This window comes from Chamaea fasciata, unplaced genomic scaffold (genome assembly GCF_029207755.1).
Source record: "Chamaea fasciata isolate MVZ Bird 193981 ecotype frontalis unplaced genomic scaffold, bChaFas1.0.hap1 SCAF_28, whole genome shotgun sequence".
Lineage (NCBI taxonomy): Eukaryota > Metazoa > Chordata > Aves > Passeriformes > Sylviidae > Chamaea > Chamaea fasciata.
In genome coordinates this window covers 2,175,379-2,315,754 of record NW_027094113.1, presented here as the reverse complement: position 1 = coordinate 2,315,754, position 140,376 = coordinate 2,175,379, and the positions used below count along the sequence as shown (strand labels likewise).

At 49.6% G+C, this 140,376-nt stretch overlaps 4 protein-coding genes across 15 annotated transcripts in view; 1 reads left to right on the top strand and 3 right to left on the bottom strand.

The window, feature by feature from the left end:
- The window catches only part of RFX2 (regulatory factor X2), a 65,742-nt gene extending 4,733 nt beyond the window's left edge, over positions 1 to 61,009 (bottom strand). The window contains exons 1-15 of one of the 5 annotated variants that reach the window (XM_066205388.1): positions 60,916 to 61,009; positions 27,361 to 27,473; positions 24,423 to 24,512; positions 23,418 to 23,497; positions 21,865 to 22,132; positions 17,670 to 17,744; positions 11,509 to 11,690; positions 8,396 to 8,515; positions 7,355 to 7,470; positions 6,521 to 6,639; positions 6,119 to 6,231; positions 3,882 to 4,033; positions 2,996 to 3,093; positions 1,500 to 1,649; positions 138 to 346 (exon numbers count right to left, since the gene is read on the bottom strand). In XM_066205388.1, the coding sequence (XP_066061485.1) occupies positions 138 to 346; positions 1,500 to 1,649; positions 2,996 to 3,093; positions 3,882 to 4,033; positions 6,119 to 6,231; positions 6,521 to 6,639; positions 7,355 to 7,470; positions 8,396 to 8,515; positions 11,509 to 11,690; positions 17,670 to 17,744; positions 21,865 to 22,132; positions 23,418 to 23,497; positions 24,423 to 24,512; positions 27,361 to 27,465 (1,877 nt within the window). In that variant the 5' untranslated portion in view covers positions 27,466 to 27,473; positions 60,916 to 61,009. Of the gene's footprint in view, positions 1 to 137; positions 350 to 1,499; positions 1,650 to 2,995; positions 3,094 to 3,881; positions 4,034 to 6,118; positions 6,232 to 6,520; positions 6,640 to 7,354; positions 7,471 to 8,395; positions 8,516 to 11,508; positions 11,691 to 17,669; positions 17,745 to 21,864; positions 22,133 to 23,417; positions 23,498 to 24,422; positions 24,513 to 25,721; positions 26,043 to 27,360; positions 27,474 to 29,161; positions 29,237 to 60,915 lie in introns of those variants that run through there. The other 4 variants (XM_066205385.1, XM_066205386.1, XM_066205387.1 and 1 more) reach the window with 4 other exon arrangements.
- Positions 61,010 to 72,002: 10,993 nt separating this feature from the next.
- On the top strand, positions 72,003 to 89,677 carry ACSBG2 (acyl-CoA synthetase bubblegum family member 2). Of its 5 annotated transcripts, none has more exons than XM_066205382.1 (15): positions 72,003 to 72,021; positions 76,142 to 76,271; positions 78,236 to 78,315; positions 78,867 to 79,108; positions 80,395 to 80,483; positions 81,039 to 81,159; positions 81,625 to 81,705; positions 82,250 to 82,399; positions 82,903 to 83,079; positions 83,636 to 83,817; positions 84,398 to 84,631; positions 85,218 to 85,435; positions 86,564 to 86,703; positions 87,523 to 87,769; positions 88,285 to 89,677. In XM_066205382.1, exons 2-15 carry the CDS (start codon positions 76,171 to 76,173, stop codon positions 88,395 to 88,397), a joined length of 2,175 nt encoding a protein of 724 aa, XP_066061479.1. In that variant the 5' UTR covers positions 72,003 to 72,021; positions 76,142 to 76,170; the 3' UTR covers positions 88,398 to 89,677. The 5 variants fall into 5 exon arrangements, with proteins under 5 accessions (XP_066061479.1, XP_066061480.1, XP_066061477.1 ...); XM_066205383.1 differs by lacking the exon at positions 72,003 to 72,021 and adding an exon at positions 72,139 to 72,203; XM_066205380.1 differs by lacking the exon at positions 72,003 to 72,021 and adding an exon at positions 75,643 to 75,838.
- Positions 89,678 to 90,128: 451 nt separating this feature from the next.
- On the bottom strand, positions 90,129 to 122,581 carry MLLT1 (MLLT1 super elongation complex subunit). Of its 4 annotated transcripts, none has more exons than XM_066205393.1 (12): positions 122,351 to 122,581; positions 118,573 to 118,753; positions 115,655 to 115,737; positions 106,832 to 106,975; positions 105,169 to 105,294; positions 103,389 to 103,934; positions 98,631 to 98,718; positions 97,787 to 97,898; positions 96,548 to 96,647; positions 96,284 to 96,355; positions 94,939 to 95,010; positions 90,129 to 94,074 (listed from the first exon to the last, which is right to left on the bottom strand). In XM_066205393.1, exons 1-12 carry the CDS (start codon positions 122,360 to 122,362, stop codon positions 93,946 to 93,948), a joined length of 1,665 nt encoding a protein of 554 aa, XP_066061490.1. In that variant the 5' UTR covers positions 122,363 to 122,581; the 3' UTR covers positions 90,129 to 93,945. The 4 variants fall into 4 exon arrangements, with proteins under 4 accessions (XP_066061490.1, XP_066061489.1, XP_066061488.1 ...); XM_066205392.1 differs by having other exon boundaries at positions 98,631 to 98,728; positions 103,390 to 103,934; XM_066205391.1 differs by lacking the exon at positions 122,351 to 122,581 and adding an exon at positions 120,256 to 120,406.
- A 13,356-nt stretch (positions 122,582 to 135,937) lies between these two features.
- Positions 135,938 to 140,376, bottom strand: part of ACER1 (alkaline ceramidase 1) — a 9,957-nt gene continuing 5,518 nt past the window's right edge. The window contains exons 2-6 of the mRNA XM_066205395.1: positions 139,669 to 139,783; positions 139,203 to 139,341; positions 138,057 to 138,194; positions 137,241 to 137,378; positions 135,938 to 136,542 (exon numbers count right to left, since the gene is read on the bottom strand). Of these exons, the coding sequence (XP_066061492.1) occupies positions 136,374 to 136,542; positions 137,241 to 137,378; positions 138,057 to 138,194; positions 139,203 to 139,341; positions 139,669 to 139,783 (699 nt within the window). The 3' untranslated portion in view covers positions 135,938 to 136,373. The remainder of the gene's footprint in view (positions 136,543 to 137,240; positions 137,379 to 138,056; positions 138,195 to 139,202; positions 139,342 to 139,668; positions 139,784 to 140,376) is intronic.

Here is a 140,376-nt window from a genome sequence, read left to right as displayed (position 1 = left end):
CATCCTATCCCCATCCTGAAAGGATACCAAAACTGCAGTTCACCAGAGTTTCATGGGAGTAAAGAACTTGGCTTTTCAAGGAGCTCTTTACATGCCTCTGATGCAGAAAAACCCTCAAAATGAGAAAGAAAATGTACCTGTAGAAGGACCACTTCAGCAGGAACTGCCTGGCTGCCTTGGGGAAGCTGGGGCTGCCCTCGTGATGCTTCAGCACTTGAGTGACAACATTGTCCAGCCAGCTGGCCCACTGGTCCAGAGAGCTCTGCTGCTGCAGAGTCAGCTTGAAATCCTGCTCCAGCTTCTGTACCATGCCCTCCTCACACTGGCACACCCACGAGGCCTGCTCCTGCTCGGGAGGAAAGGCTCACAGTCACTCATGCCCTGCTCGGGAGGAAGTATAGCTTTTTTATCTTCTTTTCTTCTGTCAGAGCCGGGATTAAATGCTCGGGAGATACAGCTTGTGTTCAGACTCAGATGTTTATTAATTCCTATCTATGTTACAATCTCACAAGTTGTGAGTTCAAGCTAACAATGTGAAAAACGGTTCTGTCTCTCTACAAGGCCTTTTAAGAACAAACTGTCCAATGACATCTATATTATTTTTACTTTTAACCCAATAACCAACCACCCATGGCCCGCGATGTGGATTTTTCTACCCAGTTACAAAATCCCACCCAGACCCATGAAGAAGAAGGTGAAGAAGAAGGTGAAAAAGAAGGACTCATAAACCTCCATCTTGCTTTGTATATATATTACTCTATTCTAAAACCTTAAACTCTTAAGTTTCCACCCTGTGATATCACACACTTCTATTCAAACTACACACCCACAATCCCAGTGCTATCACTCAATTTTGGAAGCCTTTTCCAAGACCTCAGGTTAAATGCAGTGTTTTCTTGAAGGTCAATGCCTGTCAGCACAGAAAGTCTAAAATTCTCAGTGCCCAGGGTTCCAAGAAGGAAGGGCTCACAAGTTATTCATGCCCTGCTCCTGCTTGGAAGAAGGGCACACAGTTACTCATGCCAGGCATGCATGGTGTTGCATCTCAACCCAGGAATTAATTTTTAGCATTCAAGGGCTGCAAACCAGCTCTGAATCATGGCCCCTCTGATCTTTGTGGACCACAGTATTTTTAGAACTACATAACAGTTGGTAGCACTTTGTTCTTCACTGCAAAAGTGGTAAAGCATTGGAATGGGGTGCCCAGGGAAGTGGTGGAGTCACCACCCCTGGAAGTGTTCAAAAAATAAGTGGACGTGGGGACAGGGTTTAGTGGGCACGGTGGGGTCCAGCTGAAGGTTGGACTGGATGGCCTTGGAGCTCTCTTCCAGCCTTAATGATCTTTGAGTCTTACAGAAGCTCCTTTTCCCGCTGCTCACGGCGAGGTGGAAAATTTACCGAGCAAAATAACACCAACACCTTGTTCATTCAGCTGGCTTCCAGCACTGGGAGCTGAGCACTGGTGGGGCAGCTGGGCAGGAGAGGAGCCCGTGGGTTACCTGCACGTTGGCGAAGTCCACGCGGTTGAGGTCGCTGAGCATCTGGTTGATCTGGGATGTGTTCTGCAGCACGGCGCGCGCCGCCTGCGCCAGGTGGTTGAGGGACGTGTACCTGCGCAGGGTCTGGGCAAAGGCACTCACCACCCCCACCTGCAACACAGCACGGGGGGCTGCAGGGCCTGCTCTGCTCCCTGCACAGCCCTGCATGCCCCAGCACAGGCGCTGCTGCAGTCACCAGCCCTGCAAGTGGTCAAAAAACCTGCTGGGGACACGGTTTAGTGGTGGCCTGGGCAGTCCTGGGGTAATGGTGTGGGCCTGACATTTCTGGGTCTGAGAGATTTCCGCCTGCTGGCAGCTGCTGACTTTTTTCCAAGGAAAAGTTTCTCAAGAAAGCTTCTTCTCAAAACAATCTTGGCAAACAACTCTCCTTTCTCAAAACAATCTTTCTCCAGGTGGTGTTTTGCTCTTTCTCTGGTTTAACCAATGGGATTAGAGAAACGTTGTTCCTGTTCACCAACCATGTTAAGTCTGTATGGGAACACCTTATAAAAGGTAGTAAGAATTAGACAATAAAGATTTTTTTCTCTGCTCTTTGCCTTCTGCAATATTTGGAGTCTCTCATCTTTCTTTTGTGTCCTACAACGACAGTAGTGGTTGGACTCAAATCATCTTAAAGGTCATTTCCAACCTAATCCTTGTGCCAGGCACTTGGAACAACTCAATCAACCTTTGGGCACAGTGTTTGTGAATCAATGGTGTCTCTTTGGATGCTTCTCAGTTTGGGTTGGTTTGTAAGGAATAAAGGATTCTGACCTCTCCCATCACATCTCCCTGGCTGCCTGGGCCACACAATGCTCCACCAGGAAGAACATGCACTCATCATAAAGCAGTGGAAGGACCCGAACCGAAATAATTCTCTGATTCCATTAGTTATTCTCTTTAAGCTACCAGGTTTTCACACTCTGCCTCCAGCAGAACCAGCAATGTGGGAAGAGGCAGTTAGAATCCCTGGCTTTAGGAAAACAGGAGCAGGAGCCTTGGGGCAATGCCAGTCACTCCTGGGCTTTCCAGGAGGACAGCCTCATTCCAGGGCAGAGCTAACAGGGAATGGTCCCAGCCCCGAGGCTGCCAGAGCTCCAGGAGCGTTTGGACAACGCTCTCAGGGATGCTCAGGGTGGGATTGTTGGGGTGTCTGTGCTGGGCCAGGGGGTGGTGATGATCCCTGCGGGTCCTTTCCAGCTCAGGATATTCTGTGGCTCTATGATTTTCTCCCACAAAGCTTTATCTGCAATTGCAGGACACAGGAATAGCTCCATGGACAGAGCATCATCAGCCTCTGGTACAAAGGAACTGCCCCACCTGTCCTCCCACCCCTGGCTGAGTTTGGTTCAGAATCACTCATTGCACCGAGCCAGGTGGCCAAACCCCAGCAGGAACTTCCAACCCCTGTGGAAAACTACAAGATGCAGAAACACACTGGGCCCAACTCTGCTCACCTTGGTCTGCACGACCTGTGGGGGGAATTCACTCATGGCATTCATCAGCCACCCTTCCAAACTCTTGGCAAAGTTCCGGATGGCCTGTGTCAGCGTGCCTGCAAAGAAGGCTGCCAAGTCAGAAAGGCTCCTCTGTGGCATTTTTGGGTACCACTTTTTAGCTTAGGACTGCTGGGAAAGCACAGCCTGTGGGCTGGTTAGCTGGGATGTCAACTCAGCACCAAGGAAATCAGCTGGGTTGATGCACTCAAATAATTCTTTGACGTTATTACTCAAACTCTTCTTATTATTCTTCCTCTTTTTCTTTTTTTTTTTCATTTATTCTTATTCTTATCCTTACTCTTACTCTTATGACAATTGGGTTTTTCCAACCTAAACATTTCTATGGTTTATTATTCTTATTTTCTTTCATTCTTTTCTTATTTATTATGGCCCTTCTGAGCATTTTCCAAGCATTGAAATTCGCTCTTAAAGACACCCTCGTGCCCCAGCTTGTGATATCCCTCAGAGAGACATCTGGGAATCCAAATCAGAGAGAAAACTCTTAATACCCCATCAATAATCTCCCAAAAACTTGACCCCTAATTTCCAGGAGTTCAGTCAGGGACAGGATGGTCCTGTGCAAACAAAGACCTCCAAAGAGTCCCATATCCAAAGTGTGTTTTTCACCTGATTCCTGGCTAAAATCAGATGTGATCTGTAACCCACCAGATTTAAAAGGGAGGAGAATCCCCAGGGAGTACAGAATATCCCCCCAGAGCAATGCTGCAGGAGGAATATTTAAGCCAAACACCTCCAAGTGGGTTTTTACAGTGGGAATCTTTGTGGCAAGTGGTGGGCAGAGTGAGAGCGGGCTCAGGTCCCGGGAGGAGCTGTGGGTACTCACTGGGCACTGGCCTGAGCACGTCAGGGATGAGGATCTCCACCAGGGCCTGGTACAGGATGTGGTCACAGCTCCTCATCCACTTGAGGATGGGCTCGTACTTGCACAGGGTGATCAGTTTGTCCTTTGGGAGGGTCCCTTCGGGTTCCTCTTCACTGCAGGAGGAGGAAGAAGGAGACAGAGTTAGCAGCAGGTTTGCATTCAGTGCTTTCCTCCTCCTCTGCATTTCTAACTCCAATTTTCAGTGGAAAAAAGATGTTGTGTGCCTTGCAAGAGGAAATATTTGACTGTTCTTACAGGTCTTGTCTCTGCCAGCACCTCCCTGTCCTTGGGGCCAGAGCTCGGAGCAGTTTTCCCTCAAATCCACACTCCTGGTGCTTGGCCTGCCTTCCCCTCTTCCCTTTTTAACTTCACTGCCTCTCACACCCCCTGTTTATGTGGGAGCTGAGCTCCAGCACAATCATTTCAGCCAGCAAAGGCTGTGCTGGTTCCTCCAACTGCTCCCAAAACCTGCCACCCCTCTGCTCTCAACCTCCTGAGCCACAGCACTGGGGACAAAAACTTTGCAGCCAGTGTAGGGGCAGATTAGCTGATATTGAGATGTTTTCAAGGTGTTGAACACTTCCAAAAGCTGGATGTTTTCAGAAGGAATGAGACTGGATGCTTGGATGAGAACAGAACATGTTGTCTGTAAGTGACCGAGGCCAATCCAGCCTCCATTATTTTCATTTTGTAGATGTATAAAGGCACAAGATATTTGTTACACAGCGAGCAGAAAGAGCTGAAACCTGAATGCTCTGCCAGAGGATCACAGCACAGCTGCTCACCCACACATTGTGTCAGGAATTGGGAATTTGGACGGGTCTTTCCCCACGCATTGCATCAAAATCATTAAAGCCAAGCCTTGGACATGCTCTAAGGGGGAACTTCGAGCCTCAGGCTGCAGAATTCTAGTGATGAACTCCATGGGCATCACTCCTGGAAAATCCCACATGGAGAAACAGGTCATGAAACTTGCTGTGAGGTGCATCCCTGTTCTGCATCTTCTCACACTTTCAGGGTCCCACTTCCCTAATATTTGGGGTTTATATTTATATTTCTGTATTAAGAAGGGGAGGGAGCGTGTTATTTATTTCTCTGGGTTACTGGCAGAGGTGGGAGAGCCCTGCAGAAAAGCTGCCTCCAGTTTCCCCTGTGTACCTAGAAACAGCTCCTGGGGTGTTGCAATCTGCCTGGGAGCTGTTCCCTCAGGAAAGCAAGATTTTAAACCAAGCAAACACAGCTGCAGTGAGTCCTTGCAGGAAAATATCCCATGGGCAACATGTACAGGGCCATATTCTACACTTTTTTGAGGGATTTTTTGCTTATTACTCAATGTTTTACCATTTTTCTTCTGAAGAGAAAAACCTTTGTCTTCATAGCATCAGTAAAAGTGGACAGATTTGTGATAGAAATTTTAAGAAGAAACCTTCATTTTTTCAATTTTATCTGTTTTCACTTATTTCCATTCCCCTGGCAGCAGCTCCCAATGCATAAAGGATGAGGAAGAGGCACAGCAACAAGCCAGGCAGGAGTGAAGAGATTAAATCAGCTTTGTTTGCAATGATCTGCCTCAAAACACGAGGCACTGACAGGTCTGGGCAGCCAGGCAAGGCAGAGACTCAGGCCGGATATTCCTAAAACCTCAGAGAGTCCCTAAAATCTGAGCCAGAGGATGGCACTGAGTCATGGCAGGGAATCATCACCCTCTGCTCCTGAACACTTGGAGCATCCCCTTCTTTGCTGCAGAAGGTGCAAGGATGAGAGGAAACAGCCTCAAACGGTCCCAGGGGAGGTTTAGATTGGATATGAGGGAAAATTTATTCACTTGAAGAGTGACCAGGCACTGGAACAGGCTGTGCAGGGCAGTGGTGGAGTCACCATCCCTGGAAGTGTGCAAAACACGTGGGGATGTGGCACTTGGGGACGTGGTTGGGTGGTGCCCATGGCAGTGCTGGGTTGACGGATGGACCCGATGATCTTGGAGGACTTTTCCAACCTCAGTGACCCCACAGTTCTCTAATCAGACTTTCCCAGGGTTCTGAACTTTGCATTACAATATTAAACACTTCCAACACGGCTCTGCAGGGCAGAAAGGACTCCCAGATTCTCCAAAGCACTGAAAAACCCTAAAAACACTTGATGCACCTTAAAAAAGAGATCTACCTGCAAGAAATGGAGCAGGGAAGGCCGGGGAGTACCTGGAAGGCAGAGCAGTGGGGCCATCACTAGGGGGTGCCTTGGGACTCCAGAAGGATTGCCACAGCTTCTCGATGTAGTGAAACTGGAGGTTCATCACGACATCCAAAGTGGCCTGACAGCAAGGAACACCACGGGGTCAGCACTCAGCTCGAGTGCTGCCACTCACAGGAAGTAATTTACACGGAAAACAACGGGATTGGCACTGTTTTAGTAACCAACTTAACATAAAACACAGAGAAAAAAAATCAATGTTTGAGTTGTAATTTCTGGCAAATGAAGCATTGCTGATTATATTCCAGCTTTTCCTAAGAGTGGGATATGAGCTGGTCACATGAATGATGTCCCACGTCAGTCAATAAATCAATTACAAATAACCACCAAAGAATATTGCAAACAATCACCTCGCAGTGTCTCCTGTAGAGAACCTGCAGAGTTTTCACGTCGTTCAAGGTGAAACCTTCTTGTAAGAGGACATTACCAAGATCAGGGGCTGGGAACTCAGGAAAGACGTGGGTTACATCTGGGGAAAGAAATTGGGAGACGTGGTGAGGGTTAGGAAAGCTCAGAGTACAGGTGAGCACAAGGTGCTGCTGTCACTGGAGGCTCTTTCATGTTCCAGCTGGGATGAGACATGAAAAATGAGATAATTTAGTCCTTTCCCTGATTTGTGCTGTTATACTGAGAAAAAACAAACAACCACAGCCCAGTGGATTCAGTGGGGAAAGAAAAATGTTTTCCTTAAAAGAAAAGGATTTCCTTAAAATCCTTTCCTTTCTGTTTGTAGTAAAAGAAACAAGAAAACGTTATCCTCATCTACCAGCCGTTAGAATTTCCCTGAAGCCTGGAAAATGTCTCTCTGGTATTTAAGGAGTACAGTGGGGAATAGAATTGGGCAGCAGAGGTGTCAGGAGCTGGGATTTGTGATGGAGATCCAGGACCAGCAAAAAAACTTAGCAAGTGTGACACTACAAAAACCTATAGAACACATACTATATATTTTTAAAAACCCACAAAAATTATATATATATATTTATATTGTATAATATATAATAATATCTATAAATAACAAAAAACAATATCTCTAAAATATATAAAATAAATATATAGATATCTGAAAAAATAAAATGCTGTAGATTTATTAGGAAAGCAAACAACTGCACAACAGTCAGGACTTGCTGGATAAAACCTTCCCCTTAAAGCCCAAATCCCTGATGTGGAATAATTCATCTCCTCACCTATGAACTGCTGGTGGTGCTGGCTCTGAGCAGCCACTGACTGCTCGGGCGTGGTGTGGGGGTTGCTGTTGGATGCACTCTCTGCCATCCCATCCATCTTCTGGGCTGCTCTGTACCTAAATTCCATCAGAATTAGGACAGATTAGGATCCACACAGACAGGAGAAAACACCTACACGTTATTTACAGCAGAGGTCTGTGAGTTCCTGGAGTGCTTGGTACGTTCAAGGCAAACATGTTGGGGGCTGATCATGTATATTGTGGACTCAGATGGAGGGGAAATGAGAAGCTCCTTTTGAAAAGCTTCCCCAAGACAGAATTAAGGGGACTAAGAAGTTTGGTGACACCAAACAATGAAAAAAGAGAAGCAGAGCTGCAGAGGGTTCCAGAGCAGACTGTCTCAAGCACTGACTTCTGCATTTACTTTCTGTCTGGGAGCTGAAGAAATAAATTCTGCCCCTTCTGCACTTCAGCAACAACCAGAAGTATCCATGCTTGCAGGAAACAATTCCAAATCCCTTTCCACACTGGGTTTTATTTTTAAAATGACTCAGGCACAAGACTAAGCATGGCACCATTTAACTTGCACTTTTGCACAGAAAGACACCCAAACCCTCCAAATCCACCCAAATACAGGACAAGCCCCCAGGTCCCTCACATTGATTTGGCACCAACAGCTCCATAGCTGAGGCCCTAAACCATTTTGGCTACAGGGAGGCTGTGAAAGGGTGGAACATACCACTGGCGAGGAGAACAGGCAGATAAATCCCATTCCATGGAATTCCAGAAGAGTTTGGATTGGAAAAGACCTTTAAAGGCCATCTGGTCCAACGCCCCGCAGTGAGCAGGGACATCTGCCACCAAAACAGGCCGCTCCAAGTCTCACCCAACTTGGCCTTGAATATTTCTAGGGATGGGGCATTACCTGGGATGGGTTTCGGACCATTCCACAGCTCGGCTCTGGTTCTTCACCAACCTGGCTTGAACTTCCCAAATCCCAGGGAGCTGCTGAGTATTTTGGGAAGGGCCTGGGAGCACCTACCTCTGCTTCTGGTGGATGGGCTGCTGCCTCATGGCCATGTACTGCGTGTCCTCCTGCAGGCGGTTCAGCGGCGACTCCGGCTTCAGGCGGATCCCATAGTAGTGATATTTGGAATTTCCCCTGGAAATATCAGCTCAGTCAGTGGAAGGGGCACTGTGGTCCTGGTTGCTTGGACAATACGCCCCGTTTCGTGCAGCACACAGCTGCCAAGTGTTGGAGTATGAATCCCCCTGGGCCAAATCCACACAGGCCCAGGAGCGCTCAGAAATGTGAGGATTGAATTAGAACCTTCAGAGAAACTAAAATCCACCCAGACATGAAGTAGAAATGCAAGTTTAGTTTTAAATAAATGGAGGATTTTTAAGTGCCTTAAACAAATAAGACCCTGTGTCGGGAAGAAAAGGACCTAAAAACTAGTTTAAAACTCAAAAGCTTTGCCTTTTGCAAAGACAGATAAACTCTAGACATTATGAAAATAATGCAACCTTGCTAAACATTCCTAGGTGGAACAGACAGAATTATGGATGTAGAATTTGTGTAAGAATTTACGTTTGCCTTCGCACATCAATTTTAGCTCTGGATAGGTCCAACACTTGTAACAAAATTCGTGTTTAAGCCTGATTGGCTAAAAATAGAATAAAATGCACTGAGACTGTTAGAACACACACACAGGACTCACGAAAACACTGCTGCTGCTGTTGTTGCTATTGCTGTGACTGCTCCTGATAAGATGCTTAAGGGACATGGAATATGTGCTGCTGCTGCTGTGGCTGCTGCTTCTGCTTGAGAATTATAAACTTTATGTTACAAGAATCCTGCAAAGTGCTACAGACTGATAACTTTGCCTTCATGGGACTGATTTAATGATGCACTAAAGGACTTTGCTTTTACAACTACCCAGCTTCTGGTCTTCAATGAAGACGTGCCAAAATCTCGATGACAGCCAAGCACTGTTTGAGTGGCTGAAGGGATGAACTGAGGAAATGCCATCATCCCTGAGAAAATTTAAACCCACCTACGGCCAAGTGCAGTGGCATCCACACTTAAACCTGGCCAGGTTTGTTCCAAGAAAACCGTGGTGACTGGGGAAGGGAGGAGGGAAGTGCTACAATAAAAAGTGTTATTAAGCAGAGTGACTGAAAGACCACGGGGGATGCTTTGCAATTTGATGAGGGTTTAGGGGTTTGTTTTTTCCATAAAAACAAGCATCCATCTTTATCTAGACTTGGATAAAACAAGCCTGACTGAATGGCCCACTATGAACAGAAAAATGTCTTTCTGCTGCCAGCACTTCTGCAGCATCAGCAGCAGGCTTTGATGTGGTTTTGTCCTTGGAGCTGCTCATTTTTGTAGGTTTTGTAAAGACTGAAAGCTTTCTCCAAGCACAGGGGGCTGGAATTCTTTCTCCTTTGCTGCTGTGGTGCTCCTTAGGAGGATGTGATTCCACCACATTGGAGAGGTGTGTCAGCTGAAGTTTTCCCACCAAACTGGAATTTTTTGGTCCCAGTGGGAGCGAGGACAGTTCTGCAGCCATGGACACGTGGTGACAGTGTGTCCAGCTTGGCTTCAGCCCATTTGTCACCATAAATGGGTAAATTGAGTCCTCAGAGGGAGAAGAGACCAAGCCAGGGAAGCACCAACAGCATCTCCAGAGCACAGAGTAGGGAGGCTTCAAATTCCTTTGCTGTGCCACTAAAACTGGGACTGGAGGCACCTTAAATCCAAGGATGCTTCCCATTGGAAAATCAGAGAGGTGTAAGAGAGGAGCATTTATCAAATTGTGTTCTTTTTGGGGACAATTTGTTCTTTTCAAGGGCCCAGTTTAATTGTTGGGTCTTTGTCACTACCCCAAAGGCTTTTACACACACCCTGTGTTCAGCCCTGTCCTAAGTGGTTTAAGTGCCTGCCAATTAAATAACAGCTGCCTTTATAACCTAAAATTACAATGAGTAAGAAAATAATTGGGGTCAGCTCTTTCCATACTAATTGAGGTTCACTGTCCCCTTCCTTGCCTGCACATTTGCAATTTTCAGTGCAGTTTTTTTTGCTCACTTGTTTATTCTTTAATCCTTGATGGGATTAAACAATTTCTCTCCTCCAAGGAAATTACTTGAGAGCTCTTGCATTTGACCCAGTCTAGAGGAATCCACTGCTCCCCTGCTCTTCCTACGACTGTTACCTTCACTTTCCAGCTGTGGAATGCCCTGGTCACATCTGGTTTTGTTCCCATTTAAAAGCCCAGATATTTAAGCTTGAATTTTATTATAAAATCTTCAACAACCAAAACAGTGAATGTTTTACAGGCAATATATTACCCACTTTTAAAATATTATAAGCTGGGATAAAGTTCACACTCAGCTGTGCAGAAGCTTTGGATGCTCCCTTGAAGGACAAGTCTGTAATTACAGTTTATTTTCTCATGTTACACTTTTCCTGTAACATCTTACAGATCTTTGACAGTTTGGAAGAAAAAAAAAACAACTCTCTTGCAAGATTCAGCCTGATGCTTTGGGCATTTCAGAAATAAACCATTTATAATTTTACACCTTGTCTGCACCAAAGCTGTGGGCACAGGGTCTGTCGTGGGGGATCTTTACTGGACTCAAAGGGAGAAATGGCTCCACCAGGAATTTTGGGCTCTGCAGTGGAAATTGTGAGGATGAGTTACCTCATCTTTGTCAAACAAATACAGAATCTCAGAATACCCCGATTGGAAGAGAACACAAGGATCACTGAGGCCCTGGACAGACCCCCCAACAATCCCACCCTGAGCATCCCTGAGAGCGTTGTCCAAACGCTCCTGGAGCTCTGGCAGCCTCGGGGCTGGGACCATTCCCTGGGGAGCCTGGGCAGTGCCCCAGCAGCCTCGGGGGGAAGAACCTTTCCCTGAGCTCCATCCCAAGCCCTTCCTGGGGTAATGGGATCCTCCTGGGATGAGAAACAGTTCAGGTTCGCATAAAACACACTCCCCCACCGCATCAGGGTCGCATGTTTCCGTAGATCTCAAAAGAGAAAGACCTGAACCTTCTGAAGATGCCCAGGAGGTTCTGAGTGCACCAGAGATGCTGCAGGAGGGTTGCTTTGTGCTTATTGAACTGCAGATTCCCACCAACCTGGTGCCCAGGCGCCGGGTCCTCAGCCCCATGAAGACGGAGCGGATGAGTTTCCCGAAGGACGCGGCGTTGACGGGGTCCAGTTTGTGCTCCTGGCAGTGCCGCAGGTAATGGTTGTACAGGGAGCTCCTGGGCAGGCTCACACCTTCTGCTGTCTCGTAGTTATCCAGCAGCCACTGCAGCTTCAGGCAGGGGAAAATAAAGAACATGCAAGTCTAAAGAGTGCTGGGAGGTCAGGAGGGGTTGGCAGGTAAACATCCGGACGGAGAAATTTGAGAGAACTGAATAATTAATTTATATTTCACATTAATTCGCATCACTTATAATTTTTATAACTTTATGTTAGTTTATAGGATGGCAAAAGCACCCCCAGCCCAAACAAAACCAATCAGGCTTTTCATTAAAACACAGTCCTGCTGCCACCTCAGTGTCCACCTCGGGTTCAGATGAATTCCTGCAGAGCCAAAATAAAGCTGTAAAACCCCGCATTTTCCAAGGAAAAGAGATCTTGAGACACTGCCTAGGAGAAATAAATTTTAGGGGAAGGAAATTGATGCAAAGTCTTTATTAATTGGAAGATTGGCATGTCTGCAACGGCTCCCTTAACAATAAAATTAATGGTTGCCAAAGCAACCTTCAAAATCTGAGGGAATCCATCTACTTTGCAAAATTTACTGTCTGAACTTCTGACATGGCTGTTGATTAAAATTTGCAATTAATATAAATTATTTATACCGAGATAGTCTGAAAGGGCAGGTCCAGCACACGGTGTCAGCACAGGAATTCAAATGCAAAGCCCTCAATCTCCTCTAATTGACTAAGTGACTTCAGCATCAATAAAATGAGTCTTGTAATAATTGAATTTTGGAAGGAACTGGATGTACACGTGGACTAATATCAGCAGGGTGGGTAAGAGGCCTTTCACTGTCATGAGGGATGTCTGGGATTAATATTTTCCAGGCTTCCCTCTTCCCCCAGATCTCCATCTCTGCACCAGAACCAGCTGCACTCCCACCAGATCAGGGCAAAACAGACTCCGGTTGTGGATGCCAAATATCAGCCACAGCATCTCCATACAACTGAGAGCCCAAGCACATATGGGAACTGAGCACGGATTTAGTCTAGAAATCAGTGGGATTAGACAAAGCCCATGGATCTGCACTCAAACCCTCTCCACTCCCACTCTTATATCCCCCTCTTTCCTCCCATTTTCTCTTGGTGACACTCCAAGGTCCCAATTCACCACGAGGCTGGAGTTTTACATCAATAATTCTGTGAAAAGACAACCTGAGCTGTGTGATGACATCTCTGGCACCTCACTCCACTGAGCTGTTTCCAGTTCCTGTGTTCCATCTCCCACTCTGCTCTCACACGAGGGCTCTGCAGCACCCTCGGTGTGTGTTCTGTGGGTCTCCTTCACACATCCAAATTTAAACTGCTGCTGCACAAAGTCGGCTGGATCCAAAACCGTGCACTTTAAGTTCTACAATTAAAACTATTCCGTTCAGCCTGGAGAACAGAAGGCTCCAGGGAGAGCTCAGAGCCCCTGGCAGGGCCTGAAGGGGCTCCAGGAGAGCTGGAGAGGGACTGGGGACAAGGGATGGAGGGTCAGGACACAGGGAAAGGCTTCCCACTGCCAGAGAGCAGGGATGGATGGGAGATTGGGAAGGAATTGTTGGCTGTGAGGGTGGGGAGGCCCTGGCACAGGGTGCCCAGAGCAGCTGTGGCTGCCCCTGGATCCCTGGCAGTGTCCAAGGCCAGACTGGACAGGGCTTGGAGCAGCCTGGGACAGTGGCAGGTGTCCCTGCCTATGGCAGGGGTGGGGCTGGATGGGCTTTAAGGTTCTTCCAACCCCAACCATTCCATGATTTGTTAGCTGGAGCTGATCCAAATCCCACCACAAACTCCCACGAATGCTGCACCCATCAGCTCTGGTGGCCTTTGGAGCAGACCAGAGGCTGCCACAGCTGGAAGAAAGAAAAACCTCCTGGCCCCTTTTCCCTCTGTCCTGCTCTTCAGGAGCCTCTCCTCCTCCTCCCACCTTCCCCCAGTTCCACACCACCCAAGATGCTCTTTGAGGGGATCTCCCAACGACAAAGATCATTCCCCAAACCCCCCAGTTCCAACAGATGGTTTGTAAATGATCCATGACGATCCTTCCTGCTCCCATCTGCAGCAGAGACACCCCTGGAAGCTCAGAAAGTCTTTCCTGAGCCTCCCCCAGCCATTCAGTTCCCTCTAACAAAAGTGAACCCCAGTGGTTTTGCCATAAAACACCAGCAGGAATTCGGTTTTTAAGCTGTTCACATCTATGTTAATTTTGGCCCATCCCGTATATTTAAAAGATTATTGCTTGAGATCCTTTCAAATTTTTAATCCAGGTATGTTATTTATCCTATGGAAGATACTGAATGTGCATCAGCTATTTATCTCCTGAACCTTAAGCCTTAAGCCTTAAAAAAAATATAAAAGTTGTGTATTGCTATGGAAAATTCAGATCCAGATAAACCCTCTCATTTAAATTTGATCCTGGGCATTTTTATTCTAATCCCTGATATTTCTAGAAGATTCCCTTCATCTCCCAGCTTCCTTTTCCTGCAAATGCCTTTTTATATTCCCTTAAACATTGCAGAGTTTCACAATATGAACTCCCACTATTGAATTAGAAATTTATTATGAAGCACACAAAAGAGCTTGAAACAGAGATCTGTCAGAATATAAATAATTTCCCAAACACGATTTTTGCTCTTCCTGCACAGCTAATAACACACTGGGCACTTAAAATGAGAAAATTAAAAACCCTTTCCATTTGAATCTCTTATTCTGTTTGCTTTCTGAATTTCGCTCAGTTGTGACAGTCAGACATTCCCCAGTTTAATTCTGTTTATGCCACAATCAGGTTCCAGTACAGTCACTCTAAAGCCATATGCTGCTGTGGTTGTTACAGGCACTACAGGGGAACATTTAATTTTCATTTCTACCTTAACTTTATTTCTATCTGACTGTTTGGTTTCCTTTGAAAGAAAACACTGGCAAAAACATCATCCTGGTTTGATCCAAGGGTGGAAAAAATTACTCTTGGGGCTGGCTAAGAAAATAAAAAAAAAAATATTTTTTGAAGGTCCAGGTTTGGAGAAGTTTTCTTGTGGCCACTTCTATGAAATATAAAAAAGAAACTATTTTGGGGTCATATTTAAGGTGCTTTTAGCTGGGACCATGAGCAGCAGGTTGCTAAATTTCCACTTACTCGAGCTCAGAGTTAGGACAGAGCCTTTCGCTCACAGGAAAGGATTCCAGTGGGGGTTATTTTGTGTTTTTTGGTATTTCATTTTGCAGACAATGAGGAAAAATTACATTTTCTCCCTACTCCTGCTTGTGCTGTGGATACCCCTGAGCCACAGGGCCTCAAGGCATCTAACTCCTCCAACTTCAGGCTCTTGTGTACAAACATTGCAGTAATTTTTCTCTGATTTCTTTGCATCATCTGCAAGTTCATAACTGGCAAAGAAATAACCCCCTGACCCAGGGGCTCTGCAGTGTCAGCTGCGGCCACACACTGACATGGTTTCATCAGAACCACCTCGTGTCACGGGGGCTCAGCAGGAGCTTCACCTTCCCCACTGCATTTTTCAAGTGCACTTAAATACCCTCTCAGGGAGGTTTCGAAGCCAAATTCAGTTATCAAGCTCCATTTCATATTGATTTTAGTTAAATTATGTGGAAAAAATTTCCCTCTGGACTGAGATACCTTTAACTGTCCTCTTGGGTTTTTTTAAAACCCCAAAGATTCCTGGCGTGAACCATCTGCTGATGGTAACAAAATAAACCTCATTATCCCAAGAATTTGCACATTTCCAAAACGCCAAATTTAAATCAAGGCACAGAAGACAATGAAGAACTCTGCAACCTTAAGGCTCAGAGCAATTAAGCCACAACTAAGTGCAATTAGCATCATCTCCCCGTTTCCTCTTGCTTTTGCCAAGGTGGAATTTGCTTTCAGCCCTGACAAATTGCAGTCACCTGCTGCTTCTTTCCTCCAGCACCAGCCTGACAATCCTGTGTGCCAGCCATGGGCAATTTGGGATGGGAAACGTTCTCCCTGGTGTTGAGGTTTTGTTCTTTGCCATGAAGAGGTGGGGACTGGAACACCCTGGAGACCAGAAATCTTTTGTGCCACAGCAGGAGCTGGGGAAGGTTCAGCACTGGGATGTCCCACAGCTGCCCTGGGAGCCAGCTCTGGCCACCTGCAGCCTCCAGGTGGTGGCTGCTCCATCCCTGGAGCTTCCAAGGCAGAGCTCTGAGCACCCTGGTGTGGTGGAAGGTGTCCCTGCCCATGGCAGGAGGTTGGAATTAAATGAGCTTTAAGGTCCTTTCCAACCCAAACCATCCCGGTCCAGCTTCCTGCTCCAATCAGGGGACACTTCCAGGCCTCAGGACCCTCACTCAGATGGGTCCTAAAAGAACCTCCCTCCCCATGCAGAGGCTGCAGAGGCTCCCTGGGCAATGGCTCTGGAGTTCCTCCAGCCCTGGAACTGCCGGATCTGGTTCCCCAGTGTGCTGTGTCCCCTTCAAGCACTGCTCATCCCTCTTTTTATTCCCACACGTCCCCAGACTCCTCCCTGTGCCCTGGGAGGGCTGAGCAGGGACATTGGGGACACCAAGGAGCCTGGAGGGTTCCTCAGCTCAGGCTCTGTGCCCTGCACCTTGCGCAGGAGCAGCACCTGCAGAGGGATCAGCTGAGGGTGGATGCGTCCCACAGGCTCAGGAAGGGGTTTGTTTGTGCCCACATGTGCTCAGGAAGGAGCTGCTTTGCTCCAGAGTTTCTAAGAGCACTTAAACCTTAGGCCAGACTATGAGCCACGACCCAGAACCAGGGACATCAAGTTCTGCACTCCTACCCTGAAAGACAAGGGTGGGGAAGGTCTGATCAAGGGCTGGATAAAGCCCCCACTCCATCCTGCACAGCTTGTGGTCAGCGAAGTCTCTTTTCTACCTTTTGCTTTCTTTCCTCTGCTCTTTTCCTGATTTTTTTTTTTTTCCAAACCTTGTCCTCGATGAACAAGACAAATCCTGCAGGGCAACACAATCCTTGTGCAGCACTTCAGGAGTGTGAGCCTGGCACAGCCTGGGGTGGGAGGGGTGCAGGGAGATGCTCAGAACAGGGACTGCCTGATTGTCCACATTTGTGTTTCCCCAACTACAACCAGAAACTTTCACTCTCCACCAGCTGAAATAAGGGTTGAGCTCCCCCAGGAGCCCTGGCCTGGTGTTTGAAATCAGCTGAAGACAATCAGACTGGTTTAAAATTGCTTTAGTTGTCTCAGGCTATTTATCTATGGTGAAGTAGCCGAAGTTTTTGGGTTTTTTTTTTTTTTTTTGCAGGCTCTAAGAATGACAACAAACCAGCCCCCAAACCCAGAGGAAATCTGTTAGAATAGAGAAGCAGCACTCTGTGCACTGGGATTTCTGGGTGCAGGACGTGCTTGAGCTTAATCCAAACACAGGGAAACCAAGGCAAGTCCAGGGACTCCAACATGACCTGGATCAACCCAAATCTCACCCAAGCATGTGCTCACCCCTCCGTGTTCCTGCATGGGAGCCACAAGCCAAGGTGCAAAGGCCCAGCAGAACAGTGGGAATATCACACAAAGCAGGGAAATCGTTGGCAGAGTGCGGAGAGAGAGGCCCAGCACATGGATTTAGCACAGCATTGTGACAGGAATGGGCTTCCTGAGGCACAGAGAGAGGTAAAAAAAGGCGTTCACAGGCTTTTGGTGTGTGCTGGCTGAGGGGAATCTGTCCCAGTTCACACCGAGTCGTGGCTGCGGATTTACAAGTAATTTTCCAGCCATTTTTCAGTTCCAGTGAAAGGAAAAGAACTTCCTCAAATGTGTTTATCTGATTGCCAGCAATTTCCATTGCAAGGCAGATGAAATAAATAAACACAGGGCAGAGGCAGTTCACAGACTCCAGAGCATCTCAGCAGCAAACATTATCACATGGCGCATTTTGCAGACTCCTTTTCCTTGGGCATGGGCTGTTTTGGGCAGCACAGCTCAATCACAGGCTGCTTTTGAGTGACTCGTGCTGTTGAATCCACCAAAGAAATAATTCTCCTACCAAAGCAGGGCAAAAGGTTGTAAATTCTGATTGTAACTTACATGGCTGTTGAGCAAACTGCTTTTGTGTGATGTAATCCCTTCATTTTTTTGTAGGTTTTCAATCGCCATTTCAAGCTAAAGAAAAATGTGCACAGGAGAGAGAAAAAAAAAAAAAAAGGAAAAAAAAAGAAAGGAAATCAGATAGTTAGCAACAGCCAGGATTATTGTTTCTTTATTAATATTTGAATGATTAATGCTTTATATCAACAAGCTTGTGGAAAAGAGGCAAACAGATGAGCACAGTCGGTGTGGATGGAGCTGCAGAGGCGTTACTGGGACATGCAAATGGACACACAGCAGGAATCCCCAAGGGGGTGACAAAGCCAGGCCGGGGGGGGGTTATCTTCCACTAAAAGGGCTGCCTATTTATTAAAAAAAGCAATTTTCCTCTTCTTTTTCCTTTCCTGCTGAGAGCAAACCGTGGCCAGACAGATCCACTGCAGCGGGGCAGAGACTGGCTGCAGAGTTGGACCCAGGCCTCCCCAGGAGAGCTGGCAGTGATTTGGTTACTGTCACCTCTTCATATTTTGTCAAAAACCCTAAAAAAAAGAAATAAAACTGGGGTGCAAGGAGAGTGCATGAACTGGAATGGGTAAGGGCTGTCTGACGCTGAGAACTGCAAAGGGAAGAAGGGAGGAGCCAGGTTTCAGTTGAGCCAGCTCTTCCCCAGAAGCCAGGATGGAACATTTGATGCTACCTGTGCTCATTTCTATCGAGTTCAGAGGAGCCAAGGTGAGGCCTTCTGGCTCCTGAGGATCCCCTCACTTCCTGTCTGGCTCCTGTTCCACTTCAGCCCAGCTGTGGCTGCTGCCTTGTGCCTCAACCCTCTCCTGAACCCTTCTGGTCTTCTCCACTCTGCTACTGGGGCAAAATCTGGGAAGCTCCTTTAGCTGGTCTCAAAGCTCCAGTGCTCATCTACAAGCTTTTGGCAAGGAAAAAAAAGTCCCCAAACCTCCCCAAACCCCACAGCAGAGCCTGGCAGGAGCAGAACCCACTGTTTGTCTCCAGCAGATGTTGTCAAAGCCCATTCTCTGTGCCCTGGCAGCGCAGGCAGGACGGGGCAGCAGCACACAGAACCTGCAGCCAGAGCTCTGCTCTCTCTGTCCTCATTTAACACCTCCGGGGGCACACCCAGAGAGCATCTGCAGATGATCTGTCCATGGCCCCCTGCCCACACTCACAGCCTGCACTGACTCACCCCACGGTGGAGATTAGGGCCGAGATAAACCCAGCCCTTCACAAAGGCAGGTTCTGTCACAGGAGGGTGGCAGCTCTGAAGTGACATCCAGCAGCCACAGGCACTGGGCCACGTCCAGGTGTGAAGGTGACACTCCACCTGCAGCACACGTCCCTTGGTGTCCACCCCAAAGTGGAGCCACTTCTCGAGGTGTTCTCACTGAATTCAGTCTCGGATCAGTGGGGTTTCTGAGGACACTGCCCCATGCTGGGATGGACCACGAGGAACCAAAGCCTGAGTGCTGACACAGCCTTCAGGAAATGAGTCAGAGTTAGAGGGAGACCCAATTTCCTTCCTCTGCTCAGGGGCTATTTGAGCAACAGCTCTGAGGCAAAGCACAGAAATGCTGCCTGGCCTTTTGCTGTTGGCAGGAGTCCCATCCTAAAGGACACCTTGCATCTGCAGTAAAAAAATATTACAGGGGAAAGACTAAAAACTCTTAGGCAGCCCTGCAGGAAGGTGAAGAGCTCTGAGAACCCACTTATGGGAGGTCTCAGGGATTTCCTCTCTTGGGCCAGACTAACTTAGGTGAAGATTAGCAGTGCTGTGTTGGCACAGATAGTGAACAGTGCAGTTATTGACCGTTCCCTGTGCTGTTTCAGCCCATCTGATGGAGCAGAACATTGGTATTCCAGCAGACAGGGAAAGTTTCCTCAGAGATTTCTCCAAGTATCGGAAGATTTTTCTTTAGTGCACACACAGACTTTACCAAACATCTCCCAACCTCCTGAGGCAGCTCTTGGACCTGCTAATCCTGAAGTACTCCCTTGTTTCCATTCTCCTCTGGAGGTGCCCTCCTTGGTCTCAAGGTCTCTTCCCCAAGCCCTCAACACCCCCAATCCCTCTCCTTCCCCACTGCTGACCACTCTGATGTCCATCCCCAAGGCCACTGCAAACACTTTGCCTTCCCTGGCTCCATCTGCACGAGCTCTGCTTTCCTTTCCTCCCACAAAGCTCCCAGTCCTGCCCCACCGCGTTTTGCCAGGACCATCAGAGCCCCTCTGGCCTCTTGAACACCAGCCTTTCCCAGCCTCTGTTTAGGCTGGACATTAAAACAGAAAATAATGTTCCTGTCCATGGGTTTGATTCAGTCCCTGCTCTCCTTAAGCCACCCATCCTTTCTTGTGGGTGTCTGGAGAAGCTGTGGCAGCCCCTGGATCCCTGGAAGTGTCCACAGCCAGGCTGGATGGGACTTGGAGCAGCCTGGGATAGTGGAGGGTGTCCCTGCCCATGGCAGGGGTGGCACTGGATGAGCTTTGAGGTCCCAAAGCAAACAACTCCGTGATTAAGTGAAATTCCAAGCAGTCAAGGCTCTGTTCCATCCCCCTCTGACCCCGGCCTGTGCTGGAAGGACTGAAAGCCACACACAGACACAGCCCTGGACTGCCTGCCAGCCTCTTTTCCACCCTTCCTCAGATATTTTGTGTTAAAATACCTTCAGAAAGCTCATTCCTACATGCAACAGAGTGAATTTATCTCAGATGTATATATTTCATAAAGGTCGCTTTCTCATTTTTTTTTTTTCCCCTGAACAGCCTTATCTCATGTAATAACCACCAACTAAATCCACTCATGGGACATTTCTACTGACATGTTTTCCACTTGGGCTTTTATATTGTGCTCATCACCATAGAAATTACAAAAACCCCAAACAACAACAATAAAAATCCCCCCAAAAATCCAAGAGTAAATTTGTGCAGTTTAGTAAGATGCAATCCCACACAGGTGATGCTTCCAAATAATAACTTTGAGCAAAACCCAAATGGTCCAGTGCTAATTTTTAACTATGAACAGTTAAAATACACACACGCACGATTCTCACCCAAGAAAAGAACCTCAGCATCTGTCATTTTCTCTTCCACCCAAACTAAGGACTTTTCCCCTATGCCTACCCAAGGCAGAGCACATTTACTACAGGATCAAAGCAACCTTTCAAGGCACAAAGATTCAAAAAACATGAAGTCTATATTCTAAAACTCAACGAGAAAAAAAAGTACAGCTTAACAGGCCAGATTTACAAGAGTTCTCAGTAGCAACAGCTCCTGTTTTTCTCCCTAGTGATGCTGCTCACATTTTAAATTCTGGCTACATACCCTGAATTACACCTACATTAGTATTTATATTTATATGTGAACGCATAAACACGCAGAAATCTGCAGAGGGAGGTGAGCAGTGTCCCAGGAAATGAGCTCCAAGCACTCCTGGCAGCTGCTAAGGGCTGGGAGATTCCCAAATCAAAGCCTGGGTGCTTCTTACTGCAAAAAGGCTGTTTTGGGTGAAGAGCTGTAAGGCTACAGTCCCACACAGCTGTGCTTCCAGCACCTGCCACCTCGGCTGGCAGCTGGAGGGACATGATTTAGAGAAATCAGAACTTTAAACCATTTCTGTTTGATCAGTATTACCCCTAAAAGACATTTTCTAAACATATGGCAAGGACAGAATACACAATGGTGTAGGACATATACACACAAAGACTTTCTGATCACTGTGCACTTGGTATGATCAACATGATAACTTAGGTGCTAATTATCCACTAGTTTAAGAAAGGATTTCTCAGGTCTCTTCATAATTGAAGATATATTTCAATATTTCGGGTAAGCACATGTGCGATGTTTGACTTCATAGAAAAGGTAAATAGAGACAAATCTTAAAAAGCCAAAATATTTTGCTTGGGGTGGGGGTGAAAAACCCAAACCAAATCTAATGCTTTATTAATATCAGAATGATTAATGCTTTCTCTTTTCTAATGCCGCATGATTTCAGTGCTCTGCTGAGCGAGATGAACGGCCCGAACACCAGCTGAAAAACAAGTGCAGTACACCAGTGTCTATTCTCTCCCTTGCACGTTACAGACATATACAGTGACAATGACAGGTCAGTTTTATTTTCTGAAGGCTTTTCAGTTCCCTTCGGAATCATTCCTGGCCCCCGAGCTGCGGTGCCTGCAGGGCTACATACCGTTGCTGGAGAGGAGCGTGAGGTGTGTGACAGAGAATGTCTAGAGTTCTCCAGCCCCCCATGAATGAGATAGGCTCCCGAGCCGGAGAGGATCTGACTTCCCCCAATGTCCATGGTGATGCCCACCATGTTGTGAGAGGGAATGGCTGTAGGAGAGGATGCCGCTGTAGTCACCTGAGCTCCACCTCCTCCCTGCGCTTCGAAATAGGGCGCGGCGCTGGCGGGAGCGTAAATCTGCGCCTCGCTGCTGTAGGAGTAGGCGGCTCGTCTGTGCAGGGGACAAAAAGGGGACATGGAGAGGAGCTGCCAGAGGGGAATCCCGTGTTTGACAGCTCCTGGAAGCTGCACAAGTGTCAGAAAAACCCCTCAGGTGTTGGAACCCTGGGTACTGAGAATTTTAGGCTTTCTGTGCTGACGGGCGTGGACCCCCAAGAGAACACTGCATTTAACCTGAGGCTTTGGAAAAGGCTTCCAAAATTGAGTGATAGCACTGGGATTACGGGTGTGGAGTTGAGTAGAAGCGTGTGATGTCACATGGTGAAAAAGTCAGAATTTAAGGTTTTAGACTACAGTAATAAATATATAAAGCAAGGTGGAGGTTTTAGGGCATAGGCTGAGTCTTTCTTTTTCACCTTCTTCTTCATGGGTTTGGGTGGTTTTTTGTAGTTGAGTAGAAAAATCCGCAGCCATGGGTGGTTGGTTATTGGGTTAAAAGTAAAAATAATATAGGGGTCATTTCTTAATTGGACAGTTTGTTCTTAAAAGACCTTGTAGAGAGACAGAGACAGAGCCATTTTTCACTTCGTTAGCTTGAACTCACAACTTGTGAGATTGTAACATAGATAAGAATTAATAAACATCTGAGTCCGAACACGAAACAACATCTCTCGAGCATTTAATCCTGGCTCTGACAGGAAAAAAAAAGATAAAAAAGCTACAGGTGGGGGTTGCTCTGTTGGAATAGGACTCTGTCCTGGGAGCAATTGGCCCTGCAGCACAAGCTCTCAGTGAGGGCAGAGCCTGGTAAGGAACTGGGGTGAGGGAGGCCAAAAGGAGGCACAAAGTGGGGCACAGCAGACAGGAGGAAGAGGAAATTCTGAGGGTGGAGAGGCCCTGGCACAGCTGTGGCTGTCCCACCCCTGGAATTGTCTAAGGCCAGGCTGGACAAGGCTTGGAGCAGCCTGGGATAGTGGAAGTTGTTGGAGATTTGGAAGGAGATGGGCTTCAAGGTCTTTTCCAACCCAAGCCATTCTGGGATTCCTTGACTCCATAAAATCTCTCAACACCCCCTTTTTCCTCTACAAGTTCCACTCCTTAAGCTGCCCACGTCACCACACAAAGTGCTCAGCACAGGGGAACACCAGACCCTTCCTGACCAGGATTCCCTGGAGAACAGTCCCGGGGCTGGAGTCTGCCTGAAACCACCCTCACACCCAACAGAAGACCTGAAACAGCTCCTCCTCTTCCTCCTCCCATCGTGGGGCTGGGGTGGAAGGAGCCTGGGGGAGGGAAGGGCTGGGAGGTGGGAGAGGGACACTCCGAGAGGCTCTTACATGGTTCCGTTGGTATAGACAGCTTCTCCTCCTTCCACATACTGCACTTGGGCTGGGTAAACATGCTGCACAGACTGCACCTGCAACAGGCAGCAACAGGTCAGGGATTGCCCAGGAACTGCTGGTTAAACTGCACAACCTTACCTTGACACTCAGGCTTTCTTTTTTTTAAAAAAAAGGAAAAAAAAACCCAATAAAACACCCTCTCTGCCTCCCCTCCATGCTTAGGAATCTCAAAGGAGGATTTTATTTTCAAAGGTCAAGTTAAAATAGATAACTAAGTGGTTGCTCCATGAGCAGTGGAAACAATGGAGCTGGGTTTCCTCTGGACACGCGTCTCGGGGCTGACTAATGGGGGTGAGCTCATGCTGCAGCCTTTCCTCCAGAGGGGAGCCTGACAGTGTCCAGCTGCACCCCAGCCCCCTTCTTCGTTGCTCTAGGAGGGATGGAGTTGTCCTCTGTCAATTTTTTTCCCCCCTGAAATGGAACAACCAAATAAAAAAATCATTATAGAAAAAAAAAATAATGACTCGCTGTCCACATGGAGCAGCACCACATATCCCTGGTTTCTCAGGAAACAAGCCCTGGAAAAGGCAAAGTTCAAATAAATAAAAACACTTGCACGGCTCCCGGGCACCAAACCTTTCTATGGAGCCATGTGCAGTCAGTAAATTGTTAATTAAAAAAAACCCCAAACATTTCACCTCTAAAATGATCTTTACCAAAGGAGATTGCTTTTAATTTAACTTTGATTTAATAAATGCTTTTAAATTTAAGTTGAAAGCATCCATCAAATCTTCAAATACATGAAAGACAACTCCTACAGCAAAGGTTCTTCCTAAACTTCAAACATCTTGAGAGTTTCTTTTGTCATCGGACCAAGAAAGGAGGAGAGAGCTGGAGAAAGTGATCCCAGCTCTCTGACTGCCCACAACTCTTTAATTAAGGTTTTTCTAGATGTGGCACAGTTTCAAAAGTGGCGTGGGGCTCCCCAGTGTCCATTACCTGTTGTGGAACCTGCTGCACTCTGGGAACGGAGATTTGCTGCATCTGCGCCCCTTTGGGAGCGGAGCCCGTGGCCTGCACCAAAACCCTCTGCAAGAAGAAGATACAGGAAGAGACATTTAATTTCAGTCCATGACACAGGTGAGCCAGGTGTTCTCTTCCAAAATTTCATGGCCAACTTGCCTCTGACACCAGCAGCAGCAGTGGCATCTTGTAACTGGTGTCCCCTGTGGTCCCCACCCTCCCAGTGGGGTGCACCAGCCTGAACTCAGCCCCCTGAATTTGGGCAAAGCTGTCTCCGCGATTTCTGACAGGAATCATTTTTAAACCTCCATGAAAGGAAACAGCAGCTCATTGATAAGTTCAGCCACAGCTAAAGAGAAATCGCTCCTCACGCATCCACATTTGGCTGCTAAGTTCCTTCTCTTAGAGCTGCTAAACTCAACCACACTCTGCCTCCTGCAACAAGAAATCCCACCAAGCTTCTGCCAGCACCAAAGCTCAGGCGGCTCTGCTTCTCCCTGCAGTGCCACCAAGGGCACAGGGACCTTCCGTGGTGGTGGCTCTGTCACTTCCATCACCCCTGTCTTACACTCCACTTTCAGTCTGAGCTTGTCAACACATCTCAGAGTGCTCTGCACCTTCAGATCCAGCAAAACAAACGTGGGGATGTGAATGGAAAGGGAGGATTCAGTGGGGACAGAGCCAAGCATCCCCATGGCCTTTTCAACCTTCTCCAAGCAGACACATCCTCGGTGGTTGGAGGCTTTAAAAACACCCAGGAGATCGGGCCAACAGAACAAAGAGCCAGAAAGCAATCCCAGGAGCAAATTGTTAATTACTGGCTACCTTATACATGGATATTTATGATTTTTATCCCTCCCAACATATCTGTGTGAAACCAGAAACCCAGTTCTAGCAGAATTACAGGTTTATGACAATTGCCCAGATCTCCAGGCAGCTGCTCCATCTGCAGTCCCCAGGCTGCATTTCCTGGACATCTTGCACTGAGGACACCTACACTTCTGTCAGCCATCACCTGGCCCATTCTCCCTCCAGAAGGGGCTGTCACCACTGCTGGGTGGGGACATCACAAACCCTTTTTGAAGTCAGGCCTTGGCAGTGCCACCTACATCAAAGACTCCTTCCCTTTCTCCTACTTTTTTTCCCATTTTCTGGCATTGCTTTTGCCAAATGCTACATCCCTGGCCCAGCTGCCCAGCTCAGCTCCTCACTGCCTGTCCAGGTGCTCTGCTATCACCTTCCAGCCAGCAGCCAGAAGAAGGAATCTTCCCCAACCTGGAAGGTGAGGCCATCCTGCTCAAACAGCTTCTGCTCACGCCAAAAGGAGCACCGGTGCTCAACAACCCCCAGGGCTTCAGCCTCACGCCATTCCTGCTGCCAGCAGTTCATTCCCAGGGTTTTCTTAGTTCTGCTGTTGAGAAGGGAAGGCTCTGGATGCTCCTCCTCTTCAGCAGTCTTCTACTATCTCCCAGATTTTCCTTAATCCATGGAGTTCCACTCGGTGCTCCATGTCCCAATGACAGCACGGGCAAAGGCTGGATGGGTGATTTCATCATCCAGAGGTTTTCCAACCTTTGTTCACAGCCAAATCCACACCACTGATCCTGGGGACACCTGGCACTGCTGGTCACTGCTGTCCCCAGCCCTGCCACACCAGCAAGGAATGCTCTCCATGGATGGGAAGGCTGGGAGGTGACAGCAGCGCCCCAGATCACCCCACGGGAATGTCCACAGCTCCTGGAGACTCCAATATTCCTCCCAATTCCCAACCTTTAATTGCTCCTTTTCATCAGCCTCCAAAGGCAGCTGCTGCTGCTCACTTGGGAGTAGGAGAAGGATGAAGCTGAGTTACACCCACCCATCCTCTTATCCCTCCAGCTTCCTGCAACAGAAATTTCTTTTGAAAGTTCCCCAAAAGGCATAAAAAGGAACCAAAAGGAACCAGTTTCACTGAACCCTTCCTGTTTTGCACTGGGTGGTTCCCGTTCGTCACTTGAAGCCATCACTTGTCTCCCGCTGGGCCTCCCAAATGCAGCATTTTCATGGACACTGATCACAAACCCCCCCTCTGCAAATTAAAATGTCGGGATTCATCTACCCAAGGAAAAGACCATGGAATCATGGAATGGTTTGTGCTGGGGGGGAACTTAAAGCTCATCCCATTCCACTCCCTGCTATGGGCAGGGACACCTGCCACTGTCCCAGGCTGCTCCAAGCCCCCTCCTGGTCTTGGACACTTCCAGGGATCCAGGGGCAGCCACAGCTGCTCTGGGCACCCTGTGCCAGGGCCTCTCCACCCTCCCAGGGAACAATTCCTCCCCAGTATCCCATCCATCCCTGCCCTCTGGTAGTGGGAAGCCATTCCCTGTGTCCTGTCCCTCCATCCCTTGTCCCCAGTCCCTCTCCAGCTCTCCTGGAGCCCCTTCAGGCCCTGCCAGGGGCTCTGAGCTCTCCCTGGAGCCTTCTCCTCTCCAGGTGAACAGCCCCAGCTGTCCCAGGCTGTCCCCAGAGCAGAGGGGCTCCAGCCCTGGAGCAGCTCTGTGGCCTCCTCTGCACCAGCTCTGCCCTCACCACCCTCCAGGACTGCTCCATCTTCCCCTGCTTTTCCTGACACACCAAACAATGACAACAGGGGATTAATCCAAAGCAAACACCCAGCTGGCTCAAAGTCACTCCCCTGGGGAACCTGAATTCAACCCCAAACCCCACATTTTAAACTTGCACGTGGATTGGGAGGCCTCACACCCACCGGGCCTTTACCAACACCAAATCCAGCAACAGGTTGTCCCCGTTACCTCAGCGAGCTGATTAAAAACCCTCTCCCCACTATCAAAACCTGGGATTAAAATACATCTGCCAGGGAAAGCAGGGCTCTTCTCCATGGAAACAGCATCCCCAGCTGTGCATACGTTACCTGCTGCGAGGCTGGCACTGGCTGCACCACCGGGGCCTGGGCTGGGGCCGACGTGTGAAGCGCCACAGAAGCCGCCGAGTCTGATCCACCCTCGGGACTCTGCATGCTCACTGCTGGGGACAGCACAGGGACATCAGCGGGGACAGCACGGCACAGCCACACCGCCCCCCAAACCCCTTCAAACCGGGCGGTAAAAATCCCAGCGGGAGATCCAGAGGGAAAGCGTTGGGAAGGGAGGCAGCTCCCGTCCTACACACGGGACTCTTTTTAGTCCTGGAGCTAATTTTAATGCAGAATTATATTAAGGGAAAAAGAAAGTTGCACAATTGTTTCGCGGAGAGGAGAGGGAAGGAACAGAAAATGCACTTCTATATTTAACCGAAAAGTGGCGTTGGAAAATTATTGTGTCACGGCGAGCATCGCGGATGATGGGGAAGAGTAGGGGCAGATTTTTAAAATAATGCTTTCTCCCCCTCTGCCTTCTCACGTTTAACCACTGCAAAAAGCCTTTTAGCCAAACCCAAGCCCGTGCCTGGAGTTTTAGCTAAGATTCCACTGGGAAAGTGGCGTGGCCAGCTTGGGTTTATAGCCAGAAATAATCAAGGATGAAGAGCACAAGAACAAGTCGCCAGCATTTTAGAACCCACCAAAGCAGCATCTCCACCCTGCCGTCCCTGCCCTTGCCCCAAAATCCCCCCCAAGGTCCCAGGACAGCCACAGCATCGCCCTCCACTGCCCCACAACCCTGAAGAGCTGATGGTGCCCTCGACATCCTCAGATCCCTGAATCCCAGCTCTCCCTCCTGGCACTGTCCCAGCAAGTGTCCCTCCCTGGGGATGCTGACACGGGGCTTCTCCACAGCACACGACGGCATTTTGAGGGGTTTTTTGGGGTGGGGGAGCCTTTTTTCCTCAGTTTCTTGTGAAACTTCCTGCTTAATAATCTATTTTAGGAGGGTTTCTGCTGTCACTTCAAAATCAAAAGGTTGTAAACATCCAGATTTTGGGCAGTGTCATTTCTGCTTTCTTGGCCTCGCTGCTGAGCCTCCGGACAATATTATGATGTCTTTTGTTTTATTTCCCTTCTCCTGCCAGCATTTAAACTTTTCCCTCAACTTTGTGCAAGTTAAGAGGAAAAAGGAAAAATGAGAAACTGAAGGACACTGGACCTGCTCATTTGTGGTCAAAAGAAATGCAAGGAGGGTGTGGAGTTACAAAATATACCTGTTTATTCCTTCAGCCACTGACAAACCCACCCAAATACTAAAATCCTCCAAAAAACAGGTTTTTAAGGTTTTTTTTTTCAATACTCCATACTCCCATTAGCAAATTCTCCTAACCTTCCCGAAACTCCAGAGCTTGCAAATAATTTTTCTCACATCTGGGAGAAAAAGTAGATACAGAAGCCATACAGTCACAGCTACCAGATTAATCCGACAAGCCAGAAACAAGGGGAATTAAATCAATATTTATTCCTGTGTCCTCCCCAGGCCCCTGAAGCCGCCCTCAGCACCCCCAGCCCTGCAGCTCTGCTATATAAAGGCAGCACCTGCCTCTCCCCATCACTGCCTCTGCCTGGGTTTGAGCCAAAACCTTCCCCGTGAGAAGATTCCAGTTGCAAGAGCGCCGTGGGATCAGGGAAATAATAATTCTCCCAGTAAATGAGGGAAACACCTCCTTGCCTGCTTCAGCCCCAAATTATCAGCAATTAAACACTTGGCCAGCACATTCCAGTTTGGAATGCTCAGGTGGAGATGCTCAGGCAGGAGAGAGGGGCTCTTTTACCACATTTACTCCTCTACCTTTTCCAAAAGTGTTCACTCTCTGTCCCTCGTGCCCAGGGCTATGGTTTGCAGCTTTCCAGGGTTTTCTGAGTGTCAAATGTAGCATGGTGAGCTTAGAGAAGAGAGTGAGCTGACAAAGATATTTTAATCATCTATTAATGGTTCTGGCAGGGTCAGCTCTTGGCATTTCAGGTCTACAAAAGGTCTCCTTTGAAGTGTAGCTATAATCAGAAAAGAGCGCTTAGAAAAGATGGAGTTGGACTTCGATGATCCTTGTAGGTCCCTGCCAACCCAGAATATTCCATGAGTCTATGATTCCCATCACCAACAACTCATCTTTACTGATACATTTTGTCTTCTCCTTCCCCTCGGTGACCAGAAGAGAGCAGAGAGACGCGGGCAGGGTGGAAGGTGAATTGTCTGCTGCCAAAACGAATCCCCAGGGTGATTTTCAGGTTTGTTCCACAAGGCAGGCTCTGGCAGGGATGACAGCCACGCCAGACACAACGGCTCCGAGGAAATCTGCAGATGGCACTTCCAGACAAGGTAGACAGACAGAGAAGTCCTGGACTGCCAAGCCACACGTACAGGACTTGTTGTTATTTTATTTATCAGCGCAACATCCTGGAGAAAGAATCGTTCGCTTCTCATTAAAGCCATCCTGCGCATCCTGAGAATTGGATTCAGATCCGTGTGCGCCATCTGCTCTGGTTAATTTGTGCTGATGGAAAGCTGACAGCACACACAGAATTCCTGTGCTCCCAGAAAGCAGCACAAGGTGCTGCAGAGCTCTGCTGATGCCCTGGCAGCACGGCTGCCAAGGGAGCTGGCACCTGAGCCAAGGCTCCAGAGGGTGGAGAAAGCGTCGGCTTCCAAGGACGAGAGGAAACGTGGCACCCAAAGTCTTGCTCTTTCCTCTTCACCTTGGTTTTATTTTTAAAGAACAGGTCACGTAAATCAGAGCTGGGACTGGCATGGCCTTGGTTCTCATGGGGTATTTAGGGCTTGCATTTCCATCATAGATTGGTTTGGGTTGGGAGGGACCTCAAACCTCATCCCCATTCCACCCCTGCCGTGGGCAGGGACACCTCCCACTGTCCCAGGCTGTTCCAAGCCCCGTCCAGCCTGGCCTTGGACACTGCCAGCGATCCAGGGGCAGTTCCTGTCACAGACTCAGCAGGTCCAGGGTCAGGAACTCCTCTGGAGCTCCCTCAGCCTCGTGCAGCTCTTTGGCAGCTCTGCCACAGCCCTGAAGCAAACCCCTCTGAAAGGACCCCCTGCTCTCCTCCCAGCCCACTGCTCACCTCTCACAGGGGAGGAAGTTTTACAGTGCTCTCGATCATCTTCTTAGCAGAAATCACTGGTTCAAAAGCCAGACCTCCTGCTTCCCACAGATCTAAAATTTGCTTCTCCCCCTTAGATCTGGCCTAAGACAGAGAGGTTTATGCCACCTGTAGCTCTCTCACAGAAGGACTGACAGAAGCCATTAAAGGTGTCTCATGGCCTCTGACAGCCTGGCAGCCCCTGGGATTGGGGAATTTGCAAACTGAGAAGTTAATTAATAATCAACAAAGCTGCTGGTGGGTCACAGAGAGGATCAGCAGCATCCACAGGTGATATTCTCAGTTCCAGGGCTCCTTACTGGGTGAAGAAGAGCAAAATAAGCCAGTTATTGTGGAGAAATGAGCAGATGGAGCTGACCATGCAAAAGGAGTAAAATCGTGGTGAGAATCTGAAAATGGTTTAGGTAGGAAGGAACCTTAAAGCTCATCTCACTGCAGCCCCTGCCATGGGCAGGGACACCTTCCACCGTCCCAGGCTGCTCCAAGCCCCGTCCAGCCTGGTCTGGGACACTGCCAGGGATCCAGGGGCAGCCACAGCTGCTCTGGGCACCCTGTGCCAGGGCCTCACTGCCCTCACAGCCAGGAATTCCTTTTTAATTTCTAATTTCTTATCTAAATCTGCCCTCCTTCACTTTAAAGCCATTCCCCTTGCCCTGTCGCTGCATGGCTTTATACAAAGTCCCTTTGCAGCTCTTTCACAGGCACCTTTTGGACACTAAAAAGCTGCTTTAAGGTCTCCTCACAGCGGATTTATTCAACACATTGGCATTTCAGGGAGAGACAAGTTTAAAGCTCCGGTTGCTCGACGTGGCCGGTGATGTCACACAGGCCACCAGGGCCCTGGAAGGCATCACAGACATCTGGATTCCAGGTTGCATCATCACTGAATGAATCAGGCAGATAAGGAGGCTGCTGCCTCTGGAAACCTTCTGTTTACACACAGCTATCTCGGTATCCAAGCAAACAGCAGGGACAGGAAAGGAAATTCAGGAAAAAAAAAAAAAACCCTTCTAATAACTTCTGGGTGCTATTTCTGGTCCTGCCACCAGCTCGCTCCGTGACCTTGAACAGGATGCTTCCCTTTCCCTGTGCTTCAATTTTCCCACTCCTAAAAAAGCCACAAATACTCCCCTAGGCAAGGTGTTTTTCAAGCCCTGGTCTCTGAGGGCTGTCAGAGCCTGAATGCCTTTCAGAAAGACAAGGAGTAAGAGTCCAAGCCTTGAGGGCTGATAAAAACTCGGGTTGTCACCGTTTCATTCATAAGGAACCCTTGCCTCCATGTAAATGGCCTCGCCTTTGTTCATCTCTCCCGCCTAAAGCAGCTCCGAACCGCTGGGAAAACAGAGATAAGAGCAGCATTTCAAAATGTTTTCTATGTTCAGGTTTGCGTGGGGGAGTGGGGGGAAAGGAGGAGGCAGCAGGGGGAGATCACAGGGCCACTCCTGCAAGTGTTGAGGAGAGGATGGAGCAGCATCCCCTGCTCCCCTGAAGAGTCTGGGAAAGGAGGGGGCTGATGCCAGAGCCGGGCTGGGCGCTCTCTCTGCTGCACCCACGGGCTTTGCCATCCAGGAGATGGATTCTTCCACAGGACGCTTGAACAGAAACCATCAGCCCCTGAGCCCTCAAACACAAAAGTTTCGGAGCTGAACGAGGAGCCCTCAAACGTGGAAGGAGTTCTGGTGACCTGAGCTAGAGCAGACCTCAGGGAAATGTTTGGTTTATCTGTCTTTGGTGGTCTGGTCCTGGCTCTGCAGCACACGTGGCAGCAGCAGCCAGCCATCCCATCCCAGGCAGCTCCAAGCTCCAAATTAAAGGGGATTTAAGTCCTTGCCTTCCTCAGGCCCAGGGTTGCTCCAGCTGTAATCGTGGCCACACTACGTTTTGGTTTTATCCTACAGGTCACCACTGGACATAGATAGAGCTCCCTCTCGGCCTTATTTTTGTTTTTTAAGAGCAGGTCACATAAATCAGAGGCACAGCCTTGGCTCTCATGGGGTATTTAGGTCTCGTATTTACACATCTTTATTTCTTTAAGGTGAAAATGTAAAACCTATGAGCTACCCTACAGCAGCAGTCAACTCAGAAAATCATGGAATATGGAATGTTTGGGATGGGAAGCCCCGTCCAGCCTGGCCTGGGACACTGCCAGGGATCCAGGGGCAGCCACAGCTGCTCTGGGCACCCTGTGCCAGGGCCTCCCACCCTCACAGGCAGGAATTTCCTCTCTACAGAATCATACATTTCTATTAGTGCTGCTTTCAAAACATTAAAATCGTTCCTGTTCCAGTGAATCACTCGCTCATTTGAAGAAAAAAAAAAAACAGATCATGAACTATTTTATTTAATTTGCTTTTCAAAGCTTACTTGGTTGGTCATCCTTTGATCTTATTTAAACTTTTCAAATTCCTTTATTACATCCTTTTATTTCTGGCAGGACTTTTGAAATTGAATATAATACTGGGATATAAATGAGGGAAAGGAAAATATCCTCAGTGAGGTTTTTTTTGTTAGTTTTAAGAACAATCAATTATTTGACCTCTGGGATAAAGTTGTTTTTTTTATACCTACTCTTATTTAAGCTTCCCAGTAAACCTTGGTGAGTGTTATTACCTCCATGGGTAAGAAATCCACTGCCCCTGTCCTCGCCATTCATAAATGGGTTTAACAACTTCTTCTCAAAGGGGATTTAAATGTGGGGTATAAAAAGCCAACAGAAAAATGACTGCCTAGAGGTACAGGAAATGTTAAATCAGATTTTTGATGCCTGAAGGATGTATTTATAGAATCATTTCAGTTGGAAAAGACCTTTAAGATCCTTGAGTCCAACCATCACCACTGCCAAGTCAACCACGAGACTCCACAGCTTTTATTTCAAATTAAGATCTAAAGGTGGGAAAAGTTTATTTTTTTCCAGGTTAAGCTGCTCTAATGATGCTGGGCTTTTTATTTCTGGTGCTCTTCAAATGCCAACAGCCTTGGCTCTCCAGGTAAACCCAGGCATCCTGAATTTCTAATCATCACCTGTGCAGACTGTCAGACACTTCCTGTTGTGAGAACTGAAAAGAAATCTGCAGCTAAAATCTCTACAGACACGGGAGAGGGACAAGCTGAGCTACAGCAAGATTTGTATTTATTGGAGTTGATTTTAGAGGTCTTTTCCACCCTTAAAAATTCCATGGTGGAGCTAAAAGCATTGCATGCACCAGAACTGCAGGAAACCTGGAGGTGGATGGGATTGCCAACGGCATTTTATACCGGAAAATTCACCTTAAATTAATACAGCAAATAACCTTTGTTCATCTTTAATATTATCAGGAATTAATGAGGTTTAGTGCAGCCAACAGCCTCAGCTGGCACAGTTTGTGCTCCACGTTTTCCTTCTGCCGAACGGATCTCAGGCTGACCAGGGGGTGAATTAGCCAGGGAATCTCATCCAACCCCATTTCCATATGGAAGTCCATGATACAGCCATGAATTTTTAATAAAAAAATCTCCTGATATCTGTTATTTTACTGAAAAAAATGGGAAGGCTGCAGTTTTACTTGAAAAAAAAAATTAAATTATTTCTCATTCACTACACTGACCTGCAAAGATCAAAATTGAAACCCAGGTTTTCCCTTGTTTGGTTGGTTGATTTTGTGCAAATTTTTTTCGTGCTTTGAAGGGAAGGCTTACATTTGAAAATAGTTCTTTGGTTATTGGAACTTTTATTCAGGTTTACTTGGCTTGGAGCTTAGATAAATGGGAAAACCAGAAGAGCAATAACGGAATGCAGGAGAAATAAAAATGCCATTTAACCATCATGTTCTAGATGGGCACTAAATGGTTTTTTCTCCCCTGACTGCAGAGAAAGGAACCAGGGAATTTACATTCAATGGTTTCACTACTGAGAATTCTCAATACTCTCAAAAAAATAATAGAAGTAATGCAAGGAATGGCTGATTTTGATTATTTTCTAGCAGCTGCAAGTATCCATCTACTTCATCCACCACACTCTAGGCCACAGTTATTTCACTGAAGAAAACTTTCTTAAATATTTTCCATTTCATTCAACATTTCTGGCTCAGTCTGGATGTAATATCTTGCCCTGAAAAGGCATTGGTTGTGCTTGAAGCAGGGCACAGAAAGGAAGTGTTTCATTCTTTGGAAGAAGGAGCTGGTTTATTTGATGTGAATGAAAACGGATCGAGTGACTTCTCCCTCCTTTGAGGCAAATATTTGTCTTAAACCCAGCCTGGCTCCTGCCTCACACACATCCCTCATCCCTGCTGCTCCTGTCTCCAAAGCATGAGACCTCCAAGGAATAACAGGCGTTCCCCTGAAATTCTAATCAGGAAAACACCAAATTCAGTTTTTCCATCACCTAAAATGCTCCCAAGGTGGAGGAGCACAGGAGCAGGACACGGCTCCCAACCTGGACCATGGGGTGCCCCCATCTCTGCATCCTCTTTGGAAAAACGCGATTCCAGCTCCCTCAGATGGGATATCCAAAGAAACTCTTTGTTTTTGATGGCTGAGCAAAGGAGAGCCCAGAATTCCCATTTAGGAATGATCTCTTCCTCAGAGCACACAGGGATGCTGAGAGAACAAAGCTCCCACCTCGGCTGTGAGCAGTGGGCGCAGCTCGAAGCGTTTGGAGTCTGCCTGCTCAGCACCTGAACCCAACCTCTGTCCACGGTGTTTGTACAGCTGCCAGTTGTGGCATTCCCTCAGCTCGGGAGAGCAACTGGGAACAGCAATTCCTGGGATCTGAACTGCTCTGAAAGCCCTGCAAGATGAGCTGCTGCTCTGGCTTTGAGAGGGAGCCAGGAAATCTCACGGAATCATGGAATGCTTTGGGTTGGAAGGGACCTCAAAGCCCATCCAGTGCCACCCCTGCCATGGCAGGGACACCTCCCACTGTCCCAGGCTGCTCCAAGCCCCATCCAGCCTGGCCTTGGACACTGCCAGGGATCCAGGGGCAGCCACCGCTGCTCTGGGCACCCTGTGCCAGGGCCTGCCCACCCTCCCAGGGAACAATTCCTTCCCAATATCCCGCCCAGCTCTGCCCTCTGGCAGTTTGAAGCCATTCCCCTTGTCCTAGACAAAGAGCCTCTCTCCAGTTTCCCTGCCAGCCCCTTCATATCCTGGAAGGATATGGGAGCAGGTTAACAGCCTTGGATCATCCAAACCTTGACCTCAGCACCAGAACTGTCCATCCCACACCGAGGTGACACCAAGCCACCCCACAGAGCCTGGAACAGCGCAGGACAGTGCCCGGCATCCCCACAGCAGCACCAGCCCTTGGGTCCTGCCCCATCCGAGGGGTGGAGCACCCTCCACCTCTCACAGCCAGCCCCTCCTCACCCAGCAGGGCATGGGGAGAGCTTTGGGCCATCTCTGACTGAGAGGACATGTCCTTGTCCCCTCCCAGGCTGCTGAAAGCTGGCAGCACCTGAACCAGCTCACCCACAGTTTCCTGAACCACGTGTCGTAACCTTTCCCCTTTCCACGAGCCCTGTTAAGTGGAGGGGAATGGAAGTGGGAAGCAAACATGCCAAGGAACTTGAAAAGAAGCTTTCTGAAGAGACTACTCATTACACTGCTTCAAAATTTTATAAACAAGAGAAGGCACCAGACCCTGCCACTGATTAGGTTAAATTAATTTAAAACAGAAGCAAATACTGCTTGTCTACCAGCTCCAGTTACCTGGAAACACAGATAAACCCAAAACATACTTTTCAAGGGCAGCAGGCACTATAGTTGGGGTTGGGTTTGTTTTGGTTTTTTTTCAGAAACCTGGTCCTCATGGAAAAATACAAATTTGGAAATAGCTTTTATTAGCAAGTTAATAATATACTGAAATACAAATATACACTCAGCCTTTAATTAGATTTCACAGAATTAAGTCAAGTAATATATATATACACACAAAACTGTTGTGTAACAGCTGTTCACTAATCTCTGCAGTTTCTTTAAAAGTAACTTTGAGGACAGAAAAGAGTCAGGAATGGACCTGTGCTGGCCCTGGAATTTGGAGTTTCCTTAAGAGCCAGATGAAACTGAAGAGCAGAAGCCACAATAGTTTAGGGGGTGCTGGCAAAATCCAAATCCCACGTGCAGGAATCTCAGACACGAACAGGGGCAAAGCATTGCTGGGAACATCCTTCCCACACAAAAGCCTGTCCTGTTTTCTTTTGGGTTAATAACCTGAACACTCTCCGAGCATCAAGAGCCAGGATTGGATTCCTTCAGGTCTGAAAGTGTCCCTGTTCCTGCCCTGCTGCTCTTCACCCTCAGGACCCAACACAGAATCCCAGAATATCCTGAGCTGGGAGGGACCCTCAGGGCTCATCAGTGCAGCCCCTGGCCCTGCACAGACACCCCAACAATCCCACCCTGAGCATCCCTGAGAGCGTTGTCCAAACGCTCCTGGAGCTCTGGCAGCCTCGGGGCTGGGACCATTCCCTGGGGAGCCTGGGCAGTGCCCCAGCAGCCTCGGGGGGAAGAACCTTTCCCTGAGCTCCATCCCAAGGCCTGACACAGCTCCAGCCCTTCCTGGGGTTCTCACAGACTCACCTGCACTGCTCACAGCTATTCGTTGGTAAGAAAAGTCCAAGAGATTCCAGATTTTTAGTGTAGCACAACCCTGTCAACAAGTGGAACTCCTTATCTTTTTCCTATGAACCACCTAAACCTTGACTTGAGAAAGGTTTTGCTACAATGATGGAAAATGTTAGCTAAGAAACAACATCTGGGAATCTGCTGAGCAGTGAGGATGCTTTCACATCTGAAAGGAGGAATTAAAAGTCACATTCTAGCGTTGTGACAAACACATTGGTGCTGCCTGGTAAAAACAAGCACAGGTTCTGGGCTTGAATTAATTGTTTCCCATATTTTTAACATGTGCACTTAGGGGTTTCCCAGGACTGTGATTCAACAGGGGAAACACAATTTCTGAAAACAGAAATATTCTGAAATAGAATCCCAGGATGGTTTGGATTGGAAGGACCTTAAAGCTCATCTCATCCCACTGCCATGGGCAGGGACACCTTCCACTGTCCCAGGCTGCTCCAAGCCCCGTCCAGCCTGGCCTTGGACACTGCCAGGGATCCAGGGGCAGCCACAGCTGCTCTGGGAATTGCATCCCAGCCCCACCCCACCCTCCCAGGGAACAATTCCTTCCCAATATCCCATCTCTCCCTGCCCTCCGCCAGGGGGAAGCCATTCCTGGTGTCCTGTTCCTCCAGGCCCTTGTGAGAAAACAGCGTCTCCAGGAAAAATCTGGCACAAGAGCATCTCAAAAGTTCCTTTCCAGGACACATCTAAAAGTTTCCATCATCAGCCAAACCAGACTCTCTGGTTCCTTGTCCCCTGCAGAGCTGGTGCCTGCTCCCAGGACAATCCCAGGTACCTGGGTACAGCTAATCCTCCTCTGGCCGAATTGGGCTCGTTTTGGAACAAGGAACTGCAAACCTTGGTGCTGCTTTTTATAGCTTGTCCTATGGCTTTTATAGCTTCTCCAACGTCAGAGAACTATGGAATGTGTCACTTACTTGAAATTAATTCCAAGAGATCAGTTGAAATTACACCTGTAGTTCACCAGCTCTCGTTTTTTACTTGCTTAGACTAGGCAACCTTTCACTGGCTGTAAGAACAAGCAGCCTTTGAGGATTTCAGTGTGAAGAAGAATTGCTGCAGTATTGCATGGGGATTGGCTGCAGCATTGCATGGGGACTGACTGCAGCATTCCATGGGGACTGACTGCAGTATTGCATGGGGATTAGCTGCAGTATTGCATGGGGATTGGCTGCAGTATTCCATGGGGATTGGCTGCAGTATTCCATGGGGATTGACTGCAGTATTCCATGGGGACTGGCTGCAGTATTGCATGGGGATTGACTGCAGCATTCCATGGGGACTGACTGCAGTACTGCATGGGGATTGGCTGCAGTATTCCATGGAGATTTGCTGCAGTATTGCATGGGGATTGACTGCAGTATTCCATGGGGACTGACTGCAGCATTCCATGGGAACTGACTGCAGTATTGCATGGGGATTGGCTGCAGTATTCCATGGGGATTGGCTGCAGTATTCCATGGGGACTGGCTGCAGTATTGCATGGGGATTGACTGCAGTATTCCATGGGGACTGACTGCAGTATTGCACGGGGATTGGCTGCAGTATTGCATGGGGATTGACGGCAGTATTCCCTGGAGAACTGCTGCAGTGTGCCATGGAGAATTGCTGCAGTGTGCCATGGAGAATTGCTGCAGTATTGCATAGGGACTGACTGCAGTATTGCATGGGGACTGGCTGCAGTATTCCATGCAGATTGGCTGCAGTATTCCATGCAGACTGGCGGCAGTATTCCCTGGAGAATTGCTGCAGTGTGCCATGGAGAATTGCTGCAGTGTTCCATGGGGATGTGGGGCAGCAGCTGTTTCCAGCCAGCACAGCAGGAACTGCTGCCAGCACAGCCCAGGGTGTTGCTATTTATTTACACAGCACCACTCATGAGCATTGTGGTGCCTCACAAAGTGAAGCAGAAGAAGCAACAAACACAAACTGGGGCTGTTTGGAGAAGAGATGACTTCGTGTCACATTTTACAGCATCAGCGGAGTCAGGGCTCCAGCTCTCCAGAAGATCCCACCATGGGGTGAACTGTGGGATGAACGGGGGGTTTGTACTTTGGGAGGCAGAAGAGGAGGAGAAGGAAGAAGAAGAGAAGGAGGAGGAAAAGGAGGTTCTAGGTTGTCCCAGCTCAGCACAGCACAGGGAGCATTGCCCTGACTGGTGTAACTGGGGAGCAAAAATCTGAGGTCTGCTCCTGCACTCCACAGAAAATGGAGTCAGGGAGAAGAGACCTGGAGAAGGACTTTGGACAAGGGCCTGGAGGGACAGGACAAGGGGGAATGGCTTCAAACTGCCAGAGGGTTGGGTTAGCTGGGATATTGGGAAGGAATTCTTCCCTGGCAGCATGGTGAAGGGCTGGGATGGAATTCCCAGAGAAGCTGTGGCTGCCCCTGGATCCCTGGAGCTGTTCAAGCACTGAGCTTGGAGCACCCTGGGACAGTGCCAGGAGTCCCTACCCATGGCAGGCCGTGGCACTGGAAGGGCTTCAAGGACCTTTCCAGCCCAAACCATTCTGTGATCTTCAGCCACTCCTCAGTCACACGGGGTGGCCCAAAATTAAACTCCCAGCAGTTCTTCAACCACTCCATTGCTGTGTCCAGTGCACATTTCAGCAAATACAGGGACACCAGCAATTGCCTCCCCACCACTGCACTGCTCCAGTGAGGAGGGGGATGGAGGAATTTAAGGTTCATAAAGCTGCTGGTGACTGGCACAGAATCCAGGACTAAACAAGACGCCCAATAGAAGACAGAAACTATCTAGAGACAGGCAATTCTCCCTGGAAAGGCAAAGAGAAGGCTGCTGTAGATGTCCTAGAAACGCAATTTGGGAATATGGATTTGAATATTCCGCACTTGGAGAACAGCACTGGTGGATTTTTGGTGAGGACAGCAGTAAGATAAACTGTATCCTACAGGAATGGGAGGAGATAAAGGCTTCCAACAGTTCCACACTGCTTCAACAGCTCCCACTGTCCAAAAGAAAGAGAATAACTGTCTGCTAGAGAAGTTAAATTAACCGGGCAAGATCATTTATACAGGCAATAAATTCCTGTGGGCAGCGTTTTTGGCCTGGAGAACCAGTGGGTGGCTTTGTGACAGGCAGCTCACCCCAGTGATCTTTCTGTCTCTGGTCTGGCTGGACAGGGGCTCTGAGAACCTCAAAATCCACCTGATCCCACCATCCCCAAAACCCACCTCACCCCACAATCCCCAAAACTCACCTGATCCTATCATCCCCAAAACCCTCCTCTCTCCACCATCCCCAAAATCCACCTCACTCCAACCATTCCCAAAACCCACCTCACTCCACCATCCCCAAACCCCACCTGATCCTATCATCCCCAAAACCCACCTCACCCCACCATCCCTAAGCCCTACCTCACCCCACCATCTTCAAAACCCACCTCGTCCCACCACCCCCAAAGCCCCCCATCCCCACCACAGGCTGGGTCAATCCAGAGGCTCCTGACGGATCAGGACGGGCGGGGAAGATTTAAACCCTTCTGAACCATAAATTAAGTGGGGGGGGGTGTGTGAAAAAACCATCTTCGCTGCTAATTCTGAGACCCCTCTGAGGAGTTTGGAGAGCAGCCGGAGCTCCCAAATCCCTAGGGCGGGCTCGGAAGCCGCGGACGGCGGGGAGGATGCGGGGGAGGAAGGCTGCGATGTTTGGGGAGCAACAGCGGTTGCCAGGGGTGACGCGGTCCCCTCCCGGTCCCCTCCCGTTGCCGGGAGACGCGGGGAGCGTTTCCCAAACCAAACATCCCCATCCCGCTCCCGCCTGACGAAATATGTCAGCGGGTATTTTCAGGAGCCCGGGGAAGGCAGGACGGACAAATAACGCCTTTGCCATGGTAACTGCGAGGGGGGGGCCCCGCGGGCGCCGCCGAGGCTTTGTTTTGGTTTGGGTTTATTTTATTGAATTGTTATTTCAGAATAAACGGATTAGCGGGCTGGGGGGAGAGCTCGTCAAAGCAGATGCTCAGGAGAGAAATCTTTTTTGTTCGGCTGGGGTTTTATAAAAAATAATATTAAGGAATAAAGCTTTTTTTTTTTTTTTTTTGGAGCTGGGAGTAAACTACTCACGGTGTTTCTGCACCCCCCCTAAAAACCACAAAAGTCCCTTAGTAAGTTCTCTTTCAACTTCTTTTTTTGCCCCACCTATTTGTAGATCTCTCGAAGTTTTCCAACAGAATTTAGATCCCTTTCAAGCAGGGTTTAGCTTACTTAAAACAGGTTTGCTTTTCTTGGTGGTGGCTGTGAACCCAGGCAAAGGCAGCCTGGCTGGGAAATGAGCTTTTGGGAGAGGGGGTGTGCGTGGTTTTGGAGTGTCCTCTGATTTGATGAAGAGGAGAAATTAATCAAAAGGATGTTTTCTTCTAGTGCCATGAACATGGGGAGCTAATTTAAATTCTCCACATCGATTTTTGTTACATTAGAATTTGAAGCAATTAATCATAAGCAAAAGTGCAGAGACACTCGGAGGATTTTAAGGAAGAGCTTGCTCTGGGGAAATAAAGAACAGAGAGAGGCTTTTGTTGGGCTGGTGGAAACGGCATTGTCCTGGGTGCCGTGGTCTGACCTGGCACATAAAAGTTCTGCTGTGCTTGCTGATCATCAGCGAGGCCACAGACTGCTGTCACAGGTTCCCAGCTCAATAGGAGCAGATCTGGGGCACAATTTGTCTCTCCAGCTTTTCAGCCTCAGCTCAGGCAGTGACATCAGCTCACCTTGGCAGTGATCAATAAAAGCTCAGCACTGGTGACTCCCAGGTGCTTTCAGCGCTTCCTTTGGTGTTTCTCCAGGTGTTTTCCTACTGATCACAGAATCACTAAGTTGGGAAAAAAAGAGCTCCAGGATAAAGCCCAACCTGTGATGGAATGCACAGATCCCCAGGGCGCTGCACAAGCTTGGACTGAGGCATTCACTTCTCTGAGGCACATGTCTTAAAAAGCTGGAATCACTCATTCACTAGATGAAAAATAAAAGTCACAATCCTGAGCACGTTTTAAATAAAGTCTCCCAAAATTTTGGTTCTTTGTTTAAGGACTTTTTTTCCCCTCAGTTATTGCTGACCCAGCCCCCAAACCATTCCTTGGTCTTTTAGCACTTATCTCTCTCTCTCAGGGGAACTGCCCTGCAGGAGAAGAGTAAACCCAGAAATATTCTGAAGGAGGCAAATAATCATTTGCTGGAGATGTTCAGAGCAGCATTCAACAGAGAGCAGCTACTTATGGAAGACAGGCAACAGCAACTTAAAAATGACAGCTGGAAATTAAAAAGTCAGGATTTGAAGACTCTCCCTGGCAAAGGGATAACACAGACAGCACCTGCAGCTCTCTGAGGTGATGCGAGAGCATTTGCACTCATTAATGAAAAAGTCAATCAAACTAAGCTCATTCAACCCTTGCCCATCCCAGCACTGCTTTAAGGCCAACTTCAGCACTGCAGCCTCCAAAATGTGTGAAAATGGTTAAAAGATGCTTTAGCACTGTGACATTTGGCCAAGTGAAGGACTTCAAAAGAGAATTCTGGTCATGACAGCAGAAGCAGCAAAGGTGGACGTGACCAACTCCTGACAACTCTGGTCTCCCTCAAAGCCCAGCCTGTAAAACCAGCCCAAACTCCCTGTCTGGACCCCTTTGCTCCTTACACCAGAATTCCTGCAGGGATATCTTTGCTGGCACTGACCCAAGAGCCATCAGCTCCTCGAAGAGTGTAAAAGAGACCAGCTGCCCTCAAAGACCCACTGTATTTATTCCAAATTAAGTCCAAGATGCTTCTCACTTCATTCCTTTCTCCTAAGTGCCCTTTTCCCTGCTTTAATATGCTAAAAATTACTGCTGGGATGAGGAAAACACATTAAAATTGAGAGTTCACACCTCTCAAGTGTGGATGGCAGCGGAGGTTTTAGGATTCCAGTTGCTGGAGTCCTGTAACTCCCACAAGTGCCTGACGAGGAAAAGGGTTTCCAGCTTTCCAACTTCTACTGAAAAAAAAAAAAAAAAGTCAGGAGAAGAACACGATTTCAGAAAATCACTATTTAAACTGTCAGCCTTTCTTATTTTTATCTCCTAGTGGGTTTTAACCCAACCTTATACTGTGGGGAATTTCTGGTCTCATGGGGGAAGGAGTTTATTTGCACTCGTAGAGCAGCTCAACCCTCCTCCCCCCCCTTTTTTTTTCCCCCAAAGTTTCTTTCTACTTTTGCTTTTCAGAAGATGAAATTAACTTCTTGCAGGAAGGAGAGCAATGCAAGGAGTGTTAAGTGTGACTGCAGGAGCTATTTCCAGTCTCTCCAGCATTTACTGAGCAGTATATTGAAGAGGCCATGAAATGCTAATGATCTCCAGACTGCCAGAGATACCGTCCTAAATAGAAGGAAAAAATCTCTTTGAGAGATTTTTTATTTTTTTGCCTATTCCATCTCCAGAAAAACCACACAAAACTTTAACACCTCCCTTTGGCTAAAGCTCTCCAAGTTACACTTGAAAAAAAAAAAAAAAAAACGAAAAGGAAAACCAGATGGGGGTGGGGGAGTGGATAGAGATGATCCAGAGCTAAAATATCCATTAGTGGTAAATTCCACCATCTCCTCCCCCTCCCCCCAAAAAAAAAAAAACCAACGGGCTGCATGGGTCAGATTCCACCCGCAGACCAAGGAACCAGCTCCAAACACATTCACTCAGCCCTTTTTATTCTCCTGCTTGTCTAAGTGGCTGCTAGGCAACCCCAGCAGCATCGCTGCTCATATGCATTAAGTATTAACTATTATTTCATTCCTTCCCCCCTTTCCACAAAAAGGCAGCAACCTCAATTCGTGGCAGATAATTCTTTTCCCAAAAGGGAATGTTGGCTGAAGGAAGCTGGGAGTGGAGCTGGGTGGATATTCCCAGTTTAGTTCCAGGATGGGATGCATCCACCACCCTGCCCTACCCACCTGGAGCTCTCCTTAGGGGATGAAAAACTCATTTTTAGTACACCAGGAGATGCAGCTGCTCCAAGCCAAGCTCTGGAGGGAATTGCAGTGCTGCCCACACAGGGAGCCAAAAATTCTGGTGTCAGTTTGGTGAAGCAGCAACCACCTCCACTGCTGCAGCCCTTGTGTCCCTCTGGAGGTGGGAATTCTCCGGTGGGAATAAGCCCTGATTTTGCAGGAAAGGGACAGCAGGAAGGATGCTGCTGCCCTGCCCAAGGCAGGATTTGTGACACAATGCAAAGATTTCTGCTTCCCTCCCTCTGAGAGCCAGTTCTGGGAGCAGCATCCCCATCCCTGCCAAAGGCAACTCTTCCAGCCGTTCCAGTGGCTGTTTTGTCTGAAGAAATAAACATCAAAATTGGGATGGGACAGAAGAAAGCAGAAGCTGGTGGTGTTTAGAAATGACTGGGATACTTCAGCTCGGCAAAGAAATTCAGTGATGTATCGAGCTCCCCTGAGCCTGGTCCCTAACTCTGGTGACACTCCTGTACCATTACCAGGACAATCACTACAACAGAGGAGGAAGGTGCTGCTCAGGACAACAAAAACCTCAGGAAAAGGAATATTTCACCTGCAGGAAGACTCCAAGAAGCGGGAGAGGGAAGGCTGCTGACAGGCAGAGCTCTGCACTCTTCCAGCCCAGTGACATTTCTGAGTAATTACAAACCCTTACGATCCATTATAATGTTAATTTACAGGCCAGTTGTTGTGGAGAAGTGTGATTAGATGTTGTGTAGCTACGATGCAGACTGGAAGGAATGCTAAGAATGCCTCTGCTCCGAACTGAAGTGAGCAGCAGCGAGAAGAGCAGGAGCTGGAGCAGAGAGGGGCATCCCACAGACACCTCCAGAGCCTGCACAGGATCACAGGGCGGCAGAAGGTTCAGGGATCACACCCTCTTCTGCTGCAGGGGCTCCAGAGAGGCTGCCAAGCAATGGAAATGTTCACAGAATCCCACGATGGTTTGGGCTGGATGGGAACTTAAAGCCCATCCAGTGCCACCCCTGCCATGACAGGGACACCTCCCACTGTCCCAGGCTGCTCCAAGCCCCGTCCAGCCTGGCCTTGGACACTGCAAGGGATCCAGGGGCAGCCACAGCTGCTCTGGGCACCCTGTGCCAGGGCTCCCCGCCCTCCCAGGGAGGAATTTCCCCCCAATATCTTTTGTGTATGGGGAATATCCGCAGAGTCTGTGTGTGGGAGGGACTGGGGATGAGAGGGTCTCACTTGTGTCGTTCCTCACATCCTCCAAACAAAGAAATGAGTATTTGCCTCAGCTGGGAGCATCCTATTGATTTATGTCACCAGCCCAATTCAAGAGTCCAGGCTAAGTGTTTTCTCTAATACAAGCCAGCCAGGAAATGTTTGTTTTCCAAATTATGAGACATTTCTTATGTTTGGGGCTCCACTCCTAACCAATATCAGTTGACGATGACAAAACCTTTTAAAAAGGCTTTAAAGGACGACAAAACCTGTTAAAAGGGGTAAAAAACTGAAACAAATCTCTTTATACACGTCTGCCCATTTCACAAGGAAGAGATGCAAAACTTGTGATTTTAATTTTTTGTTTTTAACACTAATGTCACAGCACATTTGGAACCAGAATGAGGCATAATTTCATTTCTGAAGCCTACCCATTAAAAGCGCTGCCAGATTTGATATAAATTTTCCTCTACAAAACAAATTGATTAAATGCAGACTGAACTGGAGTCCCTAAAGCTTTGTCACAGCAAACTTCACGCAGCAGTTTTGTAATTTGCAGGTGGAAATACATCAGAACATTCATTTTCAGCCTCATACAAGCACCTCGTTACTCTGCAAAGTAATATTTTTCAGCTATGAATAGTATCTAAATTATTCAGGGGTGGAAAAAACAAATCCATCTCTTCTGGAAAGGAAAGCCACCAGCTGCTGAGAGCAGAGCAACTCTTCTCCTAAGGCCAAATAATCAGCAATGCAAATACCAGTGGAGAAGGACAGCACTGTGAGCAAGGAGAAAGGTTTTCTAGGAATCCTCTCGCAGGGGTTTTGGGACAGGGCATCATTTAGGCCGGAAAAAACCTCCCAGCCCATCGAGTCCAAGCTGTGACTGATCCCCAGCTTGTCCCCAGCCCAGAGCCACATCCAGGTGTGGACACCTCCAGGGCTGGGGAACTCCAAACTCCTGGGCAGCCCTTCCTAATGTTTAATTCCCCTTCTGGTGAAGAGATCCCTCCTGATGAGGCTGAAAGGGTGCAGCAGCTCGCCAAGGAGCAGAAAAGGCAGAGGGAGAAGGAATCTCCTCAGCATTGCCTGAGGTTCTGACACAGCCAGGCCGGCACCTTTTCCATGGATATTTCAAATCTCAGTCTCCTGCCACACTCTTTAGCTCAGGGAGAGTTGAAATGGGGACAGAGAGGTCTCTCCTGTGCCACTCCATCCCCCAAAGCTGTGCCCTTGAGCTCATCTCACACCACGCCCTGCACGGGCTCGGGCCCTGTCAGGAAATCTGCACAGATTTAATTCTCCGAGCACGTGGCAGTGATGGGGGAGGAACCAGGGCTCTCTTGCCAGCTTCACAGCTCTCTCTTGGCCACCCAGATGTTTGCAAATTCTCACAAGGAGCCCAAGTGTGCCAGTGCAAAGATTAACTCGGTTTTGTTGTGAGCGAGGCCAGCCTCCCTGCCAACCCAGCTCACCTCAAAGAGTTTTGTGCCAAAGCTCAAGAACCAGGAGCAGATCTTTTCTTTCTGGAACACCAGAGGAGGCAGGAGGATGCTGTCCACGCTGTAGCTCCTGGATATCTGCGTCTCCAAGAGCAGCAGCTGAATATTGCTGGGTTTAAGCGGCCCCCAGACTTGCCTGAGGCATTGACCCGTTCTGGATTTTGCAAAATCACAGTGCAAGAACACTGAACCAGCAGCAGCAGCAGCAGCTTTCCCCCCTTATTCTGCTGTGAAGAATATTGAAGATCTGTCATCACATGAAGCAGAGGGAGATCAGCCTGAGGCACTGAGAGCCAAGACCCTGCTCTGTGTGGGCTGGGAAGCTTACAAAGGATTTTTTTTTCCATAGGGGATATTGCAGAAAAGGCTTGATCAACTCACCTCAAGCAGACTCTCCTGCCTGAGCTACCCAGTTTCAAAAGGATCAGAGGAATCAGCATTCAGGTCTTCCACTGTACTAGGGATTCACTCCATTTTCCTTTTGAAATCATGAATTGTTTGATTATCACCCCATTGTTGCTCTCTTAACTTTCCTTTGTGACTGAATTGCACAAACCTGTATTTCAGAAGATACAACCTAACACTAATCTGACATTCCACAGGGTAAAACCTCTCTCGGCAGCATTCTTCCCAAACACACAAAGAAGGAAAAGAGTCCTGGAGGAAGGGGAGAGAGGACAGGAGAGAGGAGCATGAAACTCCACTTTATTCTGTTATTGGGATTGGGGTTTCTACAACATCCACACTCCTCTCTGACTCACAGGTCTCTGATGGGCCATGAGCTGTGGGGATTTATGAGCCAAACCTGTTCCAACAGCTCAAAGCATTTTAGAAACAGCTTCCAGCAGCTCTGGAGAGCCTCAGACCAGCAGGTAGCCAGGAAAGACCACGGTGCTGCCAATTTTAATAGCAGAATGATTTGTTCTCTTAAAAAAACCTTAACCTTTCATTGGCTCCTTTATTTACCAAGGAGAGCTTTGGGTGGGGAAGAGAGGGGAGAGTCTCTTCTGTGCAGCCAGATGGAATTCCAAGCCCAGTTTGTTCAGGCAGGGACTTAAAGGGAAGATGTCAAAATATGTTTTCCATTAACGTACCGGCGGAAAACACGAGTGGTTTAAAATACAGTGTACAAACAATTACTGCTCTGCTACCCAAACCTGTGCCAACAGGAGGGATTTTATCAGCGCAGTTAGTTTAAACCAACAGCAACAGAGTTGTAAGTCAGAAATTTGGTGGTTTATTCTGAAATATTTGCTTGGGGTGATACTTGACATCAGGCTTCAGTCAAAATAAGCTTTAGCAAATGATATGTTAAATGATCCCATCTGCCTGTTTCAAAGGCAAAAAAGCCAAGTAGATTTTGTTAATCCTGAATTTCCAGTTCTACCTTCCAAACAAGAAGGGACATTTTTTTTTGCTCTTGCTCACCATGTGGTGCTAAACTGAATGGGGTTAGTGGTATAGGGCAGAGGAGTCCAGCAATCAAGACATTAACAGTGAATTTTAACTGTCAAGAGAACATTGAATTTTTTTTTTTTTTTTTTTTTACTGGAGAAGTTTTACTTTCTGCAGATGGAAGGGAGAAAAAAAAGAGAGCACCATCATCTTCCCTGCATCTGCACTCAGGTGCTGTGGCAGAAAGCACTCCAGAAGGAATAATTCTCATTGTTCTGCACTCACAGCTGAGGGGTTTTGTCTCTCACAATCACTTTGTGCCAGAGTGTCGGGTGACTCCCCCTCCAGGGGTGACACAAAGGTACAGAGGGAGCCTGGAATGACACAATTCAGGAAATGGACTCAAAGCCACAATGAGGGGTTTGTAGCAGTTCACAAGAGGTGGTGGTGTCTCTAGGAAAGGCAGTGACAGCTGTGGAGGGAGAGAAGGGGAAAGGGGAGAGGGGAAAAGGGGAAAAGAGGAGAGGGGGAAAGAGTGAAAGGGGGGGAAAGGGGAGGGGAAGGGAGAGGAGACATTTAATCAAATGGTGTTTGCAGCCTGGCTCTCCAGTCCCACGAGCCCCTGCACTCGTGTGTGCAAGAGCCGAAGTTGTTTGTGCTTCTGCAGTGGGAAAACAGGCACAGTTGTCCAAAACTCAGAGAATGGCATCCCTGGGGGTGATTGACCTCCCAGCCAGGCTCGCAGCACTCAGCATCCTCCAAGGACTCACACAGCTCGCTGCACCCAGCTGAGGCTGGATGGGAGGCAGACTTTTAACATTAAAATCCTGTGTTATTACATTACTGGACCTTATTACTGCCTATAGCCTCTGACCAGTCTGCACATGCTCCTGTTTTGGGGGAAATCATTCTTCCAGGGAACAGGCACTAGCTCAATTCTTATGTTAACTTTCTGATGCAGGAAAAATTAGTAAAATTTTTATAAACCCGAGAAAGAAAAAGGTATAAAAATCACTGCAGAGTGGCCAGAGGCTGTCTGTTGTCACCAACTTCCACTTCACTGCTGTGCTACAATGGTTATAAACCTGAAGTGTAAAGTGGAAATTCATCCGCAGACAATTTACTTTTCCCCAGCAGAATATTGCATGATGTTCTGGCTAATCACATAATTCAATCCTCATACATTCAGAAAGCACTCAGAAATCAGGAGAACGCATTCAAAATGTTCTCTGTGTGGAACAGTACATTGCCCAAACATCACAATATAAATTCAAGCAAGTAGCTGCCAAAATAAAAAGTTAGAACAGAAATTCCTTAATGATTGACTAAGGAGAGACTCATCACCAAAGTATTAAGTAATTCTTAGGGAAAGTGAATTAGAATTGCAGTGTGTGATGCATTAATTATTTGGTGGCAGTTGAAGAAAAAAGCTTGGGTTTTAAGGACACGAGGTTAGAACACAGCTGGAGGAATTTAACCCATGATATAAAGCGACTTTTTAAACGTGCAAAGAGGGAAATGTCCTGAGTTTCACTGCAAACAGAGCAATATGGAACAACAGTGTTTTACTCATCTGCAGTTCATTTTTGTTCCAAAATTCCCCTTTTTAGAGCATTCTAGCTGTGTGTTTATCTGGATTGTAAAGCAGCCTGAAGAGCGATACTGGAGTCACTTCAGCAAGAAATGCCCCAACCACTCATTCCCCCAAATTTCTCTAATTAAACCATTTCTCCAGGGGTTTGTTGGCTGCTTTCCCTCGCTCAATTTTTTCAGCACCAAAACACAGCTCTGAGCATCATCTCTGCATCTCCACCAGCTCAGGCCTCGCAGGGTCCCCACCCCCAGCAAACCAGGGGAGGAAATTTTTAAACAGGAAAATAGGAAAACCCTCTGGGTAGGGGCTTTTCCTGGGGGATCATTTTCAGGGAGCAGAAAGAAGCCAGGAGGTCCCTTCCAACCAAACCATTCTGGGATTCTCTAAGTGCCTCTGCATGAAATATTCCAGGAGGGCACGAAGCAGAAAAATAGTGACAACATCCCAAAAAAAAAAAAAAAAAAAAAGGAAGAAGAAATGGAAGCAGAGCAATAATGACAGCATCCCCAAAAAATGCGTGTCTTGTTTTGATCAGTGGGTAAAGCAACAATCACCTGAGGCCTTCAGAGTACTTTACGAATATTAATCCTTATGAGTTGGCCCATCTTAACTTTCTGGCTTCTAGGGGAGAAAAAAAAATTCGAAGTATTCCCTACTGGAAAATGGAAATGAAAGCACAGAGCAAACAAAGCAGGGTTTCCCAAACACACTCTGAAGTGCCAGTGGATGTGGATTGTGGATCAGAAAAACATGGGTCTGGCTAGATCAGAGATTAATTCACGCCTCAGAGCACACACCTGAGTGTGGGACTCCTGGCACAGGGAAGTCTAAGGTGGCACAGAGGCTCCAGTGAGGATGGAGTCCAGAAGCAAAAATATTAATCAGAAACGTGGAATAAAAACCCCGGGAACTGCATTTGATCACAATTTACTCTTGGAAATACTCTCTCAGGGTGTGTCTGTATATGTATGTACACAGGTATATTTTATACACCACTGTGTATAAATATCTAGAAAATAACCCAAATCCCTCAGACCCTGATAGAGTTGCAGCCCCAAGGCCTGAAAACCCAGAGATTTTGAGACAGTCACACCCTCAGATGTTTTGATATGAAAATATCTCCTTTCAGCCCCCAGGAAGGAAGTGGTGATTTCGATTTTCACAAAGACAGAGCCTGCGAGGAACCTGTGGAGCTAAAGACAAAGCACACTGCCCCACGGGGCAGCACTCAGGGGCTTCAAAATCCTGAACGCGACAAGGTGGATCACGTTTGTGTGACAGATTTCATCCATGGAAAGGGGGCAGAAAAGGACAAAGTGGTCCACAGAGAGACTCACTGTGCAATCCATTCCCTGTCTCGGCTGTCATCACAAAATCCTGGAATGGTTTGGGTGGGAAGGGACCTTGGAGACCCCCTGGCCATGGGCAGGGACACCTCCCACTGCCCCAGGCTGCTCCAAGCCCATCCAACCTGGCCTTGGGCATTTCCAGGGATCCAGGGGCAGCCACAGCTGCTCTGGGAAATCTACTCCAGATCCTCCTCACCCTCCCAGGGAACAATTCCTTCCCAATATCCCACTAAAATCTCCCCTTTTCCAGTGGGAAGCCATTCCCTGTGTCCCGTCCCTCCATCCCTTGTCCCCAGTCCCTCTCCTAGAGCCCCTGCAAGGAGCTCTGAGCTCTCCCTGGAGCTTTCTCCTCTCCAGGTGAACATTCCCAGCTCCAGGGCAGAGGGGCTCCAACCTCGGGAGCATCCCGGCGTCTCCAGCCTCCCTCTCCAAGGGGTTTATCCCTAATTAACAGGGTGATTAACTCAAAGAGCCGCGGGGTTGCTCAGTGCAGCCCGTCGCAGCAGCCCGGGCGGGTGACGCAGCTGCGCTGGAATGTCCTGGCCCGGGATTGCAGAGGAGGCTCCTGTGCCGGGATGGAAGGCGCTGACAGCACGGAATAATTAAATAATTAACCCCCCCCGTGAGAGGATCTTCGCTCTGCCTCTCCCATGGAAGCTCTGAGAGCAATTTGGGGAGACGGAGCAGACTCCAACCCATCCAGGGTAACAGGTTATCGGGATCCTTTTGGGGTTCGTGGCGTTGCAACAGCTCAAAGTGGCTTGTTTTAAAACTAATATCAGATAAGGAGAATTAAAAAGGATATTTCTACTTAAGCGCCTCTACCTCACTTTGTAAGTTTGATACTTTATCGGTTTTACAGTCACTTTATAAGAATAGATAATGAACTGACTCCAAATTTTGGTAGTCAGGTATAAACCTCCGGGAATGTGGAGTTTGCTGATTGTTATAAAAAAATTTCTGCACTTTTTATCTAAAACCCAGTTGGGATTTTGTGAAGTTGGGGGTTTTTTTGGTGTTTTTTTGGTTTGGTTTGGTTTTTTTTTTGGGGGGGGGGTTGTTTTAGGGTTTTTTGTTTGTTTTGGTTAGAGGTTGTTTTTGTTTTTAAGGTTTTTACGTTCTGAGCAGCAAAAAGCACTTTCGCTGCTCCAGTACAATTTGAAACGTGAATTATCTGGTTTACAACTCCTCACCTTCCACAATTACCTCTAATGGGTGGCAGCACACAAGACAATACTCTGGAATTTTAAAAAGTCCATTTGTTAGCAAAACAAGCAGCAGTTCTGCCCTTCTGAGAGCTTCCTGCCTGCCAGGGAACATTCAGAGCACCACAGAATTCATGGAATGATTTGGGTGGGAAGTGACCTGCTCATCTCCTTCCACCCCCTGCCATGGCAGGGACACCTTCCACTATCCAAGGGTGCTGTGTTGGGAGAGGATCTTATGGAAACTCCCAGATTTTCCCATAAATACTATTCCAAAAGGAAAATACGGACCTCGACAGATCTCTAAGCTACACCAGGAGTAGCAACAACTCTGCTTTTGCAAGCCCAGCTCAGGTCAGAGTGGTGCAGGTCAATGTCACAGAGGAGGTGCCTAAAATGTGAGGGTGAACTTTACGTTTCTGGTTTGAGGGGAGGTGATTCATATAGAAAAATCTACATTTTGAGTGCAAGCAGCTGTGAGAGCTGGGCAGCCTGCAAGCCAGCCCCAGGTTCTTCAAAGGGCTTGAAGAAATCCTCTGTGGAGGATCTTTCACCTTCCTGGCAGGTGGAAGTCTTCTAACAACGGTGCACATCTGTCACATTAAGGAGAATAAATATTTGCTAGGAAGAAGGAAGCTCTGAAGACCAGCCTGGTGACCAGGAGCTATTATTTCTCTTATTATTTGTACCTATTAAAGAAAAATTTCCTCCCATGATTGGTCATTTAAGGTCATGAATATTTGAAAAGATCTGCATTTCATCTCCTTTGGGGCAAAGGGTGGGGGTTTGAACACCACAAGAAATTGTTTAAATGCAAGGACTGAAGATAAATTAGACAGAACCAGCCCGTGTGAACTTACTCCCATGTCCCCCCACACCTCAAAGGTGGATTTTGAGTTCTCTTTCAGACTGGACCATCCCAGACAGCTCAGGGAAGGAGGAGAAAAATATCCTTGCACAGAGCAGCGAGGTGACAGCGCTGACAACAGCACCTCCAGCACACTTGGACTTATCTCCCAACCTGCTTCCTCCCACCTTATCACAGGCTCTGCACAACCTCCCTTTACTGCCCAAACAAGAGCTCAGGGTAACAGAAAACATGAGACTGTTGGTCAGAAAGGCTGAGCTGGAATATCCAGCTCTGTGCAGAACCCATCCTTGTTTCCCATGAGCTGCACAGAGAAGGGCTCTTGTCCGCTTCACCAAACATCTCCAGGTGCCTCCTGCTCCAGCCTGGGCTCACAGAATCCCAGAATATCCTGAGCTGGATCCCACAGGTCCATCAGTGCAGCCCCTGGCCCTGCACAGACACCCCAACAATGCCACCCTGAGCATCCCTGAGAGCGTTGTCCAAACGCTCCTGGAGCTCTGGCAGCCTCGGGGCTGGACCATTCCCTGGGGAGCCTGGGCAGTGCCCCAGCAGCCTCGGGGGGAAGAACCTTTCCCTGAGCTCCATCCCAAGGCCTGACACAGCTCCAGCCCTTCCTGGGCTCCTGTCCCTGTCCCAGAGCAGAGCTCAGCCCCTGCCCCTCTGCCTCCCCTCGGGAGGAGCTGCAGCCCCCGAGGAGCCTCCCCTCAGTCTCCTCTGCTCCAGCTGAACCAGCCAAGTGCCCTCAGGTGATCCTGGGTTATCCCTGCAGGGCTGAGCAGGCTGGAAAGGTTTGGCGGCAGTGAGGAACAGGCTCAGGAAGGACACACTACTCTCCCCACACTCCCCATCAAAGCCCTGCTCACCCCCGTGGTGACACAGCTCTGCCCTGGAGACACTGGTGAGACCCTGTCCCACTGTGGTCATGAGGTGATGGAGAAAGAAATGCCACTTGCATTTGGAGTTCCTGTGCCTTGGAAAGCACCCTCGTTCATACATCATGTAAAATATAATGAATAAATCATCTAATTGTGAAACTGACTATTACCAGTAACTGAAGCCATCCCAGGTACCATCAGCACTAAGCCAACCCACACATCATCAAGCATCAGCTCAGCTCAGGATCAGATCTTGGAGAAAGCCAAGAAGGGAATAGAAGAAGAATCCCAGAATGGTTTGGGTTGGAAAGGACCTTAAAGCTCATCCCGTTCTGCCTCCTGCCACCTTCCACCAGACCAGGTTGCTCCAAGCCCCATCCAGCCTGGCCTGGAACACTTCCAGGAAGCCACAGCTTCTCTGGGCAAACTGTGCCACGGCCTCATCACTCACACAGGGAACAATTCCTTCCTGGTACTTCATCTAAACCTCCTTTCCTTCAGTTTAAAGCCACTCCTTTTCACATGAGCTGATGCTCCACTCCAACAGCACCTAAAAGATGGGAAATCCTGTGTGCAAAAGCATCACCAGGTGCTCAGGTCCATTCCAGAAGACACTCATCCTTCATCAATAACCCTCACAAATCAGGGGAACACAGGAACTTCCACCAGCGATGTGTCTACACGAGAATAATAAAAATTCAGTGTGCTCAGTGCCCTGGTTTCTCCAATCACTGTTTTAGGGGAAAAAAAAAAATCCCTGCCAAACATCCCACTCTGTCCCTGCTCAGCTGCACTAGGGCAAGGGCACTGCAGGGTTTTACCTGTCAGTGTGAGGCTGCTTTATCTAAAGCCTCCAGGACTCCCAGACACCAGAGGTCAGAAGAACGAGAATAACTGATATAATTCCCTGGGCAGGGTGAATGTTTAATCAGCTGTGTGTTAAGCCAGAAATTCTCCAGAACAGTTCCAGGGTTGTCATGGTGGCAACGGGATCTTAAGCTGATACTAAGGAACAGTCTGACAATGACTAACCAGGTGGTGGTTAAGGAAATTGCTAATTCTGCTGAGGTTGTTTGCCTATAATCATTCCACCCCCGCCTTTTCCCTTCTCTCCTCTTCCCCTGATGTTTCTTGTCAGTCTTAACTAGTGACACCTCCAGAAGAGGCATCCTTAATTATGGGCTCCATTCAGCGGGACCCTTTGCCTCGTGCTAACCTCCAAGAACCACCAGTCACGTAATCCCAGACAAATTCCTCAATTACTGCACAGGCTCAGCACTGACTTCATCCTCGTGCCTCCAAACGAGTGGGGCACTTCCAAAGCTCAGCCATGGAGGCAGATCCATCTCTCTTCATCCTGGATTTGCTCCTGATGTGTGGAGTGCACAGGGATTCCCTCATCCCCAGCACAGCTGCAAATGGGATGTTTATGAGTTTGGAGCATGGGTTCAGGTCCTGATGGGGAAGGGAAAATGTGCGCTCCAAAGCTGCTTGGGAGAGAAGCAAATCCGGCCAGGATCCTCTCCTCTAGAAGGGATGGGGGAAATATAATTTTATGTGCAAACATAAAATCCCAGAATGGTTTGGATCGGAAGAGACATTAAAGCTCCTCCCATTCCACCCCTGCCATGGGCAGGGACACCTTCCACTGTCCCAGGCTGCTCCAAGCCCCATCCTGCCTGGCCTTGGACACTTCCAGGGATGAGGCAGGCACATCTTCTCTGGAAAACCCGTGGCTCACCCTCCTGAGAGCAAAGAATTTCTTTGGTTATCAAACCTAAATTTCCTCTTTCAGTTTCAACCCATTCCATTCCCCCTTGTCCTGCCCCCTCCAGCTCCTGATTCAGAGATGCTGCTACACTGTGCCATCCCCTGAACCTCTGCTTTGTTCCTGCTCATGTTCCACATTTTCTTTGCCAGGATGAGACTTGGGAAGGATCAGAGATGCCCTGAAGGAGTCAGAGCATGGAGTCACCCTGCCAGGGGAGACAGGGACGTGTCTCGAGCTGCTCCTCCTCAGAGCCTGCACGCAGGTACCTGCTGCTGTTTGTCCTCACACATATCCACACATTCTGCACATGAAGCCAAAGAAAAACCCCCTCACACAGGAAAAAAAAAAAGATTTGTGGAACCTGGATGCTGGGAATCCAGTGAGTGAATCCACCAGTGAGCGAATCTACCAGTGAGCTAAATGCAGCATCAGGGAGGAATATCTCTACAGTCAACATAATTATTATTTCTGTCAGCTTCTTGCTGGAGACACTGAGGATTTCTTTCAGATTTGGGACAAGAAAACAAAGCATCTGATTTTTGTTTGGATATTCTTTATATAGAAGTCATTATTGGTGCAGCATTCTGTGACCTGTTCCTTTGACTGCAATGTTCAGTCATTAACCTCCTGCAAAGCTTCCTCCCACGACACATTTGTACAATGCTGAGACTTCTCTGACATTTATAAAGCTCAGAAAAACAAATTCCTAATAGAAATCCAACTCAGGAAAAAAGCAAACTTATGAATTGCCTTTAAATGACTTTTCAAATGCCTTCATTTGGGATTTCTACAGCTCTTCACTCCTGTAGAACATCAGGAAATACCCAAGGGAATGACCTGAAGTTGTGTCAGGGGGTTGGGATGGATCTCAGGGAAAGGTTCTGCTGCGATTTTACGACCGGATCAAGAAACCAGAACAGTTTCTAAAGTTCTGTTTGGGAAACTTCTCTCTTCTGTTGCAATTTAAAATACACCTCGTAACTTTATGGCTGGGTAGACACTGCCTAACCCCTGCAGTGACATAAGTGAGCAGGAATACTGTGGGAAGAGGAAGATTTTCTCACTCACTGACATGAAACCACATGTCTAGACATAACTACGTATTGTTTTAACAACTCAGCTGAATTAACAACACTTAAACTTTTCTAGAAATCACCATCTTTCATAAAACATCACCCAAAGCTGAAAGTAAGTTTGTTTTTTCCCCTTCCCCCCCTACCTGGAAATAATTTATGCATTAACATGTCCTGAAATGCAAACATTGTCATCTCTTATAAAACATCGCCAAAAGCTGAAAGTGGGTTTGTTTTTTTCTGCTTTCCCCCTGAATGAAAACAATTTGTGTGTTAATATGACCCTGAAATAATTTCCTCTGTACCTCGTGTGCTAAGAAAAGGGACTCTAGGAAGTGCCCTGTACGAATGGACTCCTCTTTGCTCAGGGAGTTAAGGTTTGTGCCGAAGGAAGGTTTTATCATCTCTTTATGAATTTATGGATAATTAGTCCATAAGCTGCTTGGATTCCTCTTTGCTCAGTAAATTAAGGAGTCCGTGGTTTGTGCTGAAGGAAGGGTTTGTCATCTATTTATGTATTTATGGAGAATTACTCCATAAGCTGCTTGGACAGACACATCCCGACGTGGGAAAGCCGGCACGTTCCCAGACAATAAGCTGGATTTGTGAGTGTTTGAACAAAGGAATAAAGACTTGCCAGTCCAAATAAGACAAAACAAGGCGTCTCAAAGCGCAGATTACAGAGAGAAACCTCCCCTGCGTGTCAAATACCGGCAACCCCGGACCCCGATGGATCCCAAGCCCCGGGTCCGGGCGAGCCCTGGCACGCCGGGCTCCCGCTGGCCGGGCTCCAGCCCTGCACTGCGCTGGCATTTGTTCCGAGGGAGGCAGGGAGAGGAGGGAGAACTCGGGTTAAATATAACTCGGTAGCCTCCAGCAGAAACTCCGGCGGAGGAGCCGAGCGGGCGGGACCCGCCTGTTGAATCAGCAGCGCGCCCGGGCTCCGCTTTTAGCTCGGCAAGGGCGAAAAGAGAGCGGGGGAAACGGGCTGGAATACGTGAAAGCAGCTCTGTTTACGGGCCTCTATCAGCAGGGAAAACATGTTGTGATTAAACGTGGCAGCTGCCGGTGCTCCGAGGTGTTACAAGCAGGGGACTATTTAAAGACAATGACTGGCGCCGTCTATTCTGCCGCGATGGAGCCGCGTTTGTGGCAGCCTCCAAGTTATTTCGTGGCAGAAAGTGACTTTCAGCGGCAGGGAACACGCTCAGCTGGAGGATTTCCCCCAAAAGCCAGGACAAACGACGTCGTTAGTGGCACTGGCTGCTCAGTGATTACAAAATCCCAGAACAGGCTGCGTTGGAAAGGAGCTGAAATCCCACCTTGGTCCATCCACCCTGTCCCATGGGCAGGGACCCCTTCCACTAGCCCAGGGTGCTCCAATCCCCACCCAACCTGGCCTTGGACACTTCCCGGGATGGGTCTGATCGTGTTTACACACACAGAAGGACACAGAAAGTGTATTTCTGATGTATCTTCACATGCCTGACACAGGATTTAACAGCAGCTCTCTCTACACCACATCAGCCTTAAGCCTTGGGATGGGCGACCCCATCCCTCCCTCCCAGCCCGGCTCAATCTGTGCCGAGTCCCTTGATGAAGGAGGGACCTCCATTTATAGGTCAAATCTACAAATTTGTGTGGTAATCCTACAAATTTATATGGCAATCCCACGAATTTATATGGCAATCCTACGAATTTATATGGCAATCCTACAAATTTATATGGCAAAGCAACAAAACACTCAGAGAGGGCAAATCTGATGCTGAAGGAGAAGAATCTGCTGCTGGCCACGGGCCCAGGGAGGCCTTCAGGTCTCAGCCCTTCTCCAGGTGCTGCAGATTTCCCAGGGGCTCAGAGCCCTCCCCGGGGCAGAGCTGGCACAGGGGCCCCAGGACAGGGACACGCTCCTGTGAGAGGAATTCATGAGATGCAAATGGCTCAGCAGGGACATGCAAAGCAGGGACTGTCTGTGGGTGTCGCGGTGGCTGTGAGAGACCTGGCTCTGCCTTTCCTCTGTGCAGTGGATGCTCCTATCCCCATCACACCGGGATCATTCCTGTTTCACAGGAAGCAAGCAGGGACAAAGAACTTCCAGCTGTCAACCCCTTCTGTCTGCGCTTTCAGCCTCCAGGCCAAGATCCTGTTGTTACCTGAGAACCCAGATTCCGATGAAAAAGATGAGCAGTTCCAAACCTCGTGGTTATGGGAACAGCTCTGACAACACCAACCCCGAACAACAAACCCCCAGAGCCTGCCCACAGCTGTATAACCCCAAGGCAAATGCAACACATCCCACAGAATTCCAATACATCTCCCCTCCCTTGGGACAGCAATACTGAGGGGTAAAGACCCAGCTGGATGTGTTGTTTTCTTTTTAAAACGTGAACTAAGATTTTCACGTATCCAACACCCCACGGGCTGGGCTTACAAAGTCCTACAAGGTCTTTACTTAGGGGTTTTGCCTCACCCAGTTCCAGCCACCCAGAAATCAAATTGTTCGTTCCAAACTGTCTCAGCAGACACAGTCAGAGGTTGACTCAACCCATCCTGAACAAGGTAACCGTGAAAGAGCCTCCCCAAATGCCTCCCCTTCGACTAATCGTGCCACTTTAAAATAAAACCTGAGACTGAACTGATCCTGAACTGACTGAAGCAAACTCAGACCGAAAAGTGAAACAGCCGAGGCAGAGAGGGAAGCCCAGGAGCTTAAGGTCAGTATCTAGAGACTGATTTTTTTCTCTTTTCTAAGCTAGATGTTACTCTCTATTCTCAAGTGATTTGTAATCAAGATAGAGCTGAAAAGTTTGGGCAGAAGCAGATGAAACAAGCCTCGACTAAATGATTCCGAAGCTGAGCTCTCGGTTTAACCTACCAGCTAAACCTCGGTTTAAGGACATTCCAATAGCAAAAAGGTAAAGTAGGTTTAACAATATTTAATAAAAATATTATTTATTCTGCTCTTTAATTATTAAGTCTCGCCTCTTTCAATAGCAAAGTCAAAATAAAGGCTTCGGAGTGCTATCTAAGTAAAAAAAATGCAAAGATTTAATCAGGCAGCGGGAACTCACGCTCGAAACAGGCACGTCCACAAAATCCCAGTCTAACAGGAGATGAATCTTGTCTCAAAACACACACTTTATTCAAAACAAACAGGAGAAACCACGTCAAGAACAGACGGCAAAAGCTCGCAAATAGGTCTCGCTGCGATTTCCCCTCGTTTCTAAGACCGACACGGAAGCGAGCGCCGGGATCTCCCAGCTCTGGCAAACTCCAGGGATGAGCTGGAGTTGAAACCACCTCCCTCCACCCCCAAAGAGGAGGAGGAGGAGCGCTTGTGGGGGTCGGGGACAGCACGGGGAGAGGTTCGGGGACAGCACGGGGACAGCAGGAAGAGAGAGGGACGGGGACGGCACAGAGAGAGGGAGAGCACGGAGAGGGGCACGGGGACAGTACGGAGCGGTGCCGACTCCGAACCCAGCGGCGCGGCTGCCCTGTGCCCCCTCCCGCCCTTGACCGGACACTTCGGGGCTCGCACCCCGCGGAGCCGGGCGCGACCCGCCGGCAGAGCCGCGTCCCCCGCCGCCCGCCGAGCCGGGAGCGCGGAGTTCCGGGAGCCCCGCGCCGGGAGCGGCGGTGCCGCGGGGGCCGCGCCCCCCCCCCGCCGGCCGGGCGGTGTCGGTTCCCGTGCCCGGGCGGGGCCGCGCTGCGGGCGGTGCCCCGGGGCAGCGGCACCGGCCCGGGGAGGGGGAGCCCGGGGCGGTTCGGCGGTGCCGCCTCCGCCGCTTCCCCCGCTCCCAACTTTCCGGGGGCGGCGCGACCGGTGCCCCCCGCCCCGGCGAGCGGCGGGACCGCGCATCCCGAGCCGGGACAAACGGGGTCCGCGGCGCCGCCGGCCCCGCGGAGGACGCGGAGACCGCGCACATCCCCGGCACCCCCCCCCCCCCCCGGCCGCGGTCCCAAATCCAGCCCATCACGGGGCGGCCCCGCTCACCTGCCGTCCCCGCCGGGTGTCGCGGGCTGCGCTGGGCTCCGGCCGCCGGGGCCGCGCGTTGCCGCCGTTGGCAAGTAACAGTCTCCAGGGCTACGGTCACTATGGCGCCGGGCGCCGGGTCTCGAGGCAACTGTTGCTACCCCGGCCCCGCGCGTCACCGCCCGGCCCCGCCCCAAGAGGGCGTGCCCGGCGCTTCTCCGCTGTCCATTGGTGCAGCGCCTGTCCGTCATCTGAAGGGGCGGGACGCACCGCGGTTGGACCAATGGGCTGGCGGAGGGGGCGTGGCCAGCCCTTGGCGCGCTCTTTGGCGCCTCGGCGCGGGGCGGGGCGGGCGCGTGACGCGCGCGCGCGGGCGGGGGGGGGGGAAAGGCGAGGGGGCGGGGCCGGCGCGCGCGCCTGGATGATTTCACCTCAATAAATCACCCCCCGAAATAAATTTAAAAAATAAAATAAGAAAAAGCAGAAAGTTGGTTTTCCCGCTGTTAAACATTACAAAGCGTGGCGGGTTGGCGTTTTCTCCCGTTGCCGCCGGGGTTGGTTTTGGCTTAGTTTTGTTTTTAATTAACACCCCCCGCATGACATCAAGCCGTCGTAATGGCGACAGGGCGTGACGTCACCGACAACAACAGGACGGCAGCGGGTGGGGGACAGCGGGGTTTGGGGCGAATTGGGGCGATATCGGTGAATTGCTGCCGGGCCCGGCACACGTTGCTGCGCCCGCTCTGGATGGAGCTCCGGGGGACGCGCCGGGCGCGGGGAGAAGCGGCAGCAGCGCTGGTTTTGTGTCACACCGTGACATAAAATCGTCATCTGCGGACACACGGGGCGAGCCCAGTGCTGCGGTTACGGCAGAAGGACGTGGAACTGCTGGAGAAAGTCCAGAGAAAGCCACGGGGGTGCTCCCAGGGCTGGAGACCCTCTGTCCTGGGAGAGCTGGGGGTGCTCACCTGGAGGAGAGAAGGCTCCAGGAGAGCTGGAGAGGGACTGGGGACAAGGGATGGAGGGACAGGACACAGGGAATGGCTTCCCACTGAAAAAGTGAAATTTAGATGGGATATTGGGCAGGAATTGTTGGCTGTGAGGGTGGGGAGGCCCTGGCACAGGGTGCCCAGAGCAGCTGTGGCTGCCCCTGGATCCCTGGAAGTGTCCAAAGCCAGGCTGCACTTCCCACATCCTGTCCTGTTTTATTTTCTCAATGAAACCCAGCACAAGCTCTAGGTCGCTCTCATATTTTTTTGAATGCAGGTGCTGCCAAGGAAAGCGTTTCTTATGAAGCTTTACGAAATATCTCTGTTTGTGGGGTTTTTATGGGTTTCCCCCCCTACAGTTAAACTCAGCAGAATCACCACCATTTGCTCTGAAAAATCCCCTTCAGGAATTTTCACGATTTCCAGGATCACCTTCCTGACATGCAATAAAAAGAGCTTTTATGATGTATTTTTTCTGCAACGTTTTCTGAAAAGTATGTCCCAGCCTCAGCCAAGGAAGTGTGTGGAATTTGTACCCATGGAGACTCCAATAACACAGCCCGCTCCAAGCACCACAGGATTATTACTTTTCTTACCTAATGCTTTGGGAAAGGAGTTACTGGAAAAGGAAGTGACTGAGTGAAGCAATATAAATTGGAGACACTGGTTAGCGTGTGGTCCATCTGCAGATTTGGGGTTGCTCTTTCTGCTTTTGGGAGATTACACTGGAATTACACTGGAAAAATTCATGGGGTTGTGTGTCTGACCACCACGGACACACTGAGTGAGCTTTTGAGAAGCTCTTGAGAAAAATAATTTTTATTCTTGGTGGGTTGTAGATGCTTAAGCCACGGATATTTAAAAAGAATAACTTTTAGGTGAGCGAAACAAAGAGTAAAAGAGAAAATAGAGGTGGAATAGTTTTTTTTTAAATCACCTAGTACATAAACATCCACCTTTACTCCTGGAAACTGAGACCAGACTAATAGATTTGCCTTAAAAACTCCTGATGTGTTTGAAGGTTGCTCTCATTCCTTCCCTCGATCTCTTGTTTTACAGATGAAGCAATCCTCTGGTTTTCCCGCTGGAAAAGCCCAGACCTTTCCTAAAAACTACTCAAAAAACAGCTATTTTTTAATCCAGGGGTCACTTATTCCTGCTTGAGCACCGTGCATTGAGTTTGGCCACACCGAATTGCTGATTTTGAATTATCACTCAAATTTACCGGGGGCTGAATGAAATTCCTCAGTCCTCTCCCCTTTATCATCACCTCCAACGTGTTGTTGCAGCTCTGTTACCACTTTATTTTTTAGGGCACAATCCCCCACTGAACAGCGTCCATTCCTCTGGGAAAGAAATGTAAAACACATTTGGACGTGCGCTCCCGTTCTTCCCAAAGTGCCAATTACTGCGTGAAAGCCAAAGCACAGGTGACAACAACATCCCGAAATTCACAGAATCATTCACAGAATCCCACAGAGCCGTTAAGGCTGGAAAAGCCCGCAGGGATCATCAAACCCAACCACTGCCCAGGCCACCATCAGCCCCGTCCCCCAACGCCACCGCCACGTGTTCTTGAACACTTGATAATGCTTGAAATTTTTGATGATGCTCAGCACAACACTTTTGGGATCCCTGCAGCCCCCGGGAGTCAGGCAGCTCCCAGGGAATCACCACAGCGCTGTTATTTTTAATTTGGGACCTGCCTGCCTCCTCTCGTGCCAAGCTGATCACTGGGATTTGTTTTTTCTTTGTTTCTTCCAGCCTGTTCATGAGGCAGATCTCGCTCCTCTCACATTGTACCAGGGTCTGGGGGAAGGAGATTCATTTTAAAAAGTCCTTGGTGAAGAAAGAGAAGTTGGATTTTTCTCTTCCTTCCCCTTTTCTCCCACAGGAGCGGCTTGCTGCAGCTGTCTCTGCTACCCACAGGAGGGCACGTTCCTCAAAGCAAACTGGAATTCAGCTCAAACCCAGTCCCGCCCAGAGGATCTCATTGATTGATTGATTTCACTGAAGGGAGGTTTTGACAGAAAAATTGTGTTCTGATGAAAGCAAATTCCTTGTAAAGGTAGCGGGATCCCTTGAAATATTGTGTTTATCCATGAAAAATATTGCTAATTTGGGTGCTGGAAATGAAACCTTAAACGAAACTATTCCTTTATATTGTTTCCTGTGTGAAAAAAATTCCCAGAGGATTAAAACAGAAATAAACAAAACAAAACAATGCCTTTGGGATTTTTGCTTAAAGAAAAGGTTTGCCTGTTTTAAATGGGAGAATCCCCAATCCAAAACAGGTACCAAACAGCACTTTCCTACCTGGGAGATTTCTGTGTCAGCTTCCCCCCATCCTTGGAGGTGTTTTCCAGCCCTAACAATTCTGGGATTCTCTCCATGCTGTGTTTTACTGCTGAATGAGCTCAGTGCAGAACATCTGGAGCCTGAACTGGTGCCTCTCTGTGTCCCCTGTCCCACAGGATCAACAGCTCCATCCCATGCAGGTTCTGAGGATCATCTCATCTGTGGATTTTCCCTTTAATATATCAGCGATAAAATTAAACAGTCATCTCATTCACGATCATTTTAATTGGTGGTGCACATTAACAGCTCCCGGTTTTGCAGACAGGGAGTCACTCAAGGGGTGCACTCAGGAATTAAATCTCCATTTAATCTCCATTCCAGCTATTTCCAAGGAAATTTCAGTGGGACTGGTGCAAATTGCAGCTTTTCCTTCACGGAGCTGCCACACCCCTTGGCACAGCCCTGGGTGAGCTCCTGCTCCAGCCACAGCCCCAGGGCTGTGTTTTCTGCACCACAAACTCCTGACCTTGCTGCTGGTCAGACAACAACATTCTCCAGTGCTTTTGGCTGGGCTTGAGAGGAGAAATCTGTTGAGTGTGGCTGTGCCAAGGCCACGCTGGCATTTCCCAGTGGCACTGTACCCTGTCCAGCTCTGCCCACGCGTCTCCCCAGCAGGACAATGAATTCCAGGCTGTTATGGACGCTCTGTCCTGCCCTGGCAGTGGCCCAGAGCATTTTTTCCCCCAGCCTTGCCCAGCCTGGAAGCAAACAGGTGAGTGCTGAAGGTGGGAGAAAGAAGAGAGGATGTTCAGCCCTTCCTGTGCTCTTTTTTCCTGTCTCCCTTGGGTTGTATCCCAACAATCCCCGGCAAAAGCTTCCCTGCACAATGTGGGATTTGGAAAGGTCACTCTTCTCAACCTCACATTTTCTCCCTAACAAGTTTTTAGCACAGCTAAAACCCCAAATGCTCTCTTTCCCCCACCCTGGAAATTTCCTTTTACGAGATTTAAAGGACCAAGCATTTATCTTCAGTTTTATCTGTTTGGTTTGGCTGCAGCTGCCTGGAAATTCCACAGAAAACACTGGATAAAGTCATGGAAAAAAACCCCAGTGCCTGTGGGGTTTTGTGTGCCACTCCCTGCAGGGAGCTGCAGCCTCCCGAGCCCACAGAAGCAGGATGTGTCCACAACTTGGATGTAATCAAGTGCAGTCATATTGATCTGACCGAATCCGTGCAGCTTCTGTCAACACAGCTTCTGCACAGAGGCACCGTGTGTGTCATTAAACCCTCCGTGGCTGAAGAGCCCCTGTGCAGGGTTGAAATGGAATTTCTGCACAAAGCACAGGTGTTCTGGTGAGCGAGAGTGAATGAGGCTCCTCTCATTTCCCACAGGTGCTGAAACAGAGTGACCAGGAGGTGAGGGAGTGGGGGGCAGGGTCAAAGTGAGGACCTGGGTGATGTGGTGGGAAGAGGGAACAAAACCAACGAAACACACGGTGGTGGCACCTTCAGCACCTGCACGGCAGCAAAGAGGAGCCTCTGAGGCACCTGGAGAGAACCTTCTCTGCTGCTCCTCATCACACTGGTGCTCCAGCCCCTTCCCCAGCTCCGTTCCCTTCCCTGGACACGCTCCAGCCCCTCAATGTCCTTCTAAACGTGAGGGGTCCAAAACAACCCAGGATTTGAGGTGTGACCCCAGACAGGGGGACAGTCACTGGTCCTGCTGGCCACTGGCACAAGCCAGGTCTTCTTGGCCCCCTGGGCACGCTGCTGGAAGCTTGGAATCTGAATATTGAGAAAAAAGGTTTGGTTTGTTGACATTGTGAGCATCTTAAAGCTCTGTAACTGTTTCACTCCAGTGAGTTTATGTTTAAAAACCACAGAAAATGATTAAGTGGCCCTGTGGATTATTAACATTTCAGGCTGAATTGCAGGTGCAGAGGTCTTGCAGCTCACTCCAGCTCAGACAGCCATCAGCAGAAAGTTGTCAGCTTGTGCTGTCCCCCCGCTCCCAGAGTGGCACCTGGCCAGTGTCACCAAGGGCCAGAGCTCGTTTCCGTGTCGCTGTCTCTGGTTACACATTCATCCCTTTCCTCTTACAACACAGCTGCGGTGGGGAGGGCACAGCCCTGCTCTGCCTGGCAAACATTGTGACACCACTGCCACAGAGTCCCTTGGCTTGGCCATGGGGGAGCATCCCATTGCTCTCGGCCTCCAGCAGCCTGAGAAAAGACAGAATTCCATTTTTACTGCACTTCTGGAGGTGTAATCGGATTTTTTTCTGAGCTGCTGGAAACAACTCTTCTCCATGCAACTTCTGTATCCGTCTTCTTCTAGAGCAAACGGCTTTCCAGCAAATTCTTTTCCAAAACTGGGAATACCTGCGGGCAAAGATAGCGTTTGGGTTTAAGTTTAATGTTCAGAGGATACAGGCGTGGCCTCTGAATTGGGATGATATCTAACATCAAACTAAACAATTATACAGCCAAGAAATCCTAATTCTCCGCTGCTTTTCAGGCTTTATAAATATGTATTCCACACACTACACTTTGCATATTGCATAAACAGCCTTTGCCCGCTCTGTGTTGTTTCAAAATCCATGAGTGTGCAGTTTTTAATGAGTTTGAAAAAAAAATAAAAAGGAATTTATGCCCATGGCAGGCCAGGGTAAATAGTTTCTGCCCTGTTTTATTTATTAGAATTGCAGGAGAGTCATTTAATCACATACAGAGGCAGATAAGGGTCAGTTATCAGCTGCTGTGTCCTGGTGATGAGTCCTTGCCTTTGCTGATTTATGACAGTTGGGAGTTGGATATTAATCTAGAGCATAATTTGGTGGGGATTTTAGTGTACGTGTGTGTCTCTTTGTTGTGTTTGGGTGCTTTTGGGCTGTGGTTTTTGGGGGGTTTTCCAGTATTTCCCACACCTGTTTGCTGTAGACCCTTTCACATGACCAGAAAAGATGTTGCAAGTCCTTGATGGGAAAGACACCATGAGCAGTGTTAGTCTGGAAATGACTCAGGTACAGACACTCTTCTGTCTCCCTTCCTGCCTGTGACCACGTGGTTTCCAGCCTGTTTCCTCATCGCAACCATCTCCTCCTCGTGTCCAGCTTCAAGTGGAAATTACTGAAATATTTTATTGCCCCTTTATCTTCCAAGTCAATGTCCTGAAGGGGAACAGCTTGGGTTGAGTCACTTGCCACCAGCGACTCTGGAGCTGGAATTTGGGAGTGTTATCAGAGGAGTCCGAGCCCAGAATAGCTCCCAGATCCAGTGCCAGGGCTGGTGACAAAAGTGAAAATTATGTAAACTGTGTTGGGTAATTCGGATGGGCAGACAGGGCTTGTTCCCTATGGGGGACGATTCAGCTGAAGAAGAATCTTATTTCCACTCTCTGTGTCCACAGCTCCACGAAGAGATGCTGCTTTGCTTGAGGTAGGAAAGAACCTGCAAATGGAAATTTCACTGGGGTAGATGTTCTGTAGGGCACAGGAAAGCTGTGGCTGAGGTGAAGCAGCAGCAGCCAGCCTGTGTCTCACTGCCAAACCTGTGCATCAGAGTTTCTGCCCTCAATGATGTGGTTTGACATGCACAAATCTGGAATCCCACGGCCCCACCTGCATTTAACCTGGGCCTTTGCTCTTCTCCTGATGCTCTTCTCTTGTGAGGGGCAGCTCTGTCCCTGCTGGCATCTCCCCCTGCCTTAGTCATGTGAAATACCTGGGAATGTCAAGGTGAGGCAGAAACATGAAGGCATCGTGGAATTCTTTAAAAGACCCTAAAAACCACCAAGGCAAATAATCTAACACTGCCAGCCCCCTACTAAACCATGTCACTAAGTGCCACATCTCCACATCTCTTAAACCCCTCCAGAGTGTGTCTACACTTTGGAAAAAGTGACCTTTATCACAGAGTTTAAAAAAAAAATCACAGGAATAGTTTTTTATTTAAATCACCTAATAAGCATAAACATCCACCTTTACTCCTGGAAACCGAGAGCGGATTAATAGATTTGCCTTCAAAACTCCTGATGTGTTTGAAGGTTGTTCTCACTCCTTCCCTCAATCTCTTGTTTTACAAATGAAGCAATCCTCTGGTTTTCCCACTGGAAAGGCCCAGACCTTTCCTAAAAATCACCCAAAAAACAGCTGGTTTTTAATCCTGTGGTCACTTATTCCTGCTTTGAGCACCGTGCACTGGGTTTGGCCACACTGAATTGCACCATGCTGCAAGGTAAAAATCTGTAACAAGAGGTAAAAATCTGTAACAACCCAGCACAGACAGCCCAGACACTGCAGCAACTCACCCAAGATCATGAACGGAGGGCTTTGTGTGTGCCTTCACCACAGATTTACCAACAGGAATAAAATGGATTCTGTGGGGGTTTTGGTCCTCCTCTCGAGGTCAAGCCTTTGTTATCAGCAGAGCTCGAGGCTGCTGAACCTGCAGCTGCCTCCTCTCTCCTGATCTTGTGCCACAAGAAATGACCCAGGCCAGCCAAGGCAGGGTCACCTGGAGCAGGTGACACAGGAAAGTGTCCAGGTGTGTTTGAGATGTCTCCAGAGAGGGAGGCTCCACACCTCCCTGGGCAGCTGTTCCAGTGCTCGGCTCCCCTTAACATAGAGAAGTTCTTCCTCATGCTGAGGTGTTTGTCTTGTGTTTTAATTTGTGCTCATTACTCCTCGTCCTGTCGCTGGGCACCACTGAGCAGTGGCACCATCCTCTGGACACCCTTTGGAGATACTTGTACATTTATATAGGATTGATGGGATCCTCTCTCAGCCCTCTCTTCTCTGGACTAACCAGGCCCAGCTCCCACAGTCTCTCCTCATCACAGAGATGCTCCAGACTCTTCCTCATCTTTGTGGCCTCCACTGGATCCTCTCCAGTAGTTCCTTGTCTTTCTTGAACTGTGGAGCCAGAACTGGACACTGGGAACTGCTCCAGATGTGCCTCACTAGGACCAAGGGGCAGGATCACTCCTGCCCTGCTGGCCACACTCTTCCCAACACCCCCAGGGTCCCACTGTCCCTCTTGGGATTGTAATTCCCTCCCAGGTGTTTCTCTGCCGAGCTGCTCTCCACAGGGTCACCCCCAACCTGTCCAGGTCCTGGTTCCTTCACTTTCCTGGAGCTGCTGGGGCCACCCTGCTCCTGGTGCCTCAGAAAACGAGAGCCCTGTGGCTCCACAGGAGTTAATCCTGGCAAACACAGAGCCAGCAAAGGAGCTGTTTGACCAGAAGCCCAGTCACTCTGGTGCATTTGCTATTCCAAGCTCAGCAACTCCCTGCTTGTTTATAAAGGGCTGTGCTGTGTTATCACCAATCAATAGTAACTCCGAGGTATCAGACCCTCTCCTGCCTGTGGCAGGAGTGCCTGAGGACCACCTGTGCTCATCTCTGCTCTTCTCCACCAGCGTGGTCCCCTTTGGCCCCAGAACCAGCAGGAGTTCAGCAAACACCACGGGATTTACCTTGGGAGTGATGCAACCTCAGTTTGATGGACAAGGACAGGGGCAGCACATTAAAAACAGCTCGCCCGAGGTAATCTGTCGGCTCAGGGAATGGCCAAAAATAGACCTGGTGACTCCTGCCACCAGAGAAAACCTTTGGGCTGTGCCCCTGGAGCCCTCCTTGGTTCACTGGCAATTATGGACCAGGACCCTCATCAGCACAGCGGGTCCTGGCTGGGCACCAGGCCAGGCTGGCTATGAGGGTCAGAAATCTGAATTTTACAGATCTCACCAACTTCCAGGCTGCTGTTTTGTCTTGCACTTTGTCTGAGTGAGAATGGAGCCACCTTGGAGGGGCTGCAGAGAGGGGGAGGTGAGGCAGCAGGGGAGAGGTGGGAGCGTTGAGGAGCTGCAGGGGAAGGCTCAGAGTGCAGGACAAGGGAAACAGACAACACAGCAAGAACTGGAGGTGCCTGGGCCAGAGGACAGCTCAGTGCTCCTGAGGCTGCCTTGACCCTCCTGTCCTGCTCTGCTGCTGTTTTACAGCTGCAATATCCCCAGCACTGCTCTGTCCTCTGCCCAGCCCCTGCTCCAGCTGCAGCCTGACCTTCTGGCAGGAGCTTCCCTAATTACATATTCCTTAGGTTTGCTCATCAGCTGAGTGGTGTGAACCCTGTGTGAATGGGGAATGTCTCTGGGCAGTGGGAGGAGGCACAGAAGAATTCACAGAGGGGAAAAAAAAATGGCTTGGAATTCTTGGTCTGCAGCAGGAAAACAGCAGCAATAATTCATTTCACAGATACAGCTGTTTTCCTAACAGGATAAACAAAATCCTGGCTTTTCTGCAGCTTTATCAGCCAGGAACAACTGAGAACAGTTACATGGATCCACCTGATCATAACCCTTAAAAAGAAATTAATAAATAAATCAGTATGCACTGTTGGAGTCCAGCTTAAACAAGCAAGACCCAGGGAGGGCAGGAGATGGTGGAAGTGGCAGAACCTGGAAATGGGGGCCTGGACATCACGGCCAGAACTGCCCAGTGCTTGTGCTGGTGGCGTTGATTGGCAGGTCCAGCCCGTGCCCTCGGTTTGTGCTGGTTGGAAAACAACAGCAAGGGGCTGGTTTGCTCAGAGCTGTGCTCTGCCAGCCCCCACCCTGCTCCTCCCTGGAGTGTAGGGAGCCTCCCACCCCCTGGATCCCTAAATCTAAAAGCCCTCTTTGAATCTTCCCCAGAGATTTCTCCTCCAGGTTGGACTTTCCCCCCCCCAGCTGTGGTTGGAGCACGTTTTACATCTTGTCCTGTCCAGAATGGCCCAAGAGCTTCTTCATGAACCATCTCCTGTTTCATTTGGTCAAAGGGTTGTTGTTGCTCAGGGTGCTCTTTTTCACAGAATCATTAAGGCTGGAAAGGACCTCTAAGATCAAATCCGACTGTCAACCCGTGGTCATCACTAAGCCATGTCCCCTAGTTGCACATCCATGTGGTTTTTTATCGTTTCCAGGGATTGTGACTCCACCACTGCCCTGCACAGCCTGTTCCAATGATTCACAACCTTTTCCGTGAAGAATTTTTCTCTGATGTCCAATGTAACCCCCCCCAGTGCAACTTGAGGCCATTTCCTCTTGTCCTATTGAATCTTGCCCTTAACCTTACTCTATTTTAGGGACAAAACAGCTTTCAGACGGATTTGGACTATTTTCCTCCCTACCCCGAAAACTTCTGCTGGGTCGGCCCACACCACCACAGCACCCCGGGTGCTCCAGAGCTTCAGCCTGTTCCAGCACAGCCTGGGGCAGTGTTTGGGCTGTGTTCCCGGCCCGGAACAGGCAACTGCTGGTGTCTGGCACAGCCGAATTCCAGTGTTGGGAACAACCCATTCCCTGTGTTTGGCACAGCCCATCCCCGGTGCTTGGCATAGCTGAATCCTTGACTCCGGTACAGCCCATTCCCGGTGTTTGGCACAGCCGATTCTCGGGATTTGGCACGGCGCATTCCCTGTGTTCAGCACAGCCCATCCCCGGTGTTCGGCACGGCCCATCCCTGGTGTTTGGCACAACCAATTCCCGGAGTTTGGCACGACCCATTCCCGGTGTCCCGAACACCGCGCCGGGCACTGACCACGAGTAACCCCAGCAGGGAGGGGGCGTGGCCTGGCTGTTATTGACAGCCGGCTCCTCCAATCGCTTGGCCGTGCGCCTCTCCCCAGCGCAGGAGGCGTGGCTTTATCTCTGCCCACCGCCTTATCGCCCAATGGGATGTTTCAAAAGGGCGGAGTGGGCGGAGCACAATGAGCCTGGTCACGCCCCCCAGGCACGAGCGCTGTAAAAGGCCCCGCCCGGCGGCGCGCGGGGGCTGCTGAGGGGAGCTCCGGCGGGCCCGGAGGTAACGCGCGGTCCTAAAGCCCGGCCCGGGGCCGAGGGAGGGAGGGGGGTCCCAGCTCCCCACAGCCCCTCGGGGTGTCCCCAGCGACACCTGCTGTGTGGGGGATGCCCGCCCACCGCGGGGGGTTTCGCTGTGGGGTTCGCCACCCCCGGCAGATGCTTCTGGTGATGTCCCGTTTGTAGGTGGGTGTCTGGGCAGCGCGGGGGAAATTCTTGTTGGTTTTGGTTAAATGACACAGCGTGGGTTGTGGTGGGGAGTTTCCCCAGGCCGCCGGTCTGGGCAGGAGGTGGTGTGAGGAGAAGAGGTGTCCACTCCCTTGTGCTGTCCAGGAACCCGTCGTGAGGGACCGTGAGGTGTCCTGAGAGCCTGGGATGCTCTGAGATGTCCTGAGAGCCTGGGATGCTCTGTGAGGGGACCTGAGAGTTTGGGGATGCTCTACGAGACGACCTGAGAGTTGGGAGTGCTCTATGAAGTGACCTGAGAGTTTGGGATGCTCCGTGAGGTGACCCCGGAGTTTGGGGATGCTCTGGGTGACCGCAGTGCTCGGGACGCTCCTGTGCCAGCTCCCGGCCCCGCGGTGCTCCCAGGGGACACAAAGCCATGTGTGGGAGCCGGCAGGAGCACAGGTGACAATCCAGCCCTGCGCTTTCCTGCTCGACGTGCGGGGATTTCCCCGCTCTGTGCCGATGTGCGGTGAGCTGTGCTTTGGGAAAGAGGAGCTCGGCGCAGCCTCCTGCCGAGTCCCACTGCTGGGGGATTCACCTGAAACGTGCCGGGGCCCTGGAGCAGCAATGCTCCTGAAACGGAGAGTTCTGTGCTTGTCTGCTGACCAAGCCATGTCAGTGGGCAGCTTTCTGCGGCCAAAAACTCAGACCCGAAGCTGCTGCGGCGGTGTCAGGTGCCTGTCTGCCGTCGTGACAGTCATTCGTCATCCTAACAGAGACTGAAGTTACTTTTCCTCCTGTTTTCTCCACTCCAGCATCAGGAGGGCGTGGGGTAACTGCCCAGCACCTGTGGTCAGTGCTGCGGTGGAGGACAAAACCTTTAGTGCTCGGGTGGCTTTGTCACTGCGTCTCCTAAAAACGGAGTTTATCTAAGAGGACCAAGAGTGCGTGGCTCAGCTTTTGTCTCCTCACCTAGTACATCTCTAAAGGGAACAAAGGAACAAAAAGGCCCAAGTTTCGGTTTTGACGGTGATGTGGCAATTGCCTGGAGCTGCTCTGGGCAGGAGCAGAGCGGATGTGGCGCCTTCACTAGTTAAAAGAAACAAGTCACAGGAAGCTGAGTGGGGCCGTGCTGGAAAATGTCAAGTGGCTGATAAGTGCTCGGTAATTTGAATTTGAACCGGTGTTGTTGAAGCTCTGTGTGTATTTTAGGTAAAGGTGTGTCCAAAGCCTGTTAGGAACGAAAACTCCACTCCTACCCACTTCAGTGTCACAAGTGTGCACGTTTTCAGACCTTGATTCTGGTTTGTCAGTGAAGCCCCATAGTGGTTCCAAAGAAACACCCCATTTGCCGTTCTTCTGGGTCACGGCGCTCCCTCAAAGCAGAACGCGGTTTTATTTAAATGATATAGGGAGTCAGACAGGCTTAATTAAAAGGGAGGTTTCTTCCGGCAGGTTTTTTGTTTGGGAGTGTGTCCTGCATGTTCCCTAACACTGGTACATCATGGTGTGCAAATTCCTAAGGAAACAGTATGGGATGGGATCCAAAATTCGGTATCACCATAGCTCTGGTGAACCATGGAATGCTTTGGTTTGGAAAGGACCTTAAGGATCATCCCCTCCTAACCCTGGAACTTATGTGTTTGTAACTAAGCATCAGGGAGGGAAGGCCCGAGCTGCGGTGCTGAGCAGGGCTAGAGAGGGTCTGTTTATATCGGGAAATATTTGCTTCTAACCTGAATTTGTTGGATAAAATGTATGTCTGGTTTGGGAAGCTGCACAATCAGATTTCATTTCAGTTCACCGTGTGAGTGTACCCGGGGCTGTGCACAGGGAGAGCAGAACTCAGGGATGGTCTCCACTGGGAAGAGCTTTTCCCTCTTGGGTGACTGAAGGTGATGCAGAATGCCTACTGTGGAAATGAAACTTCTAGAGGTGGAACACCTCTGCTGTGAGGGGGAAGGATGACAGAATTGGGATTGTTCAGCCTGGAGAAGAGAAGCTTTGGGGTGACCTCATTGTAACCTTCCAGGACCTAAAGGGAGCCTGCAAGAAAATGAGAGACAGAGAGGGAGACTATTTGAGTGGGTCTGGAGTGCCAGAGGGAATGGCTTCCCACTGCCAGAGGGCAGGGATGGATGGGATATAGGGAAGGAATTGTTCCCTGGGAGGGTGGCAAGGCCCTGGCACAGAGTGCCCAGAGCAGCTGTGGCTGCCCCTGGATCCCTGGCAGTGCCCAAGGCCAGGCTGGATGGGGCTTGGAGCAGCCTGGGACAGTGGAAGGTGTCCCTGCCGTGGCAGGGGTGGCACTGGATGGGCTTAGGAGTCCCTTCCCACCCAACCCATTCTGGGATGCCACGATTCCCTGACAGCAGGCGTGAGAACGCCTCACCCTTCCCCATGAAACTCTGTTGCTGCACTAACGCACGGCTGGCAAGAGAAACGCTGTAATTAGTGCAGAGGCCAAAGCTTCCCTCAGGGGCACTGGGGTGCCCTGAACCCCTCGCTGTGGGGTGCTGGGAAGGAAAGTGGGAGCAGCATTGTGAAAGGGGGTCAGGAGTGATGGCAGCTGCTGCCCTCCGTCCCTCCTGGGCTCCGTTCGGGTTTTCCTTGAGCAAGAGAGGCCGTGGGGACAGCTCTGGTGACACCGCGGGTGCCTTTGGGCTCCTCTGGGCAGGTCCGAGCACGGGGCTGCAAATCCAACACCATCTTCTCACACTCCCGACAACCCACCCTGGTGTTCCAGCCCAGAACGGGTGAGTGGCAGCGTCTGCCAGTTACCCGGGCGCTTCAGAGATGGGTTTTTTTGCAGACATCCCGCTCTCGCTGCTCGTGAATCAAACTATTTCTGGCGCGGTGACTCGCAGGCTGTTCGCAGAGCGTGGCGTGAGCAGCAACGTGTCCTTGCGCACATGAGTGAGCGGAAAGGGGCACGTCCCTGAGCGGTGCCTGGCGTGGATTTCCCCTCCCGGCAGGGCCAGGGGGCTGCAGCGTGCTGGGTCGGATTCACGACAGAAAAAGATTCTTTCACTTCTCTCCCTCGTGGAGATGAACATGCCCCTCGCATCACACGATTTGAATGCGTCTGGCTAATGCAGGTACAAAATAGCAGCCTGAAATCCACTTCTTACAGAGATCAAGGATAATGAGATTCATCTCCAATCAGCTTGAAATCCCTTGAAACAATTAAAGCTCAGCCCGGCGACTCATAAGCATCAAAGGCTTTTGATGAGCGCAAACCTTAAATAACACCAGCATTTAGAAAACGCTTCGTTTAGGTGATGAAATCTCCCAAGACAAAGTTCTGAAAGCAGCGTGGGAGCCACCAAAAAACCCCCCCCAAAAAACAACCAAACAAAAACCCCCCAAACCAGCTGCAAAACGCTTATTTCGATGGGAACAGGCTGGATGTGAGGTGTGCCCCCAGAGGGACCCGAAATCCGCGGTGTGCCGAGGCTGGCGGGCAGGCGTGGGGCCAGAGCCTCCTTAAGAGGCGGCGGTGTGGGGTGACGAGCCGCTTCCAATTGCAAGGCAGCAGCACATGACATAAGATGCTCTAGATCTGCCTCCTGGGCGCTAGTTTAAAAATAAAGGATATTACACGTCGGTGCTGAGCGGCTGCGGAGAGGAGGCTGCGGGACGGGCCATGCGTGGTGAGGCTGGAGGGGTGGCGGGGGGGCTGCCAGCCGAGCATTTGGGACAGCATCTGGGGCAAAGGGAGTGTGGAAATGAAACTGTTTGGCTCGAGGTGCTCTTGGGGAGCTGTGGGGTGTCACGCTGGTTCTGCTGTGGGGTTTTGCAATGCCTGGAGCGTGCCCAGTGTCAGAATTTCCTGTATTTTGTGCGAATGCAGCAGGCTCGAGTTGTGCCACTTCTGGGCTGCCTCGCTCACGTCAGTGGAGCTGCTCTGCTCTGACGTTTGGCTGTATTTTTATTTTTCAAACCTGTTTTTGCAGGGACAGTGCTGTGTGAGTCAGAGGCGAGGATGGCACTTGCAGAACCAGTCTCCGTGGCTTACTGCAATTCAGCTCTTCAAGGGAACTCAGAGGTGTCGCGGGAAGATGTGCTGCTCAACTCTTCACCCAGGTTTGTCTAATTTAGGATTTTATTTACCCTGTTGTGACCTGTATATATAGCTTTTATTCTACCATGCTCACTTTGATTAATTAAAATGATTTTGGAAGAGCCCTGCCTCTGCAGGGAACAGCTCATGTGCAGTGCCTACACTGATCTCAAACTCCTGCTGGTAAGAGGCTGCTTAGATTTACAGACTAAAGAGCAGATTAGGGTCTATATCTCACCACAGCATAATGGGATCTAGCTGAATAAAACCTCTTTACCTAAATTTTTTGGGGCTGCATTGAATTACATGTTGCAAGGGGGAGAAAAAGATCATTTGACTGACTGCGAGGGAAATAGCTGGGGCTTTTCTGCTCATATTACTGGGTCATTTGCATGCTTTGATCATAAAAGCTGGTGGAGAAATGGTGCAGAACTATTGCAACTGAGGATTAATTTGTGCTGAAAAATGTTCTCAATAATGAGGAGGGAGCAAGGAGATGGGAACATCTTGTAATCCCCTTGGGGGAAATAAAGAAATTATTTACTCAGCCCTGGTTGCTGGCTTGCAGATTAGTTCAGAGAAGCAGTTCTGCTTTAGGACAGGACATGGGATCAGCCATGTCAGATCTTCCCTGGGCCTTAAACCTCCTCGTATGTCCAAAGCAGTCATAGCTGACTGTTCCCTAGAAATTCAGAATAAATGTAGATTAGAGGGAAGAGATTTCCCCCTTACCCTGAAATACATACAGTGCCTGCGCTGGATTGTTTTGTCTCTGGCCTGGAAGAAAGGAAATAAAAGGTGAGACTTGGTGGGAGCCCTGCCTGGCTTAGCTGAGGAGTTTGTGTGGGCCCAGAGGAGCTCTCACCTGTGTGATTGCAATGGGCAGAGTCAGGGCTCCTTTCTGCTGCCTCTGCAGTGTTGGGGTGGTTGTGATGTCAATCTGCTGGAAGAGCCTGGGCTTGTGCTGCTGTGAGGAAGGGAAAACACCAGCCTGGAGAAACAACACCTGAGTGATGGGCTGAGGCAAAGGGCCCGGTAGGGCAAGGCAGGATGGAAAGTTTGGGGCTCTGCAGTGTAATCTTAAATCAGCTAAAACTCAGACCTCAGTGCTCTGCCCGTGGTCCTGGCAGGGCATTGCCCAGGGCAGGGAGCAAAGCAACAGCTGCCTGCCTGGAGGGTGGGTTCCCAAATCTCACTGGTCTGGCTTCCAGCTCCTGCTGTCAAGTGGGACGTGAGCCTTGATTATCCCTTACTCTCCTCATTAGGGCTGTGAGACAGTCCAGCTTGGAAAGGGATGGAGAAAGAACAGTTTTACAAGCAGGCAAGTGGTGCTTCACCAGCTCCTGCAGGGCTGAAAGTGAAAGGACAACACAGCTGGGAGGAGTGTGGCTGAAGCACATAGGGATGAGCCTGGTTTTGTTTCTTACCAAGCATCTGGTGGGAGCACTGGCTTTAATAGGAATACCTAAGAAGAACAAGATTTCCGGTTAAATCAATTTCCTGCTCTTTTGCAGGAAATCTCTGTGGGTTTCCCCATGGGGTGACTCCAGAGTGTCCCCAGGGCCTCCCCTGTTGTTGGACTCACATATTGCAGACAGGAGATGAGTTCCAGATCCAAGTGTCCCTTCCTGCCCCCCTTCTCCTCCTCCTCCCAGCTGCAGACTCTTTGTTTCAGGCACCTGGAGCAGCCTTTAGGAATTAAATGATGGCTGGTTTTGGGATGATGTTTATGCATTCTGCTGCAGCTTGTCTGCAAAGAAAGCTGCAATTAGAACAACACTCGTGTTCAAAAACCAGCACAGGCAGAGCTTGCACACTCAGAGAGACCTGTTCCATTGCAGGGTGGTGAATTAATAAAGTCACCTGCAGCACATCAGGAGTCACTTTGACATCCAAGGAGGGGGTGACATTAAGGGATGGAGCAAACCTGCCTGTGGCAGGCAGCCCTCAGTGTTCTCATCCAGGGGTAATTCCTTGTGCCTTGCAGACCTGCTGAGCCACACAACAGCGAGCCAGCGGAAGATTCCAAGATGGAGAGACATCAGGTGAACTCAATCAGTCCCAAGGGTGAGTGAATGGAAGTTTGGGGGTCTGTCGGTGCCTGAAATTATTATTGCAATGAGAGAAGGATTTGTCAAACCATGACAATGGAAGAAGCAGCTCGGGTTGCAGGATGGGTTGTGCAGAAGTGTCTGGAACTCAGGCTTTAAAGCACAACTGTGCTTCAGGGATTAAATAGGCAGGGTCAGTGCCTGGTGCTCATCTACCAGGTACCAGTGTCCTGCTTTCAGTCCTTCTTAAAAGAAAAAAAAAAAAATAGCAGAGTATAAGATGCAGGAAACTTTCACCTTACCAGTACAAGAGCCTTAGAGCAGCAGAGCAGGTTAGAGGGGATGTAAGTGGGAAATATTTAACAAAATTTGAAAGTGCTCTAGAGGCTTCTAGTCTAAAATACTGGTGGTCACATGGCCAAATTGCCATGAAGAAAGGGTCAGAAAAGGGGTGTGGGAGGGGGTGTAACAGCATTTGCTTTCATATGCTCGATACCTGTATTTCTATTGCTGTTACAGCAGCAGGAAGTTTGTAAATCTAAGATGCTGAACGCTTCTCTTTCAAAGCAGCCTCCCCTGCTGGCTCCAGTGTGTGGACAACACGTCGTGATGGAGAGGTCAAGCTGAGGATGGAAGAACAGGGCTTTGGCAGCGAGGCCCCCAAGACTGTGCACCAGCTCCTGCAGGAAAGTGTGGACAAATACAGTGACTATTACGCCCTGGCATCCAAAAAAAACGGCCGGTGGGTGAGGCTGACGTACAAGATGTACTATGATGAGTGCTGGAAAGCAGCCAAAAGCTTTCTGAAGGTAAGAGTTTGTTGAATTCTCCTTGTGCATATTCAGAGAATACTAAAAACAGCATGGTTTGGGTTGGGAGGGACCTTAAAACCCATCCCATTCCACCTTTGCCATGGCAGGGACACCTCCCACTGTCCCAGGCTGCTCCAAGCCCCATCCAGCCTGGCCTTGGACACTGCCAGGGATCCAGGGGCAGCCACAGCTGCTCTGGGCACCCTGTGCCAGGGCCTCCCCACCCTCACAGCCAAGAATATCTTCTGTAAACCTTTCTTCTTTTAATTTAAAACTTCTTCTCTTTTTCCCTTAATTTCTCTCTTTTCCTATCACTGTGCAAAAAGTCAAGTTTAATGTTCACTCGTTTAAGTGCTGGAATGGCTGCAGTCAAGTCTATCTTAAACCTGCAAACTCCCTGAGTGCAGATGAATCTTACAGTGCCAGGGAAGTACCTGAACATGCTATGGACACCTTGGTATTTAATTTTTTTGACAGTTGCATCCACATTTAACCAAGAAAAAAAAGCATGTAAGGAAACATTTAAAGTGAAGTGTTTGAGGTGTATGGCAAACCTGGACATTGCCCCTCCGGAGGCATGGGAAGGTTCATCTTTCTAAGAAAAAAAGCTTAAAGGGATGGTTACGAACCACTCAAATGTCTCACGTGGCCCAGCCTTTTGCTTGTGCTGCTGGGATTAGGAGACTTGGAGGCAGAAACCAACGGTACCTGTTTCTACCACTGGGGTCAAGTCTTATCCCTTCATGTTAAGGCCAGCCTGGTTTTATTCCTGTGGTGGAATCTTCCAGTCTGGGACAAAACCAGAGTCTGGCTGAGGGAGTTAAAGGCTGGGACTCCAAGAGTTGGAATTTCACAGCCAAGTGTGACTGCCACTGGAGCTTGTTGCTCTGGAAATTATTGATATCTGGCACTCCCAACTTGTACCAAATGTCCCAGGAAGTGTTGTCTGGCTTCACCTCTCCCCTCCTCATTCCCAGCCCGGGGGGAAACTGGTAATTCCCTGGATTGCAGGTTTATGTTCCTGTTAGTGAATTCCAGTGAGGCAGTCTTTCCAAGGGCAGAGCTCAGCAAATCCCTGTTTTCCTGCCCACTTACAGTGGGACAATGATGTGAAACTTTCTCTGGTTCTACCTTGGCTCCTGGGGAGTTTTTCAGTGGGAATTACTCCATGTAAGAACACAAACTCTTCCCTCAGTGCTGTGCTCAGCAAAGATCTGCAAATGAACCCTGAGCTTTGTCCAGAGGAGAAGCCAGGCTGCTGTAATGCCATCTCTTGTTTACAGCTGGGGCTGGAGCGTTTCCATGGAGTGGGCATCCTGGGATTTAATTCTGCAGAGTGGTTCATTGCTGACATTGGAGCTATCCTTGCAGGGTAAGACTCTTGTTTCTTGCCATGCATTTTGCTTTGGCAGGCAGAGAGTGACTGCAGTATTCATGTGAGAAGCAGGTTTTGATAAAAACCCCAGTAAAAACAAACTAAAAAAAACCCCAAACACAATTGCTTATATTTGGGTTTAATGAAGGTGGATAGAAGCTGAACTATTTCATAATGAATTAATGAGACAAAAAATAAATTATTTTTTAGCCAGCTGCTTCTCTCAAAATAAGATGACCAGAGGTTAATCCAAAAGCATTCTTATGTACAGAGTGATTAAAATATGGTGGGAAATGCCAGAGAATCCCATGACTGAATTGTGATATCTGCCTTTTACATGAGATATTTTGGTCCCTCACACCACTCTTGACATTTCCCACGCTCCAGAAGAGAATCTTTCCTCTTGGAATTAAGCCCTCCCCTCTTTGTTGTCAATTTAGGGGTATTCTTCTTAAAGTCTTTTTTTCTCTGAAATGGTCTGAATTTTGCCAGCAACTCTGCATGTCCTCTAACTCTGTTTTGCTTTTCTGTTTTTTTTTTTCCCTTTTCCAGGGGATTTGCTGTTGGGATCTACACTACAAACTCTCCTGAGGCCTGTCATTACGTAGCAGAGAACTGCAGTGCCAACGTTATAGTGGTGGAAAACCATAAACAGCTGCAGAAAATCTTGGAAGTAATTATGTTTTTTACACGGTTGGGGGTTACAGCAACCTGTTGACAGATGTGAGAGGGTAAAATGCTGTGGGAGGGCATTACCCCTGAGGGTAAAATGCTGAGGGGAGTGCTGGGTCTGAGGGCAGAGGTGAAGTCCTCGGTGTGCTCCCTGCTCCAGCCAGCTGAGCTGGCACTGGCACTGTGTCTCACAAGAGGTTAAGTGCTGCTTTCACTTCTTAGAAGCTTTGGGCTTAAAATAGGAAAAGCCAAAATGAACAACTGAGCATCCTCTAGGTTGTCTGGCACCATCCCAGCTCAAATTGTGACTGTTTCTAGTGAGGCAAACCCATTCTTTCAGAAGCACAGATGGGATTCTCTTGGCTTTACATAAAGTGGCGAATATGAGGAGCTGAGTGGGGTTACAGAGGCCTGGAAGGGACAAGCAGCATTTGCTCCTTCTCACAAATCTCCCTTCTTAACGCAGATTGAAGACAGACTACCTCATCTGAAGGGCATTGTCCAGTATGGGGAAGAGATCAAAGAGAAGAGACCAAATCTGTACTCAGTAAGTCCTGGACCTCTTCATGGCTTGTAAATCCTGGCTGTGTTCAGCTGATGGCTGCAAATACCTGTGACCTGCTGTGGGGCCTTAAACATCTGGTGGGTGACATCCCTGTCCATGGCAGAGCCTTGGAATGAGATGGTCTTTGAGGTCCCTTCCAACCCAAACCAGCCCAGAGTTCTGTGGCTGTGATCCCCTGAGCTGGTGTTGGCTGTGGTGGGCAGGAGGTGTCTGCTGTTGTGCAACCTGGATAATCCATGTTGTAAGGGGGCTGTGAGCCTGCTGACCTTTGCCAGACACCCTCGGGCCCCACAGTTACTCCAGGGAGTTGCTGCAGAGTTGTGAAGCTGCTGGGGGTGGGTCTGTCTCCTTTCTGCTTCTCCCTGTGTCAGCCAGAAAACACTGTGGGGTGACAGCGTGGATTTACAGCCTCTTCCAGAGGACTGCACAGGGAGAACAGCTTCCTTCTCCTGGTGTGTAGCAAAGAGTTTCATTTTTCCTGTGGGTGATACCTTGCAAAGGGTCTGAGCTCTTGTGTTCTCTGCAGTGGAGGGAGTTCATGGAGCTGGGCAAGGACGTGCCGGACTCGCGGCTCCGCGGGATCATCGCGGCGCAGAAACCCAACCAGTGCTGCGCCCTCATCTACACCTCGGGCACCACGGGCCAGCCCAAGGGTGTCATGCTGAGCCACGACAATGTGAGTGCCCAGTGCCACCCCAGTGTGACCCCGGGGTGCTGAGGGAGAACATCCTGAGCTGGGAGGGACCCACAGGGACCATCAGTGCAGCCCCAGCCCCTGCACAGACACCCCAACAATCCCACCCTGAGCATCCCTGAGAGCGTTGTCCAAACGCTCCTGGAGCTCTGGCAGCCTCGGGGCTGGGACCATTCCCTGGGGAGCCTGGGCAGTGCCCCAGCAGCCTCGGGGGGAAGAACCTTTCCCTGAGCTCCATCCCAAGGCCTGACACAGCTCCAGCCCTTCCTGGGCTCCTGTCCCTGTCCCAGAGCAGAGCTCAGCCCCTGCCCCTCTGCCTCCCCTCGGGAGGAGCTGCAGCCCCCGAGGAGCCTCCCCTCAGTCCCCTCTGCTCCAGCTGAACCAGCCAAGCCCTGCTGTTGGGATCCCAGGGTGCTGTAGCTGTGTTGTGCCCTGTGTGCTCTGTGCTGTCCCTGCCCTGAAGCCCCTGTGGGTTCCTGTTGCAGCTGACGTGGACGGCGGCCGTGGGCGGACAGGTCATCGCGCTGAGCGATGCCCGTGACAGGCAGGAGGAGGTGGTCAGTTACCTGCCCCTCAGCCACATCGCTGCACAGATGTGTGATATTTGGGCAGCCATGTCCTTCGGAGTGCAAGTGTACTTTGCCCAACCAGATGCATTGAAGGTAAAGAAAGAAGATAATGAACTTACGCCCATCCACCTGCTTGAGCTGGGGTGGGTGCCTGAAACAGGGTGGTGTTATCTTGTGACTCTGTCAGCTTGCCTAAGTGGGTTTACTTTCCCACTGACCAAGTGCCCCTGTTGGTTTGACTGCAGCCTGACCTTCAGCTTTTGACTCGGTCACAAACTGGGAGAAGCTGACCCAGCCCTTCACAACTGGGAGCTGCTGAGTTCTCACCTGACACCTGGTGCCACATCAAGAAGTGGTTGAGCAACAGCCTTGTGTTTGCTCTGCCCACATTGCACCATGGCCCCAGCTAAACCTGAGTCCTGAGTAAAGGATTCTTGTGTCAGCACTGGCACTGAAAGCATTGACCCTTGCTCCCTTCCCAGTTCCCACTGGAATGCCTCAGGGGCTCCCTTCTCTTGGTGGTGCTGCAAAAAACAAACAATTCCTCAAAACTGATGGCAGACTCCCAGGTTTTTGCTAGTGACCGGTACTGACCTGAAGCCTGCAGTGATTCACTTGTAAAAACTGCATTAAATCCTGCTTCTCTCAGGGCAGCTTGGTGGAGACCCTGCGGGAAGTGAGGCCAACTGCTTTTTTGGGAGTTCCTCGTGTCTGGGAAAAAATGGAAGAGAAAATGAAATCTGTGGGCATGAAAGCCTCGGCGCTCCGAAGGAGAGTGGCATCATGGGCCAAGGAAGTGGGGCTGCAGACCAACCTGAAGAGAATGAATGGGTAATTATGAGCTACATTTCAGGGATGAGTTTTAGGAGAACTTTACTGTCAGATCAGGGGTTATATTCCATCCAGGGATTATATTTCATCCAGGGTTATATCCTGTTGTTGTAGGACACGAAAGAAAGATGAGAGACTCCAAATATTGCAGAAGGCAAAGAGCATAGAAAAAATCTTTATTGTCTAATTCTTACTACCTTTTATAAGGTGTTCCCATACAGACTTAACATGGTTGGTGAACAGGAACAACGTTTCTCTAATCCCATTGGTTAAACCAGAGAAAGAGCAAAACACCACCTGGAGAAAGATTGTTTTGAGAAAGGAGAGTTTTTTGCCGAGATTGTTTTGAGAAGAAGCTTTCTTGAGAAACTTTTCCTTGGAAAAAAGTCAGCAGCTGCCAGCAGGCGGAAATCTCTCAGACCCAGAAATATCAGGCCCACAGTATCCCATGTGCCAGGCCAGTGGCACTTGGACCCGAGGGGGGGAAATAATCCATTATTTTATTAAATGAACTAAAGTAGGATGAAGAGAAAAGGAGGCAGGGGGAGGAGATCCACGTGTGCCCGTTTTCCTGGTGCAGGTGCTCCGAGGTGCCGGTGAATTTCCGCCTGGCCCGGCAGTTGGTGTACAGGAAGGTGCGCAAGGCCATCGGGCTGGACCGCTGCACCAAGTGCTACACGGGAGCTGCTCCCATCACCAGAGAGACCCTGGAATTCTTTTTGAGCCTGAACATTCCTGTGCTGGAGCTCTACGGGATGAGTGAGAGCTCCGGGCCTCACACCATCTCCCTACCTCACGCCTTCAAGCTCGGCAGGTGAGCACCTTCCTGGAGCAGGGGGAGTGGTGGCTTCTGCCTCTGGCACATCCATCTCTCCTGGTGCAGCTCATGGCCAGAGCCTTGCTGCCACTGGGGAGCCACGTCACAGGTGAAGAGATCTGCCAAGGGCAGCAGCAGCAGGGATATGTGAATTTACCTTGCCTGGGTCCTGTGGGAGCTGGGGAGGAAGTGAGGGGCTGCTGGGATGAAGGAAGAATTGGTAACTCCAACCTACCCTTCACTTTAATGGCAAATGCCTAAAGGGTGCGGGGTGTCTTTGAGTGGCTCGTTCAGTCTGCACAGTGAAAGTTTGCTGCTGAGGACATAAATCTGCTCATTCAAAGCTCTGGTGTTGAGAGCAATGAGTGCAAACCAGCAGGTGTGTGAGCACTGTTCGCTGCGATAACAACTCTTTCTGCAGCTGCCCTTACACGAGCAGGTGCCTTTGAAGCTCTTTGCTGGAGCTGTTGTGCTAAAAGGCTGCTGGGCTTTGTTCAAACCCTTCAGCTTGAGAGGAGCTGCAGTAACCTCTGCTTAAATCCAGTTTAAAATAAATCAGTCCTTGGTCTGTGCTCTGTTCCAGCTGTGGGAAGGCGCTGGCAGGCTGCCACACCCTGATCCATAAACCAGACAAGGATGGCATTGGGGAGATCTGCTTCTCAGGAAGGCATGTCTTCATGGGCTACCTGAACATGGAGGACAAAACCAAAGAGGCCATCGATGAGGATGGCTGGCTGCACTCAGGGGACCTGGGCAAGCACGACAAGGACGGATTCCTCTTCATCACAGGCAGAATCAAAGGTAACAAATCCCCCAACTTTATCTTGATGTTGTGCAGCACTATGGAATCAGTGAGTTGTTAATGTTGGGAAAGACCTCATGGAGCCAAACTAACCCATGTCCCCAGTTTCCAAATCCTTTAAATCCCTCCAGCAATGGTGACTCCACCACTGCCCTGGGCAGCCTGTTCCAATGCTGAACAGTGGAGAAATCTTTCCCAATATCCACCTTAAACATCCCCTGGTGCAGGGGAGGCTCTGCTGGTTGTATGGTTGTGATTTGCACAGAATATTTAAATCCTTCTCTTCCTGGAGTCCCCACATGAATGTGGCTGCAGGGTGTCCTCCCCTGTGGTGGGAGGAGAGGGGGTGGCCTTTGGAGCCAAGGTTTGTTTGCAGAGTGAGGGAGAAGCTCTCTGATTTCAGCACCAGTGCAGTTAATCCTTAGGGAGCTTCTTTTACCAGCAGCTCCTGCAGTTTCAGGAGCTTTGCTGGGTGACCTCCAAGGAAAACAGCAGCTTAACACTGTTGTGCAAGTGCCTTGTAGCAATGTGGCTCTTGGGACAGCGGTTTGAGCAACCCCAGACCACGCCAATGTCTCTCAAGCCTTCAGCCCTCAGAAGGAGAGAGGCGCTCATGTGAGGGCTGCTCTGAGGAACAGGAGCTTGAGAAGGGGGCTCCCCTCTGCTCTGCAGCACACAGGAACCTCCTTTCACTTCCATTTCTGACCATTTGGGTGCCAACTTAGGTGCCTTAGGGGCGCAGGGGTCTGTGCCAAGGGGCTCACCCTGCATTGCCAGGCTGCCAACACCCCTGGAGCACCAAGGCAGCTTTGGCTGGGCTGTGTGTGAGCAGCTCCTGCTCCTCTCTCCAGGCCTGCTGGAGTCATGGGATCAGCACTGAGGCTGGAAAAGCCCTTTCAGATCATTGAGTACAGCAAGGCCACCACTAAACTACATCCCCACATTTTTGAGCACTTTTGGGGATGGTCACCCTGTGACTTTCCCAGTCCTGGTGTGCTGCCTTCTCCAGCTCTGCTGACACAGACTCATCTGTTTGATCCACCAGACACAAAGGAGCAGTTGAGTTGTTTCAGATTGTGGGAAGGGGAGAAGCTCCAAGCATTAATCAGGATTTGATTGTTTTCCAGAGCTCATCATCACTGCAGGAGGTGAGAACATTCCTCCTGTTCCAATCGAGGATGCTGTCAAGAATGCTGTTCCCATCATCAGCAATGCCATGTTGGTTGGAGACAAAGCCAAATTCCTTTCTATGCTCCTGACACTAAAGGTAATGGCAAACAGGATGGGGATCCACCACCTGTGCTCCTGAATCTGATTAATTCCAGTGAGGAAGAATTGCACATTTTTAATGTCTTGTGGAGACAGGAGCCCCGAGCACAATTGGCTGTAGCTGAGCTGCAGAGAGCAGCTGAAAGCACAGAGTTGTCACTTGCTCAGACCATCAGGCCCTGCTGTTGTTCAGGGCAGCTTTTTCTTTGCCACAGAGGGCAGGAAGAAACAAGAGGAAAAGATCCAAAAGTGGGGCTGGAAAAGGAAAGCCTTCTGCTCTCCTCAATCTGTTTCAGTCTCTCCCAGAGCAGTCTGGGAGGTAGAAAGCTGTCAGGGATTTCTTTGTCAGACTCTGGCTTTAAACTCCACCAGGACCCATCCGTGGTGGCCTGTGCTGACTGTCAGAGCGGGAATTGCTCCTTGGACTGAGGCCGACAGCCTTGGCCTGAGCCAGGAGACCTGAGCCACGCCCTGGAGGTGGCCCTGCTGCACTCTCAGGGTTTAGTGCTGGGTGTGACTTCCAAGACTGCTGCTGCACAGTGTAGGGAACTGTGCTCCAGAAAAGGTCTGGAGAAAAGTGATTAGCTTTGGAAAGCACAGGAGGAATTTGGCAGATGAGCTCTGTACCCTGCTGGCTCCTGAGCAGGCGGAGGTCTGAGGGAGTTTATCTGTGTTTTGTCCCAAGTTTCCATTGGCAGCCTGGGGCTGGATTGGGGTGGGGAAGGGACCCAGGAACCGTCCCAGGGTTGGGGGCTCCTTGGTGCAGAGGGCTCAGGTGCTCAGCAGTGCTCAGTTCCTGCTCTGGCCTGGCCTGCAGTGCGTTGTGGATGCAGAAACGGGCGAGCCCAAGGATGACCTCAGTCCAGAAGCTCTGGAATTCTGTCAGAAGCTGGGCAGCAAGGCCACCAAGGTCTCAGAAATCATCAGCAGCAAAGACAAGGCCATCTACGCTGCCATCCAGAAGGGGATCTCTGCTGTCAATGAGGGAGCCGTGTCCAATGCCCAGAGAGTCCAGAAGTGGGCCCTGCTGGAGAAGGATTTCTCCCTCTTTGGTGGAGAGCTCGGTGAGTGCTGGGGAGATGTCTGGGGTTTGCCCCGTGCCCCTTCCCTGGCTGCTGAGCACAAACACAACCCCCAGTGCACAGAGCTGCCCCCAGCCTTTCCTCACTGCGGCTTTTCCATGTGGCAGGTTGGGGTGGGATGAGCTGGGGGGAATTCCCACTTCTGCCCAGCAGCAGCGAGTGGAGCAGCACTTACCTTGTGCTCTGCTGCCCCTGGCAGAGTTATGGAACATCCTGAGCTGGGAGGGACCCTCAGGGATCATCAGTGCAGCCCCTGGCCCTGCACAGACACCCAACAATCCCACAGCCTCGGGGCTGGGACCATTCCCTGGGGGGCCTGGGCAGTGCCCCAGCAGCCCCTGGGTGCTGCTTTGGCTCACAGGGAAAGGGAGGGAGATTCTGTTAAACACAAAGAGAAATTCAGAACCGGTCTCTGTTGCCGTGTTCTGCCTCACCCCAGGCCTGGTGGGTGCTCCCAGTGGTTCCCTCCCCACTGAGCCCGTGCTGGTTCTCCACAGGCCCCACCATGAAGCTGAAGAGGCCGGTGGTGGCTCAGAAATACCGGGACCAAATCGCTCAGTTTTACACGGACATCGAAACCCCCTCGGGGGAGCCCTCGACCCGGACATAGAGCCCTGGGCTGGGACCATTCCCGAGGACACTCCCAGCTGCCCAGCAAGGATTCCCTGGATCTTGTGGAAATAAAGAGGCTCAGCCTTCAGGCAGCCCCTCGGCGTCGCTTTGCTGTCCATGTCCTGCCCTGCAGTGTGGTGAGCGTGGTCCTGCCCATGTTCTCCTGTGTCTTGTGTCCTGTGCTGGGATATCCCAAATATCTCAGCTCTGTATTTTTTATTTCCATTTTTATAAGGGCGATACAGTGTTTACCTTCAATCCACGTGACCTGTTACGTTCTAACCAAAGTTTTCTTTTCCTGAGATGAATGTAAAACAGGAGCTGCAAATCAGGAGCTGTCCTTTTCCTGCTGAGGGAGAAAGGCAGATTTCATTTTCCAGCAGTGTCCTCACTCCCTGCTGCACGTTTCCCTGCATGCTGATGGCATCCATATCATTTTAAATCTCCTTCCTCACAAACTATTTCTGTCTGAGATGACAAATGCTGAGTGACTACACACAGCAGTGGAGGTGGAACCTCACATGAACTGGGTTTGTCTGTGCAATATTTTGAGTTTGTTTTACCTTTTTGAGTTATAATGAAGCCATAAATTGTATTGTTGAAGTTGTATCTGTGGCTGGTATTCTGGGAACTGATTTACTCTAGGGATTATTTATAAGGCTGTGTACAATGTGTGAAATCTGTCTGTGTCTTACAATCTAGAAGTGTTGTAGTGTCTGAGATGGGGAGCTCCAGAGTGGAGGGTGGGTGGGCTTTGTACCTGAGCTTGGGGAGAGGAAATGGTGCTGGGAGCCCGGGCTGCTTCTCCTGAGGGTCTGTGATCAACCAGCCCCGAGCTGGGCAGGTCCTTCATGGTGAATTCACTGACTGGAGGGGACAGACTCCCCCACCTGCAAAACTGGAAGCACCAGGAGCTCCCGGTGCTCTCTGCTGAAGGGCTCTGCTGGGCTTATTGCCGGCTGTCCAAGCCCAGCAGGTGAAGCACTGCCTGTGAACTGCCTCTGACCTGACCACAGGCAGAGCAGCCCAGCCCTGAGTCCCAGGACCATTTCCCATGGAAAGGAGGAGCGCTGGGAGCAGCTCAGTGCTGGTATCACCGTGGGGCTGGGCTCAAGGTGGTTAAACCCGGAACTGTCTCTGCCTTGGGTCAGTGAAATCCCACTGCCTGCTGGAGCTGCAGCTTCCTCCCGCGCCCGTGTGTGCTGAGCTGCCTGGAGCTGCTGTGTCCCAGCGGCTGCAGAGGACTGTGAAATAAACTCCTCACTTTGTGTCTCTCAACTCTCACTCATTGCTGGGATGGAGCAGGGGCTGGGGCTGGGCTGGGAGAGCTGAGCTGTGCCTGGGGCATTCCCAGGGCATCCAGGGACACAGGACACTCGCTCAGGGGCAGGGGATGGACGGTCCCACCCTTAACCTGTGCTGAGCAATGCCCGTGCCAGGGCTCTGTCCTTTTGTGGTCCTTGTGCCAAGGTCTGGGAGCAGTGGGGACCCTCCAGCCCCAGGGGAGCTGCCCTAGGCAAAGCCCTGCTCCAAGGGCAGGGACTCTCACCTGAACAGACAAAGCTCTGAGGGATTAAGGGACAATGGAGCCCCCCATGCTTAAAACAATTCCCTTTTCCTTGGCTTTTCCCCTCCCAGGCCCCATGGTGTTTCCTGTGCCATGAGGGGAGGCTTCAGGAAAAGTCACAGTGCCACCCCTGGAGAAACAACTGAAAAACACTCCCCAGTGTTACTTTTCCATCTTACTTTATTTCACTTTTTCTAGAAAATTCCTCCATAGTTCCACAAATTTAACAAAAAGTTTAAAATTCAGGACAAACAATCCTGTAACGTATTACAAACATGAGTTTTTTTGTGGGTTTTTTTTTTTTAAATCTTGCAGTTAGTCTTGGCTCAGCTGCATTTCTTCCAGCTGAGTGAAGAACTTTTCTCCCAACACAACTTTTAAAATCCTCAGGTGCTGAGGTATTTAATACCTCGGCTCTAGGCAGAAATACAATTAAAAATTCTCTAGAAGTTGAAGTACTTACATTTTTCTTTAGGAGTGCAAACTCATCTTGTCAGTTTTTGATGGCTATTCCTCGCCCCAGGAAAGCAACACCGATTTGGGTCCTTTGAGCACTAATTAACACCTGTCCCAGGTGCAGCAGGGCTGTCACAGCATCACCTGGGTGAGCAGGGAGGAGCCTCATGCGAGCAGAGCCGGCTCCAGCACATCCCCAATGGAAAACTGCGGCACCGGAGCCGCTCCGGGCTCTGCTCGTGGAGAGGCCCCGCCAAAAGGGACGCTGAAACCTCTCTCACCATCAAACACGGTCCAAGATCTGACAAAAAAAAACCTGCTTCTGGATTGTTGCATCAATTGCTCGGCTCGTTCTGATGCTCCCACCGCACCCCACGATCCCACGGGTGGCAGAGTCATTGCACTTCCATGGATTCAGCCTGACCTCAGCCAGCCTCGCTCCCTCCGTGGCACAAACGCCTCAGCCGGGCTTTGCTGCCAGCCAGACTTCCTCTCCTCTCTTTTTAAACTTTTTCAATAGTACATGTCAGTAATCCAAGCCTCAAGGCTTAACACATCGCAGACCAGAGCCAGGAAAACGCTCCTGACCCTCCCTGCCCTTTGATCCGACGGCCAAGGAAGGAGGAGCCGAGTCCTGATCCCACCTCCACCAATTCCAACTCAGCAACGCGGGGAGCCCTCGGGCCGCCCAGCACCTGCCTGTGCCAGCAGCACCACCACGAAGGACACGGAAAAGTAACAGAGTCCTGTCCATTTTCCTTGGAAAAACCATTATGGCTACAAGTCAATTTGGGATTCTTTTTTTTTCTTTTCTTCCTTTTTTTAACAACGCAAGCTACTACACATCCTCGAGGACCTGAAGCAATGCCCAGAGCAGCACTGCCCCCTCCTTCCTAGAGTACAATAATCCATCCATGCTCTCAAGAGTGACACAAGAACAAACACTTTATCCACAAAAACCTGTACACGGCATGTTCAGAACAGCGTTCAGCCAGCCTAGAGGGAATCTACACAGGGAGCTCCAAGGGGACACAAGATGAGGCCCAAATGTGACCATTCTTTGTTTGCAGAGTCACCCCTCCTGTGCTCCCCGACGCTACCACATACCCCAAAAACATCAACTCTGTAGAACAACTAAGTACTTGCAAAAACCTTTTAGTAACAAATCAGCATGTGCACACAATGGAGAGGAACTATTGCTGGGGAACAATCCTACTTCGGGTTTTCGGGGGGATTATAAACAGTCTAAAAAAATCCATGTGTAAAATTCTTCTTATAAAAACCAAACAAAATCCCTATCAATGCTCAGGAGACTTCACCAACAAAGTCACTTCCAGGACAGGACGATGCCACGGCCACGGCGCTTCCAGCCAGGCTCAGGACCAGCCTCCCACACGTGTCCTGGGGCTGGCTGGGAGCTGTGGCCAGGGGGGCTGACAGGAGCAGGGGCAGGGTGGGGACAGCACCTCCAGTCCCCTGAGGGGCAGCTCTGGAGGCTGTGACAGCCTGGAAGTGCTGGGACTGGAGCTGTGGGAGGAGTGACGGTGTCACCAAGCCCACGGCAGCAGGCCCGGTGTGGGCACAGAGCTGCCTCCCCCTGGCACAGCCCCACGAGGAGCTTGCAGTGCCCACCCACCAGCAGTGACCACCAGCCTCCACCATGGGTGTCCTGCTGCCACCTCCTCCTCTCCCCCTGCCCTCCACCTTCTCTGGCCTTTCCATCCAGCCCTGGCATGGTCCAGCAAGAAAGAAAACAGCTGAGATCACTGGCGTGACAGGGTTTGCACCTGGCATGAGCTTGAACTTCCATATATATATATATACACACACACATATATATATATATATATGTACACACACACACGACACATGAAAGGTGGTACAAGGACAAAATTAATGGGAATCGGGTCAACATGACCCAACTCAAACAAGCTTATCATCATATTGCCACTTCAGTTGATTAGTTGCAACATTTCCATGATAAAGAAAGGGGGAACCCAAAACAAGGGACAGCAAACCTGGAGCGGTGCAACCCTCGCTGAGCAGAGGGGCTCCCCAGCACCGCTGCCCCCACACCGCCTGTGCCCCACGGACATTTGGCAAAAGCTTCCCACAGCCCTGGGGAAAACGGCAATTCCTGGGCAAATACTGAACTGAGGGACCAGGAGTGTAACACAGCTTTGAGGAAGGCGCCAGGATTTCCCCACGCCCACCCGGACAACACTTGGAGGTCAACGCTAGTTTAACTAGAAATCCAGGGAAGGGGCTGCATTAGTGTTTCTGTTTCCTGCCTTTTCCTGCACAGGCAGCGGGGTGGGAGAGGGAGGAGGGAACAAACCCAACTCCACTTTGTGTTTCACATCAGCGTCTCCCAGGTGTGTCCAAAGATTTAAGTTCTCCCTTGTTTTGGTTTTCCCAAAGTACAGCCACTAGTATAGGGGCCACTGTAAGGAGATTCCTCTTTGAGAACACAGAACAAAACCAATCACATGTTTTGGCAAAGTCATCAAACACTGACAAATGGAAAGACGACGGGTGAGCCCCTTCTGGAGCACGGGATGCCTGGAGGTCGCTGTCCAGCTTCCTTACACTACTAATTGTCCACAAGAGGCATTGAACAAACGAGTCAAATCTTATTAAGCGCCTTCCCCTGCCAGAGCCATAAAAAAACAACAGAAAAACACACCCTTAAGATCATAAGACCCAACTAGGCCCTTCTTATACATACAGTACATACATATATATAATATATATATATAAAATATACAGCTTACAGTTTTGGAGTCCTATTACAGTTAAAGCAGACTGAAAGGAGTGGGACTTTGTCTAGGAGCTCAGATCAACAAACAAGACATCTCCAAACCCCAGCAGGAGACAGCAGGTTCCAGAGGCCTCCTCACCGAGCACAGAGTGTCCCTGCAGGGAGCTGAGGGTCCTGTCCCCACCGGAAGCCAGGTCACTGAACCGGTGTGTGAGCCCAGCTGGAATGCAGCTGGAATCCATCCCCCTCTCCTGCAGACCAGCAGGAGCCCGGGGAGCCTCCTGTGTCCCCAGTGTCCCGGCCAGCTCTGCCAAAGGCGCTGTCACCCACACGGCGCGGGGCAGAGCGGGAGGGCTCTGCTTCCGGAGCTCTCCACAGGCTGCTCCCGAGCTCCGGGGGCAGGGAACAGCATCCACACTTCTTCAGAGCTCAGAGATGCCTGGAAAATGTGCTCTTGAAACACAGTTGCTCGAAGGGAAACCGAAAAGGTCGCGCTGTGCAGCCTAAGTGCAGCACGCCTGCTCTGCACGGGGCCTGGCCCCCGAAGCCGGGGGGGGACAGACTCAGCAAGGCGGGCGCTGGTTTGAAGCCTACAAGAAAAGTGCAGCTGGCTGAGCATTCCTAGAGCATGGCTGTTCTCTAAGGCAGTGCTTCTTCGGGTGAGGCAGGAGGGTAAGAAGGCCTAGTTCCGTGGGGTGGTTTCCTGGTACCAATGGAGGGGATCTCTGGTTGAAGAGCAGAGCCAGCTTCCCAGGCCCAGCGTCATGTGGCCACGGCCTCCAGGTAGCTCTGCAGCTTGCGGACGGTCGTCTCATCCAGGGAGAAGAGGTCAAAGTCAAAGGTTGTGTTGGTGACGTTGAAATGCCCGGTTTCCTCAATGAGATTCACGATCTGGAGACAGGGAGATGGATGTAAGTACAGCACAGAGGGCAGCAGGGACACAGAGCCCATCCAGGCTTTCCCACCCCTTGGAGGGGCTCACAATAGGAAGGGAATTCTCTCCCCAAAAAAGCAGACCAGCTCCTCCTGCCTGCCCGACTAGCTCAGTCTGGAGAGTGATGTGGGCACATTTCCTTTTAACCATAAAATCCCAGAATATCCTGAGCTGGGAGGGACCCACAGGATCATCAGTGCAGCCTCTGTCCCTGCACAGACACCCCAACAATGCCACCCTGAGCATCCCTGAGAGCGTTGTCCAAACGCTCCCGGAGCTCTGGCAGCCTCGGGGCTGGGACCATTCCCTGGGGAGCCTGGGCAGTGCCCCAGCAGCCTCGGGGGGAAGAACCTTTCCCTGAACTCCATCCCAAGGCCTGACACAGCTCCAGCCCTTCCTGGGCTCCTGTCCCTGTCCCAGAGCAGAGCTCAGCCCCTGCCCCTCTGCCTCCCCTCGGGAGGAAGCAGTCAGTCAGACAAGCTGTCAATCAGATCAAGCTGTCAGTCAGACCAGGAGATCCCAACTTTGGGATTCCTACCAGGATGGCAGAAGGAAGGTGCCCACACCACACTCCCATACCATTTCCAACAAAAACATCACATGCACAACTGATTTTATTTTTTAATCCGTATTTCTGCTTTCAAAGCCAAGCAGAAGCTGTGTGGAAGGGCCTGGCTGGAGCCCCTGGACACCCAGACCCCAGGGCAGCAGGGACAGGGCTGGGGCAGACCCCAGGGCTGCAGGGACAGGGCTGGGGCAGACCCCAGGGCAGCAGGGACAGGGCTGGGGCAGACCCCAGGGCAGCAGGGACAGGGCCGTACCTGCTGGAGCACGTTGCGCTCCCGTAGTGCCATGAGCCGCCTGTGGAGCTCCACCAGCTCGTCCGTGTAGGCCTGGAACACAAACAGGGACACGTGGAGTGTCTGAAGGCTGCCAAAGGGACTTCCCCAGGGTGGATCAGAAGAACATGAGGCCCTTTCAGACATATTCCCAATTTTTCCCTACTGTTTTACTGCCTCCTCCTCCTCCTCAAGTACTGGGGGACCGAGGACTTCCCTTAAATACAAGTGCTCTGAAGGCCATTTTTTAAAATTTAATGACACACTTGTAATGAGCTCCAAGAACTGGGCAGAACCTTTAAGGACCTCAATGAGGTAAAGTTCACCTTGGTGACCCTCAGTAAGTTCTCCTAACTAATTCCAAATGACCTGAAAACATCATGTGCATCAGTGACCAGAACCCCAGCAATCTGCATTTAGGTAAAGAAAAATTCTTGGAGTCCACTGTATTCCCAGTTAGTTTTACCTAAATCACAACAGGAAATGAAGGACTGCTCACAGGCTCAACATGTTCATTGTTCTTGGAGTGGTTTGTTTTTTTCTTAATTTTACATTATTTTAGACAGCCAAGAACAGGTCTGTATCAATGGAAGTGATTCACAGGATCAGAGAATCACAGAATGGACACTGCTCTGCCCTCCTTGGAGGCAAGGAAGGAGGGAATTCCATTGAACAAACAAAGGTTCCAACTAAACTTGCAAAGCAGAGCATCAAACAATCTTCAATCTTTAAGACCAAAGCCAGATTAAACTGCCTTTTAATGAAGTGCCCCAGCACTGCAGCAGTGACCAGGCCATTGGTTCAGACAAAGGGCAAACAAATACAACAATTTCAACATTTTGCCTATGAACACCACCTGGGGCTCCAGCTATTTAATGTACACAATTTCTGCAGTGCCACTCTCCAAAGTCTGTCCTTTCAACATCTGGTTTTTGTTAAACTCAAGCTTTTATCCTGCTGAGACAGAACAATGCACAGGCTGGGCTGATTCAGGTGGCTTTGTGCACAGTGAGGCCCAACTGTCCTGTGAGGCTTAGCTCCTCAGTCACAGAATCCTGGAATGGTTTGGGTTGGAAGGACCTTAAAGCCCACCCAGGGACACCTTCCACTGTCCCAGGCTGCTCCACACCCCATCCAGCCTGGCCTTGGACACTTCAGGGATCCAGAGGCAGCCACAGCTGCTCTGGGCACCCTGTGCCAGGGCCTCCTCATCCTCCCAGGGAACAATTCCTGCCCACTATCCCATCCAGCCCTGCCCTCTGGCAGTGGGATGCCATTCCCTGTGTCCTAGCACTCCTCATGAAAGATGCCTCTCCACAGGACACACCTTGTCATACGTTCCCTTCTTCAGGATCTTCTCTGGCTTGTTACAAGACTCTGGGCTTTTCCTTCCAGATGCCTGAGGGGAAAAGAAACCAAGAACAGGACCAAAATTAGCTGAGGAAACACGGGGGTGTCACAGCAGCTGGAAAGGGAGGAATCACCTGTCTGCTGAGGACAAAAATAGGGAAAATTTGGTGCAAGTGGGAATTTCCAAGGCAGGGAGCAGGGCAGGTGGGAAGCAGAGCTGTGGGAAGGTGGGATTTCATACCTTGTTGTTTGCTGGGGGCAGCTTCTGCCCAGGAGGCGGCTCCCGGCTGGGCGGGCATGAGTCAGCGCTGTTGTCACTGTCACTGTCACTGAGGCTCAGTCTGAAAAACCACCAGCAGAGAATGAGCATCACCAGGCAGCAGCAAACTGCCAGCTGAGCCACACAGAGCTGAGTGAAATTCTCATCTTTATCCCAGACTACTGCACTGGCTGGGAGAATGGGTCTCTGGAGATTCCAGGGATCCCTTTGCTCCCAGCTGATGTCACCTTGCATTCCCAGAGCAGAGAGCTTTAGGTGACACATCACAGGCAGCAGTTCAACTCCGGAATACAGAAGTCCCCTAGAACAACTAAGCACCACTCCATTTCACAAACAGCAACTCCAGGAATCCTCCCAATCTTACAAAGTATCTGCATGAGAGGCTCACTTGCCTCCACAGGCAAAAAATGCATTTAGTGTTGCTGCTAGTGTAACCTCTAAGATTTCCTATTTATTCTCATTCTCCTTTGACTCTACAGATATAGCAGGTATCCTACAATTGAACTGGTTATCCCCTAAAGGTCTACAAAACTACCCTTAAAGTCTCTCCATTCTTGTTTCCTTGATGATGAAAGGTGCAATAATGGGTATTTGTTTGGGTAACCACCAGCAGCATTTCCAATGTGCAGCTGCTCTCTGGGCCAAGCATTTGGGCTCAAGTATTCACTGAGACCCCAGGTTTGGGCTGTAACAGCATTTCCTGAGGGAAGAAGGATGAAGTCCAACTCTTCCCAGGGCCTGGAGCAGGAAACAGCTGTCACTGAGTCCAGAGGAGTGCAGCAGCCAACAGAGTGGGCAGAGAGCGACTCCTGAGCCCTGTCAGTCCAGGCAGCCAGAGCAGCACACTGCCTGTCCCCCACACATCCCCAATCTGCAGATCAAAAGTGTCACACTCCAGCAGCTCTGCAGAGATCTGAGGGCCACAACTGGGTGACTGTTTGAAGGGGCTCAGTCACCAACACCTGCCAGCTCAGCTCAGCACCTCCCAGTGCCTCCCCCTCGTTGTGCTCTCCAGCCATCCCTGCTGTCACCAGCTCTGTGTCCCCACCCCGTGCTGGGTGACCCCACACATCTGCCCTTCCTCCCCTCCCACACAGAGCCCCGGCACTGTGATTCCTCCCTCCAAATGGAGGGCACCCTAAAACCCCAAGTGCAGAGGGCGCAGAGGCACCCCGAGAGCTGTTCCGGATTTGCCACCACCTGGAATCCCGGCTGACGGGGTTTGCTTTGACTGCTGCCTCCTCTCCCGAGGAGCTGTCGTCATCATCCGACTCCTCCGACTGCAGATCCTCCACCATGGAGCGCAGGGGGCCTGGGGCACGTGGGAACAGGGAATTCAGCACCAGCACACAACCAGCACAACTCCACCCAGCCCCAGCACCTAAACTGAGACACATCCTGACTCCCGGAGAGATGGGGCTGGGAAAGGACACCCTGTCCCAGGCTGCAGCTAAAGCACAGCTGACAAACTTTACAGCTCCCTCCCCTCCCAAATCCTCCTCCCCCTCCCTTCCCAAATGAGAACAAAAGGACACATTTTTTCATGTGTGTGGAGTTGATTTAAATGTCACTGGAGACAGGAGCAGCACAGCATTTGCTGCACTTGGAACATTTACTGTTGCCAGTTTCCCTCTCTGGGTTATCAGTGGAGGGATCTGAGAAAGGAGCTGTTACACACTGGCAAAGTGATGAATGGCACATTTTTAATTTTTAATAAAATATAGATGAGATTGGAGAACTGTTCTGGTGATTCTACAGATCAGGCAGCAGCAATATATTTATAAACTGAGGCAGAAACCAAAGCCAAAAGGGAAAGAACCAAATCCAGAGGGATTCCCTACTCATAAATTAGCTGCCAAGAGAAGAAAAATACTTGTTCATGATGTTATAACATTATTGCCTTTTCTTGCTGAAGCATCACAGCTCCAACACATGGCTGCATGCAAGAAACTATTATTATAGTGCTGGAAAAGCAGATTTAATTCTCTTGAGCCTTTTAAGGTTACACAAGGAAGGTTTTAACAAACTATTTCTTGCAACACACCTTGACTGTGGTTCTGAGATGGCTCAAAATCAGAGTCAGAGCTGGAGTCAGAGCTGGAGCTGGAGTTGGAAGGGCTGGACTGGACAGACTTAACCCCCCATAAAAGGGAAACAAAAGAAAAAGAATCTTAATCTTTCTAATCCAGAAAACCAGAGCACAAAGCACTGTGAGGCAGCAGCATCTGAGCATTCTACAGCATCACCCATCACTGAACACAGTTCTTGGGGTTATAGAAAAAAACCAAAATGTGAGGTGAATAAAAACAGTTATGGAAGTCTAGATATGGATACAGCTCAGCACTCCTGGGAGCAACATCAAGGACTCCCACCAAACCCCTGCACACCATGAAGTTCAAACCCCACAAATGATGATATGGAGCATCTGAAACACATTTAAATGTAAACCCTTATTTTGAAGTGTGACAGATAACCAGCATAGAACCCACAACTACTCAAACCCTCTTAAAAAGTGTATTTATCATACCCACCAAGGTTCCCTTGAACCTCAGACTGATCACTCACTGACCATGGAATGATGTGGGCTGGAAAGGACCTTGAGGATGATTTAACCCAAACCACTGTCCCAGGCTGCTCCAAGCCCTGTCCAACCTGGCCTTGGACACTTCCAGGGATCCAGGGGCAGCCACAGCTGCTCTGGGCACCCTGTGCCAGGGCCTCCCTGCTCTCCCAGGGAACAATTCCTGACCAATATCCCATCTAACCCTGCCCTCTGGCAGTGGGAAGCCATTCCCTGTGACCTGTCCCTCCATCCCTTACAAACAGTTTTCCTGTCCTGCAGGCTCCTTCAGGCACTGGAAGATCACAATGAGATCACCCCAACACTTCTCCAGTGAACAATCCCAGCTCTCTACCCTTTCCTCACAGACATGGAGATGTCTATCCCAACTAGCTCACTTGAGTCCAAAATTAATTCCAAATTATTATTATTATTATTATTATTATTATTATTATTATTATTATTATTATTATATCCCAAACCCAGTTGTTCCTACACTAGTTTGAGTGATGCACTGTACTGGCTCCACTTAACTGTGAAAACATAACAGATACCAACTCAACCCTTGTGACCACAGCTCTGTCAGCACTTGGCAGGAATAGCAGGAGTATCCCGTGCAGTAAGAGTGAGTGAAGAGTAAAGGAACTACTGGTTACAGCAGCAGCCAGGAACGAATTTTGAGTGAGACTGGACAATGTTAATGGTAAATCCGATACTGAGCAGCAACCACCTGCAATAGCGTTGGGAACCGCCAGAGGGCGGAAGAGGCCACAGCAACTCCCTCGGCCCTGAAGCAGCTCCTAAAATCCCCTTAAAACGCGGGTTTGGTACTCGGGCGGGCTCTACTTTAAAGATTCTTAAAGTATTACAAAGCAATATCTTGCCTTCTTAAAAGTAACTCCCTGGAAATCAGCATTTCAGTTGCACTGTTTCCTTCCTAGGAATCAGCTTACTACTACTGCTGCCAAACCCTGATGCTGGAAGATTCACATGTACCCATTGATAAATAATGTGACACACGAAGGGTAAATACTATAAAAACCTTGAGACAGGCACAAAGAGGCACATTGGCAGCTTCAGCAATTGATAAGTGAAAGTGGCAGCAGATTTTTTTCCTCCGAGATCACCCTTCTTTATAATCCCTCACAGATCCCTCCTGGCTGTGCCCGATGCTCACCTTGTCCCCAGCCCAGAGCACCGAGTGCCACGTCCAGGCCTTCCATGGACACCTCCAGGGATGAGGACTCCAAACCTCCCTGGGCAGCCCCTTTTGATTCCTGACCACCCTTTCCATGCAGTAATTCTTCCAACCTGAGCATCCCCTGGCCCAGGGGTTGTTCCCTCTCCTGTCCCTGTTCCCTGGGAGCAGAGCCCAACCCCCCGGCTGTCCCCTCCTGTCAGGGAGTTGTGCAGAGCCACAAGGTCCCCCCTGAGCCTCCTTTTTTCCAGGCTCAGCCCCTTTCCCAGCTCCCTCAGCCCCTCCTGGGACTCCAGACCCCCCCCAGCTCCGCTCCCTTCCCTGGACACGCTCCAGCCCCTCAATGTCCTTGTTGTCCTGAGGGGCCCAGAACTGGACACAGCACTCAAGGTGCGGCCTCAGCAGTGCCCAGCACAGAGGGACAATCCCTGTCCTGGTCCTGCTGGCCACACTGTCACCCAAGTATTGCTAAGAGTTTCATTAGTTCACTGGAAGAAGGGGGAAAAATATCCCAAAAATGGTATTCCAAGCCTTGGGAAGGGTTCAGGAGCAAAGGAGAATAATTTAGTAATTCCAGTATCAGGTCTATGGGCACATTGCAGCAGCCCTGCCTGTTTAGGGGGATTCCAACATGGAAGTGGAGAACAGAGAGAACAGGTTGTCCAGGCCAGGCTGGATGGGGCTTGGAGGACCCTGGGATAGAGGAAGGTGTCCCTGCCCACGGCAGGGGATGGAACTCAGTGATATTTAAGGGCCCTTCCAATCCAAACCATTCTGGGATTTTATGAATCTTTTCAATCTAACAGAGCACAGCTCCTGTATCTGACCCACAGCTCCAATCCTACACCCCTTATTCCTGGGAATCTGCAGGTCTTCCCTTAAAATTACTTCACAGGGGCTAAGCAGCAGTTGTTGGAGATAGCCCATGTCTCCTTTTGCCATTAGCACCATCAGCTCTTTGAGCCAGAGGAGGCTGCAGACGGACACGCTCCGTGCGCTCAGTGACTGTCACCGGGATGTGACCAAAGCGACGCCGACAATGGCAAAAGGCAGCTCTGCCTCCCACCCCTGCCTCTCCCTTTTGTCAGCACTGAGGCAGCCAAGCATGGGGCCAGTTCAGGGAACTGCACTTGATCGGGGGGGGGAAAAAAAAAAAAAGGTTATAAAAAGAAATAAAGGGTGATTTCTAGCAGGAGCTGAAATAGCAGGAGAAACTCCTTCATCCCTCTGCAGAGTCCCCCTGTGAGCTCCAAGGCCAGGAGCACAAATGGGAGCAGGGCTGCTCCTCTCCACAGCAGCCTGTAAAGATCTCAGCTGGGAGCCACCGTGGAGCTGCAGCCCCGGAGCTGTTGCACAATCCCCTGGCTGCAGCAGCAGAGCTGATTTAAGAGTTTCCGGGCCCTGGTCCACCTCCAGCTCAGTGATGTGGCTCCCACACGGCCCCACACACACCCTGCAGCAGCAACCAGCAGTGCTGGGAGTAGGGACATCCCCTCAGGGTGCACAAGGACAGCAGAGCCCGGGTGCTGCTGCCAGAGCACTGTGCAGCCCTGCCCTGGGGCTCAGGTTCCACAGGAACCTCAGCTGCTGTGAGGGGCAGCTGCCACCACTCCCTGCCTGTCACACAGAGTGTCCCCAGATCCCCTGTTCAGCACCCAACAGGAGCTGGGGCCAGGGAGGACACTGGGCAGGACAGGCTGCAGCAGATGCTGAGCCCCCTGTCACAGGCTGTGGCTCCAGGGACAGCCTGGCAGCACCATCAGCTTGCACTGCTGGGACAGAGAGGGGACGGGGACACCTCAGGGACACCTCGGGGACAAGGAAGGACACTCCAGGATCAGCACAGTCACAGCTTTGCAGGGAGGGCTGGGCACCTGGAACTGCCTCTTCTTAATGCCCAACGTGCACATTTAATCCATCTGGGAAGTCAAGTCCTAAAATCCCAGAATGGTTTGGGTGGGAAGGGACCTTAAAGCTCATCTTGTGCCACCCCCTGCCATGGGCAGGGACACCTTCCACTGTCCCAGGCTGCTCCAAGCCCCATCCAGCCTGGCCTTGGACACTGCCAGGGATGTGACTCCTCTGCAGAGTGGAATTAACACTTGCCCAATAAACTCTTCTCTTACCCTGCAGAAAAAAAAACCCCTACCCAACAAACACATCCGTATTTGCCATATCACTGTGCTGATTAAATCATAATACAAACTGTCCCTAGAATATTCATCCTAAATAAAATAAACCTTTCTTAAAGTGGTCAGGAGGAACCAGCTCCATAATTCCCATGACATTATCCTGTGAACCCTATTACAAGATACATGGCTTCTTTATAACAAATATACAAGTGAAAAGTAGCAAGAGTTTGGATTTGTCTGTCCCTTCTTGCATTTTTTTGCCTTCTTTTGGAAAACACTTTTTAGAAAAGAGAGGATGAGGAATGTTCTCAGTTGTAAAAAGGAAAAAAAATATTTAGACAGCTTTTAAAAATAGTAGTACAAGAACATAATTTGTTTTATGTTTCACAACACAACTTATTTAGATTTAGTGGCATGTGGTTGCCTTTTGAGCTTCAGCCAATGGCACATTTCTAACAGGCCATGGCAGGAAGAGGGGCTTTATTTACATTTTAATACATATTTTTTTTTTTTTGTTACCAAAACTGAGATGATTTCCTTCTTCTCTGAAATAAGATCACTTTCTAAAACATTGCTATCATGAGCAGAAAGCGTTTCTGTATCTCTTGTAGCTCTGTAGATGTCACTGCAAGGGATGAATGAGGGACCATAACCTTAAACTCTGACTTTTAGGTAACTGCCTGCAGATAAATCTCAATAAAAGTTTGTATCTGAAACAGGAGCTAAACTGCACAGGAGGAACATTTAATATTGACTGGAGTTTCAAAGAAGAATTTTTTTTGAGATGCAACCCAGCGTAAGCATTTACCAATCTCCTGCTCTGTCCTCTCTGAGAGATTATTTTTAACATCTTTTTCAGGCAGGGATTTAACATCATCCTTCCAAACTCGTGAAGAATAAATCCCTACTCACCTCTGACTTGAAAGAAGTTTCATCCTCTGAGTTTGACTCCTCCATTTCCACGGGCTTTTTGATCTCCTTGGCCTCGCTCTCAGATTTTACCTTTTCCACTTTGGCATTCATCTTCTCCTTGGTTTGTTTCTTCTCTGGATATGAGGAAGACGAGGTTCTGGGAGATGTCCCCAGGATATTCTTTACCCCTTTGGAGCTACTCTTTTTTTGTTTTTTGGCACTAGGCTTTGGTGACTCCACGTTGGAGGGCCTCTTGCTGGAAGACTTCAACTCCGGCTGTGGCCCCCCCTTTGGAGAGGTGTTCTCCAGTTTGGTCTCCTTCACGGCCAGTTTTGGTTCCTTGAAAGCAGCTTTTGGAGGTGCCTTCTCCTCCTTAGGCAGTTTGTTCTCAGTTGGTTTTCTGGAGGAGTCCTTCAAAGGCTTGTTCTGTTCTCTCTCAAGGTCTTTGGAGGAGTTTTTGCTCTCAGAGTCTTTCCTGGGCCTCTCCCTGTGCTCCTTGGTTACTTTATGTGGCTTGGATGCTTTGCTACTTTCCTTGTTTGCATCCTAAAATTCAGCAACAGAAACATACAAGCTGGGTATGAAACTGCAGCTCTGCACAGAATGATAAAACACATCCTCATAAATCACATGGCAGTGTTTGCTCCGTGCAGAAATCCACCCCCACATGCCCAGGTAAACATCCACACTTCCCTCAAGCTGCTGCACACAAACTGGCAGTGAGCATTTCAGCATTTAGGAAAGGATGAACCATGTTGTGCTTCTTTCCAGGGTCTGTCAAAGGTCTAGAATCATCTACAGATGTTTAATTCAGGTTTAACCTGAATGCAAACACAGATGCACCTCTCTCAGGGCACCCTGGAGGAAGGGAAGAAGGAGAATGTTCTCTCTTCAGCAACTGGCAATTTTCACCAGAGCTCATCTCAGAGCCCTTAATTTCTCTGCTGTGTTTTCCAGTGCTTAATTCCTGACCAAAATTAAATCAGCCACTAACAGGTAAGTCATCTTCACTCTGTTTCATAACATCAGAAGGCATAACTGAAGTGCCAGAGTGTTTAGAGCCCTGAAGAACACGGCTATCAGAATTGAATTACACTGCAAAATGAATTGTTGTTAATACCTGTGACTGTTCAGGCTGATAAAGTGCATGTAATCTGCCCCAAAACACATTGCTTGGGGATTGTTTCTCCCATGTTGGATTATACAAAAATAGCTTCAGTACATAAGGGAAAAAAAAAGAAAAATCTTGAGGTTCTTTGGAAGTCTCAGGACCTGGCTACTGCTGGAGGCAAACATCCAATCTGGAAAGCACCCGTTGGAGCAAGTGAAGCGTACTTGATGTTCTCTCCAGCACTGCCCTGAGGACAGAGGAAGGGCTGACTTTCCACTCAGCCTTCCTGCCAAGAGGTGCAGGGACTCAGAGTGCAGCTGGGCATGGCAGACAGCGAGAGAGCCACAGAATCCATCCTCAGCATCGAGGACACAACCAGAACAATCAGAGAGGATTTCATCCGCCTTTAAGGAAGATACGATTCACCAAAAATTCCCAGTCTTGCACATTTAATTTTCTTTTCAAAACTTCCCTGGAGAGAAGAAGTCTATCAGATCATAAAAAAGCCTCCTAAAGGCTGGGAAGTTCCAGACCATTAACTACTGAACTGCAGAGTACAAGGAGGTTCAGAATTAGCAGCAGCAAGGAACAGCTGCTGAACAAGCTCTCAGCAGCCTGGCCTGAAAGACTCCCTCACCTCGGGCTGACCCAAACGTGTGCTGCACTGACCTTTGACCCATGGGAGGGTTTGGTCTTCTTGGGATCAGAGAAGGCAGAGAGAGGTATCGTGGGCAGCATTGGATAATCAGGACTTGGCCTTGAAACAGCCTCTGCTCCTTCTGGCATCACCATTACCTGGGAATAAAGAGGAGGGAAATTATGTCTGTGCAAAGTCTCACGGACTATTAACTATTAACACATGATTATGTTAAGCCACTTGCTCAATTAACACACTATTATTCATCTTTTCAATGTTTTTTTCCTCGCCTGCTTAAAGGCCATAAAAAGATATTGTCTATGGAATGCTCAGTTTCAAGGCAACTCCTCAAATACAGAACATTAAACCCACAAAAACTGAAAGGCAGCAATGCAATATCAAGTGTCTTTCCCAAAGGGAATGCCAATATTCTGAGCACAGGCAGGCAATAAAGCTCTGGACAAGAACTGTGTGTTCTGCTGCAAACGCTCTTCCCCTGAAAAAGGGTAGGGAGATAAATCTGGAAGGAATGAGCAAGGCTTCCTTGGTTTAAGAGAAGCTGAATTCAGTCTTTCAGGGGAAAGAGGAAAAAAACCAGGGCTTGGGTCTCACCCATCACAAAATCTTAACACCAAGCACTGAGCTTCATGGAACAATTCCCTTACCTTCCCTACATTGTCAGGATAATTCTGTGGAAAACTGCCACCAGAGGAAGGGCATCAAAAGTGATTAACAGCTGAAACACCTCAGTACACAAGGACTAAGATACCATACCGTGAAAATCCTAGAAAGCAGATGATGTTCCAGCCATCCTAGGGCTGAAATGAGCACCTTCCTCTCTCTGCCCAATACAGGAAAGCACTGGCACATGGAGAAACAGGAATCATGGAGTGATTTGGATTGAAGGGGCCTTAAAGCTCATCTTCTTCCATGCCCTGCCATGGGCAGGGACACCTCCCACTGCCCCAAGTTGCTCCAAGCCCTGTCCAACCTGGCCTTGACATCCTCTGGCTCAATACAAACATCTTACACTTCGTGGCTTGGATTTGCCCAGATCCTGCAGTTATTTGAGGATCACCCTTTGGAGTCTATTGCTACTCACTACATTCCCAGATGGAAGGGTTCAGCTACTGTAGCAACCCATACTTCACCGGGCCTTCTAGAAAATATCTATTCTTTCCCCTCACATCTGTTTTTACTCTATATTGTCCAATTTTTCATACATTTTTTTTTTTATTATCTAAGCCACAAGTAGATGATGCCAGGTTTAGAGGTCTTTTATTGATCAGGAAGCATAAACTATTAAGCTAAAAAATAAAATTAATAAGGAATGGTGTGAAAGCCTCTCTCTTTCCTTGAGCTTTTCTGTACTGACCCAGCTTCTAGCACCAAGGTCACAGGTAACTGTAGCTGCCTAACTGACAGCCTGCAACATCCACAGCAGATCTCACTTTCCAGAGGGGTTTTCTGCTTTGATATTAACGCTCACATTTAAATTGACAAATGAAGTGCCACCAATCACACACCAACAATGGATTTGTTCTGCTGCAAGTGCTGAAGCCCTATAACCACGAGTCAAAACTGGCTGGGTCATCTTTTAAATGAATGTAGAAAATTGCTTGAAGCTTGCTGGGCTTAAAGAAACCTCAGAGAAAAACAAGTCCACTGCTTTTAGGATCCCCAACAGGCACTTACCCCTCCAGCCCTGATGAGTTTGCGCCTGAATTCCTTGGTGGGGTTGTTGAAAGTCAGTTTCTCACAGCGAAGGTGGTTCACAGGTGGGTTCCCCTCCAGATTTAGGAACAGGTCATACGTGAAACAAACCTTTTTGGGCTCCTCCTGAAAACAAGAAAGGCTTTGGGAAACCGGAAGAAGCTTGGCAAGCACACTAAGTCTGGGGATCCAGTCACTCCTGAAAATCCCAAATAAACCACCAAGTGTTGCACTCATGGAGTTTTTCACCATGAGATCAGAGAGCTGGAAATTAAACTATTCGTACTTGAGGTTAACATTGTTCATGTGGAACTGAGGCATGAGGCTTCCCACAGCAAAAGCAATGCATGGACACAGACTTTGACTGAAAATTGTCTGTTTAAAGCTGTTCAAATCTCCCCAGAAAAGCAGATTCACGAGCTTTATGCACTACTGTTTTCACCAAAATTCACATCCTATCTCCTTTGGGAAGGAACTCTAAGTATCAATATTAAGAAAAGCATAATCCTTTTTGAGAGAAGGAACAACTTCTGAACTCCCAGGATCTCTGGGAGAAAAGATTAAATGCAATGGGAAAAGGATGGCTTGGTTTGTAAAATCCTTTTCAATATGCATATTGCAGTGGATGAATGGGAAGATATCCCAGGCTTTTGAACTTTCCAAGGGCACTTTCACCCAAGCAATCCAGAGTTTGTATGCGTGGTGGGGGGATCATCTGCGCCTCACTGCCTCTGTTCCACCTGCTGCGCTTGCAGCACAGAATGGATGAAATCCCCTCCCTATTCCCCACCCCCTCCAAAATTGCAAATACTCTTCTTGTGTATTACAAATACCGACAGGACACTGCCTGGTGTTTCCTGCAGTTCGCATTTCCAAGCTGGAAATACAATGTGGCAAGAGAGACTGTGCTGGGGAGCCCAGCGAGGCCGGCAGTGCCCTGCGCATTTCCATGAATGCATCCCACGTGCCTCATTCCCTGCGCAGCGCCGAGCAGCTGCACAGCAGTCTTTTCCAGAATTCCCATCCAGCAGCTCCATTTCCTGGTGCAGTGGCATTGTTGGATGGGAACAGGCGCTGCAGGCTCCCAGCCTCAGCCATTACATTTGCTGAAAATAGGTTGAAACGGCTTCAGACCACCCCGGCTCCTGCTGTTTGCTCCAGAGGCCGTTGTTCCTCACACAAACTACACCTCTAACAATACAAAGGGTGGTAGCTACACCTGGTTTACATCAAAATCAGCACCCTGAACTCATCTAGGAGTCGAGGTCTTGGATCCTCACCCTCAAACAGGGGCAGGCATCAACAGACACAGAGAAGAGCCTCAGATTAATGTGCTGCCAATGCCAGGTCTTCAAACCCTCTTTCGGGAAAGTTCTGAAGAATCCACACACTCCTGAAAGGAGTTTACTAAAACAGATACATGGGAGGAAAAAGAAAAATCCTTGCAAAACCCACTGCCCTGTCATTTGCCTGTTTTCCATGCCCGTTCTCATTAACGGAATCATTAGCGAGCTCTGCGTGTGCGCTCGCTGCAGTTCAAACAGCAGCTGCACAGGGTCCCTCAAAGCCTAATAAACTGAAATGAAGGATGAATAGAAATCCAAATATGGCCTAATAATGGCTTCTAAAATGCTTTCCCTGGTTTACAACAGAGTAAATAATCTTGGCTCTATCAGCAAGCGCAGGCTTTGGTCAGGAGATGTTTTGCCATCCCATTACCAGCTCTGCTTTGTCATTTGCCCATTTGCTTTCCAAGCAGGAGAGAGGCAGCAGATCCCTCTCCCTCTCACCTTGGGTATTCCATTTTTTGGTGCTTTTTTCACAAAAAAATTATTGTATGTCTGTTGAATTTTTGTAGAATTAAGGCGGTTTTTTAATGTGATATTCTTCCAGCTCAGAGATCACAACTGCCCCGGGAATGAGCCCCAGCAGAGTGCCCTGACCATTAAAATCTCCTTTGTATCCCCCAGGCCATAAGGAGCCCCCCACCCCCCCAGTGAATAGTTGAGATTACAGCACTCCTAAAAGAACCACCACAAAAGTCTCAAAGCAAAAAGCTGCAAATAAACATTCTTTCCTTTACTGCCCTCACTGCCCAGCTAATGATTACAGCTCAGGCCACTCCAAAGCTTAATCCATCCGGTCCTCCCTAAAAGGTTCTTCCCCCCCAAACAACCATCAAGGGGAAGAAGGGGGGGAGGAGAAACCCAAGGAAAATCTCTCTCAATTGACCCAGACCTACCCATCCTCTGACTTTAAATGGAAAGCCAGGCTGAGTCCACAGTGCCACACTTCAAAGCCTTTCTCAACAACATGGTGGGATCCACACATCCTGCTGCTGGGAGCTGCAACCCAGAGTAGGTTCTTTCTCACCCTACAAACTTTGGTACAGACAATCCTACATATCTCCTTCATGTACTCCTGCTTGAGTAGCAACTACAGACACAAGCCAAGCTTTCTGTTAGGTAATTCCACCTTTTGATATTCCTTAATGTCTATCAGAAAAACTGACAAGGGAAGACGCTTTGCTGCTCCCAAGACCATAAGCTTTTCTAAAGGGCCCTACATCCAAGAAAAGCTTTAAAAAGTCCATTTCTAACTGGTAGATATGAATTGTTCAAATTCAAATTCAGTGGTGCATTTAGCCATGAAATGGTTAAGCTGGTGCAGGATGTCTCAGCAAGGCACCTCAGAACATCACTTTGCATCTGCCCCTTAAATCCCAGGATGCCAGAGAAGTAAACGACAAGTGAGCACCACAAAGCCAGGGCTTTTATTTGCAGCTGCTGTAAACTTCCCTTCATCCAGTGAATCCCCCTATTCCACCTCCAATCTCCTGAGCTGGGTACATTAGGTTTTATTTTTACTGCTTCCTGTCTGCACGGCCTGCCACTGCGCTGTTACGAGCTCTGAAGCTGCTTTATTTTTCCTTTGAGCTCTGAAGTAATGGGTTAAAGTTCTTTTGGCACTTTTTGTAAGAGGAGGAATTTTTTAAAGTCTTTTGTTAAAATTTCCTTGTCTTGTTTTTTAAGGCAGGGTGTGCCCTTTGCCACTTAACACAAATCAAAAGAATTTCACTGGTAGCGTGCGCATAAAGCTCATAAATCACTTTTAGAAAGCCATAAAACAAAATTATCTACAAAAATCTAGCACACCAAGGAAGCAGGCTCATGGTTATTCAATAACTATAACATCTAACACCACTTCCCTTTTGCCATAGATCCAGCCTGACAGAGGCATTTATCCGGAACGTCTGGAGAAATGGAACCCCTTCCCAGGCTGGTACAACCCGTCTGACTGGTCCTGGAGCGGCTTCCAGACAGGGCATTGGAAAGGGAATAGCCCAATATTCACATTTTGAAATAATCAGCCTTATGTTCAACTCAGGAATCCATGAACCACCCTTATCTTTTGGGAGATTCTCCAAGGTTAAGCATTTAGGACTTTCCTCCATCAGAGGTTTATTACTTTGTTTGAAAATTAGGTTATCCTAATATATTTTTATTTTATATCTATAATAAGTGCAATAAATATGTGAGTATAAATAATATAGACTAGTGTAAATACATCTCTTTATCTACTACTCCAAGACAAGCACTTAATAATGTACTAACTCTTACAAATACACGATATGAAACTGGAAAGGCTGATAAAGCTTCTGTCTTTGCAAACACAGCCTTGCCCCACACTGCAAATATATATCTATAAATATATATATGTATTTTCAGCATCTGGAGGTGCCTATGGATGAGCCACACTGAATGGCTACTCAAACACACACAACCCAGGGGTTTTGGCCCTGCTCAGATAAAAGAATGGGTGAATTGATAATCCATCCTAATTTCTGACAGAAAAAGGTAAAAGCAAAGATTCCCCAGTCAGCAGCAGCAGGACAAAAGGAATTGCTGCAGGTTTGGGAACGAAGATGGTAAAGGACTGACCTAAAATGTTTCCCTCAAAGGGCAGACAGAAGGACAAGTTTCACTCCTCCTTCCCCAGGTTTCACCAACACTGAGAAAACTCCAACAGGCTAAAGCTACTCCCCCTCTCCAAAGCTGTGCACATCCTGCCCCAAATGGCAATTTCAGTAAAATCAAATGTCTCATGCAAACACAGGCTCTTCAACCTTCCATAGGAGTATTTCCCTGGCCAACACTTGCCCCAGCCTCCCACAGGAGTATATCCCAGGCCAATCCCTTCCTGATGGCACAGTCCTGACACCGGTTGCAGCTGATCCTGTTACACCTCCCCTGCCATATGTGCAGCCCACCTACAACGTCTCCATTGAGCTCCTGCTTTGATACACAAATAATTTTCCCCTTTTCCAGTATTTCTCTATTTGTTTTCTATATCACCTCTACAAAGGTTGCAGAAGGGGTAAAATACGCATATTTTTCTTTTGAACCTCACTGGAAAAATCAAACGAATTTCTCAGCTTTCTTTGCTTATCTCTTTCTCACTAATAGGAAAAACCCAAGTTCCATGTATCCATTATGTAAATCCTGGAAGGCTTTTATCTCTAGCACTAAAATTAGGAGGTAGCATCTTTAAAGAGACTTTAATACAACATCTTCTCCATGTTGCATTAATATCATCTGCCTTGTATCAGAATAACATGAAAATCTACTAGACCTTTAGCTTTGTGGGGAGGATTGATCTAATTTGATTAGGATGCAAAAAATGTCACAGGGAATGAATACCAAAGCCAGACCTGCATTAAAGCCTCCAGATTACAACGTGTACCACTAGAGGAGATTTATTTGGAGACAACAATGAAAAAAAGCCTCCAGACTGTTGAAATTGAGGGGGAGAGGGAAGGGGAAGAGCAGGAGAAAAACAGCAACGCATTTGTTGTACCCGGTTTGTATCGATTCGAGCACCAGAAGCCACTCACAGCAGCCCTCGTTACAGGAACACAAAGGATTTCAAAACAAAAATAGCACACTAACATTTCCAGTCCAAATGATCTGCTGTCATTAGCCAACTCGACTTTCAAAAGCTTTATCAATCAACCTGCTGAGCCCCTGCCATTTGTTTTTCAGGATCAGTTACAGCAGCAAAGGCTCTGCCAGTGTTAAAGGAGACCACGAGCCCTGTGGCTGCGCAGAGCCCCCAGCTGCCCAGGCTCACTGCAATATTCACAATTTATATTCTGCAATTCAAATACCAGCCCTGAGAAAGCACCTACTCTTGGAGGAGCTGGACTGCAGCACAGGAAGGACAAGCAGAGGCCAGCAATGTTCACAAAGGATAAGAACAGCCTCTTACACCTTTTTCACACTCTGCTGACACCTCCTTATCTGACAAAAAGGCACCAAGAGCTCCGAGTCTCCCGCTCCAAACACACAACAACGATAACAAAAAGGGAGTCCTGCAACACAAAGAGTCAATGGGCAATTTTATGCCGAGTTGTTAAAAAAATCCCTGATGAAGTTCATTAAAACAGTTCTTAGTAAAGCTGCTCCTTTCCAGAGCACAGGTTGGTATTTTTTTAGCCAAAGCAAAGAGCACTCGGGCTCTGACAGCCAGGATTTGTCATCCCAGTAACAAATCAGGACAGGGAAAGGAAATTGTTAAGAAAGGAGGCTTAAATTGTGGAAAAAACCTCATTTCAGCCAAGCAAGGCAAAGATCAATCTCCACAGACTGGCTCACTCCTTCTTTAAATCCTTTCTCTTCTCACCTTCACAAAGCTAAACATGCATCGATAAACAAATCCCAAAGCCTCTGCAAGTCTGGTTTCAGCTGAGGACACACATCAAGAAAAATGTGTCAGAATGTGAGGAACATATGGCCACAAAACCCACCCAGCTCCCCAGCCCAGTCACCTCCAAAGAGCCTTTTCTCCCCAGAACCAATCCATACCATCTACTTGAAGAGAATTACTCAAGGATGAGGCCCAAATGCTGCAATCAATTCACAATATCTGCTGCACGCACACCAGCTGATCCCCACCAATGTCAACAGGTTTACACAGATCAGAATGAGAACAAGGTCCTGAAGTAACGAAGACTCTGATTTATTTGATGCTTTAACACCATCTTCTTTAATTCAGGAGAACACAGGCTCTATCCTAAACCTTTGCCACTCCTCCTCCTGCTCTTTCCCTAGCTTTTAAATTTTTACTGTATCTGTCTTTGCATTTCTGTTTTTGTAGAAGCATTTACGTCTTACATTTCCTTCAACTCCACTTACTAAAATGATCAGAGCTCTTAAAATTCCCAAATGGCATCATCACTGGGTAGTGGTGGACAGAGGAGACCAACCATTCATACAGAATCCCAGAACATCCTGAGTTGGAAAGGATCCCACAGGGATCATCAGTGCAGCCCCTGGCCCTGCACAGACACCCCAACAATCCCACCCTGAGCATCCCTGAGAGCGCTGACCAAACGCTCCTGGAGCTCTGGCAGCCTCGGGGCTGGGACCATTCCCTGGGGAGCCTGGGCAGTGCCCCAGCAGCCTCGGGGGGAAGAACCTTTCCCTGAGCTCCATCCCAAGGCCTGACACAGCTCCAGCCCTTCCTGGGCTCCTGTCCCTGCTCACCCCCTCAGCAGCAGCTTCTGAGCTCCCTGCAATCCTGAGTTAGCTCATGGCTGAACCTGAAAACACACTTTGTTCTAATGATGTGCTGGAAGATGGAACATTTTCCACCTTTTCCCTTAACCACCACTTGCCCCAATTAAATAATGAGAGGTGCTGCCTGAAACTCCTTAATTAGCAATTTGTTAATCAGCTTAAAAATGGAAAAGAACTTCTCCAGAAAAGGTGCAGCTAAAAAACAGGGCAAAAATGAGTGTTTTGAAGATGTGTAGATTTGAAAACAAGTCTGCAACTATTTATTTGTCATGCTTCTGAAGACCAAAATGTCAGAAACAACGAGCCTTCTCCTAAATTAACAGCTCCTTCCATTGTTTCCAGGGAGAACAGAGCCCACCTATTTCCCTTATTTATAAAAGCCACCTCTCTGCTCAGTGCTGGGGAACAACTCTGCAGTCACGTGCGTGGAGAAACAATGAGGAGTGATGACCCCAGTGGGTGTGAAAGCAAGTTCTAGTCAGAAAAGCTGCCAGCTCCATATTCCATGAGGAGCACAGGAATATGAGGGACAGAGGGAAAACACGGGAATGCAGATGGCAGTCACAGCACACGTGAGCACCTACAAAACGACACAGAAATGAGGGAGATCTGAGGATTTGTGAAAGAAACCATCGGAGAGCTGCAGGGAAAAGGGAAGAGTGGGAATGGCTGGGTGAAGAGAGGAAGGGAAAATAAAAGGAAAGAGTAGAACTAAAACACAGTTCATCCCTCCCAGGCATTAGAGGTTCTACCTTTAAGGAATCAGCCTGGAGTAGTTCATATTTTTTGGTCAGGAGTGTAAAGGACTTTAGACCTGACTTAAGCCAACATTTAGTGCAGATGGAGAATTTTCTGATTCCTATCTAAAACCTCAGAAAAGCCACCAGAAGTAAAACTACTTTCAAGCTTTTGAGGTGTTTTTGTTGCACTCAAGTTGTAGTTTCCAATGTTTGCCAAAACAGCTGCTTTTATCAACAACATTCACCCCTCAGCCCCTGCCTGCCATTTTTCTTCCCAGCCTTTTGGCTTTCCCAACCCATCCAAAAAACAACTTGTGGGCAAAACATTCCTAGGTTTAGCAGGACACTCTGTCTTCAGTGGCTCAGTCCCATTATCTGGCTTATTCCTCCAACCCATAAAGTGGGGTCAGAGCAATGTGGTAGGCCAAGAGCACAACCCAAAATGATTATTCACAAAGTGACACTGCCAGGAGAGTATCCTGGGCTGGAGTGGGGACAGAAGGGAACAGCAGACAGATGTTTGTGGGAGGGACAGGGAAAGGAGGATGGGAAGCTAAATAGAATGAGGCTGTTACATGTGGCCTGCTGTCAACACACCTGGGGTAAAGGCTGGTGCTTGGAGAGCTGAGGGGGTGGGAGAGCACAGACTACAGGGATGTGGCTCAACATTCTTGGTTTAGTTTACCTCAGTTCCCTCTTAGGGATCATAAGCAAAACATTAGTTTTTATTTTATTATTTAAGCAGTAATCAAACCCAGAAACATCCATTATTCATGTTTAACAAAACAACTTAACTGAAACTGAGGTAATATGAACACAAGTGCCCAAATTCCCTGTTTTCATAACCTACAGCATGTGACCTCTGTGGTAGACTTAAAACAAGCAATAAATCCAAATTTTAACTTTCATATACCTGCTGGCAATGCATCTTAAGACTTAAAATATTTAGTGCTTTCTTTCTGGAAGAGCACTGAGTTAGAACAAGGATATCTTTAATACAGCCCTAAATACTTGTGCTACACATGCAAATGTTTGTCTTGGGCCTCTGCAGATTTCATACCTATACAGTTAAATTTAATAAGCTCGCAAATTCAAAAGCAGATATTTTAATATACTGACAATCAACACAGTGTTTACAAATATTTATAGTACCAGTATTTGATGTTTATTTACTTCTATATGTACATAAAATATTTTTAATTGCTTTAATATCCTCCATGCTAAAGAAGCTACAAGTGGTACAATCTCTGCTCAGAATCTCCAGGACCATCCACTGTCCTGGTATCACCTTTCTATGCAACTCCATTTCTGCCAAAAGCTTTCTTTTGAAGTCTGGCAGGAGCTTCCAACTCCCAGTTAAATTCTATTTATTAGACTAATAAAAAACACACACATAAACCAGTCACATAATTTAGAGTCTTTCTGTCAGGCAGTTTCAGGCTCTGGCACAGCTCAAAACAATTAGAAGACCAGAAATCAGATTCTACCTTGTTTTTGAAGTGCACTTCAATGGGCATAATGAAGCCAGCGTAGCCAGACTCCTCCACCTTGTAGGGGGGCTCCTTGCACACTGAAAGAGAACAAATAAATGTGAACTTGGAATTCAGCACTACTTTATCTGAGCCAAAAAGGAGCTGCAAGAGGAGAACTGGGCCTCTGACGACTCAGGGCACAATTAAAACACTGACCTTTGTGGAAAAACCCACACAGAGTAAGATGGTGGCCACAGGCTTAGTTAAGAACATGAAATCTGTTCTTAGCTCCTCCCATGGAACGGAAACATAAAACACTGCAGGCCCCAGTCTCAGTGAGATCCTTCCCCTCCCGTGCACTGAGATACAATTACAGTTCTGGGCAGTCCCACAACAATGCAAACTGCCAGCTCCAAGTGCCTGGCAAGGAAAGGCCAAGACCCAAAAGGTGGAACAGCACAGAAAGGTAAATTTTGATGCCCATATTTCTGAATCAAAACACTACCACACACAAGCAGGTGATTATTTTTTTCCTTGAAACACTCCCCTGCACTCCTCAATGCTCACAGTTGGGTAACAGCCACACTCCAGGCTGCTGCTTCCCCCACAGGTGAACAAACCTGAAGGGCAGGTGAGCACTGCTATTTATTTCACACACAAGGAAACAAGAGGAGGAAGGTGAACCAGTTTGCTGCTAAGGTCAGAGCTGCTTACTTCAGAAACAGCAATTAGAAAAGTTAATTGCTTCTCAGAAATTAATCTGCATGTCCCTGCCTCAGTTCCCCCAGTCCCGCTACCTGGTGTGGGCTCATGCTCCTGAATCCTTCCTATTATCCATTCCAGGATAAGCAGTTTGAAGGATTCCAGGATCATTTCTTTGGCCGTGATCTAGCAGCACACTGCAGCTGCCAGAAGAAACATGAGACCCACACAGATATTTTCCCTCTCAGGAACCGGATGCACTTGCATATAATTTATGCACTGCAATATATGTAAATAAAGTCAATTAGGTAATTGGAGGAATTCAGTGCAAATCTTTTGAGTTTCTCTTAAGAATTCCAAGTAATTAATATGATTAGGGAACAGTACATCAAACCAAAAAGCACACAAATTATTTGCCTTTAATGTAGCTGTATGATCCCCACCCAGCTCTAAGCACTTCTACCATCATTAAGGTGCTGGAAAGCAGCACTCCAAATGCAACTGAGAAAAAAAGGCATCACTAAAAATAACAAAAAACCTCTAGACTTGCTTTAACTTGCATTTCGTATAAGAACCCTGTCATTTAGAGGGAAAAATCCCAAACCAAAGAGCAGTGCCAATATGGCAGCAGGAATCTTAAGCCTATCTGCCAAGCAGCCTTTGTTCCTCTGCCACTCTATTCTGACAAACTCCAAGGGCTCCAAGAGCAATCTGCCAGCAGCACGAGCCCACCTTCAGCACCAGGATCTGCTCCAAGAGGGCACCATCTGAAGAAACCCTTCAAACAAACTCAGGAACAGGAGAGGCATTTTCCACACTGTTCAGGTACAACCCAGACACGCTGGCATTAGGAGCAAGCTCAAGGAAACATGGAAAAACCAAGGACTGGGAAAAAATACCCCTGTAAAGGCAGATGATACAGCAACTGACTGAGCAAAGGCCATGGTTTTATACTGCCAGAGGGCAGGGATGGATGGGATACTGGGAAGGAATTCCTCTCTGTGAGGGCGGGGAGGCCCTGGCACAGGGTGCCCAGAGCAGCTGTGGCTGCCCCTGGATCCCTGGCAGTGTCCAAGGTCAGGTTGGACTGGGCTTGGAGTAGCCTGGGACAGTGGAAGGTGTCCCTGACATGGCAGGGGTGGAATGGGATGGGCTTTAAGGACCCTTCCAATCCAAACCATTCCAGGATTCTATGTACTATCCCAACAAAGTTATTTGTAACAGATTAATTACACCAGAAGACAAGAACCATAACCCCACAGATTGGATTTTTATTCTATAAATCAGCTTTTCTGCTCAGTCCTGCACCTGCTTATCACACATCAGTTTTAGCAGATCAGTTTGAAGGAGACATCAACACACAGACCAGAGTCACAGCCTTGTGAATGCTGAGCACTTCTCAGTTTCTTTCCACCGTGGACTCCCAAAAATACCCAATGTCACAGGTTGTCCTAAGGCATCCTGAGTGTCCTGCTCCCCAAGCCGTATTTTCAAGAATGCACAGTACATTAATTCTCATGGGCAGCTTGTATTTCTTAAAGCACTAATGCTGCAGCTTCAGTTACACAATCCCACACAGATGTAACTGCACTGCTCCCAAGAAGGGCAATTCCTGCTTCTCCACCTCAACCTCATGAGCTCCTGCTGCCCCATGCCAAGAAAAAGGTTCATTTTGCTACAGAATCAGAAAATAACACTCTAACCCAACCACAATGACTGCACTGGGCTTGCAGGGGGAATGTACAGCAAAGACACCATCACCCCATGGCAGCATTGATTTCTGCTGGGTTAAGACTATCTGAACTGGCACCTGAGACCAGAAATTGCAAGAATCTGCAAAACTCTCCGTACCCAGTACACATCTGAGCGCAGCATTAAAGCAGTTCTCATGTGCCTCCAGCTTTTGCTGGCGAATTCTAACAAACCAAACCCATCCTTCCCATTGTGTAACATGAATTATCTTCTGCTGTCACTTGTGTCTTGAGAACCTGCACATACTAATGCTTAAATAAGAGCAGAAAGCAGCTCACCTCCTGCCCTTTCAGCAGAAGAAAGGTCCCATTCTCCCTGACCTTCCTCAAACACAGTGGGGAAAGGTTAAAGCTGCAGTGCACGCAATGGACATTTCGCTCCTCTTTAAGGAGATATTTCACAGAAAAGTGACAGTTCAACACAACCTCGACTCGCGAAATGCTCTTTCATAGAGACAAACCACGTCCAAGCCCTCTGACCTCGCTTGGGTTTGGGGAAGCTCTCGTGCAGGCGGAAGACGACGCGCTCCACGAAGTGCTGGATGTCGCACTGCTCCGGGCCGCGCACGAACACCATCCAGTCGTGGGTGAAGCCCTCCGTGGTCGGCTTCTTGCGCAGCTGGGCCCGGTGCCCCAGCTCCAGCTTCACCTGCACCGTGCACTGCGTGGGGACAGAGGCAGCAGCGTCAGCACAGAGAACACAAAACCCGCCTGGATCCGCCAGGGAACAGCAGTTCCCGTGTGGGGATCGGCCTCACACTGCACACCGCTGTTATCAACGGCCCTAAAATAGCTCCCAGCACCATTTCATACCTATTTTCTGCCTAATATTAACACTGCAGAGAAAGCAGCTCTACAAGAGGGATCGGTTTTCTCTGCCTCACTTCTCAGTTAAATTGTCAGCGAAGTCCTAATTGAGGAATCTTTATTTCTAGAAAGTGTCAGAGACAGAACTTGATGTTCACAGCTTACAGAATTCACAGCACTGACAGAAAACTCATCTTGAAACAGGAAAAATCAGATCATGAATTGGTGGTTTATGATATTCTCTAGAATACATCACTCACCAGAAGAAAATTATGTTTCCTGAATGGTTCTATATATATCTTATTATCTCACTTTCAAAGATCAAGTTAACATATCTGCCTGTACAATGTCCAGCACTAAACTGACCTAATTTTGATTTGCACTCCTGAATCCTACTCTGATCACTGAGTGACAGAGAAGGTGCATTCCATGTCTGGCTCAAAGCACAAAAATCCCATTAAGTGCCTTAAAAACCAAATTAAATTAATGGTGAAAATCCACCTAGTATTGCAGACTTCACAGGCAGGAGAAAGGAAATGAATTAAACAGATGTAACAGAGAAAAGGCAAATGGGATTCCAACACAAGATAAATCAAGGAAATCTTAGAGCCACATTCTTAGACAGAGAATAACACTCAAGGTACCCAACTTTTGTGCACATTTGTTACACAAACCAGAGCAGCAGCAGTGATTCCAAACTAAACCCACCAAAATCCTGCTTCAGCACCAGGAGGCTCATAGAAAAACAGGCTGGTTTTAGTCCCTACCCCATTCTTCACTTCAGGCTTGAAAATAAGTGTCTTGCTCTTGCTAGCAAGTCCCAATTACCATTGGGAGAGGCAGCATTATTTGTCATTACCTATATTACATGTTGACCTGGAGCCAAACCAAGGGCATGTTAGACAATGAGCAGGGAAAGAGAAAGCTTAGAAAGCTTCTTGGGCTCCAGACAAACGTTTAGGGAAAGTACCATCCTTATTTTCCCCCTGAGAAACTGCAGCAAGGAACGTGATCACAATTAATGCTAAAAAAATATTTTGCAGCTCAAACCCGACATTTTTTTTCCAGAGCATGGTGAATACTTGCTGAAAAAGCACAAGTGACTCCATCTCAGCCTTCTTGTCTTTGTAAAAAGCTCTCACAGGAGGTCTGCAGGGCACCAGGCATCAAAGCCTGACCTCCCAAATTGCAGTCCAGTTCCAATTTCAACCATAAGCCTTAACACACTCTTTCAGGCAGTTTAAATCCTTACAGCAAAATACCTTCAGCCACCCAACACATCAATCCCAAGGCTCGGGGACAAACTCATCTAATTAATTCCTTCACCATTATTGCTACAGCATTTCTTTGGGATACCTTCCTCTGCAAGTTCTCTTGGCAGGCCATTTTTTCCTGTTCTTAAGGCTTATCTACAGCAGCTCCACCTCGCTCCTGCGCTAAGAACCAGGGCCCAGGGCCGGCTGCTCTTTCATGTCGCATTAAGGGCTGAGAAGAAAGGCAAGGTGTGCTTCTCTCCCAGCACAGCAATCCCTCCAACGCTGCAAAAGCATTCTGTGGAGCCAGGCTGCCGAAATCCTGAGCTCACATTGGAGTGTGCCTGCAGGCCTGCTTTATCTGGGATGCTTCCCACAGTGCTCACATCCCCTGAGCCAGCCTGTGCCGCAGCCTCACGTTATCGATTCCATAATTACCCTTTAAATCCTGCTACTGTTGCCAGTTACTACCCCTCTCCTGAGAAGTGCAAATGACTGTCAGGCTACAAAATCTGCCTTTCCGAGTTGAAACGGCTGAGAAATTGGAGCTGAGAACCAGATGGGGCTGTGTGGAAGAGAACGAAATTAAACATAAAAGAGAACTGTTTAACTGAGAGTGAAAGTTGTACTTGCTGCACTCCTCACACCCTGCTCCAATTAACAATCGCTGTGAATTAAGCCAGAAGTTGAAACACATTTGAAAATAAGATCTCCCAACATAACCAGCATCCAAAGTTGCTTCGCTGAAAATGGAGGGTTTTTTTCCTTTTTTTCCAAGCGTGTCTCTCAACAAAGGGAAATCAGGATCCTATTCAAACAATTTGTAATAATACAAAGGAGCCTGCTTTCAACTTCTCAATAAACATTCTGAAGGCTGCTCTGGTTTTTGTTTGATGTGCTAATTGCCTGAAAGCCATCAGCAGCTCCCATTCCCGCTCCTCCGGGTGATTATCCGGGATAGCGGGGCTCGTTCGGAACCTCAGCCCGGGAGGTACCTGTTACCCGCTCCCCGCACACAAAAGGCTCCCCCCTCCACATCACCTCAGGTAAACTTCCCGAACGCATCCTGGAAAGCGCCTGGCCGCCAGGGACTCTCCCGGTGGCATTAACCCTTCCCGGCGAGGCTTTGGGATGGTGGGGGGGGGGGGTCGCCCCGCCGGCACCTCCCGCCCCGGCAATAATCCCAGGCAGGAATTTGCGGGAAATGCTGCTCACACCCCCCGCCGCGGGCGAGGCTGCAGCGGCCGCCCACGGAGGGGACGGGGCTGAAACCCCCCACAGAAGGGTGTGTGGGGAGGTGTCCCCCCTCAATGGGATTAGGGAGAGGGTGTGACTCCCCCCCCTCAAATGCGGGGTGGGAAGGAGGAGTCCCCATCAAATGAGGAGTGCGATGCGCCCTCCCCACCAAATGGGATTGGGGAGATGATGTATCCCCCCAAAAGGGATGTGGGGAGGAGGTGTGTCCCCCAAATGGAGGGTGTGAAGGATGTGTGACCCCCCCCCCCACCCCCCCAAATAGGACAGAGGAGGAGATGTGCCCGCGCAAAAGGTGTGGGAGGGAGGAGGTGCACCCCCCCAAATGGGATTTAGGAGATGCGTCCCCCAAAAGGGGAGTGGGGAGAAGGCGTGTACCCTCCCCAAACAGGGGGTGGGAAGGAGGTGTGACCCCCCCAAATCAAACTGAGGGGATCTGCCACCCCCAAAAGGGTGTGAGAAGGAGACGTGCCCCCTAAATGGGGGGTGTGGGGAGGAGGTGTGTCCCCACAAAGGGGTGTGAGGAGGACGTGTGCCGCCCAAATGGGATTGATGTGGCCCCGCAACAGCGTGGGGGAAGGAGGAGGTGTGCCCCCCAAATGGGACTGACGAGATGTGCCCCCCCCAAAAAGGGTTGGGGAGGAGGTGTGCCCCCGCAAGGGAATGGAGGAGGAGGTGTGCCCCTTAAACAGTGTGGGGAAGACATGTACCCCCCAAATGAGGGGTATGGAGGAGGTGTGCCCCCCCAAAAGAGGGTGTGAGGAGAAGATATGGCCCCCCAAAGGGGGGCGATGCCCCCCAGACCCCCCTTCCTAAGGATGGGGGAGCCCCCCCCCCATTCAGGGCCCCCTCCCCGGGGGTGCCTCCCCTACGTGCCCCCCTCTCTGAGGGGGGGGCGGCACCGCCCCACCCCTCCGGCAGCGCGGCGCGGCCGCTCCCCTCACCTGATTGTCCATGGCTGGGCACAGCAGCGCCGCGGGCCCCGCTCGCTGGCTCCCGCCGCCGCGGCGGTTTCGCTGCCCGGTCGGCGGGGCGGGGGGGGAGAGAATCTCTTTCCCCGCTCTGTCCACGAGCGAAGCCGCTCTGTCCGTTTCCCCCCCACCCCCCTCCCCACCGCCTCGGCCGCCGCCTGCTCGGTCGCGGCCCCTCACGGCCCCGCCGCCCGCCTCATTGTGTGTCACTCACAGGCAGCGCCAGCCCCGCGCCCGCCCCGCGGAACCGGAAACCGCCTCAGCGCCACAGCGGCCCCCGCGCGCCGCCAATGCCCGCGCGCCGCACGCCGCGGGGCGCGGCCACGCCCCCTCCACGTGATGGACAGGGGTATCCACCGATGAGCGGCGGGCGGGCTGCGGAGTGGGCGGGGCGGGGGCGGGGCCAGCGCTGTGGGTCAGGCGAGGGGCGGGAGCGCGGTCCGGCCGCCCCCCCAGGCCCGTGTGGGGCGATGCGGCGGCCGCTCCTCTCCCGCTGCCCTCCCGCTGCCGTCCCCGCTTCTGTCCCTCGCGGTGTTCCCCTTAGTGCACAACCAACACCGGCGTCGGGCGTGTGGGCCTCGCCGTGCGATCCCGGCCGCGCCATTCCGCCCCTTCTCCTCCCATCCCGCCCTCGGTCCACGTTTCCCCGACGGTGTGTTAATTCCCGACACAAATGAGGTGGGAGCGAGGGGAAACGAGGGAAGCCTCAGGTCCCGATGCGGCGGGCTCGGCGGCCCGGCATGGCCGGGCAGGGCTCGCCTTGTTCTCCGCAGCCTCGCTCCTTCCTGCGCCTTTTTTCTCCCCGTCTCTCCCTCACGTTCCCCCGTCTCATTTTTTCCCCTCGTTGTCTTTCATCTTCCCTCACTGCTCCCCTTCTTCTCCTGCCCATCTCTCATTCCCCCTCAGCTTTCTCTCATTTGATCTTGTTCTCCCCCGTTTTCCCTTACCCCTTTATTCTCCCTTGTTCTCCCTCATTTTTTCCCTTTGCTCTCTCTCATTTCAATTGCCCACACTCCCATTTTCTTTCCATTTCTTGCCTTTTCCTCTCAGTCTCCCTCATTTCTCCCATCAGCCTCCCACATTTTCTCTCTGTTTCCATTTTCCCCTTGTCCCTCCTTTTTCTTTCTGGTATTTTCCTTTCTCTCTTTCACTCTTTTTCCCTTGGTCTCCCTCATTTTCTTTCAGTTTCTCTCATTGCCCCCTCATTTTTTCTCCTTTTCCCCTCAGTCTCTCTCATTTCTCCCTCGGTTTCTGTTTTCCCTATAGTATCCCATGTTTTCTCTCATTTTCTCCCTCAATCTTACTTTTTTCAGCTTCTCTCCCTCACTCTCTCTCGTTTTTTTCCCTCAGTTTTTCTCATTTCCACCCTCATTTTCTTTCCTTTTCCCCCCTCAATCTCCCACATTCCCTCTTAAAGTTTCCATTTTCCCCTTGTCTCATGCATTTTTCCCCCAAGTCTCGCTCATTTCCCTCCATTTCCCTCCTTTTCCCTTTGGTCTTCCTCATTTTTTCCCTCCGTCTCCCAGATTTTCCCCCTCAGTCTCACACATTTCCTCTCAGTTTCCATTTTCCTCTTGGTCACCCTCATTCCGCTCATTTTTTCCCCTCAGTCCCCTTCATTTTGCCCCTCAGTTTCCTCTTTTCCCCTCACTCTCCTTTTCCCCCTCATTTTCCCCTCAGTCTCCCACATTTCCTCTCGGTTCGCATTTCCCCTTCACTTCCCTCATTTCTCCCCTTTGTCCCTCATTCCCCCGCAGTTCCCTTCCCCTTCCCGCCTTCCTTCCCCCTCTCCCCCTTCTTTCTCCCTCCCGGGGAGAGTTTTACCCTTTTTTTTTTTATTATTATTTTTAGAGTTTTAAGTGACAAGTTATAGCTCTCAATTTTGCCAGCCCTCAAGGAACGCGGGACTGATCTTTACAAGTGCTGTTGGTGACTGTTTCCGAGCAAACTCGGTCAGAATTTTTCTTCCGTGCAACTTTCTTGTTTGAGATAGTTTGTTGATCTCTGCGAGGCAGCAGAAAAAAACCCGTGTTAGCCAATAACTCTGTGTGCCGCTGACTGATCGCCACAGGCGAGGATTAATCGGTTCCCAAATCGTTCTAAAGAGCCACTTTACCTCATCAACCTGATAGAGGATATTAGCGAAGCAAAATGCTTAATCGCTTCAGTTAACAACAACAACAACAAAAAAGAGCCTGATTTGGGTTCCTTTAAGTGCTCCGGTTTTAATTTTCCATGTTTCTGTCTGATGCAGTCCCAAGAGACATCTCCTTGGACAGTCCCTTTTCTTCTCCATTGAGAAAGGGCCTCTTTCTCTGGGAGTTCTCATTGATATCTTTAATTGTGAACATTATTCCCCATGCACGTGACACTCGGGTCTAAATCTTTTTATTTTCTACCTCCCCATCTTGGCTATTCACTCACAGCCTCATCACAGTCTTCGGTGGTTACGTGCCCCCAGGGCTGAGTATTTCCTGGGAATGTCTTCGTCTTTCCCAAGTTTGCTCTTGCTCTTCTGAATTTCCACCTTGTGCAAGAGATGTTGTTGAGACAAACTAAGCCCTGAGCTTTTTCTTGAAAAATTGCCTGTTACTTGCTCTGAAACATCATTAGAATTTGCTTTTTGTTTTCATTTCCCTCAATGGCAGTTTTCCCATGCCTTTATTTCTGCCCAGCCTGGTGTTAATGGTTGTTTCTGTGCTCTTCCAGTGCAGGACACAGCTGCCATCCCACATCTGGTTTGGACACAAGTCACTCCTCCAGCTTTCAAGGACAGGATCTGAGCAAGAACTTGGACATTTCCAAGATGAGAAACCCAGAGCCAGGCCCCTCAGCTTCCACAGGCACTCTGGCATCCCAATAATTGGGCATTAAACCACGTTTTAACTGAGCGATTTGGGGTGTCCCATTTGGGGTAAGCACCACCTGGTGCTCCAAGCACTCTCTGCTGGGACAAGCACTTTGGAGCTGGACTGTGCTGATCCCTATGGATCCCTTCCAACTCAGGATATTCGATGAAGTGGCGTGAACGGATTAATTTAAAATGTGCTGGGGTGGCTCTTTACATTCAACTGCGAAAACACTCAAGGAGAGAAATTCCTAGAACCAGCCTTTGCTCTGCTAGCAGTTCCCAGCCTGAACCGTTTCCAGCGCAACCACTGATCAACCTACCCCGGTTTTCTTTTCAAGCTCCCCTCAAAAAGTAAAAAAAAAAAATCACAGCCAAGGGTAGAAAATTTGCCAGGCTCTTTGGGAGCGTGTTGGGAGTTTCGGGTGCTGGGGATGCCGGAGCCAGCAGCCATCCAGGCTTCTCCAAACTCCTAATTTTGCAGGGAGATCTCAAGCTAACGAGCTGTCAGCCGAGTGCCTTCGCACCCGAGGCAGCCGTGGGCTGAGCTCCTGGTTCTTTATACCTATTCCAGCAACTTCTGGGCTTTGCAATAAGCGTCTGCAAATCCAATTAGCGTCTTTCTTTGTGGCACTGGATGCTGGCAGAGATCCGCTGTGCTGCTGCCATCTACAGTAGGGCCAATGCCAATGGATAAGAAACAGCCCGTATTTGCATATTCAAATATGCAAATGAGACACGACAGCTCTCCTTCATTTTTGTTTGGGTTTTTATTTTTTTTATTTTTCTTTCCAGAGTCTTGCCTCAAAGATCCTTGTCTCGGACTGAAAGGTGTGTGTTTAATCTGGCTTGGCCCATGGTAGGGGACCATGCCAAGGGCTGGTTCTGTCCCGTGAGAGTTGGGGATGATGGAAAATAAAGTGGAAAAAAGACTTTGCACTGCGCTTATCCCTGCCTTGGCCAGGGATGGGAAAGATTTCGGGTGTGTTTTCCCAGGTTCCAGCCCTGGGAAAGGACAACACGTTCTTTCTCTCTCCTGCCTGTGCACACCACGGATGCTTGACAGGCCAAACGTGGCTGTTCCTGGGAAGTGTGAGCAAAGGAGGAACCGCCGAGGTGTTGGGATCAGATGAGTCCCAGTGTTCCAGTGGGGAAAGCCCTGACAGAGCAGCCCACGCTCAGGTGTCCCCTCAGTCACCAGACTGGCAGAGCCCAGCCCAGCTCTTGGGGTGATCTGAGGAGCAGGCAACTGCAGACAAAACTGCCCCTCGAGGCACCTCCTCCCTTCCCTGGCTCCCTTTCTCTGCAGGAACACAGCACTGACCTGCTCAAACACACACACAGCCCCCCAGCAGCCCCTCCAGACCATCCTCATGCCGCCCAAGATGCCTGAATTGCTCATTTTCCAGCAAAAGTTCTTTCCTGTGTGTTTAGCATCCCTCACTGCGAGGTGGGCTGTGCATCAACTGTATATTGACTGCAAGGCCCTGTCATGGTTTTGTATGTCTGTGCTTGTGGCTTGCCCTTCCTGTCTCTGGAGAAACAAGTTTGTTTCACTGTTTTTCATCATTCATTATTATTTTCTCATTACTAATTTAGTTGCTGCCTCCCTGCTTCCACTCTTGCACTGAAGACCACGGCTTCTGTGGTCAGTCTGGGCTCAGAGTGGCTTGGACACCAGCCAGGGAACAAGCAAGGCTGATTCCAGCACGGAAAGAATCAGGCAGTGCAGAAAAATTATCATCCTGTAATAGCTCTAAAGGATTTAAAGATTAGGACAGAAACCTTACATTTGTGTAGGGTTTCTCTGAGAATATTCACTCTTCCACTTCATGCCCATGTGCAACATGCTTGAGTGGAAAGACTCTCAAGTTCTGGATGTCAGTGACTTCACTGCCTTCTCTTACAGCTGCAAAATGATCACAGTGGTCTTCACCTACTTCTGCAAAGCACATCCCGTGAGCCAAGTGCTCTGTGGTGTTCCCATGATGGGCAAATCTGCAGCTGAAACCCAGAGTTGGTGACATTTAAGTAAGAAGGGGCAGAGATTTTTCTCCTGGTGTGGACCAAGACTTTTCCAAGCACAGCATCACGTCCTTGTGTGCAGCCTCTGAAAATGTCCTGAAGCTGAGGGAGGATTTGGTTTCTCTGGGGGCACCTGGGTGCTGCTCTGGTCTGTGTCTGGCACAGGGTCACCTCAGGGTGACAGGGAGAAGCTGTGAGTGAGGGGTGAGTGAGAGCTGCAGCCACGCCGGCTCCTGGTTTGTTAATCAACACTGGGATCCCTGCAGGGAATCCTGTGCTTGTTTCAATCAGCTGTGAACCCCAGCAGTGTTTATTCTTCTAAAAAATCATTTTCTTTTGCCTGTTGTCTGCCTTCCCCTTCTGCAGTTCACACTCCACACTGCAGTGTTCACAGAACATATTTAACACTGGTGTAGTGTAGCAAGAGCCCAGATTGTTAATAACCAAAAACTCTGATTGCCAAAAAGATACTCCTAGCAACTACTAGCTGCATCTGGGAAAAATTACAGACAGCTTGGAAATTCTTTAGTTCCTTATTAATGAAGGACTTTGTAAAAAAAACCCAACCCACACTGTAATATAGTTTAGCTTAACTACGTTCTTTTGTGCCCGAGGAAAATCTAAATTATAGCGTGCAATAGCTACTGAAAAACGCAGAAGGATTTAAATGTACAATAACCCTCCGAACCAGAAGGAAGAGGGAAAATTTTCTTAGTAAGCGGGAACACAATGAGAATTTATTTTATTCTTTCTGGGTATTTAGTGCTGGTGAAAAGAGCCAGATGAATAGTCCCAAACACATCACGTCCCTTGCAGATGCAACATGGGCAGCACAAGCGTCCTCGAACTGCCCCGTCAACGTGACCCAGTTCTGAATGAGCATCACCAGCTTGCTGGGGGAGAAAGGAGCCTGTCACTATTCAGCCCCTGACCCCTCTGCTCCAGGCTGTTAATGAAGGGGCCTCATTAACACCAAAGGTGAGCTTGGCATTATAATGGGCTGCTGAAGTGACACCCATCAATCCTCTGTGCCGGCTATTGAGGTGAGGGCACCTTCCCCTTGTGCTCTGCAGGCAGAGGTCAGCTTTGGCCAAGTGATGTAACAGCCTGGTGCTGCCAGAGCTGGCCAGACCTGCCACAGGGAGAATTTCACCAGCTGGATTTGTCCCAGGCTGAATACAAACTGCTGGCACAAGGACAGCTGCAGAAGACGGGCCCGGGCACCTCATGTGGCCACTGGAGCAAACACAATCGTGGGACAATAGGAGGGAGGGAGATTCACTGCTGAAATTGGTGTCTGCTCTGCACAGGGCTGCTTTTGGCTGCTGCCAAAGTCTTTGAAAGGTGCCCATCTGCACGCTGAGAAAGAGGCCACCTTGTGACTGAGGGCTGTCACCCTCAGCAGGGTAACCTTTAGGCCACTGAAAAATACCAAATGAGGGAAAAAATAGCTTGAAAAATAGCACATGACAGAAGGAGAACAGTAGGGAAGTCTGACCAGCACCGAAGAGCCTGTTCTGAGTTGTGTTCTAGGATGAAGAACCCAAAAAGTGAGTCGGGATTTCTATCCCACATTGCCTGGAGCAGCTGTGGCTGCCCCATCTCTGGAAATGTCCAAATCCAGATTGGGTGGGGCTTGGAGCAACCTGGGATAGTGGAAGGTGTCCCTGCCCATGGCAGGGGTGGGACTGGATGGGTTTTAAAGTCCTTTCCGGCCCTTCCCATCCTGAGCCCTTCTCATGCTGTGTGGAGCCTTTTCCTCTTGGGACTGGTGTTTCTGCTATTTCCAACCGCAGTAATTCAGCCTGGTGGTTTCGAGAGCCGCTGGCATTTTCCAGGAGCAGTGGATCCCCAGCCCGGTGGTGTGTGATGCTCTCTGCACTCGGAGCACATTGTGAGACAAAGCCAGAGCCCCTGGAGCTGTTTTTCAGAGCCTGTAGCATTCCAAGCCTCATCCTGGAGAAAAGGAGGCTCGGGGGGGATCTTCTGGTTCTCCACAACTCCCTGACAGGAGGGTGCAGCCATGTAGGGGTTGGGCTCTGCTCCCAGGGAACAAGGGACAGGACAGAAACCAGCCTCAAGTTGGTCCAGGGGAGGTCTAAGTTGGATATTGGGAAAATTTCCTCACAGAAAGGGTTGTAAAGTGTTGAAATGGGCTGCCCAGGGCAGTGACGGAATCACCATTGCTGGAAGTGTTCAGAAAACTTGTGGATGTGGCCCCTAGGGACGTGGTTTGGGTGGTGGTGCTGCTGGGTTGCTGGCTGGACTCAATGATCTGAACCATTGCGATTGATTCTGTGATTGTATGAAATTATTAAGAATTTCAGAATTTTTTTGGTGGATTCTGGGTCAGCTGCTTCCATGACAGATTCCACTAAACTGTTTTTCTGGAATGGTGTAAAAAGAGCTTTCACCTGTCTGTACAGCAACTGCAGGAGGGGTTGCCACATATGCAAATGTATGCAAATGAGCCCCGCGTTACCTGGCTCAGGTACGATACCAGCTCAGATAGTGCCCCACGCTGCAGTGGGGGCTATGCCAACGTGCTGTGACTCAGGGCATTTGGCTGGCCCTGCCATGCTGAAATTCAGCCCACTGAAACTTCAGCTTTATCAGTGCCATCGTTACCTGTGAGACAGGAGTGCCCCTGATTGCAGCAAAGCCATTTTTTTTAGCAGTGTGGCACATCTCGAACACCCTGGAGCTGGATTTTGTTGCATAAAAGCACAGCCAGTGCAGTTTCAAGGGAGTCAGGCTGGAATATGAAGTGACAAACACATGTGACAAACACTGTTTTGACCATGACAGGGAGGAATTCAGAGCTGTCACTGTGGAGGCAGAGCTGTAAGAAATTCTTTCCCTTTGTTACTCAGCCATCAAATAAGCCAGGTAATACCCTCCCATGAGTGAACCCGCTGCAGTTATAAAGTTATAAACCATCAATATTTGAGCTGGATGAAGGATTCAATCAATCTGGACACATTTCATGCAGTTTTGGAATTGCACTCTGCAAACACTGCAGGTGCAGACCGCTTGGTTTGGGTTCCTGGGCATTTTTATAGGCCAGGAGATTTATTTTAAATACGTGTGAAATGTGTCACGAAACATCTGACATATGTGGGAAACATATTCCTGCACCGTCTGGGCAGTGTGTGAGGTCGCTGGGGAACAGCTTGAAAACAGCAATCATTTGCATATGGATATAGAGTTATTTATTTGGTGACACCATCCCAGGGGAAGAGGGGCATGGCCCAGGTCTCTGTAGGTCACAGGCAATGTCAGGGGTGTTGAACTTGTGAGGAGAAAAATTGTGAGGGCAAATACAAATGGCTGAAGTGTTTGCGCCTGGAAATTTTTATTTGATCCTTGTAAAAAAGTTTTGTGGAGGGTAAGAGGCAGAAGGAGGAAAACAATGTTATTTTTGACCCTTTGCTCTGTGATATTTTAATCACTAGGAGTCATGGAATCACAGAATGTCCCAAACTGGATGAGGCCCACAAGAGTTGTGAGTCCAACTCCTTCACACACACCCCAACAATCCCACCCTGTGCATCCCTGAGAGCGTTTGGCTTGGAAAGGACCTTAAAGATCATCTGATTCCAAATCTTAATTGGAATTAATCCATATCTGTGTCTGCCTGTAAGGATGGTAAATGTAATTTAATGTCACATGGGTAGATGGTGGAGCCTGATAGGATGATTCATGATGAGCAACACATTGCAACTTGTTGCCATTTTTGCTCTGTTTCACAGATTTGGGTTTGATTTCACTTGTCAGTGCTCTGGTGGATGTTAATACTTGGCAATATTAGGATAGCAAATAGCAAAATCTCACATATATTAATTCCTGCGTTTTCACACGACAGATCTTCATTGATTAATTTTTAAATTGGTCCCAGAAAGCACTTAGTGAGATATTGCAATTTGCACTTTATTGGCATTACATGGCACTATTCCTTGCTCCAGCTCAGCAAAATATATTCTTAAGCGTAAGTAAGTGCCATTGATATCAATGGAATTATTCATATTCTTAAAATTAAACATATGCTTAAACATTTCAGGGAGCTGAGACAGCTGGTCTCTTGTTGAAGGCCTATCTAAATAAATGCAGCATCTACAGCAGATTGTGAAATTTATAACCCCATCCACAACTTAATGTTGAATATTTCAGCATTTCAGGTAAATCTTCGCCTTTTGTTAAATATTTGTGCCAAAGAAGCAAAGTGTGACATTTCACTACAATCCAGTTTTATGTTTGAACACATCTGTGAAGAACCTCTGCAGAGCTGAGCTCACGAATAGGGACAGAAGTGACTTAATGTTCATAGAAAGTGAACAAAAAAACCAGTGGAGACCGACCCTAATTGAAACCACCTTTCGAGCTGTAATGGGAAGGCACAGTAAAATTAATCCTTCCATTTTAGGTATTTTGATAGCAGCCATTAGTGGAGAGTTGAAGTTATTCAAACCACTTTGCCAGACAGAAAGGAGCTGCTTGTTTTTCTTCTGCCAGCACCAGTGAGAATGTCTTCCCAAGTGGAACCAAACCACGGGGGTTTATAGAAACAGCTGAAGAGATTATTTGATCTTTTGATGAAAACCTCATTTTTTGGTCAGCTGGTTTATTTGCCCAGGTAATGGCTGTACTTCTCCTTCCCCACATCTTTGTGATCCCTGGTCAAACCCAGCCCTGGCTGAGGGTGCAGCTCAGACAGAAGGACACAGGCAGGGACCTCGGCACCCTGCAAAAACAGTGACACAGCATTCCCTGGAATACAGTGACAGTATTCCCTGTCAGCTAGTCAGGACCTGATAGCTTCTACCTTTCCGGAACAGCCATCAATATTTATGAAATCCTGGCATTTATGGCTAATTTTGTCTTCTAAGAAAAGTGGACAGCAAGGATGTAGGGAAAACAATGAGGGGGAAAAAAAAAGGGGGAAAAAAAAGTATCTTTCCTAGCAGTTGTGAACTGGGTGAGACAGGAGTGCAAGACCCCAAGCTGGAAATCCTGTGTCAAACCTCAAAAGTTACACTGAGAGTTGAAAGGACAACGCTTTTAAAAGCAATAATTCTTGGAGCTTATCTCTTTCCTTCCTGGGTTTCTCAGCCCTTTGTGTTCATGGTCTCATACTTTTGACTGCAGACACGGGAGATTAAAAATAACATAAAATCTAACCTGGATCAGTGTTGGTTGCACATGACTCCAGCAGAAGGTTCTTTAAATCAATCCTGCAGATTGCCAGGCTGTCACTAAAATCCCAGGACTGTGTGACATCCATTCCCTGTTTCGAAACTACCCTGTCCTTTCTCTCCGAGGCACTTTAACAAATAAAACTCTTTTCCAAAAGGCATAAGAGACACTCCAGTGAAGCAATTTCTTTTCCTGGCATTGTTAAGAGCAGGGACTGAGTTATTATTAATTACTTTTGCATTATTTATGCAGGTCTATGAATGTGCAATATCTTTTACAGATAAATCACTCTGCCTTGAAAAGTTTCCAGCCTGCCAGGCAGATCCTGGGAATCTGAAACAGCGGGAGGCAACTGGTGCAGCAGAACAGGTAAATGTTAATCCTTTATGCTGCAGGACTGGTGCCTTATCAACGTTTTTCTTTCATTTGTTTTGCAATTGCACCAAATAGACTCCACTGATGCTGTTGTTTCCCAGCTTCTTTAATCTGGCATTAGCTGGCAGCAGCAGCCTCCATCCTCTTCCTCATTCCCGCTCCTTCTCTTGCCTCTTTTTTTTTAGTGGTTTATGCAGCCACGTGGAGAACCAAAGGAGGGCAATGATGTGGCAAAATTAAGGAGAGGTTTCTTTTTGGCCAGTCCCAGCCCGGCTCTCTGAGCACGAGGGTTTGCAGGTCCTCCTTCCCTCCCTACCTGTTGTCCTGTGCTGAGCTGATGTCACCCTGTCACACCTGCACGGCCGAGGATCCCCCCGGGCCACAGGGAACCCTCACAACTCCCCAGGCCGCCGAGAAGGGGCCGCTGCTGCCTCTCACCCCCTGAGGAGTTCCCCGTTCACTCTTCTGGCCATCCCTTCATCCCCCTGACAGTTTTTAGGGGTGTTTGTCAGCTCTGCACCACATAATGCAGCCTTGGCTCCCTGGCAGGAAGGACAGAGCATCCCCAGCAGCTCGGGGGCATTTTGGAGGTACAAACCCAGCCTCTGTGCAGTCCTGGGGATGCCCAGACCGCTGTCACAGGCTGGTTTTGGGGCTGCATTGCTTCCTCAGGCTGCAGCCCTGCTCAGAGCAGGAGGCCCAGCCTTGGGCGCTGCCGCCCTTTTAAAGCTGCTTTGTGGGATTCTTTTCTTTTCTCTCTCTCTCTCTTTTTTTTTTTTTTTTTTTTTTTTTTTTTTTTTTTTTTTTTTTTTTTTTTTTTTTTCTTTCTTTCCAGGTTCCCAGGGCTGGAGATTCAGCTTCTGGCCTCATCCAGAAATCCCCGAGGGTTTCAGATCCCCACGAGGCCTCTCAATGTCTTGATCTGCTTGAATAGGCATTTTTAACGCGGCCCCGGCTGTCATCGGGGCCTGTTACAGTCACTCAACTGCGGCAACATTGTTCTCCCGGCGGCAGCGCCGGGGACACCTCCCTTATTTCCATACTGCACGGGGGAATTTGGCCACCGGGCCGAGCATCCCACCGGGGCTCGGTGGCCGGAGGTGGCCAATTAGCCCCGCTCGCCCCCGGCCCAGCCCTTCATCCCCCCGGCCGCTCTCAGCATCTCCAGCCCGCGGGGCTGCTGGCGCCTGTCCATCTCGGCGGGTCCTGCCGGAGGTGAAGGTGACCCCCTTTTCCTGTGCCAGGGGCTCCCTGGCAACGCCGCCTTTTCTTTGGAAGCGGCCTCCTCCACCCCCTGACGGGGCTCGGGGCTGTGAAAGCCCCGCTGCACTTTTGAACTTGCTGCCGGCGCGTTCAGTGGCTGCGCGGGGCAGCGGCGGCGGCGGGGCCGGGCCCAGCGGGGACCCGGTGCAATTGCCCAGAAGTTATTAATAGGCTGGGGAAGAATGTGATGGGCCGGGGAAAGGGTGAGGAGGGGGGAGAGCGGCACGGAGGGTCAGCGAAACGGAGACGGGGTGATGAGGGGAGAGGTGGGAGTGGTGGCACGCAGGGGGGACAAAGAGGCAAAGCGACGAGATGGGCACCAGGACGGGCAGACAGGGGCATGCACAGGCTGGAGATGCGAGGTCCCAGTGCCCTGCACCTTGTGCAGGTGTCTGGGGGGTGGCCGTGCTGGAGGAGAGGTGTCTGACCCCTGTGCTGGGGGAGGGAGAGAACAGAGGGACCGGGCCTGGGAGTCCAGTCCGTGGCAAGGCATCCCTCTCCCGGGATGAAATATTGTTCGGGGTTCATGAGCCAAATTTGCCATCTAGTGGCCCTGGGGACCATTGCAGAGGGAGCCACGAGCCAGCCGCGGCCATGGGAGAAGGCGCTGCCCGTCACCTTCTCCTCAGGGATAAAATCCAGAGTGCCCCTGATGTTGCTTTACCCGCAGGGGCCCCAGAAATGGTTCCTGGAGTGACTTACCTTGGTGTGGCCGCGTTGCAGGGAGCCAGCCTCAGCCACCTGCCAGCCTTGGTGCTCCCCAGCCACAGTCCCTGCCGGCTGGGCCAGGACTCAGACCCACGACAAGGCTCAGCTTGTCACTGTGAGCAGCAAGGTTTAGGGGACGGGAGAGTGTTCCATGGCAGTGAGAGCAACAGTGTGAACAGCCTGGATAGAACAGTACTGTCTTTCTCTGAGGTTTTACGTTTCTTTGTTCCTGCAAAGGTAATGACATTTTTATCTAATGTCATAGAATCAGAGAATCCCAGAATATCCTGAGCTGGGAGAGACCCACAGGGATCATCAGTGCAGCCCCTGGCCCTGCACAGACCCCCCAACAATCCCACCCTGGGCATCCCTGAGAGCGTTGTCCAAACGCTCCCGGAGCTCTGGCAGCCTCGGGGCTGGGACCATTCCCTGGGGAGCCTGGGCAGTGCCCCAGCAGCCTCGGGGGGAAGAACCTTTCCCTGAGCTCCATCCCAAGGCCTGACACAGCTCCAGCCCTTCCTGGGCTCCTGTCCCTGTCCCAGAGCAGAGCTCAGCCCCTGCCCCTCTGCCTCCCCTCGGGAGGAGCTGCAGCCCCTGAGGAGCCTCCCCTCAGTCTCCTCTGCTCCAGCTGAACGAGCCAAGTGCCCTCAGCTGCTCCTCAGACCCTTCCCCAGCTCCGTGTCCCTCCTTTGGACAGTGTCCAACAGCTTTGGATCCTTCTGATCTTGTGGTGCCCAAAGTGCCCCCAGCACTGGAGGTGAGGCTGCCCCAGTGCAGAGCAGAGTGGGACAATCCCCTCCTTCAGCCAGCTTTGACCACCCTGGCTCCTTGTCTCATCCTGCCCCCAGACAGCTCTTCCAGAAGTCAGAGGGGTCTCCAAGTTACCATTGTGGCCTTTGGAGACTCAGAGCTAGGGAGGAACAAGGGCCACTGGGGTTTGAGGAAGGGGAAGAGCCTGGGGCAGGGCAGCCCAGGACCTGGGCCAGCAGAGCCTCTTTCGGGCTGTCACCCAGGATTTCTCTTTATAAACACCTCTCCCTGGGTCAGAGAGAGATTTGCTCCCCCTGTCTATGGGAGTGACTGGCAGATGAGAGGATGGGGTGCAGTCAGAGAAACAAAAATGGGCTTTGGTAGAAGTCAGTGTCCACAGCTTTAATGCACAGCTCTCCTGAGTAAGACCACATAGATCAATAAATAGAGTTAATAACAATAATTAGAGCAGCCCCAACAAACCCAGCTGTCACCAGTTTGGCTTCAGTGTTCTCCGCTGTGCCCTTGTCAGCAAGGGGTGCTGGTGCTTGACTAACACAGAGGACACAGAAGCAGCACCGTGTCCCTCCCCTCCTCGTGGGGATCTGCTGGAGGAAATCTCCAGCACCCTGAACACCAGTCTGGGCAGAGCCTTCCAAGGCACCTGTGGGTTCCCACCTTGCTTCATGCCCAGCATCACGAGGCCTCAGCTGCTCCCTGTCCCCTCCACTGCCACGCTGCCCCTGCCTGAGGAACAGGAGGAACACAACCGAGATGTTCCCTGTGTGATCATCGCACACCCTGTGGCCCAGGGAGTTCTGAGGGCACCCAGCTCTAGCACTGCTTGTGGGGTTCCTCCAGGGTGACATAGGGCACCACAACAGGCCACGAGTCGCTGGGCCAGTATTCCAGCTTTGGCTTGAATGAGGGCATCTCGTAGCTGACGTCGAAGTAAATGACCAGCGGGCAGCAGTACAGCAAGGACAAGGCTATCAGCACGTGCCTGCCAAGGAAACCAAAAACCTGGGTTGGACAGAGGCATCTTTGCCTGCTGGCATGGTCACCCTGAGGCTGCAGCCCCCAAAGGTCCCACGAGGGCTGCAGGGAGTGTGGGTCCTGCAGGGTTTGTGCCTACAGGGAAATCCTGGCAGAGCTCTGTGAGCTGGGCTGGGGACAATTCCTGGTGCAGAGGGGCTGGGGTGACATAGGGGCCTCCTTCCAACCGTTCCCCGTTTCCTGGCTGCGTTGTCTGTCCCAGGCATCCCAGTGCTTTGTGAGGATGGATCTGAGTGTGCAGCACTTGCAGCCCCACCTGGGCAGGCACTGAAACGTCAGGTCCAAACAAAGCCCTGCCTTTCAGTTTGGCTGCTAAGGTAACCCCAAGGACACTGCAGTTCACACAGCACCCCGGGAGCACCCACAGCCTGTTGGGGTCCTGGAGGGACAGCTGCCCACCTGGAGGGACTTCTGGAACCATTTCACTTGCAAAATAGTGCTTGGCTGGTGTGGAGGAGGTAGGGGACATTAAACAGTGGTTAGGGCTGAATCCTTGGGCTGAGTGAGGGGAAGTACCCACAGTGACAGGAGAGGGGGAGAGGGTGGGGAAATAATGCAGCTGAGTGTTTCATCTCAGCTGCTGTTTCTCTGCTGTGGACCTTTCAATCCAAGAAATGTTTGGGCTGGGGTTCCTGGGGCCCTTACCAGAAGCTGTGGAAGTAGGGGAAGTTGATGGCCTGCCAGAGCCAGCAGAGCCACCGGTCACTGATCCAGCTGGTGATGGCCAGTGCCCACCACATCACCATGACCGCGGCCATCCGGTGAACCCGTTTGTCATTGCACCTGGAGGACACAGCGAGGGACAGGCAGCAGAGTAATCGTGTTGGAAGGAAAGGGAGTTTTAAAGGGGGCTGGTTCCTGCCTGCACATGCAGCAGTGCAAACCCCAGCAGGCTCCTTCTGGGGACCATTCCTCAGGATTCCGTAGGAACTAAGTGTGGCTCTGGGGAGGGGATTTCTGACTTTCTGGGTGTGAGGATGATGCTGGGAGATGCCAAAGCACTCCTCTCTTTCTCTCAAGACCCTGGTGGGATCTCCCACCCCCCACACTAGCTCCCAAGTGCCCCACAAAGGGGAAGGAGCTGCAGAGATGGCAGCTGAGGGGGAGAATCACAGACTCATAGAACTGTAAAGGCTGGAAAAGACCTGTAAGGTCATCATGTCCAACTGTTAACCCAGAACCACCACCACCACGTTCAGCACAAAACCCTGTCCTCAAATGCCACCTCCACAGGGTTTTTGAAAACTTCCAGGGATGATGACTCCACCACTGTCCCCTGGGTTGTCCCCATTCTGTGCGGCCACCTGGGCCAGGTGCCCTTCTTGTACCCCACTGCACACAGTCCTGCCTGGGTCTCTGCCTGGCCCCTCCCCAGTACATGTGGCTGGTGAAGACCTGGGCTCAATTCACTGTTGAGGGCAGAGTCACTGCCTGCAGGTCAGCCCTGAGCCCCCTCCTTACTTCTTGAGCTCCTTCCAGGTCAGGTACAGCAGGTGGAAGGCGATGCAGTTGAGCGCGTAGGCATTGAGGGTCGGCTTGACAAAAGACATCAAGGTGCTGATCACGGTGGTGATACCAGTCAGCCAGAAGAAATGTCTCCTGAGGGGAATTGGGAGTGGGTGTCAGTGTCCCCAGGGCCCACAGGAGGGGAGGGTAAGGATGGGAAAGGTCCTGCTCCTGCCCTGAGAGGGGAAAAGCTTCTCTATCATCCCTTGTCTGTTTGCACGTGGCTGACCTCAGTGTCTGTGGGGTCCTGGCAGGAAGGCTGAGGTGGCAGCCCCCAGTGGGTCTGTGCACAGCCCAGGAGGCAGCTCCTGCACTTCCACGGTGGTGTCAGGGATGGGGCAAACGCAGGGAGCTCTGCACAGCGAAGGGCTGCCAGGCAGGACTGTGCAAACACGGATTTGGGCTCCCTGAGCAACAATAGAGCTCAGAGGGGCCTTTCACATGCAAATCCCTTCCCAAGTCCCTTCCCTCTCTCCCAGCCGCGTCTCCACGGTGAACTCCCGGTGACCTCCTGTTCGGCATGGGAAGAGCAGACTTGGAGCAGGTCTTTGCAAGGAACTGGGCTGGCTCAGAGGGCTCCAGCCAGGAGGGGACATCCTCTGAGTAAAGCTGTACTGGGTTCCCGTTTCTGCTGCCCATGCCCTCCCAGTGGCCCCATCCTTTCTGCTGGGCTCCTCCAGCCCAGCCAGCCCTCCTTGAAATGAGGGGTGTAACCATCTCGTCCTACGGGAAACCCCCTCAGCCTTGAGGGAAAGCTCTCCGTGGATGATAGAGGATGCTGGAACAGATTGACAGTGTGAGTAATTGAATGTTAATGTTCAGGAACGTTTCATTTCCTAATTAATTTTGAAATTCTCCATGCAAAGTTTGCTCTGCAGCGACACAAACACAAACAGCTCCAGCTGAGAGGAGCCCGGCGCAGGAGGGTTTTGACTTTTCCTCTGTCAGCACCAAAAGAAGGAGGGCCTGGTCCTAAAGCCCTTCAACGACCTCAGAGCTGACCCCTTGCAGGGGAACTGGGGGGTCTATGGGTCACTACACCTCAGTGACAGCATCCCATCCCTCCCCTCAGAGTCTGCACCGTGTCCCTCTGTGTCGTACCTGGTCTTGATGCACTTGGGGAAGTAAGCCTGTGGGTACCAGAAGGAATAAGCCACAGCCAGCGTCCAGAGGATGGAGAGCTCATCCAAGAGCTGTCCCACGTAGCTCAGGGTCATGTGGAAGTACATGGAGAAGGCACCTGCAAGGAGCAAGGGCATCTTGAGATGACAAAGCTCCATCCTCCCACAAGCCCTGGGGGAGCCGTTCCTGAAGACACACCATTCCTGAAGAGCAGGGCATGGATTTTGGTGTTCAAAGGGGCTGGACTGAGTCAGTCCTGGCACACCATGGGTAATTACAGGGCTGGAAGCTGCATGTCCACAGCTGGGCTGCAGGCTTCAAACAGACCTGGCTCCTTGGTTGCCCACCCGAGTTTTCCCTGTGCTTTGGCCACTGACACCCTCCAAAGGTCTCGTGTTGGGTAGTCTGGCAACCTGTCTGGTCTTCCCACAACACCGGCACCCACCTACGAGGAGCAGCAGCCCCGAGACAAAGTAGAGGGGCACAGCTTTCTTCTGGCAGTACTCCCGGTTCAGGTACAGCAGCGCAGGGGACAGCACAAAGAAGCTCACATTGCTGATCTGAAAAACAAGAGGCACACTCAGCTCCTGGCCAGTCCCCATCCCACCATGTGCCTCAGTATCTCCGTGTGTGAGGAGGATCCTGATCTCCAGCAGAGAGCCTCGTGTGGAAGGAGGGGTTGCTCTCAGCACAGGGAGAGGACAGAGCTGTGTCTCCAGAAGCCAGGCTGGGACTGCCACTTGCTGTGGCAGCAAGTGGCTGCAGACATCTCTGCCCTCCCTCTGGGGCCAGCACGCCCAGGGTGAGCTGCTGTGTCCCTTTTGGGCAATGCTGGTTTGTCTTCAGCTGCCCAGTGTCTCCAAGCAACTCCTCTGCTTGCAGCCATCTCCTTCTCATGTCAACCCAGACCCTCCAGGAGCTGCCTGGGTGGCCCCTGACCCTTCCAGCCAGCAGTGATTCCCCTGTGAGGGGTTGGAAGGGTGTGAGGAGCTCGACCAGCACAGTAAGCCACGGTCAGCAAAACATCCTGAGCTGGGAGTGGGTGTGGTGGAGAGCAGCAGGATGAGCAGGACATCAGTAGGAGGGAACAGGTGGGACTGAGGTGACATCCTGTGGTGTCAGGTGTGAATCCACCTGGCCTGGGGAGGGAGGT

Excerpts from the sequence above, each read along its gene's own strand:
- MLLT1 (XM_066205390.1), bottom strand. The coding sequence starts at position 120,285 with ATGGCCTGCCAAGAGAACTTGCAGAGGAAG. Across the intron at positions 97,899-98,630 it reads ATCTCAGAACCACAGTCAAG|GCCCCCTGCGCTCCATGGTG; the intron begins GTGTGTTGCAAG and ends CACGTGCCCCAG. Across the intron at positions 96,648-97,786 it reads CCCGTCAGCCGGGATTCCAG|ACTGAGCCTCAGTGACAGTG; the intron begins GTGGTGGCAAAT and ends GTGGTTTTTCAG.
- ACSBG2 (XM_066205380.1), top strand. Across the intron at positions 78,316-78,866 it reads GAACTCAATCAGTCCCAAGG|CAGCCTCCCCTGCTGGCTCC; the intron begins GTGAGTGAATGG and ends TCTCTTTCAAAG. Across the intron at positions 86,704-87,522 it reads CTATGCTCCTGACACTAAAG|TGCGTTGTGGATGCAGAAAC; the intron begins GTAATGGCAAAC and ends CCTGGCCTGCAG.